Source organism: Sorex araneus, chromosome 1 (genome assembly GCF_027595985.1).
Source record: "Sorex araneus isolate mSorAra2 chromosome 1, mSorAra2.pri, whole genome shotgun sequence".
NCBI lineage: Eukaryota > Metazoa > Chordata > Mammalia > Eulipotyphla > Soricidae > Sorex > Sorex araneus.
In genome coordinates, this window is record NC_073302.1 from 75,967,192 (window position 1) to 76,089,087 (window position 121,896).

Here is a 121,896-nt window from a genome sequence, read left to right on the forward strand (position 1 = left end):
AGGGGAATGAGACCTGTTATGGTTTTGGGCACATAAATACACCTCGGGGAGGTTGCCAGGTTCTCCCGTGGCTTGGGGACTGTTCCTGGCTTTGTACCTGAGTGGCTCTGATGGTGCTCAGGGCACCATATGTGGTCCTGAGGACTAAACTGGGGTTGGCTGTATACAAGGTAGTGCCTTAAATGATGTACTATCTCTCTCGCACTCCTAAGTGAAATCTAGAAACCTCATAAAAGTCACACCATGTTTTTCTTTTTTGGGTCACACCTGGTGATACTCAGGAATTACTCCTGGCTCTGCACTCAGGAATTACTCCTGGTGGTGCTTGGGGGACCTTATGGGATGCTGGGAATTGAACACGGGTCAGCCATGTTCAAAGCAAATGCCCTACCCACTTACTATTGCTCCAGCCCAAGGTCATACTTCTTTGGCAAGAATTTGATGCTCCTCATAAGCCACCTCTGCTGGTGCCAGGTAATCACATCATTGGCCACCATCCAGAGTCACATGTCCTTCTCTCCCAGAAGGGTACATAACATGACACTCGGCTGCCAGACCCCTCGAGAGCTGTTTTCACTCGTGACTTTATTCCTGGACTGCACGACTGCATTCGTGGTCTCATGATACTTCATACCACACCTCTCCCCATATTTCAAAAGTATCGCACCACATTTTATAGGGTTCAAAGTAGGAGGTAACCAATCTTAGAGGTATTTTGTTTTTAACAGATGTATATGTATAATATAAGCACAGAAGGCTCAACCTTTAACAACACATTAATGATCTCTTATAGAAGGGCTTAATGGCCGCTGGGTGAAATACAACAATCTTCACACTCTTTCCCCTAAGGAAACTTTTTAGTAGCATTTTTAGTGGTTTTTCATAACAAATAATACAAAATATATTTTGGTTCTGCTTTGGGGCAGGGGTTGATCTTTGGGATGAAAACATCTGAAATATGGTGGTGGGAAGGTATAATGGTGGTGGGATTGGTGTCTGAATATTAAATGTAATAGAATATTGTGAAGTACTTTATAAAATAAAAAAATTGAAAAAAAAGAAATTGATGCTCAAGCAGAAAGTTACTTAAAGCATCAAGTAGTCCAAGTTCCTAGTTTTACTCCCCACCCCCCCTTCTAAAATAAGAAATCTAGGACTCAGGAAATGGAAATGAAAATGACATGTTTAGGAAGCCACTTTAATGTCTTCTCAACAATGTCTTTTTTTCTGCTTTTCTCTATTTTATTCTGTTTTATTGTGTGCCGAATTTTGGGTTATTAGATTTCTAATCTAATTGTTAAGAGCCCGTTCTTTGTTTTCTTCAAAATGTGCCATATGGGGCTGGAGAGACAGTGCAGGGGCTTTGGTTTAATCCTTAGCACCATTTATGGCCCTGCCACGCACTGCCTGCAGTGACCCTTGAGCAGAGCCAAGAATAACCCCTGACCACCCCAGAGTCTGGGCCCTCTCCACCCCCCACAAGTCAAATTTTTAAAAAGGTTATTGGCCTATTGTTGCAATATAGTTTGTGTTTTATTTGACAACCTATATTTTTCAGGTACAAATACCTAATTAGTTCCATTTTGTCAACATTTTATCTTCCATTCTTGCCTATTTTTTATTTGATTAATTCTTGGTTTTTTTTGATGAGAACACTTACCACTCTGAGAATACTAAATATGTGTATTAAACTTCTTTTTTTATTATTCTACTATACTAATGACTTTAAGTCTACTAAAGTGAATTTCCCTCAAATTGTCATCCAGAAAGGATTTCTTTGTATTGTTTGGAATGTACACCTTGAATTTATCTTTTTTTTTCTTTTTTGGTTTTGGGGCCACACCTGGAAATGCTCAGAGCTTACTCCAGGCTTTGAGATCAGGGGTCACTCCTGGTGGGGCTCAGGGGACCATCAGGGGTGCTGGGATTTGAACCCAGGTCAGCTGTGTGCAAAGCAAGTGCCCTGCCTGCTGTACTATCTCTCTGGTCCTTCATCTTTGGTAAAATTGCTATTTCTCCTTCTTTCCAGACAATGTCCCTGCTCTGAAATTGTTTTCAATTTTGCCTTTCAAAATCTCAGTCTTGAGGTGACTCACAACTGCTTCTGTGGACCTGCCCTTGATGGCATTGCAAAGCTGAAGTTCTGTGTGGGTCTTGACTGGCATGTTTGGGAATGAGTTGATAGTGTCTTTCCTCCCTTATGCAGTTTCATAGAAATAATAGCCCTAGGCTTGGTCTTCAAGCCCATGTTCTCCCTTGAACATATATCTCACTTGCTTGTATCTATGTCTGTTTCTGGAGAAATCTGTTTTCTCTTGAATGTACTTCCTCTCTTTCTCTTCCCTCATGTCTTTCTAAGTGAGTATCATTTAATAAAAATGAAGGAGAGAAAGGAAAAGGAGAGGGAGAAGGAAAAGGAGAAGACAGGGAAGTAGTATGGTCCTCAAGAACTTTCCAGACTCCTCTCTTAGCCAGCAGGACCTTCCAAACCCTGGTTTTTGGAAGCTCCAAGCTTCAAACAGTTCAGAAAGACTCAGTATCAAGCTTACTCATTTTGGTTTTTCCAGTGGATGGAGCAAGATGTTGTTTTTTACTGCTATATTTGTTTCTGACCCAAGTTCCAACACTCTCCACTTGAAGGCCAATATTCAAGAATTGAGGTAAGAAAAACAGGTTTATTCAGGAACTGGCAACCTGAGAAGACTGTGCACTCATGATCCCTAAAGAAGGCATCTTGTTGGATCAAATGGAAGCTCGATACCACTTCTGGGAATATATCCAGGAGAAATAAAAAAAATATAGTCAAAATGACATCTGCACTTATATATTCATCGCAGCACTATTTACAATAGCCAGAATTTGGAAAAAAGCTGAGTGCCCGAGAACAGACGACTGGTTAAAGAAACTTTGGTACATCTATACAATGGAATACTATGCAGCTGTTAGAAAGGATGAAGTCATGAACTTTGCATATAAGTGGATCAACATGGAAAGTATCATGCTAAGTGAAATGAGCCAGAAAGAGAGGGACAGAAATAGAAAGATCACACTCATCTGTGGAATATAGAACAACAGAGTACGAGACTAATACCCAAGAATGGTAGCATATATTACCAGGATGTTGGCTCCATAGCTTGAAAGGTGACCTTACACGCTGGGGGAAAGTCATCCCAGATAGAGAAGGGAACACCAAGTAATATGCGACTGGAGATTCTCCACGGGAAGGGAGATGCGTGCTGAAAGTAGACTAGAGACTGAACAGGATGACCACTCAATACCCCTATTGCAAACCACAACACGAAAAAGGAAAGAGAGATATAAAATTGGAATGCCTCGCCACAGAGGCGGGGTGGGGTGGGGGGGATGGGACTGGGGGGTGGGGGGGATACTGGGTTCATTGGTGGTGGAGAATGGACACTGGTGGAGGGATGGGCTCTTAAATATTGCATGAGGGAAAAACAAGAACAAAAATGTGTGAATCTGTAACTGTACCCTCACTGTGACTCACTAATTAATAAATTTTAAAAAATGTTTAAAAAAAGAATTGTTTGTATGGTGAAGAAGAGATTTATCAGGGCAGGAGTGATAGTACAATCGGTAGGGCACTTGCACGTGGCCAAGCTGGTTGGATTCCCAGCACCAGATATAGTCCCCTGAACTGCGCCGGGAGTAAACCTTGAGCATATAGCCAAGAGTAAGCTGGCACCTCCAGGACTGGCCTGACCCCAAACACCTGCACTCCTAAAAAAAAAAATAAGGGGAAAGTTTCTTCAAAGGAAAGAAAAACAGGATGGGAGACATGATTTTGAGAAAAGGTGTGGTGAAGACCAGTGGGCACCGAAATAAATATTAAATTCTCTCTCAGACTGGTCACCTGAGACTGGTTTTATAACCATGGGTAAAGACCCTATATGCGGTCAAGAAACTAAACATGGGGATTCTGACAAGTTGGGCAACAGTAAGAGGGGTTCCAAGTATACAACAACCAAAAATTCACTCAAAGTCAACCAGAGGAGGGATCTGAAATGTTTCTGTCAGTTCTGGACTGTGTAGCATTTCTCAGAAGAAAAGGGGCCAAAATAGCTTTTGAGGTCTTGCCTTGAGCTACAGTATGTCTTGTCCTTGAAGCTAAATGAAATAAAAGTTAAAGGTTAGGCCTTAGGGAAAGGACAAAATGAGGAAGACTGTCCTTATTTCTAGATATGGAGAAGAGAAAGTGTCAAGTATCTAGAGGCATTTGTTGTTACTAATTTCTTTAGGTTAGTTTCATAGTCATTATTTTTCTTTTCTAGTTTATACAGTTACCTTTGGAGTAAAGGTGCAACTGCAAAGAAAAAATATACATCAATGGGGCTGCCAAAGTGACAGTACAGCTTGTGTTGAATGTGGTCAACTTGGGTTCAATCCCCAGCACCCCATAAGGTTACCCCAGCCTCTCCAAGAGTGATCGCTGAGTGCAAAGTCAGAAGTAAGCCTTGAGCACTACCAGATGTGGTCCAAAACCCAAAATAATAATAATAATAATAATAATAATAATAATAAATTGATACTGCCTCCTTAACACCCGAGATCTGCCAGGCTACTCTTTTAGAACCGAGGAAGATGGACCAAATGTGTGACTCCCAGTTCCTGATTCTGCATACAAGAAGTTCATTTCAGCCTTGCCATAAGTAAAATGCTGAACAAACTAAAAATCAACAACTCTTCTTAGATTTATTAGAGGTGGGGTCATAGGGCAGGCTAGGGTCCTCCACTCTGGCAGGATAGACAGGACAGCACAAAAATACCAAATGACATGCACAAACCCCGCCACCACGACCTATGTGAAGAGTTTCAATTGGAATGACCAGTTTGTTGGAAGCTTGGTATACAGACAAATCAAATATTAGAAACTCTGTATTTAAAAAACTCCACCCCCATAGTGAACATTGCAGGAAAATCCCCTTCATACTCCCAGTAGGTGAGAGAGGGAAATGGGAACCATATTCAAACAAGTTTTCTAGAGAATTGGTTTATTATTTTTATTTTTATTTTTTTATTTTTTGCTTTTTGGGTCACACCCAGCGATGCTCAGGGGTTATTCCTGGCTTTGCACTCAGGAATTACTCCTGGCGGTGCTTGGGGGACCATATGGGATGCCAGGGATCGAACCCGGGTCAGCCGTGTGCAAGGCAAAGGCCCTACCCTCTATGCTATCGCTCCGGCCCCGAGAATTGGTTTATTTTTTAACAAGGCCTGCTCTCAAAACAGACTGTTTTCCAGAATCTAAGCTGATGGGATTTTATCATCGTAACCAACTTGGGGAAAAGACAAGATCAGTCCCAGATTTTTCTGGTCTTCCTTGCGGGGGCAAGACTTTTTCCATGCTGTCAGCATGTCTACTTAAAGGGCAGGTGGCAAGGATGAAGTTACAGTTCAAAGACTAGGCACTTCCCATGCATGATCCCAGGAAGACAGATGCTTCTTCCCCTCTACACACTGTTTACCACCTCTGCACTGATGGCCTTTTGACTTGTGTTTCTTTTACCCAATATGCCATTCATTTCTGACTTTCAACAAATGAAAGGATAACGCATGCAGAAAGGTTAAACGAACAAATCAACAAAAATCTTCCTGAAGAGACTAAACAAGGATCAGAACCACACTCAAGTATGTCAGGGATGACATCTGTTATTAGACCTATTCTTATAAAAAAAAAAAAACAGGGATAGTAAACAGTAATGATGAATATGCTAAGGGTGTTAGTGAAAAAAAAACCCTAACATATAAAAAAGTAAAAAAAATAATGTAAACAGAAGGTCTATATCCTAAGAAAGAATAAAAATCAATTCTAGTGACCAAAACACTGTAAAAGAAATAAAGAAGGTACTTATGGTCCCATTAGTAAGACATGACTGTGAAAAGAATTTCCAAACTTGAGCATATGTCAATAGAAATGTTAAAATCTAAAAAGAGAACAAAGACTATAAAGGAAGAATAAGAAATAGAGGAAAGACAGAATAGAATCATCCAAGACTTGTGGAAGAATTACCTGCAATCCTGTAATATGAATACCAGAAGAAAAATGAAATCTAATGATTACATTTTCATCTAAAAGACCAATTGAAAGTCATCTTTCAAGCAGTTTTCTCAGATATTAAGACAATTACCTTCACTGTACTTCACTTTGTAAAATGCCTTGGTTATAAACCACATTAAAAAATATATTCAGTCACATGTCAAATGTAGCAGGACCAATGAAGAGATTCAGGGAGACTAGTGCTTGAATAAGATCTAACCAAGTACTCACAAAGGCTCTGCTTTAAGTAATTTGTAGTGTATTTTTTCCCTCTGTGCCCTGATACCTCAGAAAACTTCTCAACACAGTACAATGGGCAGTTCCTTTCAATTTAAAAAATTAGCTTGGAATTTGAATTCTGTTTACCAACAGAATTGAAGTCTGGCAACTTCCTCTCTTAAGGCAGTAATTTCTAAAAATATAATAGTAGGGTCAAATGAATTTGGAAAATATTAAATCAAAATAATGCAGTATTATTATTTTTAAAAGTAGGAGTCAAAAAGCCCTGAAGTCACTCCCAGTAACTTTCAACCACCCAATGCCGGTGCTGGGGTGGAATACCACCTAGGATCAAACTCAAGGCCTCCTGCATGCTAAGACGTGTTCTATGACTTAAACTACTTCCAGGGTCCCCTTGGTTTGTTTGGTTTTTAATGGTCAGAGTCACTGATATGTGCTATGAATTTCCAATTCATAAACTTCCTAAATCAAAAACTACTAACTCATTAGAAAGAGTGTTCCATGGAACATAGCTTGAGAAATGTGACAATGTTATATGGGGAAAGAAGAAAAGTAGGAAAACAGAACAGGTGTTTGGCAAGTTTCCTCTATTAAAAGACCAGAGCGTAAATATTTCGGGCTCCACAGGTTTGATAATCTATCTCAGTTTTTTATCTTTAATGTGGTAGCAAATACTAACCAAAGTAAACACCGAAAACAGCTATTTCCCAATAAAACTGGATTTAACAAAGAGGCCATTAGGCTACAATTTACTGATCTCTGCTATAGAGAATAATAAATAATGCTTGCTCTCCCACAAAATGTTCTTTAATTCAACAAACACTAGGGGCTACTATGTGTGGTTTGACTTCACAAATAATGTTGCATGAATGAATCACGAAATCCCTGTCGATTTCTCGAGTGGGCTCAGTAACCTCTCCATTCGTCCTGTCCCTGAGATCTTAGATGTCGCACTGGAGGCTCTTTCAGGTCCAGGGGAATGAGATCCAGCTTGTTACTGGCTTTAGCATTTGAATACACCATGGGAAGCTTGCAAGGCTGTCCCACGGGGGCAGGAAACTCTCAGAAGCTTGCCAGTTTCTCCCAGAGGGAGAAATAGGCTACAAGAAATAGGCTACAAAATAGCGGCCGCTTGCTTCTGGGAGCTTGCTTTTAAGTCTCTGGGTGCTGACCGTTGATGGGATTACACACACCTGGGTTCCTCTGCCGGTACCTTCATGCGTGAAGCCTGTCCAAACGTGTGAAGAGGGGCCTCGAGCATGGCTGTAGCTAGGTTCCAGTGGTCTTTGGCCGCTGGGAACTCTGCTCGGGGTGGGGAGGGAAGTTGGAGCCATCCCCTTCGAGGGGCCCTGGGGAAGACAGCCAGGCGTGCAGGCAAGAGACTCTCTGCATGAATGAATGAATGAATGAATGAATGAATGAATGAATGAATGAATGAATGAATTGATATGCAGGGGAAACCATAATGTTTAAGGTACACATGCGATAGAGTCCTGGAAATTTAACATTTTCATAGTTTGTTTTATTGTTTGGCCACACCCAGCAGTGCTCAGGGATTATTTCTGGTGGCTCAGGAGAGCATCTGCAGTGACAGGATTAAATCCTGGTCTGCCTCATGCATGGCAAATGCCCTTCCTGCTGTACTATTGCTCCAGTCCCATTTACATGTTGTTTTTTTCACCTGACTTTAAAAAAATGTTAGTATTTTACCATTGCACATAAGAGACACTGAGTCAAATTTCCTAGGTGGCTGTTTCAGTGATGGCAAATAGAAATGATAGGTCCATAGATTCACTGGGCATGGAATTTCTTGATCGTTTCCTGTGTCTCCTTGATGTTATCAGCTCCCAATTTATGGTGTGTGTCTTGTTTACTGTATACTATTGAGCTATAATAAAAACATCAGGGAAAATGAACTCATTTTAACTTGTACCTTAGGCAATGGAAATAAATACAACCTTGCAGAGTGATAAAAATTCCAGGACGGGACAGATCCCTGAGTGGTTCAAAAAAACTGATTGCATCTTTTTCCACATCCAACTCACTAGTGCTCGTACTGAACTCAAAACCTGGCCAGTAGCAAGGAAACTGAGATGTACCATCTGTTTTGCTGCTTTGGTTTTTTGGGGAGTTTGTGGGTTTGAGGTTTTTTTTTTAAATGTTTTGTTTTGAAATTCTGATGGAAAAGCTTCATTCTATCTGGCTAGCTTTTATCCTGCAAAACTTTCCAAACTTGGTCCTTTTCCAGCTACTGTTGATTCCTGTAAGTCAAGTTAACCCCAGGAATGTTTGGGCTCCCTTCACAGTCCACAGTCAACAGCAGTCTGCCCTCCCGTGACTGTTCCCCAGGCCAGCTGTTGCCCCTGCAGCAGGCAGCTATCTACACCCCCAGCCCCCACCCCGTTTACCCCGTTTACGCTCTGTCTTGCCCTAGAAAAAGTAGATGAGAAGCATTGAACATTTGAGAACAACAGGAGCAGGGAAGTGAAGTATTTTTCAATGAAAGGGGAGATGGGTATTCCTGATTCATTTCTCAAATTCTGCCCCAATCTCCAGGCATAAAAGCAAGCTTTTTGCAGAAGCCCTAACAGTTAGGCTTTGCTGACAAAAGAAACTGTTGACATCTCCATAGCACAATATACCAAGTTGCTGATGTGAAACAATTAGCATTGTGGCCAGATAGAGGGCTCCAATTTTTAAAAGTGCTGTGTTCCCTGAAATTCTTTGGCCTGGCTGCCCTGTGAGCCACAAACCCAGTCACTGGAATGTTTCATAAGGCAAATGTTGCTCTCTGCCCAAGCCATTTGATTCTCTAGAATTCTTGTGGAAATGTTCCTATGAAATAGATCCAAACAAAGCTTCCTTTTGAACAATTGTCTTCCACTTGCCTGCCCCCAACCACACCAGATGAAAAGCAAAAAGAAAAGAAGTTCTCAGATTGCACAAGCAAAATTGGGGTCTCGTGGGGGTCTAGAAGAGCCAGAACACAAAGTGGGGGCTTTTCTTCAGTGGGTTCCAATGTCTGCTCTATATGAAAGCAAATTCCCGGGATTCCCGTTCAGCTGGCATCACTCAGTCTAGCCAATTCACAAACAAAAGCATTGCTACTACATCCACCAAAGGGATTGTCAACACTCATGAACATGTGTAGATTTAACTCACCCAAGAGCTCAAAAGAGTCGGAAATCCAGGCATTTGTTATTTCCACAGAACAAACCAACCTTAACCCCACAAGGGACAAAAAACAAAGCCCAGCAAAATAAATGACAAGAGATAGGTGTGACTGATGGGAAGCAGACTAGCGTGGCTGGGGGTTTGGGGCTGGGGGAAAAAAACGTTTGTTCTTGGAAATGTGTAACAGAGAGAGTACTTGGCCAGCCTTTCCAACCATGGCTGCTCTACAAGCTTTTGTGTTTCACCTGTGCTCATTTGTTGCCTATACACAAAAGGATAACAGACTTGTTCATCTATAGTCTGTCACCTGTGGACTTGCATTAGTCTTTTGATTTGAAAACCAGCATGTGAGAGACAGTACAGGAACTGGGGTGCTTGTCTTGCCTGTGCTGACCCTTGTTTGATCCCCAACACCACAAGGTCCCCTGAGCACTGTGTGAAAGGTCTTCCCAAGCACAGAACCAGGAATGCTGCGATTGAAGCCCCTTCTTTCTGACATTCTTCACTATCATTCTCTCAAACACAGCTGCTCAGGCTTTCATAGTAACAAAGGCAGGAAATGTGTCAAAACAGAGCATGGTTTCCCTCAGTATCAGTGTTGCAAACCATAATGCCCAAAAGTGGAGAGAAAGTATGGAGGATAGGCAGGGGGAGAAGTGGGATAGGGGTTGGGATACTGGGGACATTGGTGGTGGAAAATGTGCACTGGTGGAGGGATGGGTGTTCGATTATTGTTTGATTAAAACTCAAGCACGAAAGCTTTGAAACTGTATCTCACGGTGATTCAATGAAAATAAATAAATAGATGTTTCTGCTAAATGTGGTCTAGGTCTGTTTCACTTGCTAGCACCGGTCAATGTCTATTGTGTGGCCATGGTTAAATTCAGAGATGGGCAGAGAAAAATTATCTACTATACACTTAAAATGGGAAGAATCAAAAATAAGGAGTAAATGGTTTTAATAACTACAATCATTGGATGCTTAAATATCTTCCTTGCATTGTCACTGCAGCATTAGGGATCAGGAAGCAGTGACATTGGAACTAAGGATCACACCCAGAATCTCACACAAAGCATGTTCTCTGCCACTTGAGTCACCTCCCAGTCACCTGACAGACCTTTAACACATTGACATCGCTGTGTACCACCAGTGGCTCATACTTGTATTCTGTTTAATTAGCACAGATTGTAGCACTGATACCAATGTGTTATTGGATATACATCCCTGGAGATTATAGTGCACAGCCTTTCACATGGCATTTCAGACTCCCAATCTCTAGTTTCAGTTTTGTTTCACCTCCATTCTCATCACATATGGTCTAGCAAGCCTTCATTAACTTCTCAAGATTCTCTTCCATGCTGTGCTCTCATGTCCAGCTATTGGTTTCCACTCTTCCCTCTACCTAAAACAACCTTTGCCCTAATTTATGCCCTAATTTATTCTCCAGGGATTTTTATTTTTGCAGTGGTTGGGAGAAGCACACTCAGAAGTGCTCAGGGCTTATTCCTGGCTTTTCATTCAAGGATCACTCCTGGTAGAGCTCAAGGACCATAGGGGGTATCAGGGATTGAACTGGGGCTGGCCATGTGCAAGGCAAGCACTCTGAGCACTGTACTATCTCTCTGGCCCTTCTCCAATTTTTTTTTTTTTTTTTTGCTTTTTAGGTCACACCTGGCGATGCACAGGGGTTACTCCTGGCTCTGCACTCAGGAATCACTCCTGGCGGTGCTCAGGGGACCATATGGGATGCTGGGAATCGAACCCAGGTCGACCGAGTGCAAGGCAAACGCCCTACCCGCTGTGCTATTGCTCCAGCCCCTCATCTGTAACAAACATTGCTCTTTTATGTAAATCATTCCTTACTGATTTTCTCAAAGACGCAAACCATGGGCAGAGCCCTGTGGAGAAAGAGACAGAAAAGGCAGAGCACAGTGTTCAGACTCATTGTCTAGTGGAGGAGAAAGAATGGGAACTAATAATGCAGAATCACATGTGGTACACGTAGGGGAGGCATGAAATGACCCAGGAAGCCCTGGCTTACTGACAGCTTCCCTAGGGACATGATAGTTAAGCTGGGGATGGGATTGGGGAGCACAGACAGACATTAGTTAAGAGGGAAAAAAAAGTGGGGAGAGAAAAAAAGTGTTTATGAAGTTCCACTGATAAGAGCGCAAGGGCTAATTTTGCAGAAGTGAAAAATTTTAAAATGCAGAGGAAATGGGTGGCATGCACAGTAAAGCAAACTAAAGATCTTGATTTGGAGAAGAGAATCTATTTCCTATTTTCATTACTCATCAGTGTAACTGGTTCCTTAATTTGGTGCCCTTGGTCTATTATTTTTTTACACTTATACCTCCATATTTTAATGCTCTTCCTATTAATATGTTTTCCTTTTCCCCTACTGATAACCATTATAATAGTACTCTATGAACACTAATATTGTTTAATATTTACCTTCTTATGTCAACTTCTTTTGATCCATGTGTCATTTTTCTCTCCTTTAATTTCTGATCATTCCAAAATATTTTGCTTAGAGCAAATGGGCTGGGTGCACAAAGTATCCTTGGTGCCAAGCAGTCCTGGGTGCACTGTTGGGAGGGCCATTATCTGGCACCATGCCAGGAGTAGGGCTGGAGCGATAGCACAGCGGTTGGGCTTTTGCCTTTCACACGGCCGACCCGAGTTCGATTTCTCCGTCCCTCTCGGAGAGCCTGGCAAGCTACTGAGAGTATGGAGCCTGCACGGCAGAGCCTGGCAAGCTACCCGAGGGTATTGGATATGCCAAAAACAGTAACAATAAGTCTCTCAATGAGAGACATTACTGATGCCCGCTCGAACAAATCGATGAGCAACGGGATGACAGTGATATAGTGATGCCAGGAGTGGCTCCAGAGCACCACTGAGTGTGTCCTACCCGACAAAGGGCATATTTATAAAATGTTTATAATTATATTTTACTTTTTTGTTTGTTTGGGGGTCACACCTAGTGGTTTTAAGGGCTTACTCCTAGCTCTCTGCTCAGGGATCATTCCTGGCAGTGCTTGGTGGACCACATGGGGTGCTAAGGATGGAACCAGGGCTAAGCATGTACAAGGCAAGCACTTACCTGTTGTACTATCTCTCCAGCTCCACTTTAATCTTTTTTACACCATAGATTCTTGAAAATAATTTTTTTTTTGGCTTTTTGGGTCACACCCGACGATACTCAGGGGTTACTCCTGTTTCTGCACTCAAGATTTACTCCTGGAAGTGCTTGGGGACCATATGAGATGCCGGAGATCAAACTGGCATGCAAGGCAAATGCCTTACCTGCTGTACTATCTCTCTAGCCCCAACCAGAGATTCTTATATCCAACACTAAAAATAAGCATATTCTGCACCTGTTAAATTACTGATATATTTATATCAATTTCTATCATCTTAGCTTTTATTGTTTGCTACTCATTCTTGTTACTTTTCCTTTTCTTTGATATTATTGAATACAGCAAATTTACTTAGATTCCTTTCCTTTTTATCTTCTAGTTGGAATATAAGCATTTTGCATTGATTTTTATCAATACCACATTGATAACAGGCTGACAATCAAATTTAGTCAGTATCTCTTTTCTCTACTTAAAAAAGACAAGAACATTATTTTCTGCACACTTAGTTAATACTAAGTGAACATTACTCAGTAACAATTCTTCCTCTTGACTTCCTAGTTATCATAAAATATATTATTTCTGGCATGTTTCAAACAAAAGTGCAAACGCTGGTATGTTTGCTATTGTACAAGAGTATTTTGATAAATAAATAAATTTAAAAGCATATGCCTTATATACATTATAAATGTATAACTGTAATCAAGAAACACATCTCAAGAAATAGGAAACAAAACCCAGGAAACATTGATCACCGATATGATAAACCCCCCTCACAATATAATAGATTAAAAATTTAGAAAGTAACTGTGTTTGTAATTGACCTTCCTCCTCTGGTAAAACTGCACAGGGAGCCCCTAATTCTCACAATTCCTCTCTTGTTTATATATCATTTATCCTCTCAAGTCCTTATTTAACCTTGCCGGCATATGTTTCCAATATAGAGTTGCCACAAAGGAAAATTGTAATTACTGAATCTCTTCCTTTCAGCTATTGAAATTAAGTAATTTACAAAAATGTAACACACTACAAACAAAGGGACTTTTCCAATGCGCACCCAGCTTCCAGGAGATGTTTAAATATCCTTTCTCAAGCTCTAGGCCGGTATCCAAATGGATTATAGGTTGCAGAGTCAGGTGAGTTTACTTATCTAGCCTGTGTTCTGAGAACACAATTTAAGCAGAAGGACAATTACAGCCTCCAAAAAATAGGGAAAAGGAATTCCATTCAAATACAAGTCTTGGCATCTGAAATTCCATTACCCCAGTGGATGAGGATCTTGTCTCTGCATTTTCCAGATGGTGTCATTCCTTTATGCTTTGAAGGCATCAGCCACACTTGTTGGAGAAACATGAAAAAGGGCAAAATGGCTTTTCACAGGATCAGGGCCAAAGAGATAGTAAAGGGGTTAGTAAAGGCACTTGTCTGGCTCATAGCTGATCCTGGTTGGATCCCTTGCACCAGGCATAATCCCCCAAACCCTGCCAGGAGTGATCCCTGAGCACAGAGCTTGGAGTTAAGTTCAAGCACAGCAGGGGCTGGCCCACCTCCCCCTCAGGCCCCAGACCCAAATTAGATCAACAAGGACCTCCAACAACACATTATTTTGAGCTCTGTAGGCAGCACAAACAAACTCTAAAAAGGAACTGCAGTCTAGAAGGGGATTTGTTCTGGACCAGCAGATCGACCTGATTTAAATTTGTTTAGCAAGGACTCTGAAGCCTAAAACATAGACATGGAACATGTGACTAGTGATGGGGTGAAAGGAATAGGAATGTGGGCTTCCCCAGTGTGACAAGACACCCTGGGCAATGGATAAGAGAAGGAAGTGTGATTCGGAAGAAACAGGGTACAGAAATGTGGCTACATTTGTCACCAAAATGGCTTACATTTTCCAAGTCAACTAACCCAGCTTCTGCTGTACCACATGTAAGCTTTGACCCATTTCAAACACTGCACGTTAGTATTTCTTATACTTGATAAGAAGAGTGAAACTGTGAGTGTTTAAAGACTTAAGAGAGAATAAGAAATTGTTTTTATTCCTTAGGCGGAGATGGCAAAGGGAATTGGAAGATGTAAACTATTCGCTGAACTGCAGTTTTGCTCACACACCAACTACAAAGCAGGGAACAAGCATGTGTTTTCGTTTGCGAGCTGTCTGTTCACATTTCACAGCTCCAGTCGGTACACAGCTGCCTTGCTGAGTTATGGTGCTCGCAGGAATGCATAAATTCAAATATCCTAATGGCTCAAACCAACCCACTAAACAATTGCCTGGCCTGAGGAACAGATACAAACAACCAAGCACCCCAACCCTGTGTAAAAACAAGGACAGGCAATTTTCATGAGGCATTCACACTGAGTTCCAAACAACATTATCTCTGAAGTTTGTTTTAAAAACAACAGTTCTCCCAAGTCAGAGGCAAAAAGGAAAAAGACCAGATGATCTCACTCATTTTTGGGATATAAAGAAACAAAATAATGGACAGTGGACAGTACCTAGTAATCACAAATCCTTGGACTTTGAATATAGAATTGAGGTTATTTTACCAAGGGAAGCTGGGGGTGGGTGTAAGAAGACACAAATTTAAAGTGATGACAGGACAGAGGAGGGTCTCTGGCACTTGGGTTGTGGATGGGGCTGATGTTTGTACACCAAAAGCTAAATGTTAATACTATTGTAACCATTTTATCTCAAGTACAGTAAGAAAAATTTTAATTACTGACTTTCTCTTCCATCTAACTACAATGTGTATGGAATTAAAGACTGTCATGTTATGTGAAAAAAGTCAGAAAAAGAAAGGCAACTACTGGATGGTCTCATGCATATGTGGAATATGAAGAGACAAAGCGACAATGAAAACAAACTCTTTAACTCTGAGGCTACCAAGGCAAAGGACAGGAGTGGCTGGAGGAGCAGACAGAAAAGGTGACAATGCTAAAGCCATAGGACATTCTGGTGGTAGATGTGGTGTGGTAACACAATATCAAAACAAGCATTTATACTACTGTAAACCATTGTCACTGCAATTTGAAGAAATAAAAAATAAAAAGGATTTCCTATCTCAGGTTTCACAAAATCACTTGATTAGCATTCACAGATTACCGGAAATCTGATTAGTTTGGTTAAAAAAAAAAAAACAAAAAACACCCAAGCTGTAACCCATTTCCAAGAGTTGTGTTTAGTAAACATGATTATTCTCACTTAATCCCCCTGGGTATTTTTTGTTATGGTTCTTTGAGGAATTTTTTCCATTGTATCTTAAGCATTATGGTTTATAGGACTTACTTGTAGAATTTCCTGCAGGAAACAGTCCAGCACCAGAAGCCAGAGCCATAGTACAGCAAGTAGGGTATTTGCACTTTGCATGTGGCCAATCTGGGTTCCATACCCAGTACCTCATATGGTCCCCTGAGCATGGACAGGAGTAATCCCTGAGGCAGGAGTAATCCCAGAAAAACCACCTGTGTGGCCTCCAAACAAACAAAAATTCCAATACCACACCCTCCTCCAGATTGTCAATTTCCCTCCACTATTGTTCCAGTGGCCCCTTGGCTCTCCATCCCTTCCCTGGGATAAGCCTCCAATCCTCTTGTGTATCTTTACAAAAGAATTAGCATTTTCATTTTGTAGAGGAGAAAACGGAATCCTAGAAGGAACTGACATGAAGCAATACCACCAGTCAAAAGCCTTCATTGGGTTGGCCTCCAAAACACCAACCGTACCTTAGCAGCATGGAATACCAGGCGCCACTCTGTTCTCACATGCACCGAGGACTCACAAAGAACCATCTTCCTTAGAAGACCACGGTTTTCTAAATGAGTCTCTTGTCATTCTTTCTCCTGTCAAAATGCTCTCCTTTTTCCACTCTCACTGGGAACTGCTGAGGCTCCTAGAGTTCTGAGACTCACACACCCGCCATTCTCCCACATCAGAAACCTCGCTGGCTTAGGTTTTCCATCCTAAGCTGGATGTGAACAGTCAATAGAAGTTGGTGGGAGAACGGACCTGCCAAACCTCCCAGAGAATGTCCCCCACACTGCTGGCCAGTACCAACTTCACTGCAACCAACCCCATCTTCTCGATAGCATTCATGTGTTAAAGACCTCGGCTCACAAGAAATATGTTTGTATAAAATAATTTCTTCTACCTTAAAAAAAAAAAAGAGGGACTGGAGCAATAGCACAGCGGGTAGGGCATTTGCCTTGCATGTGGCCAAGCCAGGTTCTAATCCCAGCATCCCATATGGTCCCCCGAGCACTGCCAGGAGTAATTCCTGAGTGCATGAGCCAGGAGTAACCCCTGTGCATTGCTGGTTGTGACCCAAAAACCAACTCCCCCCCCAAAAAAATCTGCAGTTGCCCAGCAGTACCTCCCCACCACGTGAAGTAATTAGGGTGGATACTAAACTATCTACCCCAAAGTAAAGAAACTACTGTTTTTGTTAGTTGGTACAGCCTAAATGTGGCTGACTGTACATTTTCCCTTAAACTCCTTAAGTAATCAAAAGAACTTGCCAAAACAAAGGATGGCTGGCATTTCAGAGAAGGAATAACTGTAGCCAAAGGAATCAATCTAAAAGCACAAAGTCCAGACACAACAGAGCGAGGATTTTTTCTTACAGGACCCAAATCTTTGCCCCCAAAATAGTCATAAAGTTGTATGTCAGACCTGCCCTGTAGAAGTCAAAAATTCCTAGGAAGACAGTGGAAAGAGGATCATCAGAGCATCAGAGTGAAATGAAAGCATGTCCTCAGTTGAAGAAAAGGAGACGAAAAGGGTTTCATGACGTGCTTTGGAGTTCATAAACCTTAGAGGGATAAGAAATAGCTGAAGGAGTTTGTTCCAAATTACATTCTCAGTTCCCAGAGATGTCAGTTCTCCAGTCACTGCTGGGGCTCAAGATTCTGCATTTTCATCCCCAAGTGAGACCAATAGCCATAATGCTCCATCCTACTGAAAAATTCCCAAACCTGTGAAAGGTTCAGGAATAGTACAATGAACACCCTACACCTTTCCCAGACACCAAGGGGCCACAGACTTTTCAGTGAGAGATAATAGCTGAGTGCTTTGAGTTTTACTCTCTAGGAATGAATCTTCTCTGTCATTGCAGTATGCAAGTCAGAGTCAGTGTGTAAGCGTCAAAGTGTGGCTGTGATCAGCAGGCTTGATTTAAGGATCTTGACATTAAATCATATTATGAAACAGTCTTTTGACTTGCCCCAACATGTTATACTTAAAGGTATGCAAAAGGTAAAGCTCAAAACAAGTACAGAGACAGATATTGGCACGGGTTTGCCCTTTGTCAGTTTGCCAAGCCCTGAGGAAGGTTGGCCACAAAACCCAACCTTTCAATGAATTAACTTTTCATGTCCAGATTAAACCCATTGTCAATCTTAAGAAAATTTTAGCTTTTCAGCAATATGTTTTGCTGAACAGGTGTTATGAAAACCAAACGCAAGTCAAAATATGAAAGAAAAAGACTCAACATCATTATCACTGGACACAGATTCCAGCAAATCCATGTACATCCACTACCACTGGCCACCTGGTCTACAAATGTGTGTACAAGAGAACCATCGAGAGATTCTGTTGTTCATGATTGAGTTTCAGTCATACTATGTTCCAACACCTGTCCAGCCCATTTCTTAAGGAATAAAAGCCTTGTTACCTGAAGCATTTGAATCTCTATTCAATATTTTCTTGCACATCCCTCCTCAGAACAAAATAATCCACTTAACAGCATGTGTTCTCTTCTGAGGAAGCTAGAAAACACAGGAGCCCTCCCCTCTCCCCACCTAAACCTCAGCTTAGGGGCTGCTTTGGTGTCTAGATCCCGTAAGTCTGGACATCTGCATTTCATCATCTCATTGCACCCTCTTCTGGCCTCTGGCTCAGGTGGAAAGGCAGGAATCTCACAACAAAGCCTTCTAAAACTCCATTCTGTCAACATATGTGAAACCCTGTGTTTTTTGTCAGCTGGTTGGTTTGTGGATGGCCACTACTCTGGAGCTCAACCAACCTATTAGAAAATGCTCACAAACTTGTAAATCACCTTTAAATATATTTTCTCAGTGGAAATAAAACAGATTGCTAGCTCCCAATTTTCTAACATGCATGTCTCAGCTCAGATGACCAAATGACCATTTGAGATTCATGAATAAAAAACTCTCATGTAAAAGTTCAAAGAAGGGGCTGGAGAGATAGCACAGCGGGTAGGGCGTTTGCCTTGCACGCGGCCGACCCGGGTTCAAATCCCAGCATCCCATATGGTCCCCTGAGCACGGCCAGGGGTGATTCCTGAGTGCATAGCCAGGAGTAACCCCTGTGCATCGCCAGGTGTGACCCAAAAAGCAAAAAAAAAAAAAAAAAAAAAAAAAAAAGTTCAAAGAAAAGGAGATAGTAGTGAACTGCTTTGTTTATCCCTGGAAACTTCCAAATATATATATATGTGTGTGTGTACGTATATATATATATATATATATATATATTTGGTGATTCCAGTTACTTATGTATATATATGCATATATATGGGTATACATGCATACATATATATGCCATTTTGTTTAAATCACAAAAATTTATATGCTGAAGCTCAAGACTATGTCTATAGTGCAGAAATTCTTAAAACTGGCTGCAAGTTATAAATACCCAATGTGCTTTAAAAATATTTCAACACTCAGACTACTCTCCATAGTGATTAAATCTGAATGTAGGGCTTAAGATATGGGGCTCAGTCCCCTACAGCTTTTAAAACCTTCCCAAGAGATTTTTTCCCCCATTTTCCACTTGGCAATTTCTTTCTTTCTTTCTTTTTTTTTTTTTTTAAGAAGTGAGTCACAATGAGGGTACAGTTACAAATTTACCCATCTTCGTCAATGTGTTTCCCTCATACAATGTTCTAGAACCCATCCCTCCACCAGTGTGCATTCTCCACCACTAATGAACCCCTTCCCAAGAGATTTTAATGTGCAGCCAAGGCTGAGAACCTCTGCACTGGAGAAACTAAGTCTTGCAAAATCTACTTCGCAAATAACTTCCCTCTCTTATTTCTGCCAGTAGTTTTACAGCTGAAATCTGGAACTTAAAACAACAATTGATAAAATCACACACATATACCAAAAATACATGCACACATTTTTATTTATTTAACTTAGGTCCTGACCATTAGTCTATATATCAAAAAAACTGAGTGCCTTGGAAAACTTACATTTCTTCTTCAAATCTTTAAAAAAACAAGACTCTACAAAAACACACACAAAAGATATCTCCTCATACAAAACACACATACAAACTTGAATCACCTTCAGGAACCATAATCCAATAATACATTTAATAAGTAAAATTTCATATATATATATAAATATATATATATGTAAAACCACCCTAAACTTTAATTAAGACCTGTGCCCTCAGTAAGAGCACTTACAGTTAGAAAGGTTTATATAGCACTTTGAGGTAGCATATTCTGTAAAGTAACAGAAGTCACAGAGCTGTTCTGTAGGCAGAGGAGAGTGAATTTGTGTATTTGCTGCCGGAGTCAGTTGGAACACACTTCCTACCATCTCCTGTGGCAATTCTGTCACTGCATTTCAGGCCTGTGAAACAGCTGAGGAAGACAGAAAGGTCTTCTGAGGCTTCTTTTCCCCTTGAGAGGCGACATCTGGGCTTTCAGGCAGGCATAAGCCAACCTCCTACTGCCACATGTAGCTACACTAGCGGGAGAGGCCCACTGGGAAGGGACATAGGGCAGCATGGCACCTTTAAAGAAAATTGGTTCAAATATCTTAAGTAGGAGTGGCCAATTCCTCTAAATCTGTAAAGAGGCTTAATTCTGACCATTCTCTCCATAGTTCTCACCTTCTAAAGAGCCTCCTTGCTTTCCTCACCCCATGAACACAACACTTGAGGGCGGGAGAGAGGGGGGCGGTATCCTTAAGCTTTCAGCAATTTTCTTGGCAGGATGATGAGCAGGAAAACGTCATTATCCCACATGTAGAAACACCAACCAAATATGCGGGTGTAGGAGTAACCCCAAAACAGACTTCCTTTGTGCAAGCTGAAATGGACCAAGTTTACAGTTGAAGAAAAAACACCCACTTCTTTAAAAAAAAGAAAAAAGTAAATAGTCAGCTCAGCTCTGGACCTTAAAGACAAATATACAGGCAAAAAAAGGCCAAGAATTAAAGCTGTGAAAAATGGTCTGAACAACCTCAGACCTTGGGGTCAGTCAAAATTTTGCCCAATAGCCACAGACTTACAGGATGTCTAGTCCCTAGAGCCCTCTGTCCCAATATACTTCCTGTTTGAAAGATGAGCTCTCTGAAGGAAATCAATAAACAAATGAATCAAAATAGCACATGTCAGGGGCCAGAGATACAGTAGAGCCAGTAATATAGCTGGCCCAGGTTCCATTCCTGGCATCCCCATAGAGTCTCTCGAGCCCCCGCAGAGCCAGGAGTAACTCCTGAGCATGTATAGCAAAAAAAAAAAAAAAAAAAGAAAACCATGTCCAGGCTAGAAAAGGGCATGAACCAGGCCTCAGTTGTCCTTTGAAATGCCAGCCCCAAGTCAGTTTCCAACCCAAAGCCAAAGACACAGCTGAGCATTTGACTTCAAGTACTCAAGGTGCTACAAGTGCTGCCTTTAGTCATGCTTCCCAACAGAGAGCCAAGGGGGCCACAGGTGAAAATCTCATAAATGAGAGAAGGGGGTAGTGTCTTCAAGCATAAGAGTAGGGAACCAACAGGTAGGTGGGGCCATAGGAAGGAAACAAGGTTTGGAGAAGAGCCATGGAGAGAAGGTTGAGAAATGCTCTTTAGATTCAGGCTGATTCAGACTCTCAATCCAACAGCCAGTTCTGCACGAGGAGAAATGCTGCATGTGGTCCCTACATAACCCAGGGGTGGAAGGGAAGAATACCACAGCCGCTCTCCCAACAGACCAGCCTAACCGATGCAAATAAATTCTTTAACATTTTGTACAATGAGAAGGTGCATGAGCTGGCATTCAAGCAATCCCTTGAAACTCTTTTCTCCTCCTTTCTGTACGAGACAGGAAAATGGTTCCCTTAGGTTAACAGTGTCATTTTTCTTTTAAATGCCATAAATTAAATAAGTTAGTTCACATTTTTTCCCCCCAGCACTTAAGTTACAGTTAGTCCCTAATGTGCCTTTGAAGTTTGCTTTAACAGCTCCAGGTCTCTTCTTGGGACAGTGCTGGCTCGGGGACAACCATATTCATCCAGCTGCAATGGTATGAACTGGTCGAGCAGCCCCAGGCCCTGGCCTGCAGGACTGGTAAGTAGCTTAATCCACGATGGTTTAAAACTTCCACTGAATCCCAGAAATATGGTGCTCCCTGAGAAAAAAGGAAAACGATAGCTAGCTTTTACTATCAAGCAGGATAATGGGGGAGGTGAGCGAGACAACTATGAGACAAAAACAAACATAAACACCACCTTTCCCTATGTCAGTGAGTGAACTCTGTTCATGCACCTCTTGCCCCAAATAACAAACCACATCCCAACATACTTCCTCTACTGCTATCTCCTTACTTAGGAATTATCTTAATGACAGCTACTCCAACAAAACAGGCTCATGACCATGATCGTAGTGTTACATTCCACAGTCAAAATTCACGTGTAGCTAGTTTTGGAAGAATTTCAGAAAAGAACAAACCTTTGTTATAGAGATGAGCTGGTTTAGCTAATCCCAGAGGTACTAATGAATCTGAAATATTCCAATGCTTTATTTCTCCTCTTGTGCTCAACAAAATGACTGACCTGTAAAAGTCAGAAAATTAGCAAATTTCAATAATTCAGCATGCGTTATATATCTGAAGTGAATTACAGTACAGATTAGGTTGAAAATCGGAACTCCAAATTAAACAAACCAGCAAACATGCTTTCTCATCCCTACTACTGTAAGTTTCCACTTCTCTACCCTACCACGAACTTACTTTGCTATCACCTGGGGTATTTAAATCAGGGAAAACAACAATTCATTTCTAATAGCCCAGTTACTATCTTGAGGTACAGGACTTTAATAAACTATTCTAACAGGAGAAGCTGGCTTTGTTTCTTTTGGATGATTTACTCATGCTCCATAATCTAGTAAATAAACAAATGGATAAACACCAATTTTAAAAAGAAATTAAATAAAATCTGTCCCCCGGGGTTTGGTCTAAATTGCTCTTCTTATCATGCAGTACATGAACACAAATACTTCAGACGGCTTTGTGAAATCTGTCTTCTCCTGTTTTCCCTCTTTTTGTCTGCCAGATTAAACTGGCTTAATTACAATGGCTTCATGGCTTATTTTGATATCTGATTAAAACATGTCCCTGATATTATTGTAATTTGTTTGAAAGGCGTTTTGTTACTTTCCCACATTATTCTTCCATACAAACTTCAGTCTCATCTGTCAAGTGCAACAGAGAGTGACCTATTGGAACCCTAACAGAAACATATTAAATTTATGTTTTAGTTTAGGCAGAGTAACATCTTTATAATATTAATATTTCCATCCAGAAATAAGAAGAGTTGCTTCTATTTTTCAACTCTTATTGTCTATCTTTCCGTATTTATTTTCTTAATGTGAGTATTGGTGGGCTGGAGCAATAGTGCAGCAGACAGGGCATTCGCCTTGCACGAGGCTAACCCAGGTTCAATTCCTCCACCCCTCTTGGAGAGCCCGGCAAACTACCAACAGTATCTTGCCTGCACAGCAGAGCCTGAAAAGCTACCCATGGCATATTCGCTATGCCAAAAACGGTAACAAGTCTCACAACGAAGACGTTATTGGTCCCCGCTCAAGCAAATCGATAAGCAACAGGATGACAGTGACAGTGAATATTGGCATTTCTTATTAAGATTCCTGAATTTTATGCTGCTGAGGCTTTATATTCATCATAAAACAGCAGGGACTCAATTCAGAGTCAAAATCAGAGGTCTGGTGCTGGATATATGGTGTGTCAGGTAGGAGGCTTGCCTTGCCCACGGCTGACCCATGCTGATCCCCTCTCAAGTCATCTCCTCAGGACCACCTCCGAAGGTCAATCTCCTGCTTCCCACTAGAAGTGATCCCAGAGCACAGAGTCAGTACTAAGTCCTAAGTACTGCTGGGTGTGAATCTCAAACAAAAACAAGCAAACAACCCCCCAGAGGTCTGACCATAGAAACGTCGAGGGTATAAATTTCTGCAAAAGATCAGGAGACCTTTAGTCCCAGAGATCACTTATAGCATCCCTTCCCCTTACTCCTACTTACCCCAAAATGTGTGAGGTATCTCTAGAAACCTCTCTCAGCCATCCTAAAACTTCTTCATAATTTTTTAAGATTTAACATACATGTGGAAGGGTGCTCCTAAATGTAAAACACACTGGACTTTTGCTACAGAAACATACCTGAATAAACAGCACCCAGAACAAGAGACCGAGCAGAAGCAGCACCTCAAATGCCTTCCTCAAAGCCCCTACGTAGAAACAATCTAGTAACTTTTCATGAGTTGGTTTTAACTCTTATGTCCTTATGATATCCAGCAGGGCTGCCATGTTACCCTAAATATTTGTGGGAAGTCGTTTGTCCTAGTTTATTTTCAAGTGGGGTTCAGTGTACATGTGTTTTCAAATCTTGACATCAACAAGAATGAAAACTGACACCTTGGAAAGGAATGCCTTACAAGTGTCGGAAACCAGGAGAGGTCATCTTTACACATGAAATATGACATTGAAATAACTGGACTTACTTAGATTTTGTCCTGTGATTTGTACAGGCGTAGGGGTTGGAGCAGCTAAAGATGATTCCAAAGCTAGACAATCCTTTCTTTACACTCAGAGAAGCACTATTTCTCTTAGTTACTACATGAAGGCCTGTGTGTACAGCAATGTCTACACGGCCTGATCTCATCTCCTCTCCAGGCAGTGTCACATCAACCCAGAAAGGATTAGCCTTCCTGCATCTTCTTCAGAGACCAATCAACAACTCTTGAAAGAGTGATCACTGCTTCAAAAATCCATTTATTCTCTTCTAGTCATTCATAAGTGGCCCAGGTGATGATGCACCTGCTCCAGTCACAGTGCAATGACAGTGGCTAATCAGTAGGATAGAAGGTTGTAGAGATAAAACTGTCTGTCAAACTACTCAAATGTGTATTTTGTCCCCTTCAAAGTGAGATGAGTATAAATTAGTATCATATCAGAGACTGAGCTTTTTGGAAAAGCACTTGCAAAGTGCTTTTAGTACCTTCTAGTACCCAAACTCTTGCTACTGTTCTGTGGTAGCTTCTTCGTAAGCAGCTAAGCATCAAACTGAGATGAGCCAGGAAGGAAACACTTCCCAAGTGCAGGGCTGAGCACACACACAAAGTTCTGAGTGAACTAGGTGTCCTCTTTAAGATGTTGCTTCCACGTCACGGAGCGAGCCTCACCTACCTCGGAGGAATGCCTGTTTTGAGATACTCTTCCATGTGACTGATATCAGCCAGAGAGAAAACCTTCTTTTCTGTCAGCCGGAAGGGAATACTGCAGGCATCCACGACGAGGAGGAAGACACCAGCAGTTCGGAAGGGGAAGTCAGTGCCATTCAGCTGAGAACACACAAAAACATTGGCACTGACTGTCACTTCTACTTGTCCTTCCAGCTCCTTCCCTCTGTCTTCTAAAACCATGGATTGTATGTCCAGGATTAAAACTATGTATTCTACTTACAACTCTACCTGAAATTACGCCCATGTTTTCACAGACACAGCCTTGACTGATCTTCTTTGACTCGATATGGTGCCTTGAAACAAGGCTTGGAGGCCCAGACCTAGACAAGGTTAACTCAGGTAACTCAGACATGTTAAGTTTCCTTTCTCACACGAGTGGCCACTCACGGGAGGACAAAGCTAACAGTCACCCAGTGAGCAACCATTCTGGGGCTATTTAGAAACCACCTTTATTGTTATATTAGCTCAAAAAAAAAGCATGTATGGATGTTTCCAAAGATCATTAGTTTAAGACACAAGGAGTTATTTTGGGTTAGAATATGTAAAATTACAAACTAGACTAAAATCCTCAAATGCTCTTAACATCCACCTACATTTACTGGGGAAAATATTTCAATTTTATTTCTAATCACTACTGACTTTCCAGGAGCCAAAAGGCTCTTTGGGCTATGTTTAAATTGCTGTAAAACAAGAATACTTTTGGAAGTTCTTGAGATCAAGTTCCATTTAATATTTGGGAAAACTAGAGTGGTCCCAATTTTCAAAAAATATAAATACCATATCAGGGACTGGAAAGAGAATAAAGAAGGCCCACGCATGTGGCTAATACAGGTTCAATTCCCCAGCACCACACATGGTCCCCTGAGCCCCAACAGTAGTGATCTCTGAGCACAGAGCCAGGGATCTGTATGAGGTCAGAGTACTGTACGATGTAGCCCAAAACACAAAAAAAGAAACAAAGAAGTCTGAATAATAAAAATGGACTTTTTTTAAATAATAAAAAATATCTTTTTTAATAATAAAAAGATAGACTTAAGAAAAGATAGATAATAATTTTTTTCTTTTTTTTTCTTTTCGGGTCACACCCAGCGATGCACAGGGGTTACTCCTGGCTCTACACTCAGGAATTACTCCTGGTGGTGCTGGGGGACCATATGGGATGCTGGTAATCGAACCCAGGTCGGTTGCATGCAAGGCAAATGCCCTACCTGCTGTGCTATCACTCCAGCCCTAGATAATAATTTTTGACACCCTCAATCTGTTCTTTGCAATAATGAGTCCCAAAATCTGTCTGAATGGAAACACAAAATCCTTGCATAGTCAATGCCTTATCCTAGCACGTCTAGTCAGGAAATTCATATAATTTAAAATTCATATTGAACATAAATATGACAAACAGGGTGTCTACAACTTTCCTAGGGTGCTAGGAATTCAGCATTGAGTGATGGAATCTAATAACAGCTGCAAATTCTGGGGTGTCATCTACCTGAGATTTTGATGCATGAAAGAGTTTCATTAATTCTTAGCAAGTAACCAAACAGCTGCTTCCTATATGCAATGATTTCCACCAACCACCACACCAGCAGTCTGGGATCTGCTTCCCTCAGGTCACTGTGTTAAGATGCTGAGTTAACACACTTCATGCCATAAAACTATTCTATAAACATCAAGTGAAGAAATGCCAACCAAGGACAACAGGCACATGTATGTACTTGAGAAATATCTGAGTTACTTTTAAGTAGGGAAATTCATTTTATTGATTTTTTTTTAATGATAGTAAGATTTGACTCACGCAGAGAGCACATGCTCCAAAATGAAGCCCTGGGTTGGAGCCGTAGCACTACAAAAGAAAATGGTAAATGCTGGGGGCCGGAGCGATAACATAGCGGATAGGGCATTTGCCTTGCACACAGCTGAGCAGGGTTCAATCCCCAGCATCCTATATGGTCCCCCAAGCAACTCCAGGAATAACTTCTGAGTGCAGAGCCAGGAGTAACCCCTGACCATCACCAGGTGTGACCCCCCCAAAAAAAGTCAATAAATAAATAGTTTTAAAAAATAAAGAAAATAGTGAAGGGGCTGGAGAGATACAGGATATTTGCCTTGCATAAGGCTAAGCAGGATTTGATTCCTAGCACCATATGGTCCCTGGGTTCACCAGGAGTAATTCCTGAGCAGATCCAGGAGTAAGTATGTAAGTAAGCTCTGAGCACCGCCAGGTATGCCCCTAATACTCCCCCCACCCACCCAAAGAAAAAGAAAATAGCACAAATTACACCCTCTTGACCAAAGCTTAAATAATACAGTTAGTTATAGAGAGAGAGTTGTACAAAAAAGTCATATCAAGTCATCTTACTCAAATGGCACTTTATGCCTCTTAACTCTCATATCACCATCAGATCTCTCCTCCCTGTTAAAAAAAGGAATATTCTGAACTACAAGTTGTTGGGAAGTCTCATGTAAACTCTGGAGGTGATCATGGCAATGGCTGCCCAATCTGCATGCAGTTTCTAATCATTGACTGAACATCTGAAAGATGGATAAGAGAATGGAGTTTGCATTCCCTACATTTTACCACAGTTAAGAAAACAATGGGAAAGACTTCACTACATCTAAATATGTGTTTTTGTGATTATACAATTATGGCAACTTTAAAAAATATTTAAATTTTTAAAATTATTATTATTATTATTTTGCTTTTTGGGTCACACCTGACAATGCTCAGGGGCTACTCTTGGCTCTGTATTCAAGAATTATTCCTGGTGGTGTCCAGGGGACCACAAGGGATGCTGGGGATTGAACCCAGGTCAGCTGTATGCAGTGCTCTGGCTCATATTCATTCTCTCCCTCTCTCCCTCTCTCTCCCTCTTCCTCTCCCTCCTTCCTTCTCCCCCTTCTCCCTCCCTTCCTCCGTCACTCTTTCTCTCTCTCTCTCTCTCTCTCTCTCTCTCTCTCTCTCTCTCTCTCTCTCTCTCTCTCTCTCTCTCTCTCTCTCTCTCACGCTTTTGGGGTTTGCAATACAGAAACTAAGAAGTTCTCATGTTTGTTCCTTTCCCTATTTTCAGCTCACAGTTCTTATCCAGAGTGATCATTTCTAACTATCTTTGACATAGTGGTCCCTTATGGCCACTTAGAACAAAAAATCTGGTGAGCCTTGGGCCAGATCCAAGTCAGATATTAATACGATGACCAGGTTCCCTGCTATTGAAAGAATCTTAGGATGGCATGCAAGTCAGCCCAGTTTTAGAGAGAACATTGAGCCCAATCTAGCATCCACTAGCTATTCTGTTAGCTCAACTCCAGACAGCGTTGACATGGAGGATCTGGTTGACACTTCCGTTAAGCCACTTAGGAAAGACAACTAACAATCTGCATCTCCACTTTCCTCATTTGGGCAATAAAAAAGGGAGCTGGGGGCTAGAGATAGGGGATAAAGCACCTGCCTTGCACATGGCTGACCCTGATTCGATCCCTCATATGTGGTCTCCTGAGTCCCCACCAAGAATGATCCCTGAACACAGAGCAGGAGTAAGGCCAGAGCACCCATGGGTATGGCCCCAAAACCAAAAAAGAAAGGTGAGGGGAATTGCAAACCTCCAAAACAAAGGTGAAGGAGATGTAATACTCTCATTTTCCATATCTCCAATAACTAGAAACTTCCTTAAATTTCCAAACTAAGGTTTAACATGATTTTCTATATATCATTTGCCTTGAGCTTTACTTTTTAAACAAATGTGGCATTTCTCTTGTATTAACTGCCTTCACATTTACTTTAGAAACAATGAAGTTGTTTATTTCTTTGGCACTAAGCTGCTAAATGTGGTGTGGTGACACACATTTGAAGGGGTGAAACTTTATCAACCCTAAAACAGTCTTGCAACTCAAATGTTACACTTCAGTAAAAAGTAAATTTGAAAAATGCTATTATAGTTAATCTATAACACCACTGGCAAGTGGAAAGTAACATGAATACATTTTAACATCTGCCTTCAAATAATCAGTAGATACAATCAAGAGGAAAAATTTTAATGAAATTAATCTGTTAAAAAAAAAAGAAAGAAAGAAAACCCACACAGAAAAATGTTTCAGGAGATACCTCTGTCAATAGATACCTCTAAGGTACTACTTATATTGGCATTTGGACATTACTCCCATCAATAATCAAAATTTGAGCATAAACAATTTTCTTTTGCCAGAGGTAAACACACCTCCCCAAAGTAAAATGAAAGCCCCATGCCTGCCAGATGGTACTTACAGAGATAACAGATGGGTCCCCACGCTGAGTCTCTGCTTTGTTAGGGGACTGGAACTGCACGGGGAGGTAGGTTTTATGAGGATCACTTGTAAACACCATCTAGACAGGGAAGAAGTTCTATCATTCAACTGTCTCCGCTTTCAATTTCTCTCAGAATAAACTCAATTATAGCCACGTCGATGTTTTTTTCCCCAAACTTATTCAGGAAGAATAAAAATAGAATGTACCTATTTAGTATCTCATGGCCTAGAATTGTATCTTTTGACACAGTATTCATGTAAGAAATGTATTTTTCTACATTTTTGAAATCCCAGTTTCAAAAAAACTATCAAATGTTGATAAAATCAGCTCCGCAAAGACCAAACATGTTTTTTATTTAAATCTTAGTCAACAATGTTTGCAAAACCAGCCAAACATTTGTAAAAGGTCCTTTTCAGACCTGTTGTCCTGAATTGGAACTCAGTCACTCCAGGACTACAGCCTGTGGATGACAAAGGCAACTTGTTTGAACTCTTCAGTGGTCTGTGCATCATCAGGCCTAACTCCTCTGTCCCACCTGCAAAGAGTTCAAGTACTTTTCACACTGTATCCCTTATCAAAGGGGATGCATTCTGAGAATTGTGTCCTTAGTAACTTTGTTGTGGTGGTAATGTAAGTATGCAGTGATTACACAAACACAGATGGCACAGCCTTCTATTCACTCAGGCTATTCCTGTACAGTCTACTGGAATCACTGACATATTCAGTCCATTGTTGACAGAACGTCCTTAAGCAACACACAACTGTAGTAGGTGAGCCGCTATTTTGACTGGCTCTGTGCTAAGTCTCGCTTTCCCACACAGCTTCCCATCCTTTCAAGCCACTTTGTTGCTACAGCCTGTTCCCTCCCCCAAGAATTTCCTTCCCTTCCGCTCCTCTACTTCTTCAAATTACTCCCAGTCTCCAAGGCTCACCTCTTCTCTAAAGGCTATCCTCACTCACAAGCATTCTTCACTCCTACACAATTCAGCCTGCATATTTGAGTCTCAGCTTTGGGAGAGAAATTAATGTAAAATTTCCTACTTATTCCAATATGTTTGGTTTGCTTTGGATATTCTCCTCAAATTTTTAAGTAAAAGTGATATTCACAGATAACTCAAACATTTTGCAACTGCACAGAGTCAGAAATCAAGCCATATTTTTTTAAATGCATCCCAGACTGAGGAGATAACACAAAGGGTTGGAGTGTATGCTTTCCAAGTAGGGGGCCTGGGCTCATTCCCTGATACTACAGAGAACCCCTGGGCTCTATGGAGTATGGCCCCCAAAGAGAAAAATTCTGACTCATGGTTCAAGCACAAAGAATAAAGAATGCTAAACACTAATGCATGAAATCATGCAATCATGCAAGATAGATCTAGAATGTTTTCAATGAGTAAACTGTTTCTTAAATATAATATTCATTAAAACTGTTAGAAGTATTATAAAATCTTTGAAGGACCTGCTTAACAAATTTGGCTTGATAACTAGGTTGGAAAATTAATATCTCCCGTAGAGATGATCTTAAAATGTCCTCATAATAATCAAGAGGGAAGGGGATGTGAGGGAAGGGGACAGAAGGGAAGCGAGGGAAGGGAAGGGAAGATTTTTTTCTTTTTCACCTGCTGAGTCCCACAGCCTTGGCAGTGTCCCTGGAGCACAGACGGCATTGGCTTGGGTGCTGATGGCTTCCTGTAATAATGTGGATATGCTCTGGCCATGCAGTTACTGATTTCTTTTGAGTCCGTTACCGCCTGGATCCTGACTCTTTCGCATCCCTGAGACGAACAGTAACTGTGGCCTTCCCTGTGGCTTTTGGCTTTGAGATATAAGAACAACAACCTGTACAGAACAGAAACCAATTCACTGGCATTAGACGGACTTCCCAAGGCTTACCAAAATTCCTCAAACTGACTCATGGCAAAAGGGGACATTCCTCCAAAACAGTGATCTTTCTTAAAGAAAAATCATAAAATGAATAAAGCTGTTTCTCTTTCCTCTCCATGCTAAGATTCTAGGTCAAACATAGTATCACTTATGAAAGTATTTTGATAACCTGATTCAGTCATCTAAAAAATATAAAAAGTGGTTTCTGGTTTGAATTAGTTCAGCATGCATTTGGAAAGGTTGGACTCTGGCTTGCCTCAAAAATTCTTTGCAAAACTTTATACTTGTGGTTAGTTTAGGATTCAGTAAATTAGTGTGTCTTACTCCTTTTTTTTTATTTGTTTGTTTGTTTATAAATCATTTTGGTTTCAGGCACAAAACTGGAAGAATAAAACAGCAACTGACTTGTTTGGCTAAGTCCAAGATATGGTCTGAAATCAATTCCTGTGATATTTATAAGGAGCAGATGGGCCTAGGGTTCCTTCTGTCTGTACTTTGGCCAAAATCAAGCAAAATGCACAGTCCCACCCAATCTGAATTATTGTCCTACTGCCAAGATGAACAGAAAAGTAAATTCAGGCAGCAATCCAACATCTTTCAGCAAACATCGTTCTTCTAAACCAAAAGAAGTCAAGATTCTAAAGGACTTGACCAAAAAATTATTGATTACTAAAGATGAAGAATCCGTATCATAAAATGAGGTCAATGAATAATGCAAAGTTGCAGTTGTGAGGTATCAGTCAATGCTCCAGCATCTAGTAATCCAATCATAAAAAGTGGTTTTTATATAAGGAAGGACAAGGTTTTCACTGGCCACGATATTTGAAATACAGTCAAATTAAAATCATCAAAATGAACTATAACCTCAGGGGAGCTGAGGGATCTAGAAATATCAAAATGAAAAAAAAACCATTATTTTTCTGCTATCTTTTTCTATCTACTTATTTATTTGTGACCAGCAGTTTGTCCTTAAAAATCTGGGGTATTCCATTGTTCCAGTTATTTCTGTGGAAAATTAACTAAGAATGTGGAAATTTGGTCATTTGTGTAAAAACCCAGTCATACTATTTAAGCCTGATCAGAAAATGAGAGCAAAAGACAATGATAAGAAACGGTTTAAGAAGATCACACTGGCTGCTAAAAAGGCCCTGGAGAACAAATTATTCCCATCATATTCAAAGGCTTACTGGGCACTAAACCAAATACTCATTATTTTGATCAATCTTGACACCCTTCTTCCCAGTCTGAACCTCTGCTCTAGTCCCAAACATGCCATGCCATGGGATTGCCATGCTCCATGCACCTATCCACACCAGGACAGCTCACCCACTGCTTCTTCTGCTCTACTCAGGCCTCAGGAGATCGCCCCAGTGTTACCCTCTCGGCCTGGACTCTGTTACCACAGACTAAACTTCCAGATTATCTCCCGAGGCACATAAAATGTCCCGCTACACAGCATTGAAGCCTTTGGCTCTCAGATTACTTGCTTCCAATGCCCACATCCTTCAGCGGTGGATTGTAAATACGCAGGAAAGTAAATGTGTCTTACTTACATTGGCATCTTTAGAGAATTTAAATATTGAAAGAGAGCAGGAATGTTATTTAAGGAAGGGATAGGAAAGGAGCATGCTGCTTGCTAGAGTACAGGAGATCAAGCCTACCACAAAGGCTGAGAGACTGTAACTGGATAAAAGTAGACAAAGCCAACAGGACCCCAGGTGAACAGGATTAGAATAAAAAAGTGGAAAGATGCAGCCTAGAGAAAGTTGAAAGCAAACATGCTACGGTTATACAGTGTATTAAAAAAGAAATACTCAACTAAAGGTCAACTTGAGAGACAGTCTTCAAGAACAAGACAAAAGAAACTTTCACTGAATTAGGAATGTCATCATATGTAAACAATCATTTGCAGAGTTATGGGGGGGGAGGGAAGAATCAGTTTAATTTTCAATTCAGCCTACCGGTTCTCATTGACAAGGAAAATGTCTCCCTTGAAATTGCCTTAATAGGTACATGGCAAACATCTTCACTTGATTCCAACTGCCAACTATAATTACATGTCATCCAAGTTCTCCTCTAAGCCTCTAATAGTGATGATCGGAGAATTACCCACATCAGCTGCATTTCTCAACAGCCGTCACATCACAGCCTATTCTTAGCATGCTGAAGAACTAGTAATTTCACCATTAAAGAAAAATAGCAATAATTCTCATTCACTGGTAGCACCAAATTACCCTGTGGCGGAGTCAAAATAGAATTTCCTCTCAGTCTGCTTCCTCTGCAGCTCTTCCAGGGAGCTCACGGGCTCATACTCCTCCATTCGGGATAATGAGCCATTTTGCCGCTGCAGAAAGCCAAAGGTGACCTGAAAACTTGTGTTGGATGGGTAGCAGAGGCCAACTCGAATCCAATCATTTCTGTAAGAAGAAAATAATTCATTCTGTTTGAGTTAACATCTTGTGAGAATCACAGCACGTGGAACTTGTACCCAACATTTCCTTCTCTTTCCATTTTGCTGTGTACTGAGTCACTACAATGGGGGTCCCAGACCCAAACATACTAACAGATCATCCATCTTGATGTGTAGCCTACAGTTCTCTAGTCAAGGCATTTACGACAACCTGACTTACAAAAATTCCTTGGTTTCAACAGGATTTCAGGGAATGTGAACAGAAGTCAAATAAAGTGCACTTAGACCACAATTATGATATTTGTGTACTAAGCTGAAAGAACCACTAGTACCTTGACAGTCAACTGGCAAATGTCTCTCCAAAGAATATTGAGGAAGTGGTGAGGCCTCCCAAGTAATTCCAGCCAGCAGTTCAATGTGAGGGCTGCTGATGAGGCACTGCCCAGGCCCTGTGGAGCAGGGGATCTTCCAGCCACCCCTGACAAGCTTGGCAGACCTAGAGGGCTGTGTCCAGGATACTCAGGGGCCTATACCTGCCGGCCAGCATGCCAGGCATGCGCCTTGGCTCTTGAATGGCCTCTCCAGCACCTCCCTAAGATTTTTTGAGAGCTAAGAATGTAGTTCAGTGGAAGGGCTCTTGCCTGCAGGTACAAGGCTCTGGGTTCAATCCTCTGTACTATTTAAAAATAAAAATAAGACTTGATGCCAGGGAGTGTTCAATACACTGGAGTGCATGCTTTGCAAGGAGGAGGCCCAAGATCAATCACTAGTATCACATGATTCTCCAGGCACTGAGCCAGGAGTATCACTTATATCATTTGTCATCCCATTGTTCGTCGATTTGTCTGAATGGGTGCCAGTAACATCTACATTTGTCCCTGTCACATGCTAGTGTAACCCAATGACATCTGCTCCCTCCAGGCACACGAAGAGCCTCAAACTGTTCATTCAGGGTCTTGATGAAGAAGTCTGACCATCTCGTAGGTGGGCGGCCACGCAGTCATTTGACGGCCTGTGGAATCCAGTCTGTAATAGCTCTAGTCCAGTGGCCATCTCTAAATCACATTATGTGTCTGGCCCATCTGATTTTCGACACCTTGGCAAATGAGACAGTGTCCCTGATTCTTGATCGTTGACAGAGGTCGAAACTCTGGATTTCTTCTCTCACTTGAGTGAAACGTGATACTCCAAGCATAGCTCTTTCGATTCCTCTTTGGATTCTATTTGGGTTCTATTTATGAGAACCCAAATAGCGTTCTCATACTGTTTGCGTAGGACCCAGGTGTCTGAGGCATATGTTAGTACAGAAAGAACCGTGGAGTCAAAAACATGTGCCCAGAGCTGGAGGTTTTCATCCTCTTAGCCACTTCTTCGATACTCTTGAAGGCATTCCATGCTGTTCTCTTGCTCCTGCACAGTTTAGGTGCCAGGTTCAGTTCTCGACCTAGGTACACATAACTGCTGCATTTGGAGATGTTCGTTCCATTGAGGGAAAATGGAACATCAGGGACTAGTCCGTTTCTCATGAACATTGTCTTCGTGAGATTTAGCTGCAGTCCAACCTTTCCACACTCACAGTCGAAGTCAGCCAGCATTCGTGCTGCTTGGCTGATATTTGGTGTTATGAGAATGATGTCATCAGCGAAGGGGAGGTATTGTAGTTACCGAGCGTCTATCTTCACTCCCAGTCCTTCCCATTCCAGTCATCGCATGATTTTCCCGAGGGTGGCACTTCAGAGTTTTGATGAAATGGTGTCGCCCCGCTGAACCCCTCTCTTTACGTCGATGATCAATTCTTTGTAGAATGGTGAGATCCTGGTGGTGAATCCGTAATACAGCTCATGGAGAATCCTGATGTATTGAGTTTGAACATCCTGTTTGGCTAGGGCTTCGATGACCACTTCAGTCTCATCAGAATCAAAAGCCTTTAAATCAATGAACGTTAGAGAGAGTGGCATCCTGAACTCTCACGAAACCTCACTGAGCTTGTCACCGTGTGGATATGGTTGATTGTGCTGAATTCTTTTCGGAACCTGGCTTGCTCGCATGGTTGTCCTTCATCTAGTGTTCTGCCAATCCTATTCAGGATGACTCGAGTGAATAACTTGTAGATGACGGACAACAGGCAGATGGGCCAATAGCTGCCGATGTCATGGATGTCTCCCTTCTTGTACAACAGGATGGTCCTGCTAGTTTTCCATTGGGACAGAACCTTGCATTCAGACAGGTAGCATGTGAAGAGCTGAGCCGGTGTACTGACGAGTACTGGCGGCAGATTCTTCAGGTGTTCGGGTCTGACCTTGTCTGGACCTGGTGCTATACGCTTCTTTACCAACGAAATGGCGTGTTGGATTTCAGAAGGGAGAATGCTGGGAATAACATATCAATCCTGTGAAATTTGGTATGTGGGCAGGTGGACCTGGCTAGCAAAGAGATCCGAGTAGAAGTCATGGATAACCTTTTCCATTGCCCTTCTGGAAGATGTGATAGATCCAACAGGACGGTGGAGGGCAGTCATCTTGGTCTTACAGTTGGCGAAGGATAGGCAAGTGTTGCGAATACTTTTCCCAGCTCCTGCCACATTGGAAAATACTGCTGCTCTTCTCTCTTTGAGGTCTTCCTTTATCGCTTCTCTGCACAGCTTTGTGAGCTCTTGTGAACTTGGACATTAGCTTGTGATTGCCTGAGGCTCTCACCAAACCACCTTGGCAAATGAACTCGAGAGTTTCCAAAGACTTTTTGTGGCTTTCTCTCTCTCTGCATTCCTCGCACAATCATGGAGGTGCTGAACCAGTTGATCATATTCCTCATCTATAGGATAACATAGCCTCAGGTAGTTTAGGTTTATTGGGAACTTTCCTGTGTTTATTTGTAACTTCTTTGTGTTCTGTTGACTTGTAAATATTGTTTTTCTCTTCTCCTTGAGTCCTTTGCACAGTTTATTCAGAACCATGTCCTTTTATATGGGCACAGGAAGACTGCAGCAAATGCTATGCTTTGTAACCTGGGAGTCATTTGACTCTACATGTTATTTTCCTCCTGGGCATCTGTGATCTAAGCCTCAGCTGCCCTTACTTCCTAGCACCCTCAAAAGCAGGGTCCCGGTGAGGGACAGGAAGGACCCAGGGCAAGCGATGAGTTATGTGCTACCCTGGCATGGAGATGGGCCTGGACAAAGTGCCTAATGCTTAACTATAAGTTAAGAGATTGGTCATGGTCAAATATTGTCATGATCCAAAAAGTAATAACTAGATTTGGACCCTGCTAGGGTTAGGAATGATTAATCTGGCCTGAGCGCAGTAGTCTGAGTCTGCAAGATGTTCCCAGGAGAGCTGCCCTGCAAGCCTCAATGTATCTCTTACTGTGTCCATACAAAAATAACTAGTATTAAGATGTTGATAGAATTTTTGGACTGAGAAATGGAGAAAAACACCTTAAGAGGTATTTTGCCTGCTGGCAGTCAGGAAAGGTTTTGGAATGCCCCTAGGTGGGGTTTCCTCTGAACCTGGTGGGCCCTCAGGAAGGGCTTTCTTATGTAGATTTGGATAAAGACAAGTAGGGGGAGAAACTAGTGGAGCAGGAAGAGAATCCAGAGAGCTGGATGGAGGAGTGAGGAGCTAGCAAGGAAGAGTGCTGCAGGAGAGAGAGGAGACAGGAGAAATGGGGAGCTCTGAGACTGGAAGAGGTGTATAGAAAGAATGGAATAAACGGCACTGATAATCAACCGGTTTGGCCCTCGTTTCCTCTTCCGTCTGCCCCATGGCCTGGGCCACTCCAGCTGGGCAAGTGGCCCAGGACCAATCCCCCGAACGCAGGGGCGGCCGACAGGGAGAGCTGCCGGGGCTCTCCCCCTGCCAGAAGTGTTTTACACTCATAGATGTCAATGATGGCATCTTCCCATATTGCCACAGTAGTGCCAGAGAGCTTCCAGTTCGTGGTCATTCTGGGACTTCTCTTCTTAAACTCTGCAGCCTTTTCTCATCGCGCCGTGTAGTAGAACTTCGCACAAAGGAAGACGGTGGTCCGATCTTGTTTGGAATATTGGGACAACAGCATCAATCAGGCAAAATCGTCGACTGAATATGATGTTGTCAATTTTGTTGTGGAACTGTCCACCGGGAGACTCCAATGTCCAGCATTTAGATTTGGCCTTCTGGAACTGCGAGTTACCATGGATGGTCTTAGTCAACATGATGAACTCAGACAGTCTCTCACCCTGTTCATTTCATTCTAGGCCGTGGGTCCCAACGTGGAGTTCTTCGGGTGACCTTCTAGGTCCTATCTTGGCATTAAAATCAACTTGTAGAAGGTGTGGTCTTCTTTGTAACTTTTCCAGGTCCATATAGAACTTTTCAATTTCTTCTCCACCGTAGTTGGATGCTGGTGCGTAGACGACAAAGATAGAAACTGCCAGCAACAAGCCACATCTATTCAAACATAAGAATCTGATTCGGGTTGTTACACATTCGAATGAATCAATGCTCATGGCCAAGTTCGTGTTGACAAGGGCACCGACACCACTACCACTGATGCCTCTACTATCGCATGTTCCAAGGAACAGTTCTTCTCCAATGTTGGAAACGGCATGACGTGTTTAATGCCTTCTCATCTCGGTCAATCCAATGACATCGTACTTGATATTTCACACTTGCACCATCAGGTCCTCGATGGATGCTTTCAATGCCAGCGTATGTGTATTAAAAGTGCAAACAGTCATTTTAGTCCTTCTTTGTTTTGGCAGCCTAATTTGGCCCTGAGATTTTATCAGCCTCTCCTTGTTTGTGCTTCTTAATGCTGACGAATTGGGGGCTCTTCCAGGATCAGGAGAATGAGGCTCATTGTTGTTACTGGTTTTGGCATATCAAATACACCATGGGTAGCTTGCCAGAATCTGCCATGCAGGCGGAATACTCTCGGAGGCTTGCCGAGCTCTCTGAGAGAGATGGAGGCTTTTAGGGCAGCCTCCAATCGCTATTTTAGGTGTTCCAATGGTTCACACCATATTTGAACCCCATCAAATATGGTTAGGTAATGATGAAAACTGGGTAGGAAGTGTTTATGATGTGTCCAGAAATTGTCCTGGAGCGTGGTGACAGTTGGAGTAGGCTCTCAAATAGGTGTGACCCTCCCACCCCAAACAAAATAAAATTTAAAAATTTTTTTAAATATTTCAGTCCACGTCCCATAGCCACTACGATGCCCAACTAAGTCTGCCAGGAGATGCATGCCAAGCACCTATGATTTATGGAATCACTGGTCCCATGGCTGAAAACTCCCAGGCGCCCTAGAGAGGCAGGTGAGCTGAAAACTGGCCCAGCAAAGCCTGCAGCCACACCCACACCCCACCTCTGCAAGCAAAACCAAGGGCTCAACTCCATCATTTCACAAATATTCTCTGCAGAGACACCAGTCTGCAAATAACTTCAGGGATCTGGGGCCCAGGCTGAGAATCCTGGTGTTCTGGGGATTAGGGGTAGGCAGCCTTCCCTCAACATCCCATACTTCCGGAAGCCCCCACAGCCACATCCACTCCCACAGTCACCGCCAGGTTGATTCACTGGCCCGGACCACAGATCCTGAAGTGTCTAGACCGTGCAGGCACATACAAGACTGCAATTCCTTATTGCTCAGTAAATTTCAGCAGGAGCACACAAAATTAGATAGGAAAGTAACATAGAGATCAGCTGAACTCAACAAACAAAAATAGTAACACAGAAGGCTCAACTAGCAACAAACAGCTTAAAAAATTCATAGACAGGGATTTAACAACCCTGCAATCAAATGTAACAATTTTCACATATAGATTTTTTTTAATACTGAAGTCTTGTTATCAGTTTTAATTCTACAATTGTATCAAAAGTTGTGGCTTTATTCTACATTAAAATGAATTTTAATTTTTAAAGGGGCTGGAGCGATAATACAGCAGGAAAGGCGTTTGCCTTGCACGCGGCCAACCTGAGTTCAATTCCCAGCATCCTATATGGTCCCCTGAGCACCACCAGGGGTAATTCCTGAGTGCAGAGCCAGGAGTGACCCCTGTGCATCGCCGGATGTGACCCAAAAAAGAAAACAAAATTATTTCATGTTCATAAATATGATTGAGATGAAAACTGCTAGATACCAAGCTATATGCTTTTTCCCCCAAAGATTTTATGTGTACTACCAAATTGCCAAAATGTTTTACTCTTATCATATGTCTTTAAATACAAAATTAAAACTTCTAGAGGATCATTAAAAAATGTTTCTCCAGAACTGTTTGGAGAATATTTTATTTGACAAGCACACTATGTAGATGATAATAGTGGTTATCAAAAATGAAGGGTATTAAGGAATGGGGATACTGGGACAAAGTGGGATATATGCATGGTGAATTAGACTTTCAGTGGTAAACTTAATGCAATATACACATATTGGTTTTCCGTGATGCACGCCTGAAGCATACAGTATTATAATACAATGTTACCCCGTTTACCCCGTAAAAATAAATAAGATATATTTAAGACAAACAAAAATAATATCTCCTAGGAGGGTGATAATACAGCTGGTAGAGTGTTTGCCTTGCACGGCTGGTCCAGGTTTAATCCCCAGCACCCCATTTGGTCCCTTGAACTATCAGAAGTGATCCCTGAGCACAGAGTCAAGAGTACCTCCTGAACACTGCCAAGTGTGGCCTAAACCTACTACCCCCACCCGCTGCCCCATATTCTAGTCAGCTCAACAAGCTGAGTACATGATTGGCATGCAGGAGGTCTGGCTTCAACTCTCTGTACCACATGGTCCCCTGAATACCACCGGCCAACAAAGTATACATGTCCTACCTAGTAACTCCACAAATAATTAGAAATGAATACAGAAAGGTTTGAGAAAGATGGTCTATTAAGGGCCATTTATAACAGCAGTAAAAAGGAAAAAACAGAAAAACCACCATAACGTTCATAGAGGAAGTGACCAGTTAAAGTAAATCTGGGATACCTCCATTCTCAGCAAACACTGGAGGGGTGCCAAAGAGACAGTACAGGGGTTAAGGCACTTTCCTTGCATGTGGCCAACCACAGCACCACATATGGTCCCCTGATACCACCAGAAGGGATCCCTGCATGAAGAAAATACTGGAGGCTGGAGTGAGAGTGAAAACGATAAATGTTTATGACACTTCACTTTCATTAGAATATATACTATTTGTAACCTCATTCCTGTTTTTCTGTATTTTCCATAATGTGTAAACACAGCTTTTATGACTGGTAAAGTGTAATTTTCAGAAGTAGCACTATGACAAAATCTATGACCTCTATAATTAAACTAAATTTGGAAACAAAAATTATCCATCTCTTCTTTCCTCTACCCAAGATGTAATTTCTTACAAACTTTTAGCTCATTAAGGGAAGTCTGACTAAGTTTCAAGCCCATGTGGATCTTTTTAATCTCTGGAGGCAGCCCTGTTTCCACTTTAAAATGTTTTCGCTTGCTTACTATTTGCTTCAGTGTCATGTGTGGCACTTAGGAGAAACCTGCGTATGATTTGGATGGAATATCTGCCAGATAGCTTTCTGGAAGACAGTGGATTCTTCGATATTTCTTCTCAGTCCTCTCTGACAACCATCGGTTACTTCGGGTGACTTCTCTGCAGCTCACAGATGGGACTGATACCAGATTGGGATGTTAGAAATCTTAGTGTAGACACACATGGGCAAAAGATCGAAGAAAAGACTGCTGTGGGGATCCAGGCAAGATGGCACATGAACTCAGCCAGATGCAGCGGAGGTAGAAACAGTTTTTTTTTTTTTTTAAATGTACAAGATAGAAGCAGCAGTAATAAGGAAGAACCAGTAAGGTTTGGTCATTGATGAATAGAGAGACTCGAGTAAGAATCAAGGATGAGTCCTGGGAGTTTGGGCTTAGCTGAGAAGGTGGGATTCTCCAGCAAGGGCAGGGAGAAGGAGCAATAAGTGCTAGAGATTACCAGCAATTGTTCAGTTTAGGCCAACTGCTAAACACCTAAAATCTCAGAATAAGTAAGTGCATACCATGATGTTTATCTATCTCGAAAGGGACACCACTGAGAGCTGAATTCCCATGAATATTTTTGTTCTTACATCCGTTTTTATTCATTTCGGTTGGATATTTTAAGGGTGTTCTGACAAATCAGTCTTCAACTACTTAAGATGAGAAAACCACTTCCATTTTCACATACACACATATGAGCAATATTTTGGTGTTCCAATAATGGACCATGACACATATCTAGATGGATTTACTTCTACCTTTCCAAACATTCCTCTTTTACCTCCATCTTCAGGCACATCTGCCATCCCACCCAAGGTTCCCATCACACTGGATCCACCATTCCTTGAGCACAAACAGCCCTTTCCCAGCTCTCTTGTCAGAACCACAGTTGGTGATTTAATGACCTGAGTCACTACTGAGTCAACTTTACTTCCTCCAGGCAGCCTCGACCAACTCCCTTAGGCAGAACTAGTTGCACTACCTTTGGTCTTCTGAAAATTAGTACTGGTTTATTTATTTCTTTGAATTTTTTTTTCTACCTGTATACTCAGAGCTCCTGGGGGCTTATAATGTTCTCATTCATCTTTACAACAATTGGGCCACACTTGAATCAAATTAGTATAAAAACAAAGCCTTAGATTGAAAGTGATATTATTAGGACAAACAAATGAGAAACCAAAAAGGGACATAAAAATGATTTCAGCGGGGGTAGCAGATATCAGACAATTACACTATAACTTATTAGACCCCTACCCATAGCAGGCATCACTAATCAATCACATTACTCTCATTAAAGCCTAAACTTGGCCTCAAAATACTGTCTTACAGTATTCCAGGCAACCAAGCATTCAGCTAGAATACAGGATAAAAGTTCTCATTCTAGTTACAAGAAATTATTCAGCAAACTGCATTAAAACCTATCATTAAACAACTTTCTGCACACATACCTAACCACAGAGAAAAAGAAACATTATCAAAATGACAATATCCAATTTCTATAATCTCATAATTCCAACAACATATATACAGCTTCCCCAGATGAGGAGAAAAATACATGAAACTGGCATTCCTTTCTTACTACTAAGAGCTATGTTATTAGCTCCCCTCACTAAATTACTACTTGCATACTACGGAAAAGCAGTATGGGAAACTTACTTGTTGAAATTTATGAGGTATAGAAAAGTGGTCCGTGGTGCTAGTCCATTCCAGTGGATGGTGTAGCCCTTCTCCAGCATGATCACAGGCTGGTACTGTGGAAAGGTAGCCTTCTGGTTAATGCCGCGGAGCACCATGGGGTAGGCAGGATACTCATCTCGGACGATGGTCATGGAAAGATTCTGAGTACTCCAGGTCTGCACATAAACCTGTAAAAAATGAATTATGAATCAAAGGAAGTAATGAAAACTTTTAATAGTTCAACCAAAAATTTCAAGAACAAATTCAGTTTCTAATTCTTGTTTTTGTTCTGTTTAGCACCGCCAAAATCCAAACGTCTCCTAAGGGGTTTGTTGGTACAACCAAGATCTGCATTCATTTTGTTTGTTTTGGGGGTCATTTCTGCTCAGGGCTTACTCCTGGCTCAACACTCAGGGATCACTCCTGGCAGAGCTCAGGGACTATAATGGGGTGCTGGGGATCAAACCCAGGTCATACATGTATAACACTTATCTCCCTGTATTATCAAAACTTATCTACTGTATAACCTTTCCCGTTCTGACTTGCACTGTGTTTTTTATATATACTCTGAATTTTGGTAGTTGCCAGGCTCTCCAAGAGGGAGGAAGGAATCGAACCCAGGTCGGCCACGTGCAAGGCAAACACCCTACCCGCTGTAAGCTACCCATGGCATAGTCAGTATGACCAAAACAGTAATAACAAGTCTCACAATGGAGACGTTACAGGTGCCTGCTCGAGTAATCAATGAACAATGGGATGACAGTGCTAAAGTGCTACTCTGAATTTTACATGCTTCCCTGACTTCATGATTCTGACTTGATCTTCACTGTCACTGTATCACTGTCATCCCATAGATAATCAATTTGCTTAAGCAGGTGCCAGTAATGTCTCCATTCATCCTAGCCCTGAGATTTTAGCAGCCCCTCTTTACTCGTTTTTCCCAAGTGGTGCCGCATTGGAGGCTCTTTCAGGGCAAGGGGAATGAGACCCATCATTGTTACTGTATTTGGCATATTGAATACACCACGAAGAGCTTGCCAGGCTGACTTGATCTTATTAACTTACAGGGAGGGGATGAGGGCACACCCAGCAGTACTCAAGGGCTAATCTTGGTTCTGGCAGTGCTTGGGGGACTATATGTAATGCCAAGGATTGAACTGGGATCAGCCACATGTTTACTTTTAAAGGAAGAAGGAACAAACTAAATTTCACTGAAATCCTAAGATTCTCTCACTACTCTTATAAATTAATCTTAAATTTAATCTTTATGTTAACTGGGATGATAATGCTTGTAAAAACATTCTCCTTTGCATTTATTTTTACTGTGTCACCTTCATCCTTTTTCAATCTAATTCATTTATCTTGTTGAGAATATTATGTAACCTTGTGAAGATTTGTACAGAATGGCGTGAATGGAACCTCTTATTCTTAAAATAATAATATTGTCTGCAGTCAGATTCATCATCACATTTGAGAAGAGAGACCCCTCACACATAGTGTCAAAAGAATTTTTTTTCTAGCTTAAAATGTCTCTAGTTTTAAAAAGAGATTCCGTGATCTGTGCCAGACTAATTGAGTAATGGCTGAGTCCATTTACACTGCACTTCCTATGAAGCCTGCTTAAAGTGATTTAATAAGAACAAGCCAAGATCCTCATCATTTCTTCCACCACAACTTGGGCCAGCCTACCCATCAGAATATAAAACCTTAGGGATTTGTTAACTTGTCAAAGAAATCCTTTAAACTAAAAAAGATACATGCAAAAATATTAACAAGCAATTCTGAAAAACCATACTTGAGCAAAATCTGGGAGATTTTTCCTCTAAACTGAGAAATGGAAAATTTTAGTGTCTTACAGTTGGCTTTTTATTTTCCATGACCTACATGAGTCCAAGAAGTCACTGTTCACCTCTTTCAAAAAGAAAGAAAGTAAAAAGTACTGTATAAAAGCTGGAAAAACATATTAAGCTGCAACAAATGTGAACATCCTGATTTATTCCTGTGGCAGTGCGCCCCTTCAGCAGCAAACAAATTATCCTTCAAAAGCATCCCACAAAGAATAAACCTCCGCCCAACTTCCTCAAATCCATATCCTGTAGGATTTTCCTAAGTTTTAAAACATTTGCCAATCACTGACATTTAATCTATAATACTTCTACTTTTCCTCCTTCAGTCATTTCTATAGTTCTGTTCAATTTTTGATTCCCCAATTATATTTCCTTTAATCAAAAAAAAACAATTATTTACTTATTTATTTTTTGCTTTTTGGGTCACACCTGGTGATGCGCCGGGGTTACTCCTGACTTATGCACTCAGGAATTACTTCTGGTGGTGCTTGGGGGATTGTATGGGATGCTGGGAACTGAACCTGGGTCAGCCTCGTGCTAGGCAAAGGCCCTATCTGCTGTGTTCCAGCCCCAACAAAATGCTTTTTAACTTGGGGGGCTACATTAAGCAGTGCTCAAGGCTAATCCCATCTATGAGTTAGGAGTTGCTGCCCTACTGTGTGCCAGATGGGTAAGCTTCCTACTGAAGGCCAGTTCTCAGTTTCTGTTGCCTTTGGGCAGTTGCCATTTCCTTACTGTTTGTTTATATCCCACATGAAGGAAATATAATAAGTACTGGTTGGTTAATTTAATTTAGGAAATAATTCTAATTAAGAAGAAAAAGAATGGGTCCAGAGCAATAGCACAGTGGGCAGGGAGCTTGCCTTGCATGCAGCTGACCCAGGTTTGATGCCAGCACCACGTAAGATCCCCCAAGTCCTCCACAAGGATTACTCCTGAGCTCACTAGGATGAGCCTTGAGATATGGCCAGGTATGGGGAGGTATGGCCCCAAAACAAAGAAACAAAAATTAAATTAAAAACAATTTTTGAAATAAAAATAATGAAAAAGATACATCTTATTTCTTTACTTCCGTATTTATTATCCACAATTATTTCCTCTTTATTTAACTATAATCAAATCTCTCTTGTCCTTCTAAAGCTTAAGCAAATATTACCTTTCTTTTTCTTGGCTGATAGTAGTAAGAAATTTCTTTCAAAAATTAACATTCCATGGCCAGAATACAGTAGGTTGGTGGGATGGAGTTGGGGAGCTTCCCAGCAGTGTTCAATGTATCTGGACCCACTCACAGAGATACTTGGCCAACCACATGGGCCAGATGGTTCAATGCGCAAGCCCATCTCAGGCCCCCCAGGGCTATAACAGGCAGTGCTCATGCGCCCTTATGGTGCTGGGAATCAATCTTGTGGTATTGTGCATGCATATAAAGCATACAGCTCTCACCTTTGAGCTAACTCCCCGGCCCCAGAATATAGCCTTCCTTTTGTTGTTTGCTGTTTTTTTTTCCTCTGGGGTAGGGTTGGGGGTAATACACCAAGCTGTGTTCAGGGCTTACTCCTGGCGGGTTCAGGGCACCAAATGTGGCATTGAAGATCAAAGATTCCAGGTCTGCTGTGTGCAAGGCAAGCACCTTACCTGTCATACAATCTTTCTAGCCCCAAATATCATATTAATAGTCACACTGTAAAGTCAGAAAAGCAAGGGAGAATTCTGTTCCAGAAAGGTCCTAATTTGGAAGAGAAAGTGCTGGGAACCATGCATATCTTGGAGGACTCAAGATATGCAACAAGAGGAGCTGGCCTGTGTGGGGGGCAAAGGAAGGGAGCCAAGCTCAGCAGAAAGAGAGAGACATCAAGTCAGGAAACAAAGTTGCTCTCACAGACTAACTCAAACCAGGACAAAGTATGCTGTATCATTTTCCTCATTCTAAATTGGTTAGAAGTGGCGAAGCTTCAAAGTAAACTTCAATGAGTCCATGATGCCTTAGAGATTTGTAGTTTTCCTTTCGAAAGAGAAATCGTGCTCTGTGAAACTCATCACACTGAAAATCCTCACAGGAGCACGACAGGCCCACTGCTGGCAGGAACCTGCATTTTGAGAAGGAATCCAACCTACCTGGGCATAGCTCCCACTGCAGACCACTGCATTCCACTTGGTCACGTTGACGCAGCTTGGGTGGCGGATCAGGTAGTTGTCCATCCGTCCCACATACACGTCCTTGTATCCTGTCACAGAGCCATCGATGTCGTGGAATATGGAGTTCTTATCACCATCCAGCTCACAGTCTTCAAACCAGGGGCCAGGCTTCCCAAAGAAGACGTTCAGAGACACCTGGGGGGTGAGGGGGAGGGAAGGAGGGTGTGAAACCAGGACATCAAGTCAGAGAGCCAGCACCACGAAGCCAGCAGCTCCAGACAACTGCACACCCCTTACAATCTGTTCTGAAGTGACAAGGATGGGGTGGAGGGCCTTTGATTTTTGTTTTGTTTTTTAGGCACACCAGGCTGTGCTCAGGGCTTACTCTTGGCTCAGGACTCAGGTATCACTCCTTCCATTGCTGAGGATCAAACTCAGGTTGGACTGGTGCAAGTCAAGAGCCTTACTGACTGTACTATCTCTCCAGTCTGGTCTTTGGTATTTTGATGATGGAGATTTTGCCATTAACTTTGTCCACCAGACATAATGGAGCCAGGACGAGCCCCAGATCCCTGCTGAGTGTGACCAAAATTAAAAAAAAAAAAATTCTTGCAAGGAAATATGTTAAGTTCTGAGTCGTAGTTCAGACTTCTAAGCTACAATACCTGCAGTTTCCAGTTAATGATTTCATGCTTGGGAGCAGAGGAAGATAAATTCCAAAGACAAATGACAAATTTTTTAATGTCATCTTATTTTTTTCCCCCACTTAAAAACTAGTACTGCTTTCTAGACAAAACCATCCTGTGTTAAGAGAAACCCAAACACAGAGGCTGGAGCAATACTATAGCATGTAGGGTGTATTTGCCTTGCACATGTTTGTTTGCAGATTCTGAGTTTAACCTCTGGCATCCCCATATGGTTCCCCGAGCACCACCAGGAGTGATTCCTGAGTGCAGAGCCAGTAATAACCCAAGCATATATAACCCAAAAGAGAAACCCAAATAGTCATGGGAAGACAGACTTACTTTTGTATATATTTCAAAACAAAGGAGCAGTAGTAGAGCAGGTAGGGCATTTGCCTTGCACACAGAAAATTCGGGCTTGATCCCTGGCATTCCATAAGGTCCGCTGAGCACCACCAGGAGTAACTCCTGAGTGCAGAGCTAAAGTAACCCCTGAGCATTACCAGGTGTGGTCCCCCAAAAAATTCAAAATGGGGACTAGAGAGACAGTGCAGTGGGTAGGGCAATTGCCTTGCACATACCCAACTCAGGTTCAATCCCCAGTATCTGATATGGTCCCCCAAGCACTACGAGTGCTGAGCCAAGAGTAACCCCTGAGCATCACTTGGTGTGACCCCCAAATAAAGAACACCAAACTAGAAAGAGCACACTTAAGAACAGTATATTTCCCCGCATGCAAATCACACCTCAACTAAATAAAATCGACTCTCAATTCTATACTCATTGTTTTCCATTGCAAATGCTTAGCTATCTCTTCGAGGGATTTCCCTGTACCAAAACATGGGTACATATCACAATTGACATGGTCTAAATGTTGCTTCCTCTGTGGCTGGGAAACCAGTGGCTCACTAGAATCTGCTCAAAAGTGTATGTCATTTTCTCTCTCTCTTCAGTTCATACCAAAGCCAGCCCAGTAATTTTCATGTCTGGTTGAGTGAATTTAAAACCTATACTCCATACTTGGTACAAAGGAGCAAAGCAGGATGCAGGTGACATGTTTTATTGTCCTTTCACTGATTTTTATCAGTGGTAATTATGACATTCACCAAGTCCCAGAGATATATTTCTAATGCTTTTATGCATTGGTAGCCCTGGGGTATAGCAGAAGTAACGACCTAGAGTCCGGGCTGATGAGCCAATCAGTAGGCCTAAATACAGCATGAATTGTCTTTGGCCCTCAGCACAAAAGCAAATCTAACAAACTGCTTCTCAGTCTGGACACTTTAGTGGTCACAAAACTTTATGTGGAAGAGACTATAGGGAGGGTCACGTGGGCAACACACAGCCCCACCCACACTTGAGAGCTAATCCAAGATGCACCCTATTTCCATACGTGAGAAGCTTCTACCCATATAGCCCCGGTACTTCTCTCAGAGTCTGTGACCTGAAAGAAATCCTCCTCCTCAACCAAGCTGACATCTCAGTTTGCACCTGTGCCTTTTCCCATATCCCAGCTACTGTAGAAACCTGAAGGTAGGCACTGGGGACCTATCTCAAATTCTCACTAAAACTTGGCCACCACAAAATTTGCCTGTGGCTAGAAATGGGAGAATGTTGGGCCTATTCCAGCTGTGGCTGGCCCTGGAGTAGGAAGAGAGATTATCAGAGTGAGGCTCCATCTCTGGCCTGGCCATCTCAGAAGCACACTGGTTTGGGGGTGCATGATGGGGATGGCCTTGTAGGAAGGGGGCAGGACCAAAGAAACTGCTGAAAGTATTTAGGTGGGTATTACCCAATAAATAAGTATTTGAAATCTTCATTGCAATAGTCATAAAAATCTTGAAACAGTTTATGTATTAGAAATAACCCAAATTGTATCTTTTATCTCCTATTTCTACAAAAGAGCAAGCCCTGGACAAGACTAATCTTGTGAGTTGTTACAGTTAATTTTTCCAAATCCTACTCTTTTTGCCACCTAATGAAACTACAATTCTCATGAGATCACTTGAACTTGTTTCACTCTTTGTAAGCTTGAATATCTGATATTCAAGACAGCACTTGCCTTAAGTATCAAAAGATCACCCTGGACACATGGTACTTCATTCTCACTACGAACTACTTCCCTAATGGCATGGAATCAAAGTTGCTTGTGCATGTACTTCTCCCTGACAGGGGAGACACTTTGAGAACTCTTTGTGTTTCTGTTTGGGGAAATGGGCTGTCCCCCTCCCATTAGGAGCTCTTCTGTGGGAACCATGAGGACATACTTACATGTGGACCAAACTTCACGAGGGAAATGTTATTCCTGGGGGTTATCTGCCAAGGATTCTTCATGAGGAAGCCAATAGCACTGGTATACCTATCTGGAGTGGGCACATATTTTTTGAAAGTGCATCTGGTAAGATGAATGGGGCCATCATAAATCTGAAAGCCTCTGATTGGAAATGTCCTGTTGAAATACAAGATTGAATTTATTTCTCAGGGGATCATCACCTAAACAGCACTTCACTTAACTATTTGCTTTATAAATACTTCTGAGCATCCTGCACACAGTGATCATGAGTCTAGGATGCAGAAAACCAAAACAAGGTCCTGATCCAAGGAAATACACAGCAAAGTGGGAAAGGCAAACCAAAAAAGGATAATGTGAGACAGCGAGTTCTACAGAGACCATGAAATACAGCAATATACCACATTGGGTAGGAGAGACATGCTCTTTCCCAAGGGGAGAGTCTGGGCTTTTGAAATAACTCAGGTCAGATGTTTTATTTGATAACTTGTATAATTTAGTTTCTGTTCCATAAATCTCTAAAATGAGGACAAAAGCTAAATAGAGAACCACTTTTAAGTGACCAAATCATGGTACTAAGATGAAAGGAAACACTTAAAAGGGTAAAATTTAAGCCCTCAAGGCTTTCCAATGTGTCAAACAGGGTCTCAAGATTGAGAAACTTGGGGCTGGAGAGATAGCACAGCGGGTAGGGCGTTTGCCTTGCACGCGGCCAACCCGGGTTCAAATCCCAGCATCCCATATGGTCCCCTGAGCACCGCCAGGGGTAATTCCTGAGTGCAGAGCCAGGAGTAACCCCTGTGCATCGCCAGGTGTGACCCAAAAAAGCAAAAATAAATAAATAAATAAAAGAATTAGAAATGTCTTTAAAAAAAAAAAAAAAGATTGAGAAACTTATTTTATTCATTTTTTCTTTCTGTTTATGCAAGCTATTTAATTCATTTCCCTCTTTCTGTTCAGATATATTCCTGATCACTACCATTGATGATAATTAATGTACAAAACCCATTAATATTCTGGATTCCTTAGGTTTTTATCTTATTAAATTCGCCAATGGTATCACAAAGGATTTCTGTAGCAATTAATTAGGGTTTATAACTTGGCAGTGGTTTACAAGAGTATGTACTACTAAGAAAGTACATAGCCTGGTTAATATGTGTATATCTGGATATATGCCAAAATAGATTTCTTTTTTGTTGTTTTCATTTTTGGAGGAACATATGTTGGAACTCGGGGGTTAATCTTGACTCTGAACTCAGGTATCACACTTGGCAGGCTCAGGAGACCTATGAACTGCCAAGATTGAAACCCCAGTAGGCTGCCTGCAAGGCAAGTGCCCTATCTTTTGCACTTATCTCTCTAGCTCCTAACTATATTTCTATATCCCAAAATGGTTCTTAGAAAAAAAGCTATTTTTAAAACAAAATCTGGATTCACCCAATGAGAAAGTCTTGTTTTAAAAAAAATTTATCTTTTGCAAAGGAGTAATAAGCATTTTAAAATCAAACTGGGGGCTCCTAAATCTAAAAGGATGGAAGTGATCTGGCCACCAGCTGACTGCAGCTCAGTCTCCAGCCAATCTCCGTTTTATAAGGCAGCCATCGCCAATGCTGAAGAATATGGCACTGAGATGACACTAGCAGCGTTATATCCCACCTCAGTGACTTTCTAATGCACACATTTATAATGCCACAAAATGGCAAATCATGATTTTGTGAGGACAAAACAAACAGAACAATCAGAACATTGAGAACAGGACCTTGGAATCAAGGTTAAAGCTGAAAAATCTATGACACGCCTTTCCAAGTCATTTCTCTGCTCTCACAGGAGTTGGAAAGAGGACACAGTACCACAGGAGAGGAACCTAACTTAGGCATCCCTTTGTTAGAAGCTCAAGTCCTTTTTCCCACCCTTTGTCCTCCAAATCTAATGGTCTATTTGCCTCATTCCTCAAACTGCCTTAGCACCATGTCAACATTAAGGTTATTGGGGCTTAATGAATTCTCACATAAGGTAAGGGTTTTAGGACACTGGTTTTGGGATTTTGTTTCTTTCCCACCTGGTTTTCTCAAAAATAAGATGAGGACAACACTGAACTGTTTCAAAACAAAAGTATGGATTCATTACACAATAGTTCTCTAAAAGTTCTAAAATTCTACTTTTATAACCCTACAATTATGATGACAGAAAATATGTCCAAAATCTTCCCTCCCTTCAATGTCTGACATACCATTCATGATATGTTCAGGGTTAGGTATTAACTTTAGCTTTTTATCAACTCTTATTTTCCAGGATGATTTTCAATAAGTAATTTCCTTTTTCCAGAAGATCTTCCTGAAAATCAACCATAAATTGAGAGGAAAAGACCTAATATTCTAGCTAATGATTTGCCAACTTTTTTATGGCTCAAAAAGGAGGGAGAAAAAATAATCACCAGTTTATTGTAAATCACCATCTTATATTTCATACAAAAGAATGAGAAACAATGTCATTTCATTTGTCTGAAAACTGGTAACAGAATCTACTAAGTATGTAATCATGTTCCAGAATTCCAGAGAGTAATACAGACAATAGTAATAATAACAGTCTTTGCAATAAAAGGGTCACAGTGCCATAATTCATGCCAATAATCATCCAACAATAATAAACCAATCCATGTAATAGTTCAAGATTACCACAGAAACCTCTTCTAGAATAAGACATTCATTCAATGCTGGAATGTACCACTCGCTATGAGAGCGATACTCACCTATTTCTGGGTAATGTCCGAGGCTTCTGGTCTATGCCCCCAATGCCTACATACTTGTTCTGGCCACCCTGGAAGCCGTAATTTCTGCTCTCCCCAACAAAGAGTGATTCAGAGACCTCCTGGCTGGATCCTTCATCACTTGGGAAGCTTCCGTCACTGCAAAAATACAAATGACCACTCACTGAATGTATCCAACATGATAAAATAAAGGCAACCTATATGTCTGAATGCATAAACTTTTCCAGCAACATTAGTTTCTTCTAGTGCACCTTTTCAAATCTTCACAAATGCTTCTGAATTATGAACATGTCTCATAAATAAACATGATTTTTGATGAAATACAAAGAAGTGAAATTTAATTTAGCAGGAACAATGAACTGTTCTATTATTGCTGTGTGTAACAATATTTCAAAAGAGAATAAACCTGTCTGGGATATGATTTGACGATAAGCACCTTTAAGTTTAACAACAACAATAAATTAGTTTTAGAGGAAAAACGAAAAGCACAAAAAGTTCAGTTCTTGGAGTTCATTGCAAAATAGAGCAGTTACTAAGAAAAGATTTAGTGTACTCCCAACTTTATATGTAAGATCTTTAGTCTAAAGCTCAAGTGTTGGGAACATAGGGACATAATTCTATGGAGAGCAACATTCTTGCACATGTGAAGCCAAGAATACAGATCCAAGTAGCACCTCGTATCACACTGAGTGGGATCCCATACAACACTGCATGGGATCTCCCACATGTGAGCCCCTGACACCACAAAAATCAATCAGAACACAGAGCTCAAGTGTTTTCCTCTTAGCAAAATAAATAAAGGGTCTACTTTCTTCTCTTGTACAATCCCAGCACTGATGAACCTACTATTTCAGTATGAATTCAGTGATCTGCATCTCAGACCTTTGAGTGATAGCAGGAAGCAGCTACTGTTTCTTGCAGGGAGAATAACACTATTTTTTTCATCAATGATATAACATCACATAGTATTTATTATCAAAAACCAAAGTGAAGGACCGATTTGGCTGACTTGCGAAGAATCAGATCAGAATTTGATAAGCAATAACAAACCTGGCAAAGGTCAGTCCAATTCCATTGTCTGCGAATCTGTAAGCGAGAAGAAGCGTGAGAAGGCATGAGGGGACATTTTCATCAATCTTGCCATGTAACAAGAGGTAATTCTCCCAACATTCAATTCTCACAAAACCCAAGAGCTTCCAATAGTAACTATTCTGAGACTACAAAAAACTGTTTCACTTACTGAAACCACAATGCACAGACTGTAAGAGCAAAGGCACAGGTTTCAAATTTCAACCTTGGTGTGTGACCTGGGGCAAATTACTTAACCTCTCTCTCTTCAGCTCTGTCACAGGCAACCAAGACAGGACCAGAGCGCTCAATGGACTGAACCATGAGCTTTCCCTGCAAGACGCCAAGTATAATCCCCTGCATCACAGGGTCTCCTGAGCACCATGACGAATGATCCTTTGCACAGAGCCAACAGTAGCCCCAGATGTAGCCCCAAAACAAAACCAAAAATATTTGAAATAATAATATAACGCTCCTGATGGTATGCTTGAAAGCATTAACATAATAATTAATTTTAGCCACTTAGAACAGTGTCTAAATGCATAAGTGCAGCAAACAAGTGTTACTGACAGGGCCAGGGAGAGCTCAGAGTGCAGAGCACATGCTTTGCACGGAAGAGGCCTGGATTTGACCCCTAGCACAGCATGTCCCCTCCCCAAGCACCACCTGGAGTGATCCCCAAGCACAGACTGAGGAGTAGCTCCTGAGTATGGCAAATATCAGTCAAAACCAAAAAAGAACCCCCCACTCCCAATCAAGTGTTATATTCATTTCAAGAACTTTTGAGTGGGGGGAAACTCCCGTACAGTGCTCAGAAAAACTGGGGGTAACTCCCAGCGATACTCTGCCCACCTGTGCAGTGCTGGGGCCCAAGGATGCACTGCTGGTCAAAGGCTCAGCAGCCTCGAGGGCCACACTCAGTGATGCTCAGGTGGCCTCTGGGTACCAGGGACCAACCACAGGCCAAGGGCATTCAAGACATAAACCCTAATGCCTGCATATGATCTCCCTCACTGATGACTCTTTTAAAAGCGGTCACTGCCTGTGGTGCTGGAGGCACTCAGGAATCGCCACATGGACACCACTGGGGCCCAAACGTAGGGTCTCATCTACACTGGACCTCTGCTCTCACACTGACCAATCTCTCTGGGCCCTGTTTTTAGAATTGTTTTTAAACCAGTTAAATCAAGGTAGTCTCTTCCCAACTTCATAGCATGAACGCTCAAGCCATTTCTACATATTTAACACCATATCACCATCTCTGCAGATGAGCCAGAGGATGAAATGTTAACAAGCAAAAATGGCAGTACCAGAAAGAAAAAAATGACTAAGCGGTTTTCTAGACACCTTCCTCAATACCAAACCTTAGTTCAATAGCCACCAGCCTTCACTTAAAACTACAGAATGGAAAAAAATGAGCTGCCTACTGCCTTAGGTCGGGCTAAGATATAAGTCAACAAGACTCAGAAGGTAGAATTCACAACTTTTGTTTTGAATGGCAGCAAAAGAGCATCAGGAGAAGGGCTCTGAGCTTCCAAGAGGAAGGGGAAAATCCAGGGAGTTTCAACATCTTTATTTAGCTTTCTGGCAAAGACAGTGCTTGTTCTATAAAGTGAAATTCTCCATTTCTGTTCATCTCATCAAACAAACTCTCCTGTCTCCAGACAAGGTTAGCTCCAAGAAAAGCGGCAAACATTTGCAGTCTGTTGCCCCTGGGATGCTTCCTCAGAGCGAGTCCTGTCTTGTAACAATAATCTGACTGCAGAAACCATCACAGGACTTTGGGTCGACATGAATACCGCCATGTCGTGAAGTCTGGCTTGTGGAGAGCACTCACGCTGAATTCTGCACCACAACGTCTCCGCCCCGGACCCACGCTCCATGGTCATTGTTCTTAAAGGCAATGAGCCTGTCAATTAAAGCAGCAACACGTGGCTTTTCAGGGTCTGCATCCTGATGCGGCCGAAACCTTGCAGTTGAGAAGAAAAAGAATGTTTTAATATGAAGGCCCCAGAAATGGGCTAGTTTACCAGCATAAGGTATTTTGAAGTGTCAAAGAAGATTGAAATTTGAGCTTGCAAGCAGGGGGAGAACAAAACCTTAGAATACAAATTTTTTACTGTCAAATAGTAAAAGAAAATTGTACTTCTTCACACACAAATCCCAAAGAAATGTTTTATGCCCTTTCATTTATTCACCAATGTATATTTATAGAATGGGCACTGCAAGAACAGTCTAAGCACTAAAGCTGTTTATCTCAAAAAAAGTGCGGAACACAAAATTCCATCTTTCCACAACTGGGTGGGCATGGGGGGTAAGAGTTGGTGGGGGGCAGGGGGGACACGATTGCAAACTGGGGTCAGACACATTGCAGACAAGTGCCTGAACCACTATACTATCTCTATGGTCAAATTTTCACTAATTCTTAACCTATCTATGATCCAAATATAAATTCATTGAATAAGTAAATCATATATTCCAACACACAAATGTGAACTAGAGTATTAAACAATGTGCTAATGAAACAATTTAGCGATAGATCAAACTGTGAACAATACCTTCAAAAACCTAAATTCAAAATCAATGGTATTTAATGATCTTATTAGTTATAAAGGCCCATTATTTGCCTTTACTTTATAAAACTCAAGGCTCACAGTAAAAGTTAAAAATACACTGATGTCAAAAGCTGTGCTTTCCCATGCCAGGAAAATGGCTCAAAGGCTGGTATATGGTCTCCCTAGCACCACCAAGAGTGACTCCTCGACCTCCCAAACACCAGGAGTGTTCCACAAACAAACAAAACTGTCCACTCCAACAACTCAAGTGAAAAATTCCATAGGCTGTTTAAAAAAAACAAAAGATCATTTCTAGCCAAATCTTACATTTATGAATGAAGGTGGGAGGGTGGCAAACAGACACATTTTCAAAGATCAATATACAGGCTGAGATTGTCAATCAGAAAATATTATTTATTAGGGGCTAGAGAGAACATATAGCAGATAAGGCATTTGCCTTGCATGCAGGCAACCCGGGTTCAATCTCTGGCACCCCAGAGGATACCTTGAACCCCAGGAGAGACCACTGACCACAAAGCCCGGAGTAAGCACTGGGTACCACTGGGCGTGGCCCCAAAACAAAAACAAAAATAATAACAATAAAAAGAAATAAAATATCACTTGTACACAACCCTCTACCATGGTCAGTGGGGTATTGCACAGCCAAGGGAAAAATGGGCAGGTTGGCAGCAGGGTAAGAAGGGAGTGACAAAGAGTGGGCCAGCTCCAAGGAAGGACACTGTTCTTGATTCTAAACGCAATAAGGAATGCCGAATAGGAGGGTGACCACCAGGGACTGAGAGAAATGGTGACTTAACGAGGCAAGGGGCACCACTAGGCCGAGAGGCACAACCTGTTAGGTAAGAGAGGCTGGTTCTGGAGATCTTCCATGGACCCAGTGCCTGGGCTAACACTATATTTATTATATCACTGTCATCCCGTTGTTCGTGATTTACTGAAGCAGGCACCAGTAATGTCTCCATTACACTCAGACCTGAGATTTTAGCAGCCTCTCCTTACTTATCTTTCCCAATGATTGGAGGCTCTTTCAGGGTCAGGGGAATGAGACTTATCGTTACTATTTTTGGCATATCGAATATTCCATGGGTAGCTTGCCAGGCTCTGCCGTGCAGATGGGATACTCTCAGTAGCTTGTCAGGCTCTCCAAGAAGTATGTATGTATCTGTTACTGTATTTTGGATATGAATACGCCACGGGGAGCTTCCCAGGCACTCCCAAGCATGCAATAGACTCTCGGTAGCTTGTCAGAACTCCAAGGAAAACTAGGCTATTGGATGTCTATACTTATTACAGGTTTAAATTTTGCTAAGATGGTGAGATCTTTAAGAAATATTCTTGCACAACCCCAAATTAAATCATTAATATAGTAGGTAAGAGAAAAACTCTGGGAAAATCATGGATATGGCTAAGGTCTTGATGATAATGATGACTCTGTAGGTATATGAGAAATCCCAAACTCCCTGATTTTATATATGAAATATGTACACTTTTCAACATCAACTATAATAAGGAGATGGGAGGCTGGAAAGAGAGGGAACGTGGGATAGGGGAAATATATGATAAAAATCATTACAGGGGCTGCAGCAACTGTATAGCAGGTAAGGCACTTGTACACGGTTGACCAGAGTTTGATTCCCGGCATCCATATAGTCCCCCAAGCACTGCCAGGAGCAATTCCTGAGTGTGGAACCAGAAGTAACCCCTGAGCATAGGCGGGTGAGACTCAAAAAGCAAAATAATAAAAATTTTCCTTAAAAATTAAAAAAAAACACATTAGAAAAGGAATCAGGGAAATGATATGCATGAAATTCATTTTTCTTTTAAACTGGTGAATGACAGAGAATGGAGACCAACCTGTTAGATTTTTTTTTTTTAATGTTTCTACTTGGGGGTACATCATGGACTAGGGCAGCAACACTTGAGTCAAAGTTCTACATCTTCTCATGAGCTATGTATGTGACACTAAGGAACTCTGACCCAAGTCGGGAAGAATCTGACTGAGCCATCACCGAGTGTTCTGGCACAGTAACTGCCAGGCAGCCTGCAGTCAGCCCACAGAACCAAACAGACGGAAGAGTTTTAGAAAAGAAACTACATGTTATTCTAAAAGAAATAGGGTGGGTTGCAATAGAGGTATTGAGTAGCCATTGTGTTCAATCTATCGTTTACCTTCAGCCCACATCTCCCATCCCGAGTAGGGCCTCCCTAGCACCCTTTACTTGGTGGTCCCTTCTCTATCCGAGTTGCCTTTTCCCCCAGCACGTGAGGCTGGCTTCCAAGCTGTGGAGCAAACCTCCTGGTACTTATTTCTACTATTCTTGGGTGTTAGTCTCCCATTCTGTTATTTTATATTCCACAGATGAGTGCAATCTTTCTATGTCTGTCTCTCTCATTCTGACTCATTTCACTTAGCATGATACTTTCCATGTTGATTCACTTATATGCAACATTCATGACTTCATCTTTTCTAAAAGGGAGAGACAAAAGGGAATGCCCTGCCACAGAGGCAGGGTGGGGTGGGCAGAGGAGGGATGGGTGGGAGGGATACTGGGATCATCAGTGGTGGAAAATGGGCACTGGTGGAGGGATGAGTATTCGAGCATTGTATGACTGAAACACAAGCCGAAAATATGTAAATCTGCAACTGTACCCTCACGGTGATTCACTAATAAAAAAATCATCATCATTATCACCATCATCATCATCATCATCATCCCATTGATTGTCGAATTTCTCAAGCGGTCTCAATAACGTCTCCATTCGTCCTAGCCCTGAGATTTCAGAAGCCTCTCTTTACTTGTCCTTTCCAATGGTGCTGCATTGGAGGCTCTTTCAGGGTCAGGGAATGAGCCCCATCATTTATTATTTATCATTTATTATTAAAAAAATACAAATAAAAAAATAGGGTGGAGGTGGTGGAATGTAAACCGCCATAATGCAACATCTGATTTTCTGCTACAGACATTTCAGCTTTCCATAAGTTCCTGTGCATATAAATCAATCACAGCCACTTAACTAAACACTCTATTTTCATTCACTTTCCCTACTGGCACATAAACAAGTGTAGCTACTATTCCCAATTTTTGTCTTTCTTTTTGGTTCACATTCAGAGATCTTCAGGGGTTACTCCTGGCTCTGCACTCAGGAATCATACCTGGTGGTGCTCGGGGGACCATATGGGGTGCTGAGGATAAAACATGGATTGGCCGTGTGTAAGGCAAGTACCCTACCTGCTGTACTATTGCCACTACCCCAGTCTCAATTTTTAAAGATCTTCATTTACAAGTTATTAGGACACCTCCCAACCCTCCTTAATTGCACTATGCTTTAAATATCCTCATTGGTTTCATGTTCTTTTAGTCTTTTAAATAAAATTTACACGTCTCAAGAGTTTTCTTGATTGAAAATTTTCTCTTTGAATTCCTGTTATTTCATCACTTCTCGGCCTTTTGGCTAAGATCAAGTGTTGAATTCCTGTAATTTCACATCTTGAGCAGATGGGAAATATTCATTTGATTAACTGTTGAGTCAACTTCCCATTTGATAAACAGACTAAATATCTTTTGAATCCCAGGAGTCTGATGTTTAATTCATGAGTTAGTCTATTAATCATTTATGTTCAAGTTTTGTCATTTTTACTCATGTCTGGATTCCATCAATGCTTATGAACAAAGTCTATATCTAAATTTATACAAAATAAAAAAAAAAGATAACAACTAAAAGTGCTATAATTCTTATTCTATAGCCATTTATTTTCAATAATTTCCAAATGGAGTCCAATTCCTTATCAATAACTATGAATGCAAAAATTGCTAAGAAAAAGGAAAGAATAGAGGAAAAGTTAATAGTTTTTATATTATATATTTATACAGGAAAAAGTACTCCTAGGATGCTGTGGGTATTATTTTATTATCAAAGATAAATAAAATATCAGTCAATTTTTAATATGTTTACTCATCTATCTACCTATTTATAATCAAACCCTCTCTCTTTCACTCTCTCTCTCTTATATAGGGCAAGAAAATGTCAACTATGTCACATTTAAGTATTTTCCGTGCAATTAACTTAGCAAAGTACATATTACTAGTTCCACTGACTATAATTTCATAACATTTTAAAAGTTTTAATAACCAGTGCTAAGTTTTATTTGTCTTGTCACTTGAAAGTCTTTGTTTACAAATTTTCAATTTGTTGTTGTGTTGACCAGCAGTGCTTGTGAGTCACTCTCAGATAAACTCAATTTTTGCAAGAAATTGAACCCAGGCAAGTGCTCCATCCAAGATACATCTTCCACTACTCATGCATTATTTTGTTTCCTGTCTATATGCTCCTTTTTCTTGAAGTTTATCCCTTATATTTTTCCAATTCATACTTTGCTCAGTTATTAGGTGGTATCAGATAACTTGTGTTTCATGTAAATGCTACCCAAAATTTCTTAGTATTTCAATACTATGACACATGCTATATGGTCACTGCTTTTAAAATCTTTCAGGCTCAGCTTGACCTTTAAGGAATCTTGAAGAGTAATTTTATTTAGCAGAATTTCTCAGTTCTGCCTGACCTCATGCATTTTTACTGTGCAGCCAGGATCCTGTCTCAGACCTAAATCTGCTCACTGACCTACAATGCAGTTCCTCCCTTATGTTTTCCTTTATGTTTTATGTTTTATTATCAGAGCTAAGTTAAATGCCAGTGCAGCTTCTCCTATATGTTTTCTTTATGAACATGAGAGCCTCACTTTCTTTTCTGAAACATTTCCATACAGCCTCCTACTAAATTCAGGACTCTTCCATGCTTGTCAATCAACTATGAAGTAAAGAAAATAACATTGGACACAATTCCTGCTGAACAGAACATTGTCATCTTTTCCAGAAATTTCTATTTCCATAGGAGAGATTTTATTTATTTTGGCTCATGAACAACATGTAAAGGAACTTTGCTGAAATGCTAACCAATATCCCAACCACATTTGGCGATTATAAAAGAGTGTAACAGGAGCCTAGTTATGATGGGAATCCAAGGACACACATGATTGAATCAGAACCAGCCTGATCATCAAGTCTGAAACCTTTCCCTGTGAAAGAGATTATATCCTCTGGGATTACATGAAATCATCACAGTTTATTTGTGAATAAATCACACTCTACTTCAGACCGGATCTAAATCATTTATAATATTAAAAAAACTTGTTTTTTTTTAATTGTTGTTGCTGTCTTCTGCATTCTCCTTAACATCAAATAAAAACAGTGAAAGGTTTTTATTTGATACAAAAAACTTTTATCAAAAGAAGGAGCATGTAGATTAACTTCTTTGGCATCTTAAGACCTTGAAAAGGACAAAAAAAAAAAGCAAAAAATGTGCTTCTTCAACTGCCTACAAATTTTGACGACTGAAATTTAAACACATCAGTGGGGAAAAGCACAATAGCTTAAATCAGAAAGTTTTGCTTTGGCAAGAAAGGACTTTAAATATAAGTTAACAGAATCATCCCTACCTTGCGCTGTTATCCAGACAGAGGTATTCCCTTGGGTCAGCAGCACTAGCATTGGTTGTTTTGACACCTTTGTCAATAAATAAGCCAGCCTGGGAAATATAATAATGGATTGAAATACATATATGAGTTCTATGTATATATATATATATATAATATTTATGAAAATAGTCAATATGTCTACCAAAAAATAAGGGAGAATAAACAGCATAGGTAACATGAAAATAGCTACTTTTCTAGACATTTCTATAATTTAATTCACTCAGTGAGTGAATATTTATTAATTCAACTACTTAGTATTAAATTTGTGAAAAGTTAGGGCCAGAGCAATAGTATAGTGGACAGGGTGCATGCCTTGCACATGGCTGACCCGGGATCAATCCCCAGCATTCCATATGGTCCTCAAGCACCACCAGGAGTAACCCCTAAGCATCGCTGGGTACGACGAAAAAAAAACAAACAAAAAGAATCTTTATAGTTGGCACCAAGCATGATACATTAACAAGAAAACCTTGTTCTCTATTACTATCAGAAAATAGCAAGAAGACATGCAATTAAATAAACAACTTATTATATTATATACAATATTATAAGCATATGATACATGTAGCACTGTAGCATGTCATCCCATTGTTCACTGATTTGTTCGAGCGGGCACCAGTAACGTCTCCATTGTAAGACTTCTTGTTACTGTTTTTGGCATATCGAATATGCCACAGGTAGCTTGCCAGGCTCTGCCGTGTGGGCGGCATACTCTCGGTAGCTTGCCGGACTCTCTGAGAGGGAGAGGAATCGAACCCAGGTCGGCCACATGCAAAGCAAATGCCCCACCTGCTGTGCTATCACTCCAGTCCATTTTCCAAAAACAGTACCTACAATTTTTTAATTTAAATTTTCATACTTTATAAATGATGGCACTCAACACCCCTATTGCAAACCACAACACCCAATTGGAGAGAGAGAACAAAAGGGAATACCCTGCCACAGAGGCAGGGTGAAGTGGGGGGAGATGGGATTGGGGGGGTGGGAGGGATACCGGGTTTATTGGTGGTGGAGAATGGGCACTGGTGGAGGGATGGGTTCTCAAACATTGTATGAGGGAAACATAAGCATGAAACTGTGTAAATCTGTAACTGTACCCTCACAGTGATTCACTAATTAAAAAATAAATAAATTTTTAAAAATTATTGAATTTCATATGAATCACAAAAAAACAATCCCAATACCCAGGCAAACCAAAGAAAAACATAAAAGACATCCCATTCTCTGACTTCACACTATACCATTAAGGCTAAATAGTCAAAAGAATAGGGCTGGAGCAATAGCACAGTGGGTAGGACATTTGCCTTGCACGTGGCTGACCCAGGTTCAATTCCTCTGTCCCTCTTGGAGAGCCCAGCAAGCTACCGAGAATATCCCACCTGCGCGGCAGAGCCTGGCAAGCTACCTGTAGCTTATTAGATATGCCAAAAACAGTAACAATAAGTTTCACGATGGAGACATTACTGGTGCCCGCTCAAGCATATCAATGAGCAACAGGATGACAGTGATACAGTGATATGTCAAAAGAGTGTGGCGCAGGAACAAAAACCGACACACAGATCAATGGTATACATTTGAGACTTAGGAATCAATCAACACATATGTGGACAGTTATCAAGACCAAGAAGTCAAGAACACAAAGTGGAGAAAGAAAAGCCTATTCAATAAATGGTATTAGAAAAACTAGCTCTGCCGAGATGTGATCAGAGGGCCGCAGAAGTGCGGCCTCACCGCAGCTGCACAAGCATGATTCCAGAGGCCAGGTAAACTACTTTTGATACCCGGCAGCTCCTTGCAAAATGTCTCCAGACAGAACTAAGCCGAGGCCCCATGCCTGCCCAGGAGGGGAAAGGTTTTTCTCTCTCGCCTTTTCCTTGCGGGTGAGGTGGGGGGTGACCGCCATATTATAAAGACCACAGATGAGAGTTACAAGCTTGCAAGGATCCAATTTCTGGAAGAAATTTCCCTGGACTTAGTTGCTAAAATACAGAAATCCAAAACCTCATATCTCTTCACAGTAGGTCTGACTCTAGTGGGGAACTCCTAACAACAATAGTGAGTTTTTTGTTGAAGTATTGAATGTAACCAAAGTAAAGAGAAAGTAAAGTGGAATTTATCAGTTATGGGGGGGATGGGAGGTATACTGGGGTTTTTTTGGTGGTGGAATAGGTGCACTGGTGAAGGGATGGTTGTTTCAACATTGTATAACTGAGACTTAAGCCTGAAAGCATTGTTACTTTCCATATGGTGGTTCAATAAAAAAAAAAGAAAAACTAAAGATCCATATGCAAACTAAAGAATAAAATAAGATCCCCTAAGCTGGAGCAATATGCAACATGTAAGGCATTTATAACTTGAGCTCAATCCCCCGCAACCTATTTTTGTCCCCTGAACACTGAATAGTGCTGGGTGTATCCCCCAAATCAAGACAGAAACAAACAAACAAAAAAAACTGGATTACCACTCTGGAGGGGCTGAAGAGATAATACTGTGGAAAGTATGCTTCCTTGCAAACAGCCAGAGTAATTTCTGATTTCAGAGCCAGGAGTTACCCCTGAGCATCATTGGATATAACACAAATCCAAGACAAACCTTCCCCACACACACACAAAAAAAGTAAAAGTTAACTCAAAATGGATTAAGCATTTGGATTTAGAACCCAGCCATAAAATACTCTAGAAGGTGGAGGTGGGGTAGAAAATGTAGCAAAACAGTCCAGGATATTGGCCTCACTGATGCCTTTTGGGTATTCAACCCCAAGGCCAAGGGAAACAAAAATAGAAACACAACAAACTAAAGCACTTCTGCAAAGTTAAAGAAACTATCATTAAAATAGGATGAAATCCTACCAGAAGAGACAAATATTTACACACCCTTCATTCAACAAGACTAGTGTCCAATATTTATCTACACAACTCACAAAGCTCAGCAACAAAGGAACCAAACAACCCCATCTTAAAATGGGAGAAAAGTTGGACACTTCACCTGAGAAATAGAGTTCACAAGGCACATGAAAGAAAAAAGAAAAAGTTCAGTCCTGGTTATCAGAGAAATGCAAATCAAAACAACAATGACATGCTACTTCCCATCTGAAGGATGGATAGCAAAAAGGCAAGAAACAAAAAGACAGGAATACAGAAAAAAAGACTCACTAAGAATGTGGAGCGACATTTGTGGAGTGTAGGGTAGCATCACATGAGGCTGACACCCAAGGACCGTAGATACAAGGGCCGGGGGATTGCCCCATAGCTGGAAGACTTCTTCATGAGTGGAGGGGAGAAGGCAGATGGAATAGAGAAGGGATCACTAAGAAAATGATGGCTGAAGGAACCAGTTGGGATGGGAGATGCATGCAGAAAGTAGATAATGGACCAAACATGATGACCTTTCAGTGTCTGTGTTGCAAGCTATAATGCCCAAAAGTAGAGAGAGAGTATGGGGAATATTGTCTGCCTTAGAGGCAGGGGGAGGGTGGGAAAGGGGGGGTATACCCGGGATACTGGTGGTGGGGAATGTGCACTGGTGGAGGGATGGGTGCTTGATCATTGTGAGACTGTAACCCAAACATGAAAGCTTGTAACTATCTCATAGTGAATCAATAAAATTTTTAAAAATTTTTTAAAAAAAGAATGTGGAGTGAAATGAGTGAAATGAATCTTCCTAACACCTTGATGACAATAAGTTTGCCTCTACGGAAAATAGGAATATTATTAAAATATTAAAAATAGGTCTACCATCATGGGCTAGAGCAATAGTATGGCAGTTAGGGCACTTGCCTTGCAAGAAGCCAATCTGGGTTCAATCCCAGCATCCTATATGGTCCCCTAAGGACAACCAGTAGTGATTCCAGAGTGCAAATCCAGGAGTAATGTTTGAACACTGCCACATGTGGCCCCCAAACAAAACAAAATGATCTACCATATGGTCCAGCAATACCACTCTTAGGTGTCTGTTCTAAGGACACAGAAATACAAACTCAGAAAGATAGATACACATCTAGGCTCACTACATTGATATTCACAAAAGCAAAGATCTGGAAACTACCCAAGTACCCAAAGAAACATAAGTATATAAAGAAGTGTGGAAAAGATAAAGAAAGGAATACTACTCATCTAAAAATGAAAAAAAAGATAAAATCTCCCCTTTTGTGACAGAATGGGTAGAACTAGAGGGAATCAAGCTAAGTGAGTTAAGTCCAAGGGGAAAAGACAAATATCAGATGATCTCACTTCTATGCAGTTTATCAAGAAACAAAGGTAACAGACAAAATCAAAAACTCTCAAGCTCTGATTGCAGAACTGAGGTTAACAAAGAGGGAGAAGCTAGCTTTGTGGACTGTGTGGAGAGATATCAGTACTTGGATGTTGAGTGTGATATAGAATTACTTACTTTTAAAAAACATGAAATTGTAACCCTAAAATATACACAGATACAAAGCCTTGTAAGCCAATGTCATTCTCAATTTAAAAAAGAGAGAGAAAAAAAGGAAGCTTATCAACAGAAAAAAGATGCTTAATCTCACAAACAATAAAAGAATTACAAACTTATTTTTATCTTTTTTTTTAATGAATCACCATGAGGTACAGTTACAAACTTATTTTTAAAAAAGAAAGTAAGTTTGGTGGGTTTTTTCAGGGAGTAGCTTAGGGTCATCACCCCCAGTAGTGTTCAGGACTTACTCCTGGCTCGGCTATCAGGAATCATTCCTGGTGCGGCTTGATGCCAGGGATCAAACCCAGGTCAGCAGTATGCAAGGCAAGCATCTTACATACTATACCATCACTCCAGCCTCAGGGAATAAGTTTAGTAATGAAGACATTTCATTTCACATGAACCAGATGCCACGAAGGCCATGGGAACAAGTGTTTGTGTACTTATGACCGACAAAAAGATAACATGTCATTCTCTGAAGGCTCCAAATGATTTAGTTTTCTTTGGTTATAAACTTCTCTTCCTGGACTATCAGTCCCAAATTTAGTGAATAAAAACAAACATAACCATCCACTCATTAATTAGATCTAACACTCTTATAATTACTAGAGTAAACTTCTACAAATATTCATGGTAATACTTAAAAATCAACTAGAGGGGCTGGAACAATGTAGTACAGTAGGAAGGGCACTTGCCTTGCACACAGATGACCTAAGTTCGATCCCCAGCAACTCATAGGGTCACTCCCACCAGGAGTGACCCCTGAGAGCCAAGGTGAGAGTAAGTCCTGAGTACTACTGGGTGTGACTCAAATAAATAAATAAATATTAGAACAGATTTTTATACTATTTATAATTGGAAATTTTGAGAATTTTTACTTAGATAAATGCTAAGTTAGATATATGCTAATGCTACTAATAATTATTAGTATTTTCCATTCATCTCATGAAAATCCCAATTCTGTGACAAGGGAGACATCTGAACGGACAGGGGCACATGCTTTGGTTGCAGGATAAGTAGCCCTGGATTTGATCTGGCCTCACAGGATCCTACAAGCATTGTAGGAAGTGTTCCTGGGCATCACCAGATATAAACCAAAAACAAAAAGAAAATAAATTCTAATTCTGTGTAAAGCATCTCCTCTCCAAACTATTTATCCAGTGATTCAAAGCTCTTCAAATTATAACATGCAAGCTTTTTTAAGGCTTCTCCTAATAATCCTAAACAAACAGATTAGTTGAAATTTGATGTGAATCCCATTAGGACAATGACTCAGGACTGAGTAGATAAAGAAGGTGTGATAATATTGGATATTCCATTATATATTCAATACATGTTCCATTATGTATTCAACATGTACATATAATGGAATATTACTTGGTCATTAGGAAAGATCAAATCTTGGCTTTTACTACAACATGGATGCCACAGGATGGACTGTGGCTAAAAGAAATAAATTAGTAGAAGTAATAGATGTTGTCACTGATTCTCAAAGCAGGCCCAGAGCAACAGCACAGCAGGTAAGGTGTTTGCCTTACACAAAGCCTTAGTCAACGTGGGTTTTATACCCCGCATCCCATAAGGTCCCCTCAGTGTGGGCCAAAAATCTAAACAAATAAACAAACAAAAAGTGGGGAACTGACAAAGTGCAGCAGAAACAAATCCTGCAACTCTACAGAGTTGAGGAGCCGGAAGAGTAAGAAGTGAACAGCTCCAGTGGAATGTTGATGAGAGCTGCTGGCACTCTGGTGCTGGGGCGTGGCAGCCCTGTCTGCTCACAAACATCGACTCCCTTATAAACTGCAATGTTACCTCAATAGAAAGTAAAACTTCGAAAAATAGTCTGGGCGTTATATCCTGCAATAAAAATATAAATGATGTGCCTTATGAGCACACAATGACTCAGGTGTACTTATCACCAAGACGGTGTGGGGTGAATGCCAACTACCCAACAAGAAACTAGAGCTCTTACAAGACCTTAGGTTTAGAGACCTGTATCACATTTAATTAGGCAAAACAGTCTTAAGCAATACTTTACAATTTACAGGATTAACATTAAATGCCCAATAGTGTGTGTATGTGGAGAGAATTTACATATATATGTATACACAGAGAGAGAGAGACTATAATGTACTCTATGAACCAGGCAAACTAAGAGGGGTTAAGTGTTCTTCTCAACACTTAGAAATAAATTATCTAATATACAACCCTAGAAACATGCAATGATATTTACAACTAGAAAGAGGGTGAGAAAGGAGTAGGAAGGGGAGGGAAGAGGACAAGGATGAGAACTTGTGGGTCAAGCGCATTAGAATTACCCAGAGAGCATGTGCCTATGTTTGTTGTCATTTATTCCCCTGTGCACAGAAATGAAAAAGTCGCTTATCTATAACCTGAATGTCCAATGGTTATTGGTCTGCACATTTAGTCACTGATCACTCTCTTTGGTTACAAGTTCTTACCAAATGGCCAATTCTCAGTTGTAATCACAGTGGTCATCTTTCACCTTGCCAAATTTAATAATGTTAACAGTTAGAAACCTACCTTAAAACTTGAATGGACCCTGTTGTTATAAAAGATACCCAATGGTGTGAGTTCTGGTTTTGCTGAGAGCTGCAATCCACTAGACTCCCCGGTAGCTTCCTTGTGAAATAAATACCATATTCCAGCATCCTATAATTAAAGGGGCACAATCATTAAAATCCTTACATTACCAAATCCTCCTGTGAAACACCCTCAAACAAGTTTAACTATTTAAACGGTAATTATCACTGGTTCCAGAAGAAAAACTATGACAAAAGTTGGGCACACACCTAACATTCTCAGAATAGATTCATTATCCTTATCATGGAGTGGGGTGGAAGCAAATTTAATTGTGCTCACAAAAACTGGGAAGGAATAGAAACAAGGTGGCTGGTACACCAATTTATTTTCAAAATAACTTTGCCATCATTTTTGAAATGAACTTTGCCGTTAGTTTAGTTTTGTTTTTTTTAAGTTGTTATGCAGCATTAGAGCCAAACCAGCCTTGCTTCCTTCCCACTCACCAAGACAGCACATTCTTTTAGCAATATGGTTTTTTTTTCTCTGTTTACTTCCAAACCTGATCAATAGATGAGTCATACCTATTAAACAACTATCTGCCAACATGCAGAGCTCACTAAGTTCTTTCAAACAACTCCAATGCCCTTCCTGTCCCAAGGCAAATTTTTGCCAAAGGGGGTGGGGGTGGGGGGAAATCAACCACCACATGTATGAATCAGGATGCTGTCTCAGCCTGGACCCGTCTGTCCAATTCCAACGTTAATACGAGCAGCAGAAGAAGGAAATGTTGGCAACTCCAAATGAGACTTAAAAATTGAAGCTAAATGTTCAATTCCTAAGACCTTTCTTCATTTTCACAGTTTAATTAGAATCCAATCTAATAAGAAGTTAATATAAAGTTCTTCACATTACAGAACTTTGAGTAAACAGATTGTTAAAAGCTAAACATAGAGTCTATTAAAAAAATGGGGTAAATTCCAACTTGTCAAACATTTATTTAGAGTCTGTTATGTGCCAGTAAGTGAAAGATTCTTCTCAAAGAATTCAGATTTAAGAGAATTACCAAGATAACAAAAATATATGTAGTAAGTATTACATTCATCTTAAATACAGTCTTATTTGGGGGGAGGTGAGGACCACACCCAGCGACGCTCAGAGTTACTCCTGGCTCTGCAGTCAGGAATTACTTGTGGCAGTGCACTAAGAACCATATGGGATGCCAGGGATCAAACCCAGGCCAGCTGCTGTGTGCAAGGCAAATGCCCTACCCACTGTACTATCTCTCCAGCCCCCAATCTCAAGTACAGTCTTTCGAAAGCAGAGAGGAGAGATAAATTGGGGAAGGCATATATACCTACATACAAAAACTGAGTATGATTTGAACATATCTCCATAATGAAAGTTTACTGATAGGTCTCCATCAAACAAAAGTAAACTGGGGCAGTGTTTGCCAACTCCCCTCTGTGGGGCACAAACACAACAAATAAAGACTTGGAGTGCTGTCAACAAAGCCCATACCAGACTCAGACTGAAGGCTGACCACACCTCTCATGGCATAGTGGCATCTGTGGACTGGGGTGGGGGGTGAGGGTGAGGGGGGAAGTAGTATTTAATGAAAAGGGGAGCAGCTGTTTCCCATTAAACATGATAGTGTTAATACAGGCAATACAGGCAAAGGGGACTTTGTAAAAAGCTGTGTGGAAAGGTACAAAAAAGGGTTGGGCTCTGAGAGGGTTATGTGGGGTTTTGTTTTTGGGGAAACCCTTTACCAAAACTGAGCTCCAACAAAACAGTGACACTGAGAGAAAAGAAAGCATCACAGAAAAAGGAGGAAAAGAAACCTCTGATGGGGAAGATAAAAACCTCCCATTCTTCCCGAAGCACTTCTGGCAGAGTCCTGCTAAGCATTTCTGGCCATAGCTACCCTTTGCACTTCTCAGACTCTGCAATTTACTTTGATCTTCAACCCACGAGTTCTGAAAACAACTAAAGGGAATCTCTGCTCCGGCTGTTCCTTTGTAATTAAGATATGAGAAGATGACCCTGCGGTTTGCTGCCTATCAGGCTCTGGGCCATCTTCCAATTACAGATCCTCAACAGAAACTCCTTGTCAGCTCCCCAAATAGTGGAAGAAAATGAATGCAAGGAACCAAAAAGTGAAAAAAGAAAAAAAAAAGGCCCAAATCTCTGTCTTGTCAATACAAAATTTTTACTGTTATGTTCAGATAATCAAGGACATGAACGTCACCTTTCCAAGTGGTAACTCTATAATTACTTCAAAGAAATATTTCTTTTAACTCACCTTACTTCTTCCTGTGAAATAATATTAGATATTTCTCACTTCTCAGATTTTAATAACCCTGATGCATAACCATGAGTATTAAGGTATCTCTGCAAGTCATAGTTCTAAACTATAGCTGTCAAACAGGTATAAATACTATCACTGTCACTGTCATCCCTTTGCTCATCGATCCGCTCAAACGGGCACCAGTAACATCTCCACTGTGAGACTTGTTTAGCATATCGAATATGCCATGGGGAGATTGCCAGGCTATGCTGTGCGAGCGGAATACTCTCAGTAGCTTGCCAGGCTCTCTAAGAGGGATAGAGAAATCGAACCCGGGTAGGCCAGCGTGCAAGGCAAATGCCCTACCCACTGTGCTATCGCTCCAGCAAATGTGTTACAAGATTTTGGGCTGAAGAGCTCAAACTTTGTGTAGGGCACTTACCTTGCACATGTGCGATTTAGGTTTGATCCCCAGCACCCCACATAATGGCCCAAAGCCCTGACAGGACTAAACTCAGAGCAAAGAGCTAAAGTTAGGACCAACAGGGATAGTCCAACAACAACAAAATTCCATTCTCATATCATAAATCAGTCCATTTTAAACGACACAATTAATAAATGCAAATCCTGCCACAAATGTTTCTGCCCTCCAAATACAGCTGGCCTATTCTCTTACATTATTTTTATGCTTGTGAAAGAATTCAAGGCACCCAGTTGAGTTTAAGTGCTTTATTAAAATGACCTTTAAATCCCCTACATTAAAGAAAAGTGTGCCCTTAACTCAGTGACAACTGTCACCACACTCCACACAGCAATCCATTCCGATAAATAAAATCTAAAGGCTTTCCCAGTAAAGACCAAAATAATGAGTCATTTGGCCATACACAACTTAAATATAAACTAGGAGTGGAAGGGGTGGAGCTGCATTCTACCCTAAAAAACACCCAGAAAATGACATGCCCACCTGCAATTCACTTCTTTCCCCCCATCTCTCATCTGCCTCATAGATCCTAAATAGCAAAGATAATCTAGAAAAAACAGAGAAGCACCTCTACCATATTACCCTCACAATGAAATGAGCAATATCAGAAAACATTCTCAGATTAAATTTGTCACACATTAGCATATATCAGAATACTTACATACTGAATGCCCCTCCAAATACAACAGACAAAACCCTCTAAATACTTTAACATGATTTACCTGGGAGCCTGCAGCTGCATTGCTAATCAGATTGTTGTTGGGATGAGCAATCCAGAAAGTTGAAACAGCCCTGCAAAGCAATTTTTTTTAAGTTGATTTACACATTCTTCATGAAAAATCCTGCCCATTAAAACCCACCACCCACTACCTTCCCCAAAAGTCAAAGGCCTTGACAACTGCACGAGTGTTTTGGGGTTGGGGTTTTCCTGTCAATTACTCACATGCAGTCGGTGGCAGGTACAGGCACATAATTCCCGAATACTTTCTCTCGCATAGTGGTGCACACTGAAATATTGCGATCAGTGGGGAGAAGGGTGCCTGGCTTGGTGAGGAGTCCCAGATTGTGAAACAAAGTATTTCTCTGTTCAATACCATCCTCCAAAAAGAAACAGTGGCCCAGTGTGTCAAAGCCAATGGTGTCTTTGATCTGCAAAAATACAAGTGTATAATAATGCCATTGCTAACAAGATTGATCGTGGTTTAAGAGACAAGTGCTATTCAGTGCAGCATGCTAGTCCAGGCACCAAAAGAAGTTTGAATCTTAGCTGAAGAGGGCAGATGGCTGCTTTTACTGCTCTATTCAGAGAATAGTTTGGGCAGATAAACAGATTCCCCAACCGCTCAAAATACAAAGCAAGAGGAAAAAATAAAAAACAGCAAAATTCTCAGTGAAGGCAGGAAACCTTACATGGTGCAAAGCTTATTAAGGTAAAAGTGAGAAGCCAGAGAACTGATTGCTATAATTTCAACGACATCCTTCAACAACGCAAGGCTACTTACCAGCAAGCCATTTGTGCCATGCACCGTGATGCACCGGGAGAAGCTGTGATGGATGGACAGGCCGTCCACCAGCGTGCCTGGTCGGTACCCTCCTTTAGAATCCACATCACCACACAGGTGGAAATGAACCGGGTAGCGCCCTAGCTGCTGCTGCCCCATGTGCTTCAGCTCCACATAGGAGAGATGAACTGACGTGAAGTTCTTAATTATCTGTGTAGCAAAGTGAAATCGAGCTGATACATTTCAGAGTGGGAAAGCAGCAAACACCAGTGTTTAATGCTGGAGGGAAATATCTATTTAAACCACTAAATATGCATCCTATTTTTACTGGATGTTTCATCTGAAAATTCTGTAAAAAGCTATAAAAATCATCCCTTATCTAGCCACTATGGAAAGCTGTAAACAGGATCTTCATAAAATCTAGAAATACACTGTGATCTGGCAATTTGACTTCTGGGAAATTAGCCAAAAGATACAAAAATACTGACTTGGAAAAAATACCTGTATTCCAGTTTGGAGCAACAGTACAATAGCCAAGACACTGAAACAACCATGGTGAATAGAAACAGTTTAATATTATTCAATGGCTAAAAGAAGGGAATTCTACCATGAATGATAATGTACCTTAGAGGCATTATAGTAAGTGAAATAAGTCAAAGAAAGACAGTTACTCTATAACCTCACTTAAATGTGGACTCTAGACAAAAAGCCAAGCTCACATGTAGATTGAAGCCTCGTGTGGCTAATTACCAGAAGAGGAGGGTGGGAGGCAAAGAAAGGGGAAGAAGGTAATCTAAAGGTACAAACTTCCAATGCAATATAAACCTACAGATGTAACATACAATGTGCTGACTGTAGTTAGTACTACTGTATGAGATGAGAGATATGGTTAGAAGTTTATCACAAATAATGGTATCTCACCATGAGATAATGGCTAGTAGCTGAACCTATTACGGTAATCATTTCACAAAGTATGTAAACTATCAAGTTACATGTCTAAAACTTAGTAATATATATCAATTATTTCTTAATAAAACTAAGAAAATTTGTCTCATTAGGAATAAAAGGAATTGTGACCAAGAGAGCTACAGAAATGACAGCTGGATTATGTGTCTGGATTTGCTCAAATATTTTGGACGCTTTCAGTCTCCTCTATTCTTTGATTTCTATAAATAGCACTGTAGTTTGATAGCTATTTCTAAATCCACCCTCAATGTTTTAGCTAAAAAACAACAGAAAGTACTTTAAGGTCCACAGCTGGAGACTTCTCAGTACTTTTTAAACACTGGATCTCAGTTACACTGCTGAGAACAGGACAATAACATTGACCAATGTTCCGAAATCAACGAACAGACATGTTGCTCACAAACACAGCCCACTGAATATATAAAAATTCCTTTTATAATACATGGAGCAGAACCTAGAGCAATGCCCACTATCAAACACATTTTGTATGCATATATTACCACTGAAACCCCTTATTACACAAAGAAACAACCAATTCTTTCAGGGTTACAAGCATTAATACCAAGATTTTTGGTGGGGGTGGGGGGTAGTGGGGAGGTGGATGCTGGTCTCTAATTGTTTCTTCTCAATGTATTTAACTCCTAAATATCCTAGCCATAGGGCCTATTTACTAAATAAAGACATAAACTTTCCCTTTTAGTTATCAGAAATATTGCTGTCCAGCCAAAGAGACAGTACAATGGGTAGGGCCACAAAGCCAACCTGGTTCAATCCTCAGCATCCCATACAGTCCCCAAGCACCACCAGAAGTATCCCTGAGATAAACCAGGCATGGCCCCAAAAAAACAAACAAAAAATACTGTGACCCTTTGGCAGGGAAATAAAATACAATTTCTTTTTAATATCCATACTGATGTTTCTAAATGAGTGCCTATCAAGAAGGAGTTCAGAAAAATAAATGAATCCTTTTGCTCACCATGATGTGTCCCCCAAAGGTGTCATAATCAAAGAACTGACACGAGTTTTCAGCGTAGCATGAGTCTTCCATTTCTCCTTGAATCACAACATTGCGAGTAAGGATTCCAACCTCCGCTCTCATGTCTACACCATCTATGATCTCACCTATGTGCAGGAACTGAGGGATTTCTAGATGATGTGGCCACAAAAAAAGAATGTTAGAACACAGGGTACAGGAAACTTCCGTTGAAAAAAAAGTTGTCTCTCTTCTGTAACCCCATCGCATTATCAAAATTTATCACCTGCTCCCATTTCTTTAAAACCTCAGAATCCCAGGAAGGAAGGATTTTATGGATTATTTCATTTAACTGCCTGTCCAATGTCTAAATCCTCACTAGCAATGTCAAGCACACACACAGGCAGAGAACTGGCTCCCACGGACAACTGCTCAACCCACTACTGAAGAGTGTCAGTAATGTGACCAAATTCTACTTAAGGATCCATATTCTCCTTTGCTTTCTAGTTCTTGTTCATAACTTCTTCTGCTCTTCATGAATAGCCAAATGCAGTTATGGTTTTGTGATGTAGATAACAGAGTGACAAGCTGTTTTTGCTTCAAAGCTAAAGAAAGCTTCCCTTCTGACTTCAATTTTGTTGTGCATTTTTTTTAAGTTCCCTTCTTTATTGGAAGCTCTGAAGCAATTCAGTGATGGGCAATTCTCAGATACTCCTATTATATAAACTCACGAAGGAGAAAAAAAAAAAAGGACGAGTTGAGATCATAGGGATTCATTATCATGTAGACTTGTTAATGAGACTGGGAATTTCCAAACAAAATTGATGCCAGGTGGTAGCACATAGCCTTTGGGGCATTTTTAGTTTTGTTTTCTGTGTATGCCCTAGATTATCAAAAAGGAAAAGTAGAATAGGGAATAAGTACAAAGAAAAATGAGTCAATCATTTATTTTTTTTGAAAGCAAAAAATTTTCCCTTGAACTTCAAAGCTCTAAATTACCCATTCAGTGAGTACTTATTAAATAGTTATGTAAATGCCTTTGTTTTTATACATAAATGTATAATTGGGTACAGAAGCAAGGAAAGCAATATAATAAGTGAAATGCACAATGAATCCTATAATTAAGACAATGTACTAAGAAGCTTTGCCCATTAGTAGCTCAGAATAAATACCTGGTACATGTCAGCCATTCTTTCTAAGTGCTGCTTACATTAAGGAATCACATTATGCATTGCTCTCTACCCAAAAAAAGGTTATTATTCAAGATTAGGGAAAAAAACACAGTTTTATAAAATGCTTGTTTTTGTTGTATTGATTTTGTTTTGAGACCATACCTGGCAGTGCTCATGGCTTACTCCTGGCTGGGTGCTCAGGGATCTCTCCTTCAGAGTTCAGGGGACCATGTGTGGTGCCAGGAATTAAAACCAGGCCAGACGCATGCAAGGCAAGTGTCTTATCCACTGTACTATCATCCTGGCCCCATAAATTATGCTTTGGTCCCATTTTACATACCAGTGAAATCTACAAGTTTTGCCAAGGAAGAATGAATAAAATTCCTGGGACTTCAGATCCAAGAGAGTGGCTTATCCATGCATAGCACATGTCTTGCATGTGTAAAGCCCTGAGTTCTATTCTTGGCACCCAAAAGGGGAAAACAATCAGGTTAATTTTCTTAATCGAAAGAAGTATTGTTATTAAAAAGTGAATCTAGTTTGGGCCAGAAAAATAGTACAAAGGTTATACTGTGATTCTTGGTGGTGGAATATGTGCACTGGTGAAAGGATGGGTGTTCGAGCACTGTATAACTGAGACTTAAGCCTGAAAGCTTTGTAACTTTCCACATGGGGATTCAATAAAAAAATAAAATAAAAAATTTTAAAAATAATAATAATAAAGTAAAATATAATTTTTTAATTAAAAAATAGTACAAAGGTTTAGGCTCTTGTCTTACATCTTGCTAATCTGTGTTCAAACCCCCAGTACCACTTAAAGTCTGGGGGTAGCACCTGAGTACCACTGGGGGTAAAACCTCTCTGCCCCAATAACAGTCAGTCTAGTTTAATGCTGGATGTATTATTTGAGAGTGGAAATTTTTAAGAAGAGTTGAAAAAATCTTGGTGGGGCTAAAAAACATGTACACTTCTTTTCAATAACAATCACAGAAACACTGATTTGTATGCCAACGTGATTGACACTGATATTACTACTACCCCCCAATTTTACCTAACTTCTTTGGGACATAGTGTTCAATGTGTTCTGCCTCTAAGCCCTTTAATACTGATGATTATCAGCGTGGGGTAGGTGATAATATAGTAATGATAAGATGAGGAGGAGGAAGGAGAAAAGGAGGAGAATAAGGAGTAGGAAGAGGAGAAAGAGGAGGAAGATGGCAGGGCGGGAGGAAAGGAGAGAACAGGAGGACTAAAGAAAAAAATAACTTCAGGAATCAAATCCAAGAAATGCATTTCCAATAAGCTTCAAGTCATCTGATACCTTTGACTTTGACCTGGAATCGGTTGCACTCAGGACAAGGGAGAAGTGTGAATTCCTCAGCTTGGTACATGGAATAGTCGGTACTTGCCACCACAATCTGGTCTCCAGCTTTCCAGCTACTAACATCATCCAGCAAATGAAGTTTCACTCCATCTACAACTTCTACCCGGAATCCTGAAAGAGAAACTCCTAAACCCAAATGAAAGTGACATTAGCAGGATGTTCATTTTCCCTTACTTTTTTTTGACTTTTGAGCCATGTCTGGCAGTACTCAGGGGTTACTGGCTCTGTACTCAGGGGCTACTGGCTCTATACTCAGGAGTTACTCCTGGCGGTGCTCAGGGACCTTATGGGTTGTCAGAGATTGAATCCAGGTTGGCCACATGCAAAGTCAGAGTCCCACCTGCTGTTCTATCACTCTAGTCCCAGATTTTTATTTTTCTTAAAAACAACCACCTACTTCATTGATTAATAAATCCAGATAAAAAATGAGCAGCCTTTAAAAAAAATTAATTCTAATCCAGTTCCTGTCATTCTGTAAATACTAATAATAAAAACATGAAAATAAATCCCTGCCCTTAATGACAAAGAGCTTCACATATCCAGCCTGGTCTATAACATGATAAAAGACATCACGTCAAGGTGCCAGAGGGATAGTACATGGGGTAAGACACTTGCCTTACATGCAGCTGCCAACACCAAATATGACCCCCCCAAGCACTGTCAGGAGCAATGATCCCTGAGCACAGAGCTAGGAGTAAGGCCCAATACAAAGAGCAGACAAACAAAAAGATGTCAGTATTGACTAAATTTCAGTAATCATTTATTTTTTCATTTTGAAGACAGTGCTCAATTTCCCTATCTCTTGCTATCTATTTTTCAGTGCTATAATTCTAAGAGTGCTTCCAAGCTCCCCCAAATACAACAGGAACATGTCACACTCAAGGAAAAGCTGCCAAAACTGGATTAGATATATGTAATAAATATCCAGTGGATCCAAGCACCAAAGAGGAGGTCACTCTTACTATTAAGAATAAAAGCTTCAAAGCTGCATGCCGAAAGTAGACTACAGACCGAACATGATGGCCATTCAATACCTTTATTGCAAACTACAACACCCAACAGGAGTGAGAACAAAAGGGAATGCCCTGCCGCAGAGGCAAGGTGGGGTGGTGGGGCTTGGGGTGGGGGTGGTGGGAGGGATACTGGGAACATTGGTGGAGGAGAATGGGCACTGGTAGAGGGATGTAAACGAAATGCAAACATGAAAGTTTGTAAGTTTGTAACTTTACCTCACGGTGATTCACTAATAAAAATTTTTTAAAAATGAAGGTAAAAAATAAAGCTTAGTGTTGTAGCTGCAAAAAAAAAAGCAAACCTTCATTTCTATGCCTTTGATTATGTTTTAGTCTTTAACTAAATTTCTTTCTAGTCCAATTTATTAAGCAAGATACAATCTACCTAAGTTCAGGAAATTTTCGAACGACTTCCCACTATCTGTGCTGGAAGCAATCTTTCTCTCTTCACTGTTCTCATTCTGGTACTTTTCATACCTTTCCAATGGGAGGACAACTCACTCGCCATCCCTCTGGGTACCCACTACTCTGTCTCCTTCCTATTTCAGACTCACAGATGTCTACTGAATGGGTGAGCCTTGCCACCATGCCCTGCAATGCAATGTGACCTAAAGACCACATGAAAATGTCCCTAGTCCAGCTCAGCTCCTTGGGAAAAGACCACTTCTACGATTTAGGAACTGCTAACTGCAAAGCCTTTCTAATACCTCCTTATGAAATTCAAAGTTGGTTCGTATTTTACACGGCCAAAAACTGAACCAAACTTCTCCCTAACTTAATAGTTTTCTGCGTGCAGTCAAGGATAGATAAGTCTCCTATTTCTAAAATATGCATGATGTAATCTATCATAAACCACAGGGTGATTTAACAGAAAGGTTTATGAACAGATGGAAGCTACTTCATAACATCAATGAAGAAGAAAAAACATACAAAAATATCTGTTTACTAAATATCTACATTTCTCTATTATCAAAAAGAGGAAAATTCAGGCTGGCACAAAAATATTATAACTATTCTTTTAATATTGCACCTAAAATCTTGATATGACTATTTTTTTGATATTGTGCCTAACCTCTTAAAATCTGAGTGCATTTCAGATTCCATGTTTTAAGTAATGATCTATGTAGCTTTCCACTTTTTAGAAAGCACAAAAAGAAAATACTTAATAAGTAAACATAAAGCAATTTTAGCTATTTTTTCATCCAGATACTAAAGCTTATTGTTTTTTTACAAATAGTTAATAATTACTAGGGCTCGCCACAATAAAACAGAGAAACTACCAATTGTATTAGACATGAAAGGGGAAAAAGTCAAGGACTATGAATAAAAACTTTAGAATTATAGAGCTCTAAACTGAATGGTAATAAACTCTACCACCCAATGTCCTGATATTACTTTGCTTCAAGAATCAAAACAGGTAGGTTAAGAATAAAGATAGCAACATCAACAATGAATATCCAAATTTTCAGAATTCTACCACAAAATGACCTTTTAAACTGGTAAGAACAGATATTACACTTGATCTTAGCCAAAAGGCCAAGAAGCACAAAAATGATCTTTTAAAGGACAGCACAGAAATATTTTTTTTCATGCAAAACTTTAACATAAAAAGGATGACCAAAAAACGATTAACATAAGCAAAGATTTTTTTAAAAACCAGTATAAACTTTTTCATCTTTTTCTTTTTGGGGTGGGGGGTAGAGGTTGTGAAAGTATGGTATCACATCATGCTGTGCTCAGGGGTCACTCCTGGCTCTGTGCTCAAGGAACCATACGTGGTACCAGGAATTCAAACTGGGGCCGGCCACACACAATCTCTGTGGCCTCAGAACTAGGTAAATATTACCTAAAGTACCATTAGAATTTGTTTTTATAGTCTGTCATTGTTCTTTAAAGCAGGCCTGTATTACTCAGTAATTCCTCACTTTTTTGACATTAGACGAAAATCTTGATTGAAATTCCCTATTAGTTGTTAATGAATTGAAGTGTGGAAGGAAGCACATCCTCCCTTCTTCCTGGAGAGAATTCCCATCACTTCCAGAAACGGTGAGAACATGAAGTATAAACAATGTTCTCCAACAGATAGCTAGTATGTACCCCCTTCCAGAAATGAGGAGTCATCAGTAGTGTGGAAATAAAAACAAAATCACACAAAGGAAATGTTGACTCAATTTGTCAGCAATTATCCTCTGCCTGGAATCTTACTGGAGACAGTTTCACTGAACACTTCGTGCAAATCCAAATTCCGGCTTCCCATCCACCTCTGCTTTTTGGCAGAGGCACCATAATCTGCAGAGAAACAGGAGTCTTTGAGGCAGAAAGTTCAGGTTTAATACCAGTCTCCTCATCCATAACAAATACCATCTCTTCACCTCAAACCCTGAGGAGGCTTAAAGGAAGAAAGTCCCAGTGTCTTAAAGCAAAAATCTTGCCCTCTTTAATTACAACCACACAAAGTGCATAATAATCTGACATAGCTACATCACTGTAAAATCAGCTAATATGTATTATGTGCTAACATATGTAGTGTGCTAAAATTGTCTACACACTGATATTCATAGCAGTTGTATATGGTAAATTCCATTATCTCCATTTTTTTATTTAATTGGAGAAACTGAGGGCTAAATTAAAGCCACAGTTTATCATAATTAATACTCAAAATACAGGTATAGGGAAGTCTAAAATAATATGTGGAACTAGAGTGCTAGCACAGTTGGTAGGACATTTGCCTTGCCCAGGCTTGATCCTTAGCACCCCATATGGTCCCCAAGCCCACCAGGAGTGCCCCTTGAGCACAGAGCCAGCAATACATCCTGAACACACACAGGTGTGGTCCCAAAACACCAAAAATAAATAAATATAAAATAAGCATTTGTGAAACTGCAGATATAATAAGGTATCTTTTAACTATTCATTTCACATCCATTTGGTTCTGATATTTATTTGGAAAAGAAAAGCAGTAGGCAAACACAGACAGAAGGCTGCCAATACATCCCTGGAACCAAAAGATCTGGCGGCAAAGTGGGTAAGTGAAAATATTCTACAGCAAACATCCTTATGGGAAAGAAGTCAAAAACACCCTAACACCCAGAAGGCCACATTATTTGACTAAATTATAGTTCTTCTCAAAGATGAATTATAATTTAAAAAATGATGTTAAAGAAAATGTAAAGAGAAATAATTTTACAACACGCTGAGGGGAAGAAATAAACTAGATAAAACCAAATAAATACCAGGAAAGAGAACATATGATTTAAAATACAGATTGTTATAGTCCAAATAATGATCTCAATAATTGGATTAATGATTAGTATTTACTTTGTACTTTTTTGGTGCTTCCCATCTGTAAGATATATTTGGAGACAGAGAGATCATTAGGGCCCCTGAACCTGTCCAGGAGTGATCCCTCAACTCTGTTATCACTATTATCCCACAGGTAAGCCAGAAACACAGTCAGGTATGACACAAAAACAAAAATAAAAAAAGAAAAATGAAAAAAGATACATTTGGATCCGATACAGCTGGATCACCAGGGGAAAACTTTTGCTAAGACCATGAGAGGTTTGTTACATAGCATGTGTTCAAGAGTAATAATTGTGGGCATGTGTACAATGAGAGAAGAAAATGCAAAGCCAAAGATGATGTTCGCTGCCTCCAGGCCTGCCACCAGGCCTCTGTCATGGGTATGATGAGAGACAAAGCCAGCCTATAATATCCATGTTAGTTCAATTGGTACTAGCCAGAGTGTGTAAATCCATTTCTATTCCTTAACCACACGATAGGACTCAAGGATCAAAACTAAAGGATCTAACTGGGTTACCCCAACTAGAACAGATCATTCTGCTGGAAATGGGCAGGAAAGATTTGAGTCCAAAAGATGAAGATCAGGAGCAAACATAAATTTCTCTTTAGCCTGACAAGCAATCTATTCAGACTGTCATTTGAACACAAAGTTACTTACAAAAAAATAAAAAATCAGTCACCATACTCACCCATGTCTTACAAGAGCACATATTGCACTTGCCTACCTTCAATCCACTCACTATATGCTGTCACAGCAAACTTCTGACCATCCACAGTAGAAAATTCTCTTTGGGCAAGAGCTTTTCCTCCACTACTGTGATTTTCATAGTTCCTCACAGATTCATTGGAAGACATACTTCCGCCATCAATGACACCAACCAAAGCCCAAGCTTGCCTGGAAGGAGAAGGAGCAGATGCATTTATAAGTGTGCTGTGCTACTGGACTCAAATTCCAGAAACGGCTATGAGATCAGGTGCTTTTCAATTCTCAGATTTGACTGTGAGTGCCAACACTGCATTTTCCTTTGAGAGGGCAAGTCCAAACCTTGCTGTGAGGCAGACACGTCATAGAAGAAAATACACCTAGACTTTACATCCTTGCTGTTCCAGCTCTGTGACAAGACAAATACTAATGACACTGGCCATCATTCATCAGGGAATCCCCCCAAACACACCCATGTCGTGCACGAATACTCTGGTCACATTATTTTCCTTCTTCTAAAATGATTCTGCCCTTAGTAATGATAGGGTAGGGTGCGTGAGCATCAAGATTAGCTCAATGAGGCACACCTGAAAGAGATATTACAATTTAATGTACAATAAGCACTTTCCCTCAAAAAGAAGTAACAAATGATTACCATATTTTCTATCACCTGCTCTTTTGTAAGGGGACCTGGGGGCTAGTTGTAAGGGTTGGGTAACACCCAACTGCACTCAGAGATCACTCCTGGCACTGTGCTCAGGGGATCACGTGCAGTGCCAGGGATAGAACTGGAGTTGGCAGCTTGCAAGGCAAGCGCCTTAACCCCTGGACTACCTCTCCAGCCCTCCATCTGCTCTTTTGAACTTTCTGCTCTGCAATGTCCTCAAGTCTAGCCACACAGGGTCACATGGGGAGCTTTAGGAATACTTCGATGCTCAATCGTAGTCTGGAATGAGACAGTTATAATCTTTCCAGGTAGGGTCAGGAATGCAGACGTTTTCATAACAGTGACTCTCAACATCAGAGTCATTTGGAGTCCACCTCAAATCAGACTGCCATTTCCCGCCCTCTAATTTTTAACACGCATTTGCTACTACATGGCAAACATGGAGAGTATTATGCTGAGTGACATTAGTCAGGAAAGGGGCAGACACAGAATTATCTCTCATTTGGGAAAATAAAGAAGCATAGAAAGGACAAAGACAACAAAAGCCTGAGAACTGGTCGACAAAACTGAGCTGACCATAGCGAAAGCAGGAAGGTTGGGGGGACACAAGGGTGGCCAGTGTGATATTAGAACACTGTACACGTGAAACCCTATCATGAACAGTACTATAAGTCATGGTGTCCCAAAAATAAAAAATTAAGCCATAAATGTAAATACCAATGTAACCTATGTTAAGCTAAATTACACTCCTTCCAAATTTAAAAAGAAACAAAATAAATACTTGAGTTAAACTTTTAATTTAAAAAATAATAATTTTGCATTTCTAAGCAAGTCCCAGCAGCATGAACCATACTTCATGAATTCCTGAGTTTGAGCAGAAGTATCACACATCAACTGCCCAGAAGTCCAACCTAACCTTTGGAGATCTTGGTATAGATATCTAGGATGGGTCCTGAGCACAGCGATTGTTTTTTAAATATCCAGGCTTGTAGGCAGGATAAGAACCTTGGTTGTGAATTGTTTTCAGGTATTATTATTCACCATCTAACAAATTTTAAATTTTCCATGCTCTATGTCAATCTGTCAAAATGTGCTTGAAAATTCTGTTGGATTTCTGTGATACACAACAAGCTGGGGACATGCTCAAGCTTGTGCTGAATCTATCTAAAAAGAACAACAAAAGCCAGAAAATTTGCCTTAAGAATCCTCAAGCAAAGATGAAAAGGAAAGTGTCAGCTTTCCACTCTAGAAAATAAACTGTAATCTACACCGGACAGATGGCTGGATACTCACCGATAAAAGTCGACGAACGCATTCCAACATCCTCATGAATTCCATACCCACCCCTGCATGGATTAGCTACTCTTTAGCTTAGAATGCTTTACAGCACTATTTATAATTTTTGATACAGCAGAAAGAATCCAAGAATGCCTCAATTTATTACCTTCTACTTGATAGAGGAGAAGAGAAAAATACCAGAGGCATACTTTATTTATCCAAACTGCCTCAGCAATTATAAAATAATGTTCTACTGACGTTGCCCCCAAAATACTCCTATTTCCCTCCTCCACTTGAGGAAAAATTTAACACGGAACACTATCTTCAAGGGACATTTAAATTCATGGAGATAATATCAGAGCTGTGGGACTTTGGCAAAGGCTCACAACTCCAATTCCTCCATAAATCAGCAGCAATATTTAAAGGAAACTTAGAAACCAGTAGGGAAAGGAACCAAAAAGTTCCATAGTTGGGGGCCAGAGCAATAGGCCAGCAGGTACAGCACTTGCCCTGCACAGGACCAACCTGGCTTCAATCTCCAGCATCCCAGCAGGTCATGCTCTGAGCACCACTGGGTGTGGCGCCAAAACAAACTGAGAAGAAAAAAAATTAAAGGTCCAGTCTTTCATTAGTTGTGTCTCAACTTCTCTGGGCTTTTTGTTGCTGATATTCCATTTCAAATGCCATCAAGAAAAATAATAACAATAATAGGAGTAGTAGTAGTAGTAGTAGTAGTAGTAGTTGTAGTAGTAGTAGTAATAATAATAATAATAATAACAATAGGCCAGAGAGAAGTGTCAAAGGCCTAGAGCATGTGCTTTGCATGCAGGAGGCCCAGATTCAATTCCTGGCATGGAGTGTGGCCCCGAGGCACTACCAGGAGTGATCCCCAAGCCCTGCCAAAAGTAGCCATGTACCCTCAGAATGTGGCTCTAAAGCAAATCTTTTAAGTATATAAAAAAAAAAAAAATGGGGGGTGTAGAAAGAACTAGACCGATTCAATGTGTGAGCTTTTAAGTCTTCATGGAGCAGATATTCCTTGACTCCACTAAGAGAGCAAGCAGAGCTGAAGCTTCCGTTGTTTTTTAAATTAAATGTTGAGCTGGTTACTTCCCAGACTCAGCAATGCATGAGGAAATCCTCAACCAAAGTATTAGGACATGAGAACCATAAATGGAGAACTGAACTCTGCTCTCGGGGTAAACGTGCTGGTTCTGCACCTTCTTCCTGCCCCACACAGACCCGCACCCAGCAATAAGCAGATTCAAATTCAAATTCACATGCAGGCGCAGGAGATAGTATAGTGCTTAGTGCGCTTGCCTGGCATGCTCCGGACCCAAGTTTGATTCCCAGCTCCACCTGATCCCCAAGGGTCATTGGGTGTGATCTGTAGTCCTCGAACACAGCCAGGGTAGCCTGGCAACCCCAGTATTTGCGGCCTGAGCAACACCACATCCTCAGCCCTGGGGCTAAATCTGAGTGGGTAAGAATCACCAGTGGGGGGCTAGACGTCCTGAGCACCCCCTCCCCACCCAAAAAAAAATAATAACCCACACTTCATGCAAAGGATGACAGAAACCAAAGAAAACTGGGCAGGATCCACCTCACTCAGCTTTACGATATTGACCCCTTTGCACTGAACTGGACCCTCACTTTTGAACTCATTGGCTGCCTTGTTGATCTTAAGAGTCACAGGATCGTTTTAAGATAGCGAAAGAGTTAAGTCTCTGCAGAGGTAAACCGTCCTGTTGTTTATTTTTCGTAAGCCAAGTGCTACAGCGCACAGGGGCTTTCATAAACCAAACCCCCAAAGCCTGTCTCTCCACTAGTTTCCAGCTTCAGGTTTCAAAGCAAGAGGGAACAAGTTCTACCAAAAGGAGAGGGACATTCGGACACCTGCACTAGGGAGGTGCAGGGAAGGCTGGTTCTGCCCTCACCCACCCTCTGCTCTTTCAACCACAGCTGTGAACAGGAAATGGGAAAGGACAGGGCAAAGGGATGCCCACCTGTAGCCCAGGCCTTGGATCAGCTTACTGCCCAGACGCTCCTGGATCATTTGGATGGTTCCTTGCAAGAGACTTTTGGCTGCTGAGTCTCCCACAGCGATAGCCACAATCCGTCCGGGATCCTGGACCCTGAGAAATTCCTCAAGTCGCCGGCTCTCATTGTGATACTCGTGAGTATCAAACCTCACACTTTCCAATATCTTGCCGGTGTCTTGGTCGATGAGCCGCACATTGAGGCCCCTGGAAAAGTCCTTCTCAAAGACATAAGACCCGAAGGTCAAGCCTGAGGAAGGCAGCGTCCTCGCCAGCAATGTCCACGACGCCTTCCGCGCCCCATGCAGCTCCAGTGTCCCTCCAGCCTCCACACCAATAAATTTTTTGCCAAATGTTGGCATATCTTCATCTTCATCTGACCTGCCATACAAGGTGACTGTCGCTCTGGACTGGTAGCGGCATTTTTCTGCTCCAATGTGAAGCGCCCCACCATCCTTGATCAGGATGTACCGAGTCCTCAAAGTAATATTTCTGAATCCATCTTTATCATCCCCGAACACAAGCAGTCCTACCGGAAACAACAGTGTGAGCAAACAGAAGTCAACTTTGTGAGAGACTGAGAAAAAGAGCCTTAGGACAGCATCAAAGATACTTACTGCCACAAAATAAAAAAAAAAAAAAACAAGAATAGCAATTTACTGAGTTTGCTAAGAAGATTAAAGTGGAGTTCAAAACCGAGAAAGGAAGAAAGGAATTCAAATCTCAGTGCACTGAAAATGCCTATATGTATGAATTTTAATCCATTCACTTTAGCTGCAGATCACTTTCTAGAAAAAATATCCAAAAGTCTACTAATCTGGATCTCACTTCCGGTATGCTAACCTGTGTTAAATCTTTCATCCCTCTCCATACTTTAGAGCAAAGGGTTAGCTGTGACACTCCTGGTTGCAGGAAGCACCATATACTTACTAGGCCCTGGCACTGAACTGTCGAGTCAGGTTGGCTGGAAACTGCTGGGCTTGGCCCCTGGGACTCCTCAGCATTGCTTGGGAGTCCCCTCCCCACAAACACTTAATTTATAATAGGTCACCTTCCAGAACTCTGTTTGAGTGATCAGTAGGCTCTTCCTGCTCTTGAGTTCTACGGTTCTACCTTAAGTGTCTCCGTGGTTAGAGTGACTATCCAGACACTAAAGACCATGAGTAGTTTTCTACATAAAGGACATCAAGGTTTGGAGAGAGCACAGGAGTAAATGAATTTGTGCTGCACCCTGGCTCCATCCCCAGCACCACGTATGGTCCCTCAAGCATTAGCAGGAGTGATCCCTCAGCAGAGAGCTGAGTGTAAGTCCTGAGGTTCTAGAGATGGGGCCCAGCACTTACCTCCATCCTCGATAACTATAGAATGCACTGTGGCATCTGAGGTCAGACGGAACATATCTCCCTCTTTTATAACAACTTGTTTTGCTGAATCTTGTCCTGGATCCCAGTTCCTGAGACGGGGGTTCTGATCTGGGCAATTCTCTAAAACACAATGATACGCTGATATCCCATCAACTTAACAAAACATAGTATCTTTAGCCAAACCCAAACACTACTATTATTTATAATATCACTACTATTATTGTAATTAGAGGTAATGGCTGACATTTCAATAGCCTGCCATAAGGAGGGCATTCCCATTCCATCAACTCCATTATTTCTACAGCATATTAAAGACTACACCACAAAATTAAATTGCTAACATCTAGCTCACATAAAACTCCAGAAAGTTATGATGAAAAATTTTCCCCTGTATTATCTATTCTTGAAAATTAATTAACAATAAGAGGCCAAATTGGGGGGTTGGGTGTTTGCCTTGCACGCGGTCAACCCGGGTTCAATTCCCAGCATCCCATATGGTCCCCTGAGCACTGCCAGGGGTGATTCCTGAGTGCAGAGCCAGGAGTAACCCTTGTGCATCGCCAGATGTGACCCAAAAAGGAAAAAAAAAAAAAAAAGAGGCCAAATTGGGAATTGTCCTTCAATCTTCACTAGAGAGCTGTTTTAGAAAAGAAAATATAGGGGCTGGAGTGATAGCACAGTGGGTAGGGCAGTTGCCTTGCACGCGGCCGACCCGGCTCGATTCCCAGCATCCCATATGATCCCCTGAGCACTGCCAGGGGTAATTCCTGAGTGCAGAGCCAGGAGTGACACCTGTGCATTGCCGGGTGTGACCCAAAAAGAAAAAAAAGAAAAAGAAAAAGAAAATATACTTACAGTGTAAATACAAAATTTTATTTACAGGTAAATACAAATGGGAAATTATTAGGGGTATGTCTGCTAGACCTTCTCAGGCATTTTCTCTGCACAGTGAGTTATGAAAATGCAATAACAGCATCTCATCCACTCCGAAGGTAGCATATTACTTTGGATGTATATTACTGTCTTCAGTCATGTACACTTTCTCAACAAAGCTGCAAGAGGCAAATGGCCAAAACAATAACTTCTCATTTTCAGAGATGAAAATATAACAGGTTAACAAAAGGCCAAACCCAAGATTACTCAGCAAGTTGAAAAATAAGGAAATTCTCCTTTAAGAAATGAAGTATAGGGCTAGAGGGAGTTGCCATGCATGTGGCTGACCCAGGTTCAGTCCTGGCACTTTGGTATCTTAATAATAATTTTTTTTTAAATAATACAGCAATACAAGTATCCCATGCAATATGCAATTCACCTCCACTTGGCTGCTTAGAATAGCAATGAACAGGCAATATTTAAACTACATGTGCTTGTGAATCCAATGAAGATGGGAGATACACATTAGGGAACAATATTACAGAGAGTGAAGAGTGGGGCCAAAGAAACAGTACAGCAGAAAAGGCATTTGCCTTGCACACAGTTAACCTGGGTTAGATCCCTGGCACCACATATAGCCTCCAAACTCACCAGAAGTGATCCCTAAGCACCACCAGTGCAGGGAAGGAAAGAAGAAAGGAAGGTAGAAAGGAAGAAAGGAAGAAAGGAAGGGAAGGAGGGAGGGAGGGCGTACAATCCAAATGAATTATGTTATATAAAAAAAAACTGCAGTTCCTCATTTTGAACTTGCATAACAATAAAGAAAGTAGTAAGGGGATAATTCTGGCTCTGCAGACAGGAATCACTCCTGGTGGTGCTGGGTGGACCATATAGGGTGCCAGGGATCAAGCCCAGGTCAGTTGCATATAAAGCAAACACCCTAGCCACTGTACTATCGCCCCAACCCAAGCATGCTTTTTCTTTTTTAGTTCATAACTGCCACGTCCTTTTGTAATCAGTTCATGGCATTAATATTTTTCACTGATATTCTGATAAATCATAATGTTTACACTAAGAATAACCTTTTAATTTTTATTCCCCTCAGAGAAACAAGAAATCTCCTGAATTTGTGCTAACTTAATGCTGTATATTTCTTGAACTTTTCTTGAACTTTTCTCCCTCTCTTCCTATAATATGCCTAGCTAGAATTTTCCGTAATGGTCATCAGAAGCAAAAGCCCTAGTAACAAGCATGGTGCCCCGCAACAGATGGGAAATCCAGTCTTTTAAAATGCTATGTGTAATGTAAAATAATGCTCCAAATTCAGAGTGTGGTGCAGAAAAATATACATACGAATAATCTCTTCTCTCAGAAATATTGATATCAAGTACCTGAGAGACAGTATAGCGGGCTTGACACTTGCCTTGCGTGCAGCCAGCCTGGGTTCGATCCCCAGCACCCCATATGGTCTTCTAAGAACTGTCAGGAGTAATTCCTGAGCACAGACCTTGGAGTAAACCCTGAGTATAGCAGGTATGGCTCAACCACTACAAATTGTCCTCATTCATAAGATGTTACACCTCATAGTCATATTACCTACCTAGATGTTAAGGAAATATTATTCCCCAAGAATACGTTCTAAATATACATGCACACTTACCATCTGGGGCATACTTTGAGGATATTCCTAAAATGACTGCAAGTGCAACAAAAAAGGAGAAACTGGTAATAGCAAAGCAAATGAAAGTATTTTTGTGCCTCTTCCGTTTCCGGCTGTCTCTCTGGGCTTGCTGCTCTTCGGGTGAGAAGGCAAAGGTGGCCCGTGCTTCCTGTCGGATGGAGGTAAACTTGGCTGCGGCTGGGCTTTTTGGAGGAGGAGGGGGGCGCAGCGGAACAACCTTCCCTGGAACATAGCCTGAAGAGCGATGGCTGTTTCCATTCTGAGGCTGCACAAAAGCAGGGGAGTGGCCCCTGGAGCCAGTGGTATACATGATACACAGTCACTGCAAAAAGAAAAAAAAATGTTAAGATTTAGGAAAGTGAAAGTTTTTTTTCACTGTCAAGTTTTTTTTACTGCAGTAAAATAGACCTACCAAAAAAACTCACCATAAACCAGATAGTGGCCTTAAGAACACTGATGCTGTTGTACAACCATCATCATTATCCATTTCTAGAATTTTTTCACCCTCCCAAAGAGAAACTCTATGGCCAGAAAGTAACCATTTCCCATCTCCACACTCCCCAGTCTCTGATAACTGCTGTAAATGCTTTTTGACACCATCACGCTGGGGGTTGGTGTGACTGAGTGATACAGTGGGTGAGGCTTGCACACACTTACACACAGGCCAAACTGGTTCAATCCCGGAGCCCTGCCATGGGTATAGGGAGAAAGGGTCTCCTCATTATTGTTAGTGGGAATGCCAACTGGTCCAATCTTTTTGAAAAACAATATGGGTGTTCCTCAAAAAGCTAAAGATTGAGCTTCCATATCACCCACCAATGCCACATGTGGGAATCTACACTGGGGGCACAAACATACAGGAAAAACACCATCTGCACCTATCTATATGTTCACTGCAATACTATTGCTCACAATAGCCAGAATCTGGAAACAACCCTAGTGCTAAAGAACATATGATTGCTTCAAGAAACTATGGTTTGTCTACACAATAAAATGCTATGCAGCTGTTAGGAAAAATGAAGTTGTGAAATTTGCTTATACATGGATTGGAGAATATCATGCTGAGTGAAATGAGTCAGAAGGAGAGGGATTCAAAAGTAGAGAGAGAGTATGGGGAATATTGTCTGCCACAGAAGCAGGGAGAGGGTGGAAAAGGGGGAGTATACCTGAGATATTGGTGGTGGGGAATGTGCACTAGTGGAGGGATGGGTGTTTGATCATTGTGGGATTATAACCCAAACATGAAAGCTTGTAACTTAGCTCACGGTGATTCAATAAAATTTTTAAATTTTTTTTTAAAAAAGGAGAGGTATAGACTATAATAGGAAAATTATACTCATTTGTGGTGGGATATACATATGTGTGTGTGTGTGTGTGTGTGTGTATGTGTGTAAACAGTATGAGACCAACACCCAAGGACAGTAGAAACAAAGGCTGGAGAACTGGTCCATGGTTGGAAGCCTGCTTCAAATGCTGGGAGAGAAGGCAGCTGGAATAGAGAAGGGACCACCATGACAAAAGAGAGTTGGAAATGATCACTCTGGATAAGATCTGCATGTTGAAACAGGTAAAGGAACAAATATGATAACCTCTCAGTACCTGTATTGCAAACCATAACGCCCCAATGGGGGAGAGACAGAGAAGACAGAGACAGAAAGAGTGACACACACAGAGACAGAGACAGAGAGACACAGAGAAAGAAGGAAAATGCCTGCCATAGAGACAAACTGCAGGGGGGGCGGGGGGCAGGAGGAAAACTGGGAACACTGGAAAACAGTACCCTGGTGGAGGAATGGGTGCTGGAACACTGAATGACTGAAATCCAACCATGATCAGCTTTGTAACTCTCTATCTCATGGTGACTCCCCCCCTCCAAAAAAAAACATTCTTCCTATAAAAGGAAAACTTTAGAAAGACACCTTCTCATCTCTTAGGCAAGACCGAGAAAGGCAACTCTGCCACACAATGTTCTTAATGTGATGCCTGCAAGAAAATAACACGGACTCAATGGCTTCAGAGACCTGATGTTCAACCTCTGCCATTTCTTCCCTCTGTAATAACCAGAGCATCTCCAAGCACCTGACTTCATTCAATACCCTTCTAATAAGTCCCTTTACCTTCTGCCAAAACAATGAGTGAGGCCCTCATTGTAAAGGTACTTTGAAATTACTCTGAACAAATTCATTAAACACACAATGTGGTTATTAGACCAGCCATAAAAATTAGCACTCCCAGCAAATGACCTGGAAATAAATGGGGATGGAAAGGGGATCTAATGAGGCCTCAGTGAGTTCTTTTACAGGGGACAAAGAACAATCCAGAATCAGTGTCTGTCAAAAATACTTGGTTTGAGGGGATTATTTCTGCACAAAAATCAATTATTTACATGAGGCCTTGGCTTCCTGACAAAAGGAAAACAACATGATTCAAGGTGCTGCTAAAGAAAATTGTGACATATGCCAAGCAACAATGGAAACAATGAAGGCAACCCACTGGGACAAATGAGTGCATATAAACAGAGACAGCTTTGTGATCATCTAATAACAAAGAAAGGACTAAACTAGATATTAAGTGCCAGGCTCCTTAGGGCAGGAGGGAATGGTGGCTATAATCTGCTCTGAATGAGAATGGGAATCTCTTGTTTGAAGCTGCAATACTGCATTGTTTCAGGGTGAGAAAGGTTGTTATTACTTAACTGACTGGAAGGCCACTTGTGGAAGATAATGTGTCTCCAGATGTACGTGCAACAAAAGGCAGTTAGAGACTAATCACCATCCCCACCACCCTCCCCACCCCCAGAATAAATTGTGCCTCCACACTTGCAAAAAAAATGGTATCCTCACAGGAAGACCTTAGATGGTCTGTCTGTGACCAATGAACATGGTCAATAAGTTAAAAAGACAAAAACAAAACAAAACAAAATGCCTGGGACTGGAGCAATAACACAGCGGGTAGGGCATTTGCCTTCCACGCAGCCAACCCGGGTTCGATTCCCAGCACCCCATATGGTCCCCTGAGAACTGCCAGGAGTAATTCCTGAATGCATGAGCCAGGATAATCATATAATAACAACTATATAATAATAATAATAATAATATAATAACTCCTGTGCATTGCCGGGTGTGACCCAAAAAGCAAAAAAATAAAAAATAAATAAACCAAGGAAAAAACCCCTCATGGCTGTGTTTCCCTCATAACCTTTTTATAAAACCATCTATTGAACCCATTAGCTCTAGTGACGATGCAAATGCATAAGCACCAATTACGTTCTTTGGTAAATGTACTGCATGAGAAGCATTTAGCTGTGAATAGTATCTCAGGAAGGGAGGGTGCATATAGTTGGTAACTATTCTACTAATACACTTGCCAAAACTTAAAGAGCACAGGCCTAAAACAGGCAATCACGGAAGATTTATATTGAAATTTCAGTAACATTAAAGGAGATCGTGGTTACTGGGTATTTTGCTCTATCAAAAGTCAGAATTTTAAGAAATCCAACATATTTAAAGTTTCTAGACACTGGACTGGAGTAATAAATAGCACAGAGGGTAGGGTGTTTTCCTTGCATGCAGCAGCCCGGGTTCAATTCCTCTATCCCTCTCGGAGAGTATCCCACCTGCATGGCAGAGCCTGGCAAGCTACCCATGGTGTATTCGATATGCCAAAAACAGTAACAAGTCTCACAATGGAGATGTTACTGGTGACTGCTCAAGCAAATCGATGAACAATGGGACGACAGTGCTACAGTGCTACAGACACTGTGAAATCTCATGCATGAAGTCTTTTCAAGATCTGCATGCAGTTCACAACCTATTCTTCCCTGCGCTCTATTTAAAACTTTTGTTTGGGGGTCAGAGCTATAGTACAGTGGGTAAGGTGCTGGCCTTGCACACAGACAACCTAGGCTTGATCCCTGGCACCACAAAGATCTCCCAAGCATAACCAGGAGTGATCCCAGAGTGCAGAGCCAGTGGTAAACCCTGAGTATCACTGGATGTGACCCCCCCAAACCCTCCCTTTTTTACCTCTTTTTTTGCTTTTTGAAATTTTTCAGTTTAAGTATTTGTCCATCTCCTACTACAGATTAAAAGTAGGAACTCTGTCTTCAGTGACGATCAGAACAGGACGGTCTCATTCATTCATGGAATTTTCACAGACTCTCAGCCATTATAAGCCCTCATAAATGCATGATGGAGCACAGTATCCTACTTTCTCTCTCTCTCTCTCTCTCTCTCTCTCTCTCACACACACACACACACACACACACACACACACCAACAATTTCTCATTTAATCTCTTTTTGACATTTTTGAAGTAGTTCAAAATTTTTCTAATTTTTTTATCAGGTGCCCTAAATTGGGAAAAATTCAGAACATTTACCACTTCAAAGTCAACTCGTTTTGCAAAAGAACACAACCCCCATATGCAATCTAGTGTATGGCTTAGAGATATCATGAACAACTGCAAATCCAAATCCTCAAGATAAAGAGCAGTCAACTATCTAGACCAACCCAATCTTCCGTAATATGTTATAATAATCTTAGCAGCACACTACCAATGCCATAGGCATAACACTGCAGTGGGAAAAAGAAAAAGCCCTCTCCACTTTATGTTATTATATAATTATGCTGACAGCAGGTAAACACTGAACTAAAGGGAGTCTTCTCCACACAGAGCTAGCAGGAGCTCTTTCAGAGGACTCAATGGACTTCCTACCACTAAGATACCAACAAAGAGAAAGTCCTTTTCTGGTGGAAAGATGGGAGGGAGAAGCACAGTGTTTCATTTCAGGCTTAAATTTCAAAGATATCACTGTCACTGTCACTGTCATCCCGTTGCTCATCAATGTGTTCGAGCGGGCACCAGTAACATCTCTCATTGAGACACTTATTGTTACTGTTTTTGGCATATCCAGTACGCACGGGTAGCTTGCCAGGCTCTGCCTCGAGGGCTCGATACTCTCAGTAGCTTGCCAGGCTCTCCGAGAGGGGCGGAGGAATCGAACTCGGGTCGGCCACGTGAAAGGCGAACGCCAACCGCTGTGCTATCACTCCAGCCATAAGGGCTGATAAATGATGAGCTCCATACCTCAATCACACAAAAACTGTTCAGGAAGAAATAAACTGAATTAGGTTAACTTGCTGCCCTTTATTTCCCTGTCTGATCAATATTATCATGAAGACTAATTTATGTGCACATTTTGAAAGATTTTTCAAAAGCAAAACTGAAGGGGGCATTAATTGGCAGAGCACTGGGCCTTGCAAGCCGCAGGCTGGAGAGACCATAAAATGCATCCTCAGCATCTTCCCACATGCCCTCATGGAATGCTAGTGCTCTCCTGTTCAGGATCCCTAACATGTGGAGTGGGATCCCAGAAAGCATGTGAGTAAAGCACGGTGACCATCTTACGTGACCAACACACCCAAGTAGAGGTGATAGATGTGATCTCTAGACATCACTGGGAAATAATTTTTTCTTAAGTCAGAAGAGTCTGAGCTGGAGAAACAGTACTGCAGCTTGCCTTGCAGGTGGCCAATCCCAGTTTGATCCCTGGCACCCCTGATGGCCCCCTGAGCCCCACCAGAAGTGATAGCTGGAGAGATAGCACAGTGGGGGTAGGGCACTTGTTTTTACACAAAATTGACCCAGGTTCCATCCCTGGCACATAGAGTTTCCTGAGAGCACAGATGGTCCCCTGAGCATAGAGCCAGGAGTGAGCCCTGAGCTTATTGGGGTATGGCCCAAAACAACAACAAAAGAAGTAATCTTTAAGCACAGAGCCAGGAATAAACCCTGAGCACAGCTGGGTGTGCCCCCCAAAAAAACAAAACAAAAGTCTGGCAGGAACAGGGGATAGGGGAGATATTCTTTTCTGTGTGTCTGTTAGAAACATACCGTTTATTATATATTCTATTTCTAGAACACATAGGATAAAACCCTACTCTTTAGGAGTCAGGGGGGAAGGGACTGCAAAGTAATTCCACATAAATGCCACATCGATACATAGCGCAATTTGGATGAAAACAGTTATAACTGTTTGGTGGCAAAGTGAAATTTACTTTTACTCATCAGTTCAGTTCTGTATAAGCAAATTCCAAGGAACTGAACACTCTAAGAACTCACCAGAACAGCACCTTCACAGGACCACACAAGACACTTTTTCCATAATGACTGTGTACTTGACATTGCCCTATTGTCTTCCTTTCTTTCATTCCATCAAGAGGAGTCTCCCCAGTGATTGGCATGTTTCCAGGAAATTAGACACTCTGCAGTTAGTTTACTTAGAGTGATCCTAGCTCACTCTTATTAGATTGATGGTACCCTTAATTATAAACCTCAGGGACTGGAAAACTTCCATGCATGCCTTTTGTTCCCAATTGGTCAACATAAACACATACAATGAATGATAGTTCTAAAAGCTGAGCTATTAGAATATAAACACAGCAAAGGACAGCAGACTTCTAGTACCATATATTGTTCACATAATCTCCTGCCTCAAAAGAAAATTCCCCCAACATTAGCTAACTCTATTAAAATAACCTAGAGAAATTACAAGGAATATTGTAAACATAAATAAAGTGCAGAAAAGAAAAATTTACTAAAATCTTTTTTTTTTTTTGCCATTAAGCACTTGCTGCAACATTATGTAAACTCAGGAGACATTTTTTTTTTCCTGTTCAGAAATCACTTTTCAATTGTTATTCTGTCTTTGCTAGAAAGTAGAGTCAGGAAATAGGAAAATTCCTGGAAGATTAAAAATACTAATAGTTTGCTTACACTGACAAATAACAAAACTGTAAATGCTTATGGGTCTGTATTTAAGGAACTCAAATTTGCAAATGGGCTCAATTCCATCAGTACAGATCTTTTCCTGGCAAATTACCCTGGCAAATTATCCTGTTAAAATATCAATTCCTCAAAATAAAGAGTATTTGTATGATTTAATGCCCAGGGCTAACCAAGTAAACATTTCCCCCATTTCCCTTTAGTATTTTAATATTTTTTTATTCATTCTTATAATCCTCTTACACATGCAAAGAGCAAGTACTAGCTGTCTGTTTTATTCTGGTCACCAAATGTATACATGAATCCTGACTTTCCTCAATTCTTTTACACAGATCCATGAAAGGCAAAACTTGACCCTTACCCCAAGATGGCTGACAAAGCCAAAGGCTTCAGAACATTGTCTCAGCCATGGAAGAAAGAGAAACAAAAGGGGCGATAGAGCTCCAGAAAAACATGCGTACAACAGATGACCAACACTAGCACCCAACACCCCTTTGCCCAGGGAAATACTGAGACTGAAATAGAGCAAAGGGACTCTGGATGTAAACAACTAAGAGGAAAATAACTGAAGATTAGAAACTGCCAGATGATGTTTCAACCGAAAAAAAGAACCGATAAAGAATGAGAATGGTTCACCTACCCGTAGTCCTTCCTCCACCACTCCTCTCCTAGGCTTCCTTTGTTCCAATGATAATGCCCTGGATTCCCTCTGCTCCTTAATTCTTCAATAAACCATTCCTTTTGCCCCGCCCTCCAAACTCCTCCTGACCCCTTCACCTTCCCCACAGGCAGGGGAGCACTTGCAGAGGGACACCCAATCTGTGGCCAGTGACTGATGGCCATGCAGAGGCAGACAATGGCAGCGGCTGGCCTGTCACCAGCCTGGGCCTTGCAGCTGGCCCTTGAAAGAAAGAAGCCAAACCAGAGTCTGACCTGCGGGAAGCTGATTTAATGAAGGTCCCAGAGGAGGGCCAGACCCAGCTGTAGGCTGCTTTCCCGGCCAAGCACCAGCAACAAAGCTTTCAAAAGAGAGACAGTCCAGAAACGTCTGTGGGTAAAAAGCTGAAAGGTGGGGAAAAGGAAAAAGACAAGCAATGTGAATGATAAATAGGCACAGAGAGACCAAAACTTCATCATCTACAGATACAGAAATGTCCCACTATAACAATAGGAAACATGCCATGTCTTGACACACATTACAAACTAAAATACTCCAGATGAATCATAAGAAAGGCAAGCTGATGGGATCCAAGGCTATTCATTTCAGCATAAAAGCAAGGCTTCTTTCAGTGGCAGGACCAGAACCCAAAAGAACTTTTTCTTTTACGTAGAATGCAGCCTATTTTTAATATGATTTTGACCACCGAATAAAAGCCTTGACAAACCAGGAATACACTTAGTTTTAAGCTTTCCTTACAAAACAGGGACTCTTAGACAATAGGAGTCAGCCAGTAATGCAAAGAAACACCACCACCACCACCACCACACACACACACACACACACACACACACACACACACACACACACAATTCAGGAGCTCCATGTCTGACACAGGAGGTCACCAAAATGACATGAATAAGCAACTGCAACAAACTCCAGGGCAAAGACACTGAGATGGCGGGTCTAAAGAGGCAATCACCTGAGCTTAATAAATAACTATAAACAGAACAATCTTTATGCATGAATCTTGTCCCAGATTTACTTACCCAGAAACATACCATCAGGCACTAAGAGCTTACCAACTTCTGTATAAAATCTATCCATGAACCCATCCTTAAGATGATGACACAGCCGGGCTGGAGCAATTATACAGCGGGTAGGGCGTTTGCCTTACATGTAGTGGGCACGGGTTTGATTCCCCAGCATCCCATATGGTCCCAAGCCCTGCCAAGAAAGCTTACTGAGTGCAGAGACAGAATGAACCCCTGAGCACAGCTGGGTGTGCCACCCTCAAAAAAGAAAATGACAACACACCCCCTAACAAGTCCAATGTGGGTGTGCTGAGGATAGGAAATGGTCTCATGCAAGTCAGTAAAGAACTGCCTGCTGGTGAGTTAGCGGCCACGTACAAAACAGAGTCCCTCTGCTCTATGGCTGAGACCAATATTTACCAAAGGGACCCTATGACACCTGAGTCAACCCTTTAGGTTCATCTAAGGCAGAACCTCTAATGGTTGAGCAACCACTCAGCACTAGGGTGCTGGCATATCTGAACAAAGATAGAATAGAGCCCAGAGCAGCATGTATGCTGAGCTCACAAGTCACAAGCATAATCAGGAAGCAGCCTTAAAAGAGAGTGCCAGTCAAACAGCCTGGTAATCAGGCAGCTGGGAGAAGCAATACATTAGCTGAGCAGAGACTGTGAAAGGTGGCCATATGGTAAGGTCGAGCCCTGTCTAAATCAGCACAGGCTCTCGGGAAAGCAGCAATGAACAGCAATCAAAAGTATCGGGATGGGATAGAGAGCCCAAAGGGCTGGAGAGCAGGTATGCACTGCATGCAGGAGCCCCCAGTCTGAGTCCTGTCATCACAGGTTCCCCCAAGCACCAGAGCAGCCTGACTGTTGCCAGGTTGCACCTCCCTTGGCCCCAAGAACAGCCAACCAAAATGTATCACTAACCATGCTGAAATGAGGAAGATTCATCTTCAGGTGTTTGTGCCTGTAGCTTCAGTAGCATCTTACTTCTTTTTAAACTCTCAGGTCCTCAGCATCAGAACCTGGCATCACTTCTTCATTTTTTCCTGAGTATGCCAAAGGAATGACTACCAGTAAACAATTTTTGTAACCAACTAAAGGCATAGCTTTTATTTGAAATAAGAGTATTTAACAGTCTTGGGGCTGGAGTGATAGCACAGCGGGTAGGGCACTTGCCTTGCACACAGCCGACCCGGGTTCGATTCCCAGAATCCCATATGGTCCCCTGAGCACTGCCAGGGGTAATTCCTGAGTGCAGAGCCAGGAGTAATCCTTGTGCATCGCCGGGTGTGACCCATAAAAGCAAAAATAAATAAATAAATAAGTAAAAGAGTATTTAACAGTCTTTATAAAATTAGCTTTCCAGTGAGAGTGCTAGCGGTATCCCCCCAAAAAAATATTTGCACACCTTAAACATGTCAATTGTATCTCAACAAAATAGGAAAAACTGTAATTCCAAAAGAAAAAAACTACAATGTTACATATTTTTTATCCCAATTTGAAAATGACTCACTTTTCTCATTCTTTCTGAAACAAGAATCAGTGCTAAACTTAATCTTTCCAACACCTAAACTGCTAATCACATTTTCCAAGTCCATTGTACAGGAAAATACAGTTCATTCTTCAGCGAAGAATCACCACTAGCGGCACCCATAAGGATAACAAAAAGGTTTGCGGTCTCCAGTGCAACCAATAATTAGGTAAGAACACCCAAACAGGTGAATAATTTCACTGTTTGGAGGGTATGGAAAATGAGACATGACAAAGACTTTTAGTTTGTAGCGGATATTCATAGGTCTTCAACATTCTATCAATGTCAAGAGTCAATGGCAGCAATGCTTTTCTTGAAGACCCTATATGGCTTATCTTCAACTACAGTCCTGGCAGGGAATAATAATTCAATCCCACTTTGTATGCAACATTAAAGCCATTTAAAAAAAAAAAAACCTATATGAAGATGAAGACTGCCTCAACTCTCCCAAGGAAACTTTTCATAATTTTCCATGACTTTCCTAAAACCTCATCAAATGTTGCCAAGTTCTTAGTAGCTAATGTGGAATGGAGCTCTGCAAAATGAAATGCCCTAGTCTATCACTTGCCACCCTGCAACAAAAAGAAACATCTTGATACAAGCAAGCTAAATGACACTTACAAAGCAGTTCTGCTGCTACATCAAAGGACTCATTTGTTGGGAGACAGCAATTTACTGTTTTAAGTCGGATACAGCTTCCAAGTCTGCATCCCCTGATTTTTTTTTTTTTTGCTTTGCTTTTTTTATTTTTGAGTCTGGTAATCAAGACCCTCTGCATCCTTCATCTCATTGTCCAGAGTGGCCAGTGGTTGGTGCCATGCATATCTCAGGAATGCAGTAAAACATTTGCCAGCATAGCTCCTGACAGTCAACATTAAAGGCTTCACCAAGCTGGTATGGGAAAACTCAGGACTAATTTGTTTTTATCTGATTCACAACACAACTCTGAGTATCTCTAGGAAATTGCTGTTTTTAAGGGGGGAAAAAACTGCACTTCAACAGTATTTTAAATGTGTGTAACATTTATAGAAATGCAAGTAAAACCAACATTATTTGGCCTTACTTCCTTATTTGACAGTAATGGATTACTAGGAGCCTCCCTTCCCGTCCTTGTACGTAACAAGCCCAGTGTAAAATCTCAAAAAAAAAAAAAAAAGATACAGCAAGCATGAATGCGAAGAGTTTCTTGTTCCAAATGCAAATTAGTAAAAAATAAAAAAATCAGTAAAACATTAAAAATAAAAAAATGATTTTAAAAAGACTACAAAGGGCAAATTAAAATGCCTGGGTTCTGGGGAAACTCCCTGGATATAGGGACAAAGCAGTAGCTCCCCACGGAGTCAGTAACTGACTATGGGGCCTTATCTGGTCAGCCTCTCTGGGTGCCAGCTTCCTCATTTGGTGTGAGTGGGTTGCGTTTGGTTTTTCCCCTTCCCCTGTTCTTGCTGATGTGGCTCTTGCTGCTGGCATCACTAGAGGTGCCACACTTGGAGGGGTTTCCCCTGGCCTCTGTGGCCTTTGATGTCCTTGCTGCTACAATGACCAAAGTCTGCAAGCCCTTGGCTGAGGCACCCTCTGCTGCCAGCGGGGCACACATTACTGAGGATCACTAAGACTGGCTCTCCTTTGAGCTACATCCCCAGACCCCTCAAAGTCCCTGTCTAGGTATACAGTGTTCATCTGCACACACACCCTCCCAGCAAAAATAAATAAATAAGTCACATTTAACATGACGGTTCTAAAAATCAAAGTATGGATTTTTTTTCTTGGGGAAGGGAGGAGATTGGTTTGGATCACATCTGGTTATGCTCAAGGGTTACTCCTGGCGCTGCACTCAGGAATTACTCCTGAGGGTGCTTGGGGGGCCATATGGGATGCCGGGGATCAAACCCCGGCTGGCCATGTGCAAGGGAAGCGCCCTCCCCGCTGTGCTATCGCTCCAGTCTGATTTCTATCTAACATTTTCTGTAAATGCCAGGTGTGCAGAAGTTGTTTCCAGCTGGAGAATTAAGGCAGGCACATTAAAACAAGCTCACCTGTTCACACCGCACTGACACAGCAGCCGCCAACTGAGACAGTTTTCACCGCGCACCTGCGCACGACACCTGCCAGGCCAGAGAGAGCCCACAGCACCAGCTTCACACGAGAACAAGCCCTCTTTGATTTCCCCCCAAACACAAAGCTGAGAGTAGCTCTCAAAAAAAACCCAAAATTTCTAAATAAATGATAGTTACAGCCCTTTCCCAATAGCGAGTATGAGTAAGGATAGTTTTCATAGGCTCAGCAACCGAGAACTGCTTCCCCTTTCCCGCAGGCATCCCTTAGGACAGAGGAAAGAAGAGTGAGGCTGTCCTGTGGGCAGGGGGAAAGCACCAATTCCGGAGTGACCCCCAACAAACCCCTGTCCACAGAGGCACTGACTATGCCACCAACCAATGGCCAGGACCCAAACTACTACACGACAGGGATTCCAGTGCCAGAGATGGGCAGAAGTCGGAACAAGCAAAGAGCAGCCTATGACAATAGCCCCGTTTGAAGTCTGAAGCCTCGACAATGGGATTCAAAAGCAGAAGAGACAGGGCAAAGGTCAGGGATCTTTGCTTGTCCTGGGGCTTTCTGACACCACCCGAGGACCCCAAGGATTGATCCCTAAGCACAGAGCTTGAAGTAAATGCTGCACACAGCCGAGTATGCACATGGCCCCCAAACACACATAGAATGGAATTCAAGAGCTGGAGAGATAGATGGCTAACCCGCCACATTGCATTTGGTTCCCTGAGCACAAAGCTGGAAGCAGTCCCTGAGCACCTTTGGGTGTGACCCCAAACACCTTCCTCCTCAAAAAATTTTAACACTGGGACTTGGGGGTTTCAGAGCTAGCCCTGCAGCTGACAGCTCCTGCCCTATAAGCACACGATTACAAGTTCAATCTCTTGCGCCACCAACATGCCGCACATGTGCTATCCTAAGGGTGCAATGGTCCAGCCTGGCAGCTCCGCTCTCTGAGACTGCTGGCACCAGGGGGTGTGTGAGCACCCCAACCTAGGCTCTGAGAGCACTTCAGACCTGGCAAACACGGGTGTGAGCAGCGCAACTGAAGGGGCAACCACCACAAAGTGGTGTGCCAGCACCACAAAGAAAAAGGAGGCCACTCTCACAGAGAAGCTGAGGGTGACCCCTGGCAAGCCCAACAACTAAATGTGCAGGCATGAAGCATGTGTGTGACCACCCCACCTCCCCCAGCCACTGCAACAGAACAGCGGAGGGACGGGGAGGAATCAAACACTTGACTCAAATAACGTAAGGGCCAGGGCACAGGCTCCAGGGGCTGGACCACTATGTCATGCAAGTAGAGGTCCCGAGTTCAACACCTCAGGGTGAGCACCACCTGAGAGAGCCTTGCTGGGCACACCCATGGCAAGGTCTCCTGAAGCCAAGTGGCACTGCATCACCAAGCAGGGAACTCAAGCTTAACCCCACAAAGATGGATCTGATGTCATCAAGAGTGGCCCCAGGTCCCCAAGTACTGCTTGGAATACCCCTAAAAGAAAAAAAAATTTTAAAAGAATGGGATTCAAAACATACCAGAAATATGATCAAGACCAGTGAGACTAAGCTACCATTTGCATCCATCTAGGGCTTCAAAACACACACGCTGAAAGAAACTTTCGATATCAAGGGGCACCATCCAATATTTTATCATATTCGCAAAGTAACCCAGATCATACATACCATGGATTGATTAAATCAATCTTTATAGAGTCCTATAAATTTTTTTTGTTTAATTTGAGGAGGCAGGTGGTGTTGAGGTCATACCTGGTGGTGGCCAGGAGGTGACTCTTGCTCTATGTTCAGGGACCATTCAGTGCTCGAGATCACACCCAGGTCGCCCATATGCTAAGCATGGCTGAGTCATTCAGCTACCTTTCTGCATTGTTTAACTCATTTTACAGATGATAAAACAATGTGTGAAGAGTTAGGGAACTGTCTAAACAGCAACTTTCAGAGCTTTGCTTTATTCTGTTTTTGAATAACAAAATGTTTTGTTTAGAAAATGTGAAAGAGACAAGGACCCCAAAATGTCAAAGAGGGGCCAGATCAACAGTACAGTGGGTAGGCACCTGTCTTGCATGTGGCCAACCTGGATATGGTCCCCATCATCCCATATGGTCCACAGAGCACCATCAGGTGTGATTCCTGAGTTCAGACCCAGGAGTAAGCTCTGAGCACTCCCCCACCCCCCTGAAAAAAAAAAATCCAAGAAAGGAATTATACATACCCAAAGTTGGAATGTGGATAATTCTAAAATTCAATATACCTCAGAGCCTTGTTTTAAACTCAATTCTAACATCAAGACCTCCAAATGGCCCTTCTGATCCTAGAGTTTAGTCCCTACTACTTGATTGGACTTAGCAAACTTTGTTTTTAACAAAACTGCTTTCCTCACTTCCACGTGTGTCCTCTTATAGTTTTCTCAAGCATCCCATGAACAACTCTCCCAGCACTGACACACTTCCAGGCTCATTCTAATGGTTTTTCTAATTGTTCCTTTCCCCTTCTCCCAGACTGCACATGACAGCAGAGACTATACTCCGACACATCTTATGATGGATGGGAGCACCACACGTGCTCCTGGGGTCTCTCTAAGCTTCACCCACACCATCAACCCTTTCTTCCAATCAACAGAGCACACTGCAAAGCTGGTGGATCCTTAGACATCTTCCAGGGCACCCAGCACAAAATAGCAATTAATAATAGTTGTTGACTGAATGGATGATGTGTGGGTGGATGATGCAAACTCTCCTATTTCACAGCACTTTACTCCTGCACATCTCTGCACCGCACCCCAGGTGAGTCAAAAACTGAGAACCCGATAAAGATCACTTGCATTTTCTCCCTCTCTTTTTCTTTTTTTTTTATATATTTTCTCTTTCTAAGGTATGTTTTCTCATTCTCCATTTCTGAGGCTTGCCCAGAGGCTCAGAGCTGCTAAGTGATAGCGTTTCAAGTTCAGAGAAGGCCCACTAAGAATACCTCACTCCCTGGCTTTGTTCTCTCTTCAGGTCCAAGATAGCTGTTAGAGCATAGGGCTAATTAAGTCTTTAAGATTGTTATTTACAAGAGATCTACTAGACAGCACAAAGGCTAGAGCCACATAGGAGGCCTGAGTTCAATCCTTGACACAACATGGTGCCCCCAAATGAAAAGGAGTGACCTCTGTCTGACCTGACCCTCACCTCAGCAGTGAACTCTGGAGTACCACTGGGTGAAGCTAAAATTATCATCATCATCATCATCATCATCATCATCGTCGTCGTCATCATCATCATCTCAATGTGATTAATGAGGTATGGACCCACTGTGACTTTCTGCAGTTAAAGTTGAGGCTTTAAAAAAATCTGTCCTACAACTGGAATAGAGAAGGGATCACTAAGAAAATGATGGCTGGAGGAATCAGCTGGGATGGGAGATGTGTGCCGAAAGTCGATAATGGACCAAATATAATGACCTCTCAGTGTCTGTGTTGCAAGCCATAATGCCCAAAAGGAGAGAGAGAGTATGGGGAATATTGTCTACCATGGAGGCAGGGGGAGGGTGGAAAAGGTGGGGGTATACTGGGGATATTGGTGGTGGGGAATGTGCACTGGTGGAGGGGTGTTTAATCATTGTGTGATTGTAACTCAGACATGAAAGCTTGTAACTATATCTCACTGTGAATCAATAAATTTTTTTTAAATGTTAAATAAAAATTTTTTTTTAAGAATCTGTCCTAACAGGGTAGATCAAAAAAAGTAGACTGTCGGGAGCCAAGGGAGATAGCTCTAAGGGCAACTAAATGCTCTGGCCCAGGTCCTAGCTCTGTCACACATGGTTCCCCTAGCAATATACGAAGAGCAACCCTTGAGCACTACTCAGTGTGGCTCAAAAATAAACAGACAAACAAGCAAACACTCAAAAACTTCTAGAGGCTAGGGATGGAGCTCAGTCGTAGAATATTTGCCTTGCATAATTGAGATTTGTGTCTGACCCCCAACAAAAAGAAGGAAGGAAAGAAGGAAGGAAGTTAGTTTTACTCAATTCGTTGTGGTAAAGAAGTCTAAACGTGTTTACTGATTTCAATTCCCTGTGCACTAACCAAATCTTTGGCTTGCTCGTAGTGTCATAGGTAGAACAGGTCATGGCTCGGAATTCACTTCTCAACTTGCTATTTTGAGCTCATAAACATACATCCAATAACCCAGGATCGGTTTTGTGGAGCTGAAATCCAGTCCTGCCTCTCCACATGCCTTTCCAGAGTGCAGGGAGGGACACAGAGAGCAGAAGTGACTTCAACTGAGAGAGGAAAGCACGGGAAGGTGCTATTCCAATATTAAAACAGTGAATAACCCATTACACTTGCTTCTGCATTACCCAGAAATAGGACTCACACACAGGAGGCTGCCTGCCCGGGACGCCCGAGGCTGTCTAAAAAGGGCAGCTTCCTCCCCTGGTTAAACATTAACAGCCCCACTAGAGCCAAACAACCATGAAGTTAAACATTTCCAACTTGCTAACTCCTTCCCACAGAGCCACTTTCAACAGGTATGTGCCTGGCAGCTCGGGAGACTCGGGGCCTCCCTCCTCCTTTTCCAGAAATGTTCCTTTTGAGCTGGGAAGAGCCCACTGCAGACAGCGGCTCCAAGTCCTCCACACATGCAGTCCTGCAACATCTCAGCACCTCGTCCAAGAAACCGGGGCGGGAGGGCTACAGAGGCTCCTGGGTGCAGTGAGGGGGCTTTAAACCAGGCGTTCCATCCTTAAACCCTACGGCTGATGAAAGGAGACACACACATTTTATATAAAGTCTATACACACGTGTCTGTTCCCCTGACCTCCTGAGAATTCCAGAGAGCCGTTTCCGACGCACGCCGACGCACACGGGCTTGGAGTCTTGGCTCGATTGAGAGAGGGTGGGCAGCAGCCTTGGGGCAGCACTTCGGGGTCCTCCCAAAGTGAGGCGGCCCTGCTGGGGCCAAGACCTCCCAACTCTGCCAGGAAAGCGAGGCGCGGGGTGTGGCCGAGAAGCAAGAGCCCAGCTCTCAAAGGAAGCGCACGCGACTCTCAAAACTTCACCTTAAACAAAGCGGGGGCGGGGAGGGGGGGCGGCATCAACCCAGGGGACTGACCCAGAGACAAAGATCGCGCCGCAGCCCAGGCTGCGCAGCACATTCCTCCCGGCTCTCCCGTAGTTCGGCTTCCTGTGGGGTTTATTCCCCCCCAGCCCGGCCCTCCCCTCTGCACAAAGTTTAAGGCTGTTCTCCACGACTTCCAAAGGTCCATTGTTCCCAGCTCCGCCAGTGCAGGGGCGAGGAGGAAGAGAGAGACAGAGCGACGCTTTCCAGAGACCTTTTCTCCGGCAGAGGACCGAATCCTCGGGGAGGGCGTCCGGTTCCTTCTCGGCTCCCGGGAGGGGACCCTGCGGCGGGGCGCGGCGGGCAGAGCAGAAGGTGCTGCTGCCCGGGAGGGAAGTTGTTTTCCACCGCCGCAGAACTGCCCCGACGCCAGGCGGCCCCGGGAGCGAGGTCGGGGGCCGCGACGGAGGCGGGGCGCGGGGCGGGAGGCCGGAGGCGTCTTACCTTCCCCTCCCCCGCCGGCTGCGGCTGACTCAGGTGCCTATACCGCGCGGCGCCGAGACGGAGCCCAGGTCGCGGCGTCCCGGGGGCCCGGGGTCCTCTCCATGGCCAGGGAGCCCCCTCGAGCGCGGGCACCCTCCGCCGCCGCGGCTTCCACTCCTCCGGCGGCGCCGCGATTGCCTGGAGGTGCAACTCTCCTCCCGGGAGTGACGCGCACTTCCCTCCGCCTCCTCCTCCTCCTTCTCCTTCTCCTCTTCCAGCTCCGAGCCTCGGGGGCAGGGGCCTCCGCTCGCTCGCTCGCCCGCCCGCCCGCAGCCGCCGCTGGGCTCTCCCCGCTCCTTCCCCTCCGAAAGGAAGAGGAGGAGAATCGGGGCCCGGTCGGCACGGGCCGGAGCGTTCCCGTGACAAAAGGAGAGGAGGCGGCGGCGGCACGGGGCAGCGCGGAGTCCCGGGAGTCGCGCGTGTCCCCGGTCGGCGGGCGCCGCGACTCCCGAAGGGTCGCGCTCAGCCTCCACCGGCCAGACAAGCGGCCCGGCTCTGCGCTCGCGCCGGCCGCGGATTGGGCAGCGGGGCGAGACGAGGGAGGCGGGGCGAGGGGCGGGGCGAGGAGGAGGGCGGGGCCTGTGGTTGAAGGAGGCGGCGCCGCGCGGGGCTCCTCCCCCACCGCCTCGCCCCGCCCCGCCCCGCGCGCGCTGCGGACCCGGCAGCTCTCGGCTCCGACTGCAGCGCACCCGGACTGCACCTGAGCGCCCCGGCTGCCACCCCAATTAGCGACTTCCACTGCGGCCGCAGGCTCTTACCCCAGCCACGCCGCATGCATGAAGTGCACCCGGGCTGCATGAAGTTGCAAGCGCCCCTATCACCGCGCAGCTCAACCTGATCCTTTGCCCCCTGCACCCCTGACTAAGTCTGACCCTTAAGGTTCAGCCTGACTCTACGCTCGCCTTTCCAGCGGAGCCTGGCACTGTGACCCCACCTTGTCTACAAGCCGCTCTCAGATGGGCGCTCAGTCATCGCCGGCGGAGTCCGCCTCAGCGCCCGCGCCCTACTGAGCTAGGAAGCTGCGACCTAGTCGCTCGCGACTAAGCCTGACCCTGAACCCCCTCGTCTCCAAGAGAAGTTACGCAGCTCCCGCATTTTTGCTGCGCATCCGGCCACCGCATCGCGGCTGCCCCCACCTGGCCAAGTCGGGCACTGGATTCAGCCCATGCGATGAACCAGCCTTGCTTGTTCTTGGACTCAACAGCTCCTAGGACAGCCACGAACAACCCCAGCTTCGGGCGCCCACGCCAGAATAAATACCTCCACGTGTCCCCACGCCCCCCACTTTTGAGTGGCTGTTACTTGCGGGAGGCGCGCTGAAAGCCCCTCCCCGGTCCACCCTAAAGCTGATGAACCTTTCTATGGGCATCTGCACGCCGGGCTGCAAGAGCCGGGTCGCCGCCCCGCCCCGCGCTGAAACTGATCTGAGAGAGTTGATCCTTGGGCTCAGACTGAGAGAGCGGCCAGGGCTTGATCTGTCAGAGCCACGAGGTCCCCGGCTAGTGACAGCGGCTCGACTGCCAAATCCGAGTCAGCCAAACCATCCTCTAATTCAGAACTGGACGTTTTCCCATTAGGGAAACCTGATAGTGAGGATTGTCCAAACAGGATCCCTCCGTTTTTTAGGGTTGCTCTCTCCTCCGTTCTCCCCATCCTTTTTAATTAAATATATATGTATATACATATATATATATATGAATCAAGTAAGATCAGGACACACCCATAGACCAAAGGGGAATTCCCTACTTCCAGGGTTTGGGTTCAGGACTTCGTGGGAATCAGTTTCCAAATCCTGGCTGGTAATATGTTTCCCCTGGGATGCTTGGGAAGTCTTGGATTCTCAGACCTTGCACAACCTACTGAATCAGAGGTGCCTGGACTATGGAAGTTTGGGAAACAGTGCTAGAATGCATCTCCCCATTCATCGAAACTGTGGAAAACGCCCCCCGAGTAGCAACATTCTGGGTAGTAGTAGACATCTGAAGGAAGCATGACAGCATTTCCCAACTTTGAGGATATTACCACATGTGGCCCAAAACAAAAAAGAAAAAAATCTTGTATTTTACTTTACTCTTTTTAGTCACCCCTGTCCTTTCAGAGGGAGAGTGTAAGAGTCTCGAGTAAGGCAGATGGCTTTGACTGGTACACTAAGAAAGACAGGACGATTTGAGTGAACCAGACATGAAAGACATATTTAGGGACTGCTGGAGAGACAGTTCAAGGAGCTGGAGAAACTGCACTGAGTGTAAAAGGCCGGGTTAGACACTCAGCACCTCCTGGTACCCCACTGCACTGCTCAGTGTAGTCCAAGTTCTCCACCACCACCAAAACAAAAAATATGTATGGTCCTGTGATGTAAAACACAAGGTGTCTCTTACCAAAGAGGTCCTAACCACTCATAACCTGAAAATGCCCCAAGGAATCAGAGGAATCAGGATCTTTGCAGATGAGATTAAGTACAGGATTTTGAGTTGAAGATATTACCCACATTTATCACCTGCAGCCTAACAAGAAAGCAGCGAGGAGCTGCAGCACACAGATAAGGAAGAGGTGAGGTGACCACAGCAGCAGAGGTGGAGTAAATGCAGGCCAACAGGAGAGAATGCCAGCAGCCACCAAAAGCTGGAAGAGGCAAGGAAGTGCTCTTCCTTCAGGTTTCTATAAGAAAAAGGACTATGCCCGCACCTTAACAGCAGCTCAGTGAAGCTGAAAGCGCTGGCCTCTGGAGTGATAGTACAGCAGGTTCGAAGCCCAGCATCCCAAATGGTTCCCTGAGCACTGCCAGGGAGTAATCCCTGAGTGCAGAGCCAGGAGTAAACCCTGAGCATCACCAGATGTGGCCCCAAAACAAACAAAAATGAAAGCTCTGGCCTCTGAGCATGAGACTATGAAGTTCTGTTGTTTGAAGCCACCAAATGTGCGATTCTGTAACAGCCAAATACATATTGGCCCAGGCAGTTCCAACTTGCCATAAAACTGCTTATTTTCTGGGTCACTGTGACATTTCGGGTACAGGTTAGACTATGTTGTCTAATTGAATTTTTCCAGTAACTGTTCTTCCAATTCTAGAAATGAGGACACTGTAACTCAGAAGGTCACACGGCAAAAGTCTATTGGAATCACATCTCCCAGGCCTTTCTTTATGTTTAAAAATACATAGAAACTACTGGGGTTGGGTGACAGCACAAAGGACTGGAGCACATGCTTTACATGCAGGAGGCCCAGGGATCCCTGGCCAGAGATCCCTGGCAACGCATTGTTCCCCAACCACAGCTGGGAGCTCCCCACCCCTGCCCCAGCACATAGCCAGGAAAACCGCCAAGTGTGGCCCCAAAGCAAATATCTGTGTATCTATGTCAGTACTATTTTAGTGAAATGTTGGATTTAAGGAGGTATCTATACTACTATCACCTACTGTCTGCACCAAGTAGTGGGAGGAGTGTGTGAGCATCCTAAAACTCTCTATAGTTCCTGCTCAATTTTGTTGTAAACTAAAACAACCTCAAATAATGTCTCCTTAGGGGACCAGAGACACAGTCCAGAATGTTGGGCACTTGTCTTGCATGTAGCAAACCCAGGTTTGATTCCCCAGCACCATAGATGGTTCCCTGAGCCCCCAAGGAGTAATACCCGAACACAGAGCCAGGAGGAAGTCCAGAGTACTATCACATGTGGCCCAAAACCAAAAAGAAAAAAAATCTTATATTTTACTTTACTCTTTTTAGTCACACCTGGCGGTGTTCAGGACTTACTCCTAGCTCTCTGCTCAAGGATCACTCCTGGCAGGGCTTAAGGGACCATACATGGGTTTGGAGATTGACCCAGATTGACCAACATGCAAGGCAAGCACCTTACCCATTATACAATCAATCTCTCTAGCTGTGGAGTTTTCATTTTAATGGTAAGAAATAGTAGTCATTCTCAACACATTCTTCCAGATCTCTCCGGTGCTATATACGATTCTTTCTTCCTGAGTCTCTTAAATATCAGCCCAGGCTAACCAGCCCTCTGCTATACTTGCTCCTGTTCCTTAAATATCTTGAAAACTCTAATGTCACTCTTGCTGAAATCATTCTAGGGTCATTCAGGATGTCCCCTCAACTCCTGTGGCTCTGGACACACATGGCTCTAGCCCTTTCCACACCACACTGTGATCATTCATTGTCTTAGCTGTTTCCTCTGCTCCTTCACAGCTCACAGACCAGGTACCTAATGATTTATAAATTCAAGATGGATAGGGCTGGAGAGAGCATACAGCAGGATAAGGCTCAAGCTTTGCAAGCCACCAGCCCCAATTCAATCTCTGGCATAACACAATCCCTGCATAGAATTACCAAGATCCCACAGAACCCTTGAATACCATTTGGGAGCCCAACTCCTCCCTCCATGCCAAAAAAGAAAAAAAAAAACTCAAGATGGAAACTCATTTATCTTCAAATCCTCAGGGCTGCACTGGGAGTTCGTTGAGTGTGATGACAGAGAGAGTTCTTCAGGAGAGGGACAAGAACCAAACCCTACTTTTTGGAACAAGTTAGTGTACAGCTGCATTCAGCATTTTAGAATCTTTGCTTTCTTTGGAGTTTCTAGCTCCAAACCCTTTTAAGACAGATTCGAAGCTGTCACCCACTCCCAATTTTCTATGTTCCTTCAGGCTGCAGAAAGGGATTCCTTCAGCAGAATTTCATTCTATAAGGTCTGAATTGGTTACTTTTAATTCATTGTTTTCTGTTCTGTTCTGACTTGTTTGCTGTGGCATTGATGTTCTGGTGTGAAAATGATTCCTTGAGTGACTGAAGTACTTTACTAGGAAGGAGCTGATCAGTTGTTTGCCTTCTTCACTGCCACCAAACATGACTTCCCTCTCTTGATTTTGTACAACAACTTTACAGAATGTTAGCATGACCTCCCCCTGCAGAGGTCCAGCCAAGCCTCTGCAAAATCATCTATTGTTTATGTTCTTCCACTCAACCAAGTTCCTCCTCACCCTATTCCTGGCTCTGTGCTCAGGAGCAACCCTTGCAGTGATTAGAGGGACCCTTTGTGGGGCTGGAGATTTGAACTCAGGTAAGCGAGATAAAAAGCAAGTGTCTGAATCCCTGTACTATCTCTCCAGCCCTGGATGTGAGAATTTACATCTTAAAATTAAGGCATTGGTTTCAGCAAATCACTATCAAAATGCTTAAAATGATAGGGAGAAATTTCAATCTTCTCCCAGGTAATATCAACACATAATCTTATGTAGTGGGATGAAACATAGCTTAGAAAGCTCAGAACTTGGTTATTTTAGTCAATAAACAGTTATTATTAGTAATAGTAATCTGTCAAAAACTGATAGATTGAGGAGAATAAATAAAGCAGCAAATATTAATGCTCTTCAGTAGGTAGGTGTTCCTCCCTTTCTATACTCTAAGTAAAAAGCAAGTACATCAATAAGCATAGGATAATGTGGGTTGTGATAAAGTCTCTAAAGGAGCTAAGCACATTACAGGTAATGAATGGGATAGAGCTACACTGGAAGCCCACAGTGGGCTGCACCCATGTGCTTGTGACTTCCCCACCCACTCTCAAATTACTTACATGGATTGCTTTGATCAATGCAGTCATGAAAGAGTGATATAAGCAGAGATTTTCAAAAGTGCTTGCCTGAGTAGTTGGGGGTGGAGCTGGGAAAATAGGAGAACAAACTTTGTTCATCTTAAGGAAGACACAGGAAGTGAGAGTTAAGATCTGAAAGATGATAACTCTGAGAACAAAAATTTTAGCGAGAAGGTAAGTCTGAGGAGGGAAAAGGAAGGACCAAGTTTAGTCCTAAAGAACAGGGAATCCATGCGTGGTTGTTATAGACCCAGAAGAAGAAAATGCCTGTACTATAGCACTGCACTGTAATCCCCTTGTTCATCGATTTTCTCAGGCAGGTACTAGTAATGTCTCCATTGTGAGACTTGTTGTTACTGTTTTTGGCATATTGAATATGCCACAGGTAGCTTGCCAGGCTCTGCTGTGCGGGCGGAATACTCTCAGTAGCTTGTGCAACTCTCAGAGAGGGGGGAGGAATCAAATCCAGGTCAGCCATGTGCAAGGCAAATGCCCTACCCACTGTGCTATAGCTCCAATGCCTATATTGTCTTAAATACAATACTAAAATTGTATTTAATTGAAAAACCACAATTTTTTTGGTATAAGTTTTATCGGTCAGGCCTTAGCCAGATACCAGTTAAATTAAAAGAAGAAGGTATTAAGCTCAAAGAATTTCCACAGCATGCCTTTCACTTCACATAGAAGTATGGAGAAAAGGCTTAGTTTTGGGTCTGGAGAGATAGTACAAGAGGTAAAGACTTACGTGGGCCCTTCCCTGGTTCAATCCTCAGTACTATATATGGTCTCCAGAACATCTCCAGGAGTGATCTCTGGACCAATACTCCTCACACACAAACACACACCCAAAAGGCTTAGTTTAGTTTCTTTGTTTTGCTTTTGTTCTTGTTTTGTTTAGGGTCCGCATCAGGCAGTGCTCAGGGGTCACTCCTTGCCAGGCTCAAGAGATGATATGGAGTGCCAGAGATTGAACCCAGGTCAGTCACATGCAAGGCAAAGCACCCTGTGCCCGGTACTATAATTCCACTCAAAAGTCCTAACTTAAAATTAGCAACAGTGTTAGGATAATCAGGGGGCTTTCATTTGTGTGTCATCGGAAATAAAAACCCAGCTAGTTGCTGGAGACAACACATGGAAAGAGGGTTATTCCTTCACTCTCTCATTACAATGAGAGAGCATGTGTAACAAAAAATGGACTGCAGACAGAGAGAGAGAGAGAGAGAGAGAGAGAGAGAGAGAGAGAGAGAGAGAGAGAGAGAGATCCCAGCCATCCCAGTCTTCCTACTTGGAGCAGCCCCACCTGCTACACCAGATACACTCAGACATATGAGTCACTGCTGGCAAGAAAAGCTAAGGAACTGCCCAGTGAGTGCATCCAGATTTTAGAATCATGAGCAAACGCAATAGTTATTTTAAGCCACTAAATTTGGGGTAGGTTGTTATGCAGCAAAGAAAAACCTCAATCAGCAGTTCTTGACTAAGGACGATTTTATCCTTCAGGAACTATTTGACAATGTCTAGAAACCACTGTGGTTGTTAGATTTTGAGCAGAAGCAATACTGGTAACAAGGTAACTGAGACCAGGCTTGCTGTGTGAGCATCCCGCCATGCACAGAACAGAGAAATATCTTACCCCAAAGTGTCAAGATTGAAAAACTCTGAACAAAATTAGGGGCTTGTATGCATGGATTCATGATCTTTGATAGGTATCATTTGGGATTTCCAAGAAGCAATGGTAATGTGCTTTCTCAAGAATAGTATGAGAGAAGGGCCAGAGAGACAGTAGAGCTGGTAGAGTGGTTGTCTTACACCTGTCCAACCTGGGTTCAATCCAGCAATCATATATTCCCTCTAGCCTGAAAGGAGTGATCCCTGAGCTCAGTCAGAGCCAGGAGCAAGCCCTGAGCACTCCCAGATGTAACTCAAAAAACAAAAGACAAGAAAAAATAATAGATGTGAATATTTATTTTCCTATCACCTTATACCTTCCAATAGTGTGTATATATCACTAAATATATATTTACATAAATATAGACGTAGAAACTCTATCTTTGTCATAGGAAAAAGTATCATAACTTTAAAATATTTTTATCTAATAGTAATTAAAAGTGTCTTTTTTATAGAGGCAAAAAGCATTTGTACAGACCGGAGAGAAAGCACACAGATTAAGGACCCCCACATGATACCACATGGCCCTTCTAAATCACCTTTATGGGTGACCCTCGAACACCACTGCCAGATTCTAGAAGGATTGCATCCTTGGTCCATGTCATAGGAGAATCACAGGGAGTAGTCTCTGGTGTCTGAAGAGGGGCATCCCTTGGGGCACCCCCTCCCAAAAGAACCATTTATAGTTTCTTTGTTTTTTTTATCTATTAGTTTTTGTTTTATTTTGTTTTGTTTTGATTTTGCTCACTGATTTTTAAAAGTTCCATATGCATTAAGGATATTGTTCTGTGTTCATTTTAAGTTGAAACTACGTTTCCTAATTTTGGTAGAAGGATGGCAGTGAACAGATAGATGGAAACAGACTATACCAAGAAAACCACAAGTCAGTGAGGTCTGTCATGACTTGAACCAGTTGTAAGAACTAGTCAACATGATCCAGGTGTAAGACACTAGCACATGATGTGTGAAGAAAATGAAATGAAGATCTGAGGCCCAGAAGCATGCAGTAAGCTAGAGAGAGGCCCAGCAGTGCAGGTGAGAAAGGGGAGAAAGGACAAGATGCTACATTCAGGAAAGAAGAAAGTCCAACCAAATCTGAAATTCAAGCAGGAGGTAATTGTCTTACCTACTCACAAATTCGAGACTGGTTCTAGTCTAAAGACTAAAACTAGTCTAAAGACTAGCTATTTTTCTTCTTTATTATTTGCAGCTTGTCCTTCCCACTATAAAAGCAAGGCTACACAAACAAGAATGTTAAAAGCCCCACTATTTCAGAGCAAGTAGCAACTTTGCCTCTTACTGGCTGGCTGGCTGGCTTAGATCCAATTATTTAAACGCTCTGAGCCACCATTTCCTTATAAAAGGAAGATAATCATAGTGTCCACCCCACAGAGTTAATCAATGGGGAGCACCTAGAAGACTGCTTCATACTTATTATATACAGTATAATTAGTGTCATTAACATACTACACACATATTTCACTGTTTTAGACACGTTGTACAATCTAGCAAACCTTTGATCACTCTTTATGTATTATTTTCCTCACAAATAAGGAAAGGAAGGCTCAGAGAATAGAAATGACTCACTTTCTTTCATTTTTTTAGGTAGTCTGACAATATTAAAGCTTTCCATGGAAAGAGAAGAGAAAAATTATCCACAGACAACCGGAAAATCAACTTCAAGAACCCTAAGGATCACTGTAAGATCAAAAATAATCCTTCAGATCAGGCGGTGGGGGGAATGGTAGGAGGATTAAAGCTCTTGCCTAGTCAGAGGCTAATTCAGGTTCAATTCCCAGAACATATATGGTCCCCTGAGCATCTCTAGGGGTGGCCCTCCAATTTAAAAAACAATAATAATACTTGTTCTGTTGCTTCTATCACCCATCCCTAGTCAGTGTAACAGTTTTTTATATCTCAAGAAATTTTGTTGAGGAAAGAACTAGTTTCAGAATGGTACCATCTGTTCAAAATGTTTCACCTGGGCTAAATATAATAAGAAATCACAATGAAACAACTTACAGAAAGTTCTTACAAAAAATTCAACTCTATGCCCAGTGACATTGAATTATTCTGATTTTGGGGGAGGAAATGGGATCTTGGTCAAAAAAAAAAAAAAAAAGAAATACGAGAAGTTCTCTCAGAACTGGGCAGGGGATAAATTCTGACTTTGAAATTTTCTCTCCTATAGGAGAAGTAGCTTCAGAAGCAATGCTATGAAATGTTTCTGTGGGTTATGGATGTCCAGAGAACAGAGCAATCCATGAGTACTTCCTAAAGACAAATCACGTAAAGGAGATGCTATGAGCAGTCTACGTCCCCCAGAAAATAAAAATAGGCAACATAGAAAGTATTAGTAGAAGTTAACAAAAACAATTCCCATTGTTTGAAAATTACTGTGTGTCAATCACTTTCAGAAACAAAATTCTCAATGGGATGAGTGACAGCTATTTTCTAGTATTAGAGGATAATTGGACCCTAAGAAGCCTAAACTTAAATTCTCTCTGGACCATTTCATCCTTGGGCAAATTTTGCAAATTCTCAGTGTTTCAGTTTTAACAAGAGTAAATCAATTAAAAAAGCTAAGTAAATAATTTCACAGGGTTACAGTGCAATACATGCAAAAAAAAAAAGCCAAAGTAAATGGTAAAGTTTGGCACTACTTTTTTCCCTCTTTTATTAATATCCTACTATAAGAAATTACACATATGGGGCCAGAGCAATAGTACAGTGGGTAGGACACTTGCCTTGCAAACAACCAACCCACAGTTCGATACCTGGCATCCTACCTGGTTCCCCACGCACCACCAGGAGTAATTCCTGAATGCAAAGCCAGGGAGAAACTCCTGGGCACTGCTGGGTGTGGCCCCAAAAAGAAAAAAACGATAGAAAAAGAAACTATACACCATTCATAGTTGAAATTGACCAATAATTAAATGGCTTATTTTGTGAACCAATGGATTTCTCCATCCTTGACGGTAATTGTGCAAAGGCAAGACCTGTAAATAGCAACACAGGAACTGGTGGCTATTATGTGAGTCAGAACTAGATAAAGATAATGAAGATGAAAATAAGGGTAAAGATAGAGAAAAAGATAAAAGTTAAGGTCTAGTATAATTAAAATATTCACTTAGATTCTATTACCTTTGCTTACTCTTCAGACAGCTCTATGAAATAGATGCTTTCCTTCACGTTTCACAAATGAGAGCGTTAAAACACCAAAGGCATTTATGTGAGAGGAAGAATACAGCCAGCAGTGCCAGAAATGCGCACCCAGAGAGTATATTACTCTGAACCACTGCATTCACTGAACACAAAGGTGTGAAGAACATTTGCAGCTTCCTGGACATGTGCAGACGTCAGTGACTTGACGTTCCGTCCAGCACAAAAATCCCGCGAGTTCAGAATCTCAGAATTACAGAAAATGTCAAACGGGAAGTCAGGAATGCCCACACCAAGCGGGGCCACACGCACAGCATTTCCCAAGTTCTGGTAAAGCTGGGAGATAGGCTGCTGGGAAGGAGAGAACACTAAGCGATGCAACCACGCCCAAGCGAGATGTTTTCGAAAGCATTGGCCCCAGGTGTCACCAGTGTGACACCGCACACAGTCATCCGTCCATCCTGCTGCAGTTTTCTTTCGCACAGGAAATGACAAGTGTCAGCAGCACAGGGGCGCCCTGGCGCGCTGACGCAGGGAGGGTGGAAAGGGCATAGAGGGCGGGTGGGGGGACGTAGGTGGGAGGATGACAAAGCTGTTTGTTCCAACATGCGAGAAAATGTCCTGCGACTCTGCTAGCCGCATCTCTCATTGTTTGGGGCCACATCTGTCATCTCAGGTAGTTTCGAGCTGAGCCGAGCACACACACACACACACACACACACACACACACACACACACACACACACACACACACATACATCTATGAGAAACTTTGGTTTTAAAAGTTAGCACCATTGGCATTGGAATGATAGTGATACAGCAGGTAGGGTGCTTACCTTGCACACTGCTGACTTGGGTCGTGCCTGGGCACCACAAATGCTGGAGGGAGGGAGGGAGGGAGGGGGAGAGAGAGAGAGAGAGAGAGAGAGAGAGAGAGAGAGAGAGAGAGAGAGAGAGAGAGAGAGAGAGAGAGAGAGAGAGAGAGAGAAGCTAGCAAGTTAGCACCAAGGATTTAGGTTTGGAGTTTGGATTCAGAGCGCAGAATGCAGAAAATCAAAGCAGGGCGTATGCTATGCTACCCATTCCCTCATCCCCAACCCTCTCATTCTACTCCACCCTCTCCCCACAGCCTCTAGCATGAGAGGTAAAGAATCCTGCTAAGTCTCAAGTCAGTCTTAGGAGAAAGTAATGAAAGTCAGCCACTTACTCCTGGTAAGTGGAACCCTTCCCCCTCTGTCCTGTGTGCACCTCAAAACACACCTGTGGAATCAAAAGAAAATTGTGATCATTCCTGTTAGGTAGGTGAGAGAAATGAAGTTCACAGTTGAAGTTAACAGTATTGGAAAGAGTGGTCAACTTGTCTCTGAGAAAGACATCCCCATTTATGTTTGTTTGTTTGTTTGTTTGTTTGTTTGTTTTGGAGCATACCTGGTGATGCTCAGGGGTTACTCCTGGCTCTGCACTCAAATTACTCCTGGTTGTGCTGGGGGGAACATAGAGGGTACCAGAGATTGAACCCAGGTTGGCTCCATGCAAGGCAAATGCCCTACCCACTGTACTATCGTTCTAGCCCTCTATCCCCAGTTTTAATCAAAATTGTTTTGTATTAGTTCATGTTTGATACATCTAAATACAGCCTTATTTAAACGCCCCTATTGATTTTTGTTGGACATAAATGTAAAGTTAGAACCCTGAGTAAGGAGAGAACTAGAATCTAGATTTTTAAAAACATTAGACATGAGGCAGGAAAGACTGTACAGCATCTTTGAGTTTGCCTTGCATACTGCAGATTCCATTAAATCCCTGGAACTACAAATGGTCGCCTATGTACTACCAGGGGTCACTCCTGGCACAAAGCAGGAATAGCCCCATTTGGAGGACAACCACAAGCAAACACTGAAGACAAGCAAAGAAACAAACCAGATCAAACCCACATTAAAATACAAATAACCAAGTGCATTTTGGTTTGGAGAAATGATTTGCAGGACTCAGTGAAAAGCACATTTGGAATTAAATGGGCTACTTTGGAAATGGGCTAGGAATTCTCATGGGACCATAGCATGGAGGTTAAGGTGAGATTCCCAGCAGCACTACTGTGCGTGGCCCCCAAACCACCACCCCAAACCACCACCCCCAAAAGGATATTATGCATCTGTTAGGTATGGTAATCATGGTATTCTAGGCACAATATTTTTGTTTGTTTTATTGGTACTTAAAGGGTCAGGAGTGGAATGTCATGATATATTTAAATATATTAGCAAACACTAATTACAATAAATGGAATTTATATGACAACTGATTGGAGGGATCACTTGTGATGGTAGATGCGTGCTGAAAGTAGGCTATGGGCCAAATACGATGGCTGCTTAGTGCGAATATTGCAAACCATAACACCTTAAAAGGAGAGGGAGAGTAAGAAGGAATATGCCTGCCACAGAGGCAGGGGGTGGAATATGGTGGGGGTGGCAGAGGGACACTAGGAACATTGGTGGTGAAGAATGGGCACTGGTGGAGGATGGGTACTTGATCGTTGTTTGAAACATAATCACAAAAATTTGTAAGTCTACAAATGTATCTCACTATGACTCATTAAAATAAAACAAAAAAATAGGTGATAAAGACTTTCTTGGAAGGTCTGAAACCATAAAATACATAGAAGAAAATGTAAACATTATGGGTTTTATTTTTGCGTGTATGACAGTTTCAGTAACAAAAGAAACAAAATAAATAAGTGGGGAAGTATCAAACTAAAAATCTTCTGCACTGGGAAAGAAACTTTCATCACACTGAAAAGACACCCTGATGACAGCGAGAGGATTTTCTTACATCATACTTCTGAAAAACGGTTAATTTCCAAAGAGAGTGCATCCAAACTTATTAAATTCAGCAATTTTAAAAACTTGAAAGTTTGCAGAGAATCTAAATGGGTACTTCTCCAAAGAAGATATACATATGTACACTAAAAATAATGTGCCCATTACCTTGAGTATTAGGTGATGGAAATAATATGTATCTATTCCTTCTGCTTCTAAAATTGTTTATATCCCGAAGGTAAGAAACAACTAGATTTGGAGAGACTGTGAAGAAAAGGGAAATGGAAAACTCTTAGCTGTTGTGGGGACATAAAATGGTGTAGCCATTTATGGACAACAGTGTAGAGATTCCTCAAATATTTAAAATAGAAATTCTATACAATCCAGTCATCTATTTCTGGGTATTTATCCCTCCAAAATGCAAAAACACAGATTCAAAGAGCTATATGCAACACAACGTTTATTTGCATCATTGTTTAAAACCGCCAAGACAGGTAAAAACCTGAGTGACCACAGACTGACAAATGGATAAAAATGTGGACTACTATTTGCATATTTTATTTTATCCATTTAGAAA

The 121,896-nt window shown here is 41.9% G+C and overlaps 1 protein-coding gene and 1 pseudogene across 2 annotated transcripts; both read right to left on the reverse strand.

Annotated features, from left to right (window-relative positions):
* Positions 1 to 19,738: 19,738 nt before the first annotated feature.
* Positions 19,739 to 108,573, reverse strand: CEMIP2 (cell migration inducing hyaluronidase 2). Of its 2 annotated transcripts, XM_004600113.2 has the most exons (24): positions 108,043 to 108,570; positions 90,392 to 90,734; positions 87,838 to 87,978; positions 86,462 to 87,023; positions 82,533 to 82,702; positions 77,429 to 77,617; positions 74,939 to 75,108; positions 72,997 to 73,206; positions 72,438 to 72,643; positions 72,217 to 72,286; positions 68,727 to 68,855; positions 61,713 to 61,801; positions 55,480 to 55,611; positions 53,625 to 53,660; positions 52,557 to 52,712; positions 49,789 to 49,966; positions 46,814 to 47,029; positions 42,831 to 43,039; positions 33,496 to 33,678; positions 30,997 to 31,216; positions 29,357 to 29,455; positions 25,046 to 25,200; positions 22,294 to 22,397; positions 19,739 to 21,973 (listed from the first exon to the last, which is right to left on the reverse strand). In XM_004600113.2, exons 2-24 carry the CDS (start codon positions 90,720 to 90,722, stop codon positions 21,777 to 21,779), a joined length of 4,152 nt encoding a protein of 1,383 aa, XP_004600170.2. In that variant the 5' UTR covers positions 90,723 to 90,734; positions 108,043 to 108,570; the 3' UTR covers positions 19,739 to 21,776. The 2 variants fall into 2 exon arrangements, 1 of the variants encoding a protein (XP_004600170.2); XR_008631242.1 differs by lacking the exons at positions 19,739 to 21,973; positions 22,294 to 22,397; positions 25,046 to 25,200; positions 29,357 to 29,455 and adding an exon at positions 32,923 to 33,017 and having other exon boundaries at positions 31,111 to 31,216; positions 108,043 to 108,573.
* On the reverse strand, positions 79,934 to 80,052 carry LOC129401117 (U2 spliceosomal RNA; annotated as a pseudogene).
* Positions 108,574 to 121,896: the final 13,323 nt, after the last annotated feature.

Coding starts and splice junctions, on each gene's coding strand:
- CEMIP2 (XM_004600113.2), bottom strand. CDS start 90,722: ATGTATACCACTGGCTCCAGGGGCCACTCCCCTGCTTTTGTGCAGCCT. Junction 82,703..86,461: donor ATCCAAGGCCTGGGCTACAG/GTGGGCATCCCT, acceptor TTCTCCTTCCAG/GCAAGCTTGGGCTTTGGTTG. Junction 72,644..72,996: donor ATGGCACAAATGGCTTGCTG/GTAAGTAGCCTT, acceptor GTATTTTTGCAG/ATCAAAGACACCATTGGCTT.